Source organism: Amphiura filiformis, chromosome 3 (assembly GCF_039555335.1).
Source record: "Amphiura filiformis chromosome 3, Afil_fr2py, whole genome shotgun sequence".
In the NCBI taxonomy this organism is placed as follows: Eukaryota; Metazoa; Echinodermata; class Ophiuroidea; order Amphilepidida; family Amphiuridae; genus Amphiura; species Amphiura filiformis.
Window position 1 is genome coordinate 30,762,575 of NC_092630.1, and position 121,985 is coordinate 30,884,559.

Sequence of the window (121,985 nt, forward strand, 5' to 3'; positions counted from 1 at the left end):
AGACGACCACTCTGAGATGCATTGAACAATGCTTCGATGGCATTTACAATTTCCATCTAGGCTTACTTTATAGTACTTCCTCAAGGTGGCACATCCCTGTGGCACATGCATATAGACCCTATAGCCGCATACGATCGAAGGCCTTCTTGAAATCAATGAAGTTGTGGTATGATCTGCATGGCTTTCCTGTCTTTAAGGTACTTCTTACACAGAATGTGGAGATTGAAAATGTGCCTGCTATATGCTGCGTCCTCTCCTATATGCCTTAACATACCGGTAGCTCCTCAGCTATACGTTCTTTTCTGCCTGGGTCGGCAGATGGGGTCTGTTCGGTATGATTCGCAGGAAATGCTAAATTAGGCTGATTGTGCGATAGTTATTGCACATCTTAAAGTTATCCTTTTTAGCTGCAGGGATCACAAGTGACTTTGTCCAAGTTGGTTGCCACGTGGCAGTTCTCCAGCCTTCATCATTTGCGCAATTTGGTGTAAGCCTGGGTGGTATAATTATAGGCTCCTCTTAAACAGCTCGCCAGCAGTGCTAGGAGTCCGAACCTGGAGACTTTCCACATTAAAAACTTCAGGCCATAGATGCAAACCCTGTATGGAGTTCGGATTTCCGGACTTCATGTGCAGTAGTCGTGCATGATTAGCTATGATTGTCAGTACTTTAGGCTAAGATATAAGCTGATAGGCAAAGGCATCCACCGTCTCCTGCTTCCTTTGTCAAGTTGTCTGTGGATTCCAGGATAACCAGGCATACTTAGAGTGTTACGGATCTAGACATTCATTTCAGGAGGCTCCGGGAGATTAAATATTGCGGGAGGGGGGGCACATTTTTGGCCTGCTGCGAGGCAACGCGAAACTCTGAAAGGGGTTGCGGGACTGCGGGACTGCGGGTGTATAGTCTGCGAAGGCGCGCAGAAGCTATTGAAATGTATACATTTTTTACTATTGAAATGTATACATTTTTTACCTTATACGTCGTACATTGAAGTATACCCTGAAATTATGAATTTTACCTTAAAATTATTAATGTTATCCTAATACGATGACTTCTACCCTGAATTTATGCATTGTACCTTAGATTATTGGGAGGGGGGGAGGGCTAGGGTACTTGGCCCTTCCACCAAAATTATTGGGGACAGGCCATGCGGGGCGTAACCAGTCCTGACCTTCCGGGGGGGCAAGATTGAAAAATTTCCCAATTTTTGACCAAAAGTTGTATTATTTATGTGCGCATCGCGAGCGGCTTGCCGCGAAGTGATAAACGGGTGGGGTCCAGGGGCCCGCCTTAGGGTCCCTGGTGGGGTCCAGGCGGAGACCCCTGAAGCTCATGGTTTTTGGCATATTAGAAGCTAAAAATCCAGTGTTCAGAGTACAAAATTTCACAATGAAAGTAGTATAGATCTTCTTCCCTCTTTCTTTCCCTTTTTCTTCTCCCTTCCCTTTTCTCTTCTCCCTTCCCTTTTTCTCTTCTCCCTTCCCCCTTTTTCCCCTCTTTTTTTCTTCTTTCCCCTTTCTCTTCTTCCTCTTTTTCCCCTTTTTTTCTCTTCTCCTTCCCCTTTTTTCTTCCCTCTTTTTCTCTCCTTCCCCCTTTTCCCCTTCCCAATTTTTTGCTCTTCTTCCCAGTTTTTTTGTGTCCGGGGGGCAGCTTGCCCCCCCGGCCCCCCACTGGTTACGCCACTGGGACAGGTCCCGGTTCCGGAGCCACTGACATTAGCCCTGCCTCATTGTGCAGTTTATCATGTTTATTGGCAACTTTTCACAACTGATCCAGTGAGCTTGCCAAGCCCTTGATGTTTGTGTGGAAAATGATGTTCCTTCTCGGAGGAAAATTGTTTTACCCCAGCCCCTGTAGGCCCTATGCCTTAAAATGAGACATTTATGATAAGTTATGTAACTCTAGAACGGTACTGCGCACTTACGTCAAACTATTCCTTTTAGGCTAGTGAATCCTTTTAGACTAAGGAATAGTCATAAGGATAGTCACCAACCAACATTTAGCAACTTTTAAATTGATCCCCGTTACATGAATAACCTTTCCACACCTTTTATGAAAGTGCACGAAAAGATTCGGAATCAGCACCCCAAAATGGGCCCAAATTGACCAATAACCATTCTAAATGGCAGACTGCTGCTGTCCTGTGGGGGGGTGTCTTCAAAACATTTGTGCGGGGATGTGCCACGCAGATTTTCGAATGCTGACTTTCTCTATACCTACATTTTGCTGTTTTTGCAGTAGGCCCGGGCTAACACACTTTTACCCAAATTGGGTGCTTTAAGAGCACCTTTGCGCCTAATGAGTGCATTTGGTCTTCACTGCGTGGTACATCTTCTTCAGCATCAGGAAGCACCCTCCCCGGGCTCTGTGCGAAACTGAATGCTTTTTAGAGGCTTTGCCAGAATTTTCAAAATGCATAACTAAAATATTGCATTTATACCTGAGACGATTCGTCTCAGATTTATACTGAGCTTTAATTAGAAATAAATTAATGAATCACAATAAATACACCAAATAATTTTAGTAAAACTAAAAGACAAAACTTTTCAAGCGTTTAATAAAAAATAACACGCAAAATAAAATTAAAACATAATTTTTCATTCATTTCCAGGATAACTAGACCCCACTCCGCCCAAGTGAATGTGAAAGTAGAATGGTATTTGTTACCCTTCTGAGGGCAAATAATGCTTTTCATGTTTTGTCTCGCCATTTTATATTATGCCCAAATAGTTTACAATAATTATTGATGAGATAATGAAATGCAAAAACGCACAATATGATATACCACAATGATCTACACATCATTTCTGCTCATTTGTATGTTTTATGTTGTCTGAACCTTTAAAAGATGTTAAAAACCACTTTAAACGTATTTAATTCTTGAGGTTTGTTCCGCCATTTTCGTTCTATTGTTCACAGCCAGTAATTGTAGCTAACAATATAATGAATAAATAGAGGTTGGAAGTTCAGTGTACATTTATTTGTCTGTGATTGAGTCTGCTATTTATATGCTAACTAGGCTGCTTTCAATTTAATATCGCCTGTTTACATTTCCTAACAACAGCACGTCGAGCTAGCTCGGTTCAAGGCGTGACCTTTGTTTATATCGTAAACAACTTGGACATATTGATTTGGTTGTTTGTTTCCCGTGCTTGTTCTTCCACACTTGCATAAAATCAGAAAAGAAAATCTTCTCTGATAAAACTATTAAAATATATTAAAAAAATGTATACCCCAAATTGTGCAACAAAAATCCCTCTACCAAAAACAACTTAACAACAACACATTGATAAACAAAACCCGGGCAACAAAATCACCATCATCAACAACATTACACCGCAACACAACAACAAAGTCCAAACAATAACAGCAAAACAACAACAAATTTGACACTTAATTGCAGCTTGAACAACCAGTTAAAAATATAGATATACCGCAACAACAACAACAACAACACTCCTAGGAATGTCTCTTAGGAACGAGAAGGCAAAGGAAAGAGGAAAAATGGTTCTTGCCTGAAAATCAAGAGAAAAGGATTCTTTGAATCCCAAAAGGGTTCTTTCTGGCATTTATAGAACCTTTTCAGGTCTAAAATGGTTCTCAGCATTTCCAGAACCATTTTGGTTCTATGCTCAGATTAATACCGTCTACAGAACCTTTTTTCCAAGAGTGAACAACTAGTTCAACATTTACGTTTAAACAAAACAGCAACAAAAATAACAACATCAGCAATAAACCCGATTTCAATAACCAGCACTGAGCAAACATAAAATTCATATTCAAAGAAAAAAAAATTTCAACATTTAAAAACATTGTTTTTAATCCATTAAATAATCAACGGAGTCTAGGCATGCTATTTATTTGTCCTCATTTTTTATATGGCGCAATGGATTGATACGAAAGGCTGAATTAAATCAAATTACTCCCCCCAAAAAAAACCCCAACAACAACAACACACACACACACCCCCACCCACAAAAGTAAAACCCCAAATTCAAACGCATTCAGGAATATTCTGTTTCGTTGTAAAATGGTAGTTTTTGCCGCATTTTTGATGCCAACACTCGGGTGCTAGCTGCATGCTGTGCAAATTGAACATTAGCATTTTATCTCGTTAAAATTGTGAAGATCACGTCATCTATTTTAACTAAATTAATGATTTTGTGTTGCTTTAAATGCAAGGAAACATTTCCAATAATTTTGTTGTGATTGTCGGCTTGTTAACCGGAATAATTGACAGGACGGCATGCAGCGTTTTGATTGGCTGAAATAACCATGCCTGGAAAACTCTTGACCATTCACAAAACACTACTGAAACGCGTTAGGAGCGGACTTATTAAACCCGGGTTTGAACACTAAGTAAAAAGTTAGATACACCAAAATGCAATTTGTATCCAGCTCATTTCTTGAGGAGAATTATGTTCACAAGACGACCAAGTCATAAGTTTACATTCGGAACTAAACAGCAGCAGGGCCCTGACTTCGCGCCGCGCTAACTCGTTTGTTTACACAGCAGGTGTATTCTGACGTCACCGAGTGCCGATGAACCCCCATGAACAACAATGGTGTTCTGCAACAAATAGTCCTGAGAACGGTGCACTTGTCACTGTGCATGTCCTGTATGCTTCAATATTGCACATTAATATTAAATATAATTATATGATATCATAACCGTGACGTTTTATTGGATTATACGCAATTAGCTGTGTCAAAGTGACCTGTTTTGTTGTGAAACTGCGCAATGATATAGTTTTTGTTTATCGATGTTTGGCTGAGCAGTTGTGGTACACAAGACTCGATGTCCAACCAGTCTCCGGAAATCAGCCCGGTTTCTCCTCATTTCTCGCTTTTGAGACTAAATTGAGCTTTTATATACCCAGGTAAGTGGATATTATCTTGTCTTTAGACCATTTCGTGAACTCACGAGGCTCTGAAGTGCCAAATTGCCATATTTTTAATATGTATTTTTGTTGTTATTTGTGGCATGCAATGGCTTTCTCCGTGAATAAATAATTTGCATACTGAATACGACCCACCGTGCATGTGAAACGTGGTCGATCGGGCATTGGGGAAGTCCTGTGTGGGACCTTATTTACATAATTAATGCCTCTGATTTTCTGCGAAATACTCAATTTGGGTAAATGTCGTTGGGAGCAAACTACGGGACTTCAAGAATCGTAAATTTACGAGAGTTTTGTAGAGTTTAAATTCTGTGTTCGATTTCATCGGCCCATTGAGTGTATACCGTTGTGTGTTACACAGTGCGAGTGAGTCGTGAGCTATGTACCAATGTTTACATAGGCCAGCTCGCTCGCGGCTCACTACAGTCGCACCACTGATAGCTTTTAAACCAGACATATTCGTGTATCACAGGCAGGGAAGTGCTAGGGATATTGCTCAATGTCATTCTTGTTTATGCCTGGGTTAAGATTTGTTTTATTCCTTTCTCAGGAAAGGCCAGCGCCTTTTGTAAACACTGATAAACAAAATCCAAAGCTGGATATGTTGATTCGGAACCACGGTATTATAATGACAGTTTTGTATTGATCATGCTGTTGCACACTGTCTGGGTTGATGGATGAGTGGTGTGGTAGCCTGGTGTTGTATACCAGGGTGATGGGGTGGGTGGTATGGTACCATACATTAACATGGCGATGCCTCATCATTTCCTAAATCAAGCCTAAAAGCTGACGCTGCTACTTGTTTTCTTGGGGAAATTATGTCCTTATCAATAAAGGGGAGGGTACCGAAAGTTTTTGGTCCTTCCAGAAGGCGGGGAAACTGCACATAATTATATAGCCTGACAATCGGTCCCGGCAATCGGTAAACTTTCACTATTCATGTTGTGGGGAGCAGCATTGTCCCATACTATCACAATAAAGTTATCCCAGTTGTGGAGCATAATCTTGGTGTCAGAAGTGGGAATTTAAAAAATCTGATTGAAAAATCATTTTGAGTGTCAGAAGTGGGAATCAAAATGGTGTCAGAAGTGGGATTTAAATATGAATATTATTAGGTGGGATTACAGAGGCGGTGACGGATTGTGGTGTCAGAGGTGGGATGGGTTTTCTTTTCACCTGGCCACATCCCTGGAACCCATAACAAAACATTTGTCATTGATTACTAGCTATTACTAGTATGTTCCAATTGTCACAATTCAAGTTTGAGGTGCAGTGCAGGTGACCCCTTGTGAAAATTCTCAAATGAAGTGCCATATATTTTGAGCATTCTTTCTTTTTGGATGATCTGTAGGGAGACATAGCTGTATCCCTCAGCATGTGTATTTGTCAAACACAAGTGTTTGGTCCTTCCAGAAGGCGGGGAAACTTTTATGTTAGGCTTTTGTTAAAATTTAGTCTGGTATGAACAGTTCAAATGCATAATTTGCATTATGTTTTGATGAATCAAGTGTAAATATCTTGGATCCAAAACATATTTATGAACGCCCACATCATGGACAGTTCAAATCCAAAGTCACCAAACTTGGTTTGATCAAAGTTGCATTATGGGAACTTTTATGCAATAATGGTGTTCGAGGTCATACGGAGGTCATTTGAGATCAACTTGTAACATTGGCTGCAAATGAAAAAAAATTGTCACATGAACAGTTCGAATCCACTTGAAGCCAAACTACGCTAATTGTGAACCTTCATTCTATAGTGCTGTTCAAGGTCGCTCACATACTGAGGTCAAAGGTCGATGAGGTCAACATATAATGAAAACAAATTCTCACATACACAGTCAAATTGCAGGCAAACTTAATCATAGCTGCACTATTATAGACCAGATTTATGGGGAGGGGGGGGGGGTTAAAAAGTGGAACTTTTGTGAATTTTTCCTTTATATTTATTTATTTTATTACCGGTATTAAAGGTGCTGATTTCAAATTATACTGTCAAAAAGATGACCTTTTTGTGAATTTCTTCTCAAAAAAGCTCCCAAAATGTTTCGATTATTAATGTTTTACGGAAAAAAAAGAGTTAAAATCCTTCCCAAGCCTTTCGGCCCATTTGGTGCCGCCTATCTCATTAAAAGTGATTTAAAAAAAAATGACAATGTGGAGAGACACATCACACCCCTGCACCCCTGGCTATGACTTTGGTAGTGTTCACTTCAGGGCTGTGCAATAACGAGCCCCGTGGGGGTAAAATTTTGAACAGCCCGCAAAAATTGCTCCCCGACCTGCCAAAAATCGCTTGCTCCTCCTTCTCGGCTCGCCAAAAAATCTTTGCCCCCTTTGGACATGCCAAATTTTTGAGATATGTTGCGAGCGCAGCGATCAGGAAAATTTGCATATTAAATTATTTGCATATTAAAGCCCCATAAATGTGTGCCAAAATTGCTCCCCCCCTTTTGGCTCACCAAACATTTCTTGCCCCCCCAATTTTACCCTCCTACCAGAGCTCATATTGTACAGCCTCACTATACCCATATTTTTCTTAACTCTTTAATATGGAATGGAAACAAAAAGGCCAGCTAGTTTTAACTACGAAGAGGGGGAGGACCCCCCCTGTAAGATTTTTTATCCATCATAAAAAATGCACACATTTACACCCAAAAGATGTAAGCTACCCGTAGATCCATCCTTTAAGGCTTTGCGCTCATTTAAGTGATAAAATTTTTACCCCAGCACCTTACCTGGGGTAGAACCAGCCGTCAAAGATGACCATGGGGGGAGGGGGGGTGATGAAGCCCACCATTGGTTTCTACAGTAAAATTAGTGATTATTTTGGTATCACTGGATAGAGGAGACGCATAGCTATAATACATTGGTACTAAATATAACTGTATATGATGTTTATATATAATTGAAAATTATTCCGTGTTACAAAATATGAGCATGTTTCTACAGGCGCTTTGCTAAAGTTGCCGCCAAATGGATAACGGTATCTTACCATTATCTTACTGTTTAAGCTGCTGTTTCCACAGGCAGGTTTTTGCCGTTGGTGTGTTCATACCGTTTAAGCTCAATGACGTCATGTGACCCAGCTACCTGTTGAATAACAGCCATTTTGCCCTGATTTTGTTAGATACACGGCAAGTCACCGCTTCGATCTGTTTCTACAGAAAATCTACCCGCGTCGTCAACGGCAAAAACCTACTCCAACAAGGTTTCTGTTGCCGTTGAAAAGGTGTTGCGAAAAGGCGTTGGAGGCTGTTTCCACATGAGTGATTAACGGTTCCATACCGTTATCATAACGGTATTTGGCTCTGTAGAAACACGCTCAAAGGCTCAGTAGTTTTAGGTTTTATGACTGAACAAAATATCTACACACCAAAGAAGGCACTATTTATTGTAGGAAGTAGTAAATGGTAGACCTATATTAGTTCGAAGGTTACCAATGATGCATTACCTCATAGAAAAAGAATTATCCTAGGGCCTATTTATTATGTTGGTAATAGGCCTATTCAATTTTTATTTATGCTGTGTACCTTTGCCATACCATGTCAAATGTGAAATCAAATGGGGTGTGCCTGTGTGTAATCCATGTATGTAAGAGAAAATGTAGAAAAGAAGGAAGGACATGCTTCATTAAAAACGTAAATTCATTTGTTATGCTCATTGTGGCAACATGTAAAGAAAATTTCTGGGTGTTATTTGAAATGGACACTGATCAGCAGAATATGTCCTGCAACAACATCATGATTAGGAGTAAACACTAGGATCCACAACATGCTCATCTATCAGGGCTCAGTTCTTTAACCCCAATACATTTGCACATTCATTGAATGACCTTTGATAATTTGAGTACAAAAACTCATACCCTGAACTTGAGGTCAAATTTTGCACTATGATTGTTTAATTGAGGTTATTGAACTATGCCATTGGGATGAGGCCATTGTGGTCCATAGTGAAAGTTTGGACTTCTTGTGAACTTGTCACAGTGGCTTGTGTAGCCTAATTGTTGGTAATTTCAAGTAAGCGGAACAGAATTATAAGTAATTTCAAGTAAGTGGAACAGAAATATAAGTTCCAAATTAATGAACATAGAACAAAATCAACTAGGCATTAATGTATTTTGCCTTCTATGCCATAATGTGTTTGTTTGCGTAGCATTTGTTTTTTGTTCTAGGGATTGTTTACCCAGCAAAATGGCTGGTCTGTAGAGTTCATTTCTAGAGCCATATGACAACAAAGCAGTGAATACACAGCTGCCAAGCTGCTGTTAGTATTGTTTGTCCAAACGAATTTCTTGCCCCAGTTAGTATTTATCTTATTTTCATGTGAATATCCAATTATATTTAGCCAAAAATGCTAGTAGGGGAAAATGTTGTTTCACACTGCACCAACATTAAATGGTTTTCACTTCAACCCAAGTGCACTTAGTATGAGTGAGCAAGGGTGTGTCCATAGAGGCGCCGGAAATTTGGGGGGGGCACATCTTGCATTTTGTGTTATTCATGCCCACTTGCCCATCAAATACTGAAATTCACTTTCATTTTGGAGCTAAAATAGTCTGAAATTGAAAGTTTTCATGCGATTGATGCAAATTATGTCCCAGTAAAACCAGCACAAACTATGCTCGTCTCCCCTAAATTCTAATGCTTCTGCCTCAACAATAATAAATTACTGATTTTTGTGGCTCATTGGGCCAAATTTTGGGCAAACTTGTCATATTGGCACAAGCTGAAAATCTGTAGAGGGATGACTGTGGGCAGGGGCATCACTGTGCTTGACAGTGTTGCCAAAACTTTTCAGTGCCAAGGTGTACAAAATGTATGTGGCAAATTAGCTAGCCAGGCCACGGTGTATGACTACCAAGTACTGTATTCATTTCATTCCAATAAGTGCCCACACCCCAATAAGCGCCCACCCAGGGTATTTTCAATTTGCTAAAGGTACCATTAATGTTGAAGTGACTGATAGACATTGATACAGTGAAATTGCTGGAGGATTTGAAGTCCTGTGTAAACTTGCAATACATTTACTGCTTTACTGCATCAGAAAAGCTACTAGAACGTCTCGGGACCCTTTTATAATTACGATAAATTTGTCTCTAATAAACGGCCCTTGCGAAAAAATTAGGTAAACCAGGTAAAAAATAAGCGCCCAACCAAAATGACTTTGTAAAGCGCACATTAGGAATGAATACGGTAGCCCAATTGAACAAATTTTAAAGTGTCAAATAACAGATATTTGGGCGGTTTTATTCAAATTTGAATGTAAATTATTCAATTGGGCAGACTCCAAAAGCACTGAGTCAACGGTCATTTTGAGGTCAACATGTAAAATAGGCTGAAAATGGGAAAAAATGGTTTCTAATGAATAGTTACTATAGATGTTGTTCACTACCCATGTCCTCGGATGGCCTATTTGGGACCGCCCTCCCTAATTTTTTACTAAGTAGAAATTTTCGTGAGGTTTCTAATTTCGCGAGTGGACATAAAATCGCAAAAATAAAAACTCGCGAAAATAACCTTTTGCATTAGGTTTCTATTGTATCAATATCAAAACCGCGAAATTTAATTCTCGTGCAATTGACAAAATCACGAAAATATTGACTTTTACAGTATTACCAGAAGTAAGCCTGAAACCAGGTGAGACTTGTGGTTTCCTATCAAATCCTGTTGTTCAAGTTGCTGATATATCATTCAATAAACGTGAATTAAATTAAAACCTTTTAAGGGGAAAGTTGTTTGTTTGTCTGCAGTTTATGTGGTATGGTGTGTGCGCACAGTCGCACACTGCACAGTGTATGTCAAACACGTTTTTTGGTTGTAAAAAATGAATATTTTTTATTCGTAACAATTATTCAAAAGCACAAAATGTCCCTTTATTTGGAATAAATGGTGCATATTGGTAACCTTTAATGTGCAGAAAGAGCTAATTGTAATGTCGGGTTGTAACCCAGTTCTGGTGCCCTTTGCTCGATGCAGATGAGTTGCCGTATTATCAAGTTATTTTGAGCCAATATGGTATTAATTGTAATAAATGAAATGATAAATAACAATAAAATGTAGGGCAGTGTGTGTGTGTTCATCCGTGCAGCTGATGGAAAGTACGGTTCTGTGGAGGAGATCGGGTAATTAAGTTGCATGGGCAATTAACCAAGGTTTTTAATTTTTTAATGATCCTAAATGAGCATTTGCATTCATTTTATTTAATTTTCTGACAAATGCAAGTTTACAAAAACAATTAATTACATTTGCAGATATTTACAAATTGTAATTAATTTTGGTGCACAATTTAGTTTCATACAAAGGTTTGAAACAGCTGTTTGAGGATTTTTTTCCAGACAAGACCCCAAATAAAAGCACTTTACGGTCTATGGACAAGTCTACAAAAAAAAAAAAAATCAAAAAAAAAATGTTTATAAAAGGGGGAAAGCTCTCTTTTGAAGTCAAAAGCAAGCCTTGAAAGAAGCAGGCACTGGGAGCAAATTTGCCCTCATAAAGCTACTAATTGCTCCTGGTCCTTATAAAATTTGCATGAATGAGGAGCAATTTTCCAAAACAAGTTGCTCCTGGTTCCAGATTTGCACTTGATGCAAAAGTGATGAAAAAGATTTTATTATTTGAAAAAAACGTAGATAGATATTTATATAGCGCTTTATCCGGTAAACAGCATCAAAGCATTTTACATTTATTCCGCCTGTCATTAGAATATGTCGGAACCACGTTTGCTGCCTACAAATGGCGCAGGGTTCATCAGTACTACAACTACTGTGACTACCTCTAACAGCTTCCCATTGCACCTGGGTGGGGTGAGGCAAGCGAGGCAATTGCTCCTGTTTCTTCAGAAATTGCTCCTGGTTCTTGTAAAATCCCAGTGAACCAGGAGCAATGTTCAAAAGTATATTGCTCCTTGCTCCTGGTTCCAGTCCGCTTATTTCAAGGCTTGGTCAAAAGTATGTTTTCATTTCTGTATATTACTGTTTGTACCTTTTACAATCAAGCTAAATACTCATTAAATTATAGAATTTGACTGTCAAAGGCATTTATCACACTAACAAGCCTTGAAATAAGCAGCTCCTGGACTTTGTAAAATTTACATGAACCTGGAGCAATTTTCTAAAACAAATTGCTCCTGGTTCCAGTAAATTGATGCAGCTGTGCTTACATGCTGTATTGTATATGCAGAAAAGGATTTACTTTTTAAAAATTGCTCCTGTTTCTTCACAAACTGCTCCTGGTTCTTGTAAAAAACAGTGAACCAGGAGCAATGTTCAAAAGCAAATTGCTCCTGGTTCCAGTCCACTTATTTCAAGGCTTGCACACTAACAATTTGAAATAGTTGTTTTTGTGTAATTATTTAATGCAAAACAATAAATATCATCCAGTGGAATACACTTCTCAGTTTATGAAAGTAACTGTTTGTACTTCCAAGTCATTTCAGGAAGTAAAAACCTAAACTGATCACCACCTTTTCTAATCAAAATTGAATAACAAAGATAGGTGGTAATTTCTAATGGTTCTGCACCCATTGTTTATTATTTTTCTCACAAATAAGGAACTAAAACCTAAACTGTTGATTGTAATCGCTGTATAATCATATGGAATGTAAACAAAAATTTGCCAGATTAGTTTTGATATTTATATTAGTATTTAAAATGATATACATTAGCTATTTGTTTGAGCATACAATTTTATCTTGTATAATACATGATGAGCAAGATTTGTGCTTGTCAAATTGTTTCCTTTATGGAGGAAAGGTGCCCTACTTTATGACCTTTTGTCAAGGGTTGAAAAAGGCGATGATTTCGCGCTGTTTATTTCTTTTGCCTCATTGATTTCAATCAGCCAGACTTGGGTATAAGGCATACAGTTAGCATTCCCCCTCATTTATTTTTTTTCTCAGAAGAAGTGTCACACATGTGTGTTCTTGCACATCAGGGGAGAAAATATAAGCACGTTTGGCTCTTGACAAAGCTACAAACATTCTGATAGTACAAAAGCAGGTCTTTTGTTGTGTCATGTGTTGATGGCAGCCATCTTTTTGAAGGAGTTGAAAAGAGATATATGTCTGCTTCTAAATAAGTGACAATTTTAATACTTGGAAGTGCCAGTAGATATTTGGGGTCAGGTAAGGTGACCTTGTTTTCCATTTGTAGGTGTTCTTATGTAAATTAACTGAGCATTGGACTCACAAACAGGAGGTTCAGGGTGCAGATTCAGGTGGTCAGTGGATTTACATAACGGTCCAATATTTTTGTCATAGTTCAAATCTGTAAAAAACCAAATCAAACAATTAAAGGGAAAAAAACACCACACCACAATGGCGTAGCTAGGGGGGAAGGGGGAAGCTTCCCCCATGAGAAGTCTTTCCCCCTCTTGCTCCCCTTCCTGTGCAATGCTGATTGCCCTGATATTTAACATTTTTAGGCTTTTTTTCTTGTACTTTAGCCCATTTTTGACCATTTTCGTCAGAGTTTGGTCCCCTTGAAAGTTGCCTTGCTTCCCCTTTGCCCACCCTCTGAAAAAGTGCTGGCTGCGCCACTGCCACACCATGTCATGAGTTCTCCTGAAACCTGGGAATGGGGGCAGTGGGCACTCACTAAAAATGGCTGACAGGGATATGTGGCCACATTGACCCCCATTTTCAACTCTCTCTCTCTCACTGTGAGTCTCACCCAATGGAATCCCCTTTTTTATTTTGCTGGCACCCAAAGGCCCCAATAGTTCTCGGATTTGAGAATTTGTGTTCTCATTAGACTCGTTAGATTTTGGTTCTCACTTAATGACCCCTTTCTTTGTTAAATCTCTCACCAAAAGACCCCTAGTTTTGAGTCACTGTCCGAACATACCTGTCGCTACACAAATCAAATGCTCTCTGGCCAGAAACTCAGGTTTTCTTCCCTTTGTCTCAAATGAATCCTTAATTTAGTTGGGCGTTAATTTATTTAAATGTAAACATATCACTAAATACCATTGCATTATATAATAAACCCACACATTTTTTGAGTAGGGTGGGACAGGGGGAATGGGGAAAGGTGCCACAAAAGTAGTCATTTAATTTTATGTATTGCCTCATTCTTCCATCTCACTCGCCATTTACATGTATGGTGTTTGCGAATCAAGGAAATGAACCAGTTCCACGTATTGGAGTATGTGACATCGGTGAATAATCAACGCGTGTTAGGTATGATGGCAAGCTCAAGCACATCCATTAATTGCATTGGTAGAAGTCTGTGGTAATTAATATATGGGTCAGGTTCAGACTTTATTTCTGTTGACAAATAAAAGCGTGGATATAGCCATTAGGTGGATTAATGATGAATTTGACCTTTTTTCTTACAACTTTATAATAATTTTTTGTCCATTAAGATAATTAGGAATGAGTGACTATCTTGTAGTCCTTCTGCATTTAAAAGAACATCTTATCTGTTTGAATTTTCTAAGGTCATTTGCAGTGGCGGCACCAGAATTTTTTTCGGGGGGGGTTGTGGTCAAGGCAAAATTGTTTGCACAAAATTGTCACAGAAAGTGGACATTTTTGCCTCAAAAAGTGGGGGGGGGGGGCGGCAAGAAAAATATGGGGGGGGTAAATGCCCCTTGCCCCCTGTAGCGCCGCCATTGGTCATTTGTGTACACTGTACAATAAAAATACAGGTAATCTAATATGTATGCCAGGTTTCACTTTTGAAGTCAAACAGATCTTGAATGAACAGAAATTCACAAATCAATTTTAAATAGAGCATTATCTTCTTTTTTTTTTTTAAGTGTATTGTGTTAATTGTAATTCAGGCGGCGGATGACATGATCGAGCCGGCAACTCGTGAAACCGCCCGGCCGTATGGCATTTTCCATATACTCGGTTAGTTTTGTGGGGTTCATTATCGAACCCCAACGGTTTTAGCTTGTATTTATATTATTTATCAACATAGGCCTATTTGTTTGTGATATTTCAAGCGTTTTAAAATTTCAAAATAATCCCATTCAATTACACGGTTGATTGATGAAAATTTACTGAATTTAGGGAATGCACGTCATACACCACCTGTGTAATTTGTGCATTGCAGTGTAAAAAAAGTCTTTGATACAATTGTAATCATTAATTAAGGTACTTTTAATAGAATCTTTGTAAGGAAACCACTTGGTAACCATGGTAACATCATCTTACAAAGAATATAGGAAACAACCCAAATTCCTGATTGTATCATGTTTAGTTTGCATTGTAAGCTACAAGCAGCGATTGTGGTCTTCTGCCCTACTTTTGTGTGTGTACAAACTCGTCACTTCGTATGATGGACATCTTTTATTGATGAAGAAACTAAACAAAATTGATGCGTTTGCTGATGATAAATGTAATCATTTGGGTTTGAGAAAAGAAACTGTGTCTGTAGGATCCATTATTTAAAAAAGTAAATTGACAACCACAGTGTGGGAATATTATGCATAATACATAATGCATCCAGTACCAATGAAAGGCCTAAAAAATGTATCGCCTAAACAAATGTGTATTGCCTTAAAGCTCTGAAGTCAGAATCAGTTGTTCGGTATACTTTTCCTCTTTTCTGAAGTGTTTTTATTTAATTGTTAGGTATGATTTTTGCCTTGTTCGTACACAGATGTGATACCACAATATTGTACTTACCATAGGTGATGTGGCAGAGGGACAGACTACCCCCTTGGAAAAAAATATTTTGGGTAAAAAGAGTGAAATCTTGGTGTGGGGATTCGATATGGTGGCCTGATGTGCTGTATAGCTTTGTGTCATGTTATTCGCATATTTATGAATATTAATGAGCTTATTTGCATATTTTGCCTACATTTTCATTAAATCACTAAATCACTCTGCACCTTTGTGTGGGGACCACCTTAATTACGAACCACATAATTCTAGTTGAATTCCTTTTCCAAAAGTTCCAACTGGTATTTTGCCCCAACAGAATGATAAGCCTGAGTCTGGTAGCGCTGTCTGTACCTGCTTGATTTTAACACCGGTGTCAGTATTTCCATATTTTATGAATTATATCACTTTAATGTTCCCATAACAATGGCTATAATAGCATACAGAATGGGAAACATAAAATGTTAATTTTTCTCCTTTTTTTTTGCTTCAAACATCAGGATGATGATGTTGATGATGGCAGTAATGAAAGGATTATCAGAGGATTAATAAAAAGTTAATTTCTTTCACATGCGTCCCATGCATACATGCATAGCGTTGTCAATAAGCATCCATTCATGTGAATGAGTCATAATTGTATTTAGTCACTCACTATCTCATTCATTCCGACTACTGGGTGAATTCCATATATGGCACATAAAAAATATAGCTTAAATTGGGAATTGATTGCAATTTCAATGTAGTATTAAATTGTCATTGGTGAAAATTTGGGTAGCTAACTAATTTATCGTCAGACAAGATTAACAAAAGTGCACAATAATTTTATTGGCTGTTCATTTCCCCTGTGCGCTAAAGTTTATTATTTGATTATTTGTTTCTTTTGTTGGTGAGTTTTTGTTTGTTAAATTGTTATAATAATGGGTAATGTTTTGATAGAAATGATTAGAAATCCCCCTTCGTGATCATGTGATAAAGTGTTTGTAAACAAACGAATGTGGTAAAAAAAATAAACGAGGCTGTCTTTAAGTGTTATCTAATATAAAAATCTATAAATGAGCTATTGCCAATTTGCCATTTACCTAAGCAATATAATTGCTTTGCTATTATTACACCGGTGATCTAGCAGCTTTGGACTAGGTTAGCGGGAATGGCACGGAGAGCTAGTATAAACTTGAGAATGATGTGAACTCTCTTTGCCCATTGCAGTCACTGACCCTTACAAGCGGACTCCTCGCTCGCTCGCTCGTACATATAGTCTCTCTCATCAACCCACAGGCTATCAGTGGCTAAAGCATTGTTGCACAGTTAATACTGAATGTATAGCAAGTGGCGAGAGTATCGAGGAAGAGATTGTCCAAAATCTGATGGAATGCCATGGGGGTAATCTGTCCATTAATATTCCCATTTAGTCATATCTAATTTGTTGTTGGATGGTATCTTTAACAAAGAAAACAGTGTTTTGTCCTTTTATTTTGTTGCCGTTGCAAATATCATGAATATCAAATATGTCTTGGTTTTCGTCAGTTTGGCAGATTTTGATTTCAAGTGGCCAGTATTGATGACTCAAAAGTTGTATCGGATTGGCTCGGGTTTGGACAATTAAATTAGCTTAACTCAATTCAAGACACCTATCTATGCATTTGATATGGCTCAATATTGTTTTCTTTTTTTAAGGTGGTGTTAAAGCATAGCCATACTGTCCCATGAGTGTTTGACCTGGAGTCTTTCAATTTCATTTCACCAAAGAATCTTCTAGCCAGGCCATGGGAACAAGTGCTGTATTGTTTACATTTGTGTGTGTCATTGTTTATTGTTGTTTACAAATAAAATCGCTAAGAGCCACGAATCTCAATTCATCGTCACTTGTCAATCAGGGGGCGGATAATAGAAGATAAAGTCGACCTGCTAGTCCTGTGGAGTGTGCATGAGCAATTTGTTTTTTGCTATGCAGTTTTTTTTTTATCCTGGTGCATGACTTGAACTCTTGTGATTTCTTGCCTTTAATTGTTGGTTTATATTTGGCAAAGTATTTTGTTTGAGCATTCATGTGTGTACTTACAGAGTCGTGTGTAGACAATAGGCAACAAAGCCATTGGTTAACTTCCCCAGTAGGCATAGTGCCATATATCCTGTTCCTAACAATACACAGCCTTATGATTTTTTATGTTAAAATGTCGCGTTATAACACAGGAAAGCACAGAAAATATTAATGTTAAGGTGGACATGTCACGACAACAAGTCTGTAAAGAAAAAAAAATATATATTAGTTTCTTCATGTTGATTTAAAATGCACCAGTCCGTCAGCACAAACAAATCTCAGTTGCTTGCATTTGCAATCTAAGAGAGTAAACTTTATCATAGATATGTTTTGCCAAGAGTGCATGTGGGGATTAAGTCAAAAACACAGCAATCAAATAGTATCAAACGGCAATGAATACGAAAAAAGAGGTGTCTGACTCTCTTAAGCACAACAGTTGTTACTGTGTGTGGACTTTGCAGGACAACAAGGGACAGAGGATTCCGCTTTCACTGTTGACACACCATCTGCAATGTTTTGAAATGAAATTGAAATGGTAGGTCCGTAGACAGCATCCCTGCAAGCAGATAGCCCACCGCAGGGAATACTTGCTTGTCTTGTTACATTGTATAGTGGACCAAATTTTGTGTGCATTACAAATACAAATAAAATATGTGATTATAAACTGGTCCCTCGCGAATGGCTCTCGCAGCGTCTTTTTCTATATTTCTTTTTTTTTCGTAGCTTTTAAAGTAAGAAAAAAAAGTGAACTGGTGATATATACAGGTAATATAGCTTCGCTGATTGTACTGATGAAGTGGAGAGGAAGGAAGAAGTAAAGATTGCGCAAAGTGGATAGAATTGATGGATGCAGGTGCCTGTGTGGTTATGTTTCAAGTCAATTGGGCGATTACCCTTAATTATCTGCATATATCGCTTAGGCTAGTAGGCTAATACTAGAACATTGCATGCAAAGAAAGGGCATATAGGCTATATATTTTACTTTTTTTCTGGAGGGGTTGTAACACTTGTGATAAAACAAATTGTGTTTAGAATGTATTTTGTTAAATGTTCCAAAATAAAGTTGAACGATCATTGAAAAAAGTTTTACATTTACAATGTCTGGATAAAGTTCATTTCTTCCTCTCTTACCTGCTTACTTTCACTAGGATCCACAATGACAATATGCTCATCTATCAGGGCACAGTTCTATAACCCCAATACATTTGCACATATCATTGAATGACCTTTGAAGATTTGAGTACAAAAACTCATACTCTACAACATGAGGTCAAATTTTGCACTCTGATTGTTTAATTGAGGTTATTGAACTATGCCATTGGGATGAGGCTATGTGGTCCATAGTGTTTGGACTATTCACTTGAAGTTAAGTCAATCTGGGGGTGGGATAGAGTGTGTGTTGTATTAGTTGCAGAGGAACAGGAAATAAAACGTGTAAGTTTTGAACAAATTCACAATTTCAAATAGCAAAGCCCACAGCCCAGTTTTCAAAACAACCAAACAAGATAGGAATCTACAAAATGTAGAACCAAAATGGGGTGGGCATGGGGATTCCCCTCTCAGAAGTGCATGGTACTTACTCTCACACAGTGGCGGCACTACGGCGGGCAAGGGGGGCATTTTCCTCCCCCAAAATGTTTTTCTTACCCTCCCCCCAGTTGCCACCCCAGTAAAAAACCCAAATTGCGCAAATTTCCACTTTGTGTGGTAATTTTTTGCAAAATTTGTTGATTTTGCCCTCCCCCTGAAATTCATGTTTCCCTGGCCCCATCCTCCCCCCCCCACCCCCAAAAAATCCTGTCACTGCCACTGCTCCCACAACATTTGATGTAACTTGTAAGGAGTGCTTTCTGTACAAATTTTGTTACATTGTATGTCTATGAAATGGTAAAAATTGCAATATTAGGCAAAAAAATAATGAATTTGCGGCTAAAAATGTGCAATCTTGATTTGGTCCTACTGTCCTTGCTCTCAACAATGTTTAGTATTCTGAAACCAAAGTTAATAACAAATCCTGTGTTCACCATTTTATGTTACTGAATTATATATGAAGCAAAAGAAGTATACTATCAGAATGTTTCATTTAATATTCTGTCCGCATCTCCAACTGACCATTGGACGCTAATAACACTTGCATCATATTGAGGAATCAAATTTAAAACCGTGGCTTACAGATGTAAAAAATCTTATAAATCATGAATCATCCTATGGATTTCTGGCGAGTAGAGAGCAGTCGATACTTTTGATTGAAACACAGATGACAAGAGAAAACATTGCGTTAGCATGCAGCCTATGGAGGGATGGATTTTTTTTCCTCCTTCCTGGCTGTAGTAGATGCCTACACACACAATACTAGGGCAGTGAACCTGTCATCATATACATTGGCATCGCCATCAAAGATGAACGAGATGGACGCAGTTTCCAAGTTCATGAGAATATTGAGGAAAATAAAATGTCAGGACAATACAAATAATGTGCTGATATTTATTGACATGTTTTGATTTTATTGGTTTGTTTTGTTTGTGTTTGTGGGTTTACTTTAGGATAAAGTATGTTTGCGTTGAAATTTTTGGATGTGGTTTGTGGATAAATTCACAGATCATGGAGGATTTGTGACAAAATGCAGTGTTTTGACCAGGGTTATAGCTAGCCCAAGTTGAGTGCCAATTACTATCCAATTAGAGCGCTGGCTCGGGGTACAATCTTTTTAGTGAACGCGAGTTATCTGGGAATAAGCTCTGGGGTATCACCCCCCTAATTTTTTTTTTTTTTTTCTTCTTATGATGAAAAATCATTTACTAAAAAAAATTAAATTTAAATTTGTTTTATTTATTTATTTTTATTTTTTATTTTTATTTTTTATTTAAAAAAAAAAAATTGTGCCGGGCGGACAGCACCAGTCCCGGGCGGGGCCGCCCGGCGCCGCCCACCGTAGCTATAACCCTGGTTTTGACCCTATTTATAAGGAAAACCAGTGTGCATTCATACATCCCATGTGATGCCATGATGCAATCACCCCAAGTCATATACGCACACAATCGCAGGCCAGGCCAGTGAAACCAGACTGGTCGATGATCTTGTGCCTGGTACGTGAGGGGTCTTAAGATTTGATGCCCAGGGATACCAAGTGACTTCTTTGTTCATCTTCTATCCTTTTTGTTCCTTCTTTCCCTTCTGATAGCAAAACACCATGGGCTATGATCATAATATTGATGTGTTTTGTATAAACAACATTCTCCTCCCCCCCCCCTTCCATCATAAAATTGTGCATAATCAGCTTTTAAGTCCCTTCCCCCCCCCAACATCATAAAATTGTACATAATTAGCATATGCACCCCAGTAACTAGACCCTTGGAAATTGAAAGCCAAGCCTACATATATATCAGTGAACTGTTGTGTGTGTGTGGGGGGGGCTCGGAGGGTCGGGTGTTTATAAACACCAGCAAAAGAAGACACACACGTTATGTATGAAAAAGCTGGGTTTAACAAGGGGTGGGCAGGAGCATGTGACCACAGTTGGATAGTGAATTATAGTGGTAATTGTTGTTATATATGGTTGCTGGTGTTTACACATGATATGGGTGAGAATAAGGTGTGTGATGGGGGGGGGTTGATAGTGCATACATTAGCAACAGATTATTTTTTCCAAATTAAACAGCAGCCAAAAATTTCAAAGAATACCCTAACAAATTAAACAAATTTCAAGAGGAAATTTTCTCTATTCATTGGTTTCAGGTTTTTGTTTTTTCAAAACACCTTGTATTAAAAAAATGTGGGTCTTTGCCTTCAAGCTTGAATTTCCGGATATCGGAGGCAAATCACATAGACTCTAAACAAAAATAAAAGCTGAAGTGCAAACCATCAATTGTACTTTTTTTTATCCCTTGCCAGCTCTTTTTTAATCAGCTTTATTGACAAATAAGCGCACATGATTTTCCCCTTGAAAGAAGTTTGAGGAAAATCAATTGTTCTTTTGTATTTTGTCAATAATTTCCATTGTGTGCATTGATTCCATACCTGTGCCTGTGACATGTTGTTGAAATGAATGAAGAGCTAATTAAAGGAAATCTTTACTTCACTCAAACACGGGTGTTTTTGCTGTAATCACCATTTTCTTTTCACAATTGCAACAATTTACTGCTTCAAATTCCTCTTTTACAAAAAAAAGCCATGGATGTAATTAAATTGAAAGTTAAATTCTCACCTTATTCAGCACTTTTTTGTCGAAAAAGTTAACCGTCATTAAATTTGCTCATGAGATAAGATTTAAGGCTGTTCAATGCATCAAATATATCTTCACTACTACGGGCTGATGCCTGACTGCAACGCTGCTTGATAGCTTAGAGAGTCCCTCCTTTATTTCTGGTCTTTTGTTTTTGATTGAAAATTCTGTATTCAGTGGAGCGTTAGTAAAGCTTAGGTGAAGATGTCGACCCACTTATCCCCATCTAGATATAAACCTCGCCACCGTGGAAAAACCTGTTAAAGCCAATATATAGCAAGAGAAACGGAAAGAGGGATAGAGCGAAAATGATTGAACAAAATTCGTATTGAGCTTTTCTCTCAATCTCCTTTGAGTGTAAACATGCAAGTAATCTCGGTGGCGTAAGTAACCAAATGAAATTGAGTCTAGATGAGGTGCTTTTAGGAGAGCAATGACCAGACTAGTATGACCTCATCCTATGATCACACGCAGCTCATTCAATAAATGCATAAATGAATGAATGAATGAATGAATGAATGAAATCACTGCGCTAGTGAGCTCATCTTGTCTAGTTGACTGCTGGCTGGCTGGATGATGATGGCTTGTTGTAATGGTAGAGAGCAATCTTATTACCTGCTGGAGTCGAACTAGTTGCAAACTGATGTTCATCATTCAGAGCTGCCTACTGGATACCATTTCAAGACATCGGCGTATCAAGTTTTTGATTCATGTGTGTGTGTGTGTGTGCAGGGGAGGGGGGGGGGGTGTTTGTAAACATTGACAATCGTTGACACACAAATGAGAAAGCACCAGTTAAATGGGGACACAGAAGCAGTGGACGTCCGCACTCCGCACCTGGTCAGCAGTGCCTGATGGATCACAAAAAGCATAAAAACATGAAGATATACATTCAGTTTGCACTTGCATGTGTGAGTGTGGGCCCTGGGGGTGGGTAGGTGGGTGTCTGTCCAAGTTCAAACAAAATGCTGAAACTGACTGACACAAATTTCTGTATCTTTGCAATGATAAGGTGGTTGGAAACAAAGTACCAAAAATAGTGAGCACTTACATTTGTACAAATATTAAACATACTTGTCACTTAAATTTTGTAGATTTGATTCCAAATTGAATTTTCAGAGAAATAGTAACACAAATCACTGATACTTCCATTGGTATTCATCTTTGACAAAACTAAATGGCAATTTGAACAAATTTATTAGTATTCATAAAGTGCATGTATTCTTTCCCATAAAACAAATTGCAATGCGTTGGAATTGTCATCAAATTTGGACTTGTTGAAAAACCTCTTTTTGGTAGTACCGTATCTCAAATTCAATTTGACCAACATTCTACTAATTTCCTTGATCATGTCACAGTTATATAAATTCTTTGGTTTATTATGGTTTAATGGTGCAGGTGTATGGAGGAACAGGATGACCATGTCAGGACAAAAGCCTGGACAAAAGTGAATCATTAACTGTGGCAGCGCATTGTCATGGCTGCCAAAACCGATGGTGTGCAGGTATCCATCAACAATTCAAAAAGAAATTACTTGGTATATTGAGGGTGGAAATTATTGTTTTGACCAAAACTTGTAATGTTGGAGTGAGTAGTCATTTTTGAATTGGGCATGTCTTTGATTGGGAGCTAGATATAAATGTGTACCAGATCAATATTAAGGATTGTCACTCACATTAGATTAGGGTTAGATACATTAGGGTTATGATTGAGATAAGCTGAAAGATAGAACTAACTTTTTATCTGTTACTGAGGAAAATCCATGTTCTTGGCTAAATCAGCGCCACTGATTTCAAATATGAAATCTGAATTTACCCAGCATGTCACACTTTTAAGTTAGTTTTTACTGAGAATGCTATAAAAAGACAATATGTGATGGGATCAAGCAAAATCAGTCGGAACTTGGAAATATTAAATTTTCAGTTTCTTATAAGATAGTAACAAGCATTTACAAAGCTGCATTTTGCAGAACAACCAGTTCCAAAGATATTACCAATAACAGAGTGTCCAAAACAGCAGGAAACAAACGCAAATATTACCTTTGTTTGGCTATATCTCAAAATCAATATTCGAGTTCCGACTGATTTTGCTTGATCGCATCACATATAATCATCATCATTTTGTGTTAAACCGTCCTTGATACCTAGTTTCCATCACAGAAAATGTCCTGATGGAACCTTTCACCATGCTCATCACTTACATCACCCTTATTAGGCGTAAAGAAATCAAGGTGAGAATAAACAAAGCACATTTTAAGCAAATTTGCTGAGAGGCCTTACAAAAATGATGGACAGATTCCAACTTCAGATTTGGAATCAGCAGTGTAAAACACATACTTTTACCCCAGTAGCAAAATCATTGTTGTCCAGCGATATTCAGACAAGTAGTACTTTCATCTGTAAATAAAATGTTAGTTTGGGTCAAACAGTCACAAGGCAGTTATTTGGTTATCTTTTGATGGTTTAATACATGTAGTTCATTTGATTTCCTGTCTTTGAACTTTACTATGTTGTACTATTCGCTATAGTGCAAAAGTACTAAAATCTTTGGGATTCAATTTCATATTTATCAGAATTTTAGGTAAATTATTTAAAGATGAATGTCCGGTGCTAATTCCAGTTACAGGAGCTCCATGCATGTACTTCCATTAAAACCAGGTCTACACGAGTAGTCAATTGGCCGAGTACAATGGATCCCTCTACGCAACGCCTCCTCCATTCATACAGTGGTGTTGTCACCCCTCCATGACCTCAAAATTGGATACGCATGATTTGTCGCGAATCATACTTCTAGTCAAGCAGAAACCATAAAACAGTTGGATTTCAGGGGGTAGAAAGGCAACGTACAGAGAAAGGTGAATGATGACATTAAGTGAACCACAGAACTTCTCTAATAGGGTTTAGGTTTGCTTGCATCAGATAGATTTGTTTATTGTATTAATTTTGCTTAAATTCCTATAGTTTATGGTGTGGTGCTTTTAAAAGGGCATTTCGTGATCCATAGCATCATCCCCCCACTACTGAAAAATGACATAAAAAGAAGAGGCTAGGATCATGAAATACTCCTTTAATATGGAGTGCTATATTCATGAACAATTGTTTTATGTAGTGTAGTTTTAGAGTTCATTTTAGTTTTAGTGTGGCAAGTGGTATACAATAGATGTAGAGCAACTGAGCTAGGCCAGCCACTGGTAAAACTGGTGGATGGTTTGAATTTCTATATGTGGGTTCAGAAATTGATTATTGTATCTGCAAAAGAACTTATATAAGTTATTTTAAAGTAATGGTAGGCCCTACCCTATATTTTGTCTTATTATTATTTTTTTGTTTGGTTGTGAATGCTTATGTTTATTGTATTTTCATCTTTTTGTGAAGACCCCAAAGTAAAATTCCATGATTCAATGCATTAAAAATCAAATTGCTGGAATTTTCTGGTAAGTTTGTAAATTAATGTGGCCTTTCCATAATTATTGTTTCATACACTTTTTCTATAGTCAGCAGGGTTAAGTTAAGGTTATTTGTGATTATCCCTACTGTTGTGCCTTTGCAGCTTCTTTTGTTCCTACCTATATTATTACCTACTATTTAAGGTCAGCGAGCCAGTCAACAATTCAATTTGCGCATTTCATCATAGTACAAGTAGTAGTAAGCAGCCACATGATAATGGCATGTTTCATTGATGAGATCTCAATAACTGGCCGTGAGAGTGCTAAATCAGGCGTAAAATTCAAGTAACATACACTTGTATTGCTCATTGGTTTAGCCATGGTCAGTTAGTTAAAAGATCGTCTGCTTGCTGATCCAGCATGCCATTAGTGTTCAAACCAGCAACTTTGGCAATGTTATAGTTGTTGTAGGTGCATAGTACAGATCATGTTTTCAGGGCACCTTGGAGAATGGGGAAGGGGAGTGGGGGTCAGTTAGTTATTCAAAGCTCTCTCTTTTTTTCTTTTTGATTTTGTGTTTTTGATTATACATGTAGGGTACATGGCCAGCGGGTTGTAACAAAAACATGAAATATTGGCCTATTTGGGACCATTTACCAATCTTTCATCTACTTTTCCCCAGGGGTGGACAGTTTATGGACAAATGCCCCTTATATATATGGGGGTGGGGGTGTTCACATCTGTGCGGTACTGGGTATTAAACGGGAAGCACTTGGGACATAATCTGGTAACATGTTTTTTTATCTCGACAAGCTAGAGTTTTATATTTTCGTGTTGTAGGCCTGTCTCATAACTTTGACAAATTATAGGCCCTAATTGTTGCAGGAAATGAAGATATGTTGGGCAATGTCAAAATGTTTTGATATTCTAGGAAAATTGTTGTTGGTAACCTAGCTTCTCTTAGCAACTACATGTAGTTGTGTATGATAGTGCTGTTTAAAGGTCACATTTGACATCACAATATTAAGATATCTTGTCCCCATGAAAGCGCTGGCAATTAGCACGTAATATGACTGCTATCGTTTTTCAAAATACAATAAATATATCCTGATAGGCCTACGAAAGTAAATCACAGTGAAATACATGTTATAAATTGTTTCGCAATCATTTAGGAAGATGTAATTTGCATGTCATTGCCACAAAGTGATTCTGTAAGGTACAAGATACACCAGTTTAGTTTGTGTGTGTGGGTGCATGTCTACCTGCAACCAGGACTCACACAAGACTTCGCTATTAAATCATGGACCTACCTGCAGACAAGCACCGTTCTTGGTTTATGAAGGTCTGCAATAGGATTGCAAGTGCATGCCAAATGCATAGGGATACGTCCGCAATTGTGTAGTATTGAACATATCGACCTCGGTTGGTAGGCATACATTGTATTTTGCAATACACCCCCTGCTGGCCCTGCACACGAACAATCCGTCATTTTGGTCCTTAGCTAGTCAATCATACATAGATTCAGACGTCCTTGGTTTGATGGTAATGCACAATTATGTCAGCAGTTGGCGGCAGGCGTAGGTTGGGTGTGTGTGTGGGGGAGTGTGGATGAGGTGGGTAATAACAATGTGCAGATGTCTACAGTGTTGTAAAGATTTCAACTAAAAAATATCCATAATTGACATTGGCGTAGCTAGGGCTAGGGGTTGTGGCCCCCGGGGCTAAGGGCACAAAATGGCGCCCTCCCCAATTCTTGAGACAATTGTGCGCAGAGCACAATAAATTTGCACAAATAACCACTAATTCATTTTTGGTTATATTGAAGTTCGGTCTTAAATTGATCTTTCAAAGGATGTGCATGAAAATGTTGACTTTCATTGCTTGGAGGGGGTGCACAATTGGTGCTAAATTGGTCAATTTGGCGCCCCCTAAGGTGGCGCCCAGGGCATTTGTGTTCTCTCTGAATGCCTGGATATGAACACAGATCCTGGAACTGTGGGTCTGAACACAGACCCTAGAAAAAGACTGTTCAACCATGAACCATAGACTCTGTCCTAAGAATGCCTTAAATTCAAACTATAGAGAGTGTGTGTGCTTACAATAAGGTCGCTTCTGAGGACATGGTTACTGGTCTGTAAGGGCTTAGATCCTTTTAAACCTGTTGAGCTTTAAAGTCTTGTACAGTAGTAACACCAATTTGCACATTCACTCACACAAGTCATACCATGGAAGTACTTCCTCAGGATGGATAGCAAATATTGCAATTTCATCATGCGATAGTGTGATGAAAAAAGCAAAAGCATTGGGCGATTCTGCGATGATGACATACACGTCGGTCTTAATGCAAGAAGTACAGTATTTTGTCCTCCATTTGGCATGTTTGGTATCTAGAAACTAGAATATCATTGACTGAAGCCAAAACCTGTGTGTGATTGCTCCACAACGTTGTTAACTTGTGTCTGACTGCTTGCCCAGAAGCGCTACACATGTAGCCTTGTCAAGGGGTACTAATGAGACTGCCCATAGGGCTTACATGTACACGAAATTCAATGCTATTTAAGCTATCACCAGGGTGTCTGATTAATCACCCACTAGTATAATACTGGTTTAAATTTATGAATAGTGGGACCATACAACCAATCTATGATACAACCTAGTTCTTTATGATGGACATAGCATGCATGCGCATGTACATATACATATAGGCCCACAACAGCTGAAGGGAGTATCCCATCATGCATTGCACTCTATCTGCTTGCTCCATAGCATATACATACAAAACATAAGTAAGAGCGGTTTAAATATTGAGAGCTATGGATAGTTTCATAATACTTTAGAGATCATATTTTTTCAAATAAAAGTCTTAACTCCCCTGATATAAGCTAGTAATTGAAAGTTGAAGTGAGGGATTTTGTGTACACTTTCTATGGCATGTGCAGTTCTACTATGGTACCGCAGAGCATGATGGGATACACCTGTGATATAGGCCTATATTAATAATGCCTTTTCTGTATATTAAGTTATTTCCTGGTTTCCAAGGGGCCATTGACAGTGTTATTATTTTCCTATAACAGTTTATATTCATTCCTGAATTATGTTATTACCGTAACCACTCGGGTATAAGCCCACCCCCCCCTACATTGTAGATGGCAGATTTCACTTCAAAAATGGGGTGGGCTTATAACTGGGGAGGGCTAGTACTTGAATTTAGAAATAAGAAAAATCATCCCCATTTGTATCTGCCCAATGTACCAGTAATTTCTATCATCTATGTCAATTTCTTAAAATTCTAAGTGTGGAATGTTAATTATCAACTGATATTTTTTTTTATTTGTTCGCAAATGTGAGAGAAAATCCAAAATTTAGTACTAGGCTTATAGCCGAGTGCACCCTTGTTCCCAGAATGTTTTGAAAAATAGGGGGTGGGCTTATACCTGAAGGTGGGCTTATATCCGGTTGGTTACGGTATATATATAGGACTACATTTCAAATTTGTGCATTTAAAAAAAATAAGGCCGACATATATTAGGGCCTATATTTTATTGAGGTACTACTAGGATTTGCCAAATAGGCTAGTGTGAGGAAGAATGTGTTACTTGCAGAATATAGAGGAAAGACAACTTTTGTTGCCATACATGTAGTGCTAGAACTTAAAAAAATTCCCTTTTGAAGGAATGAGGGAAATTCCCTTATTACCTGACCCACTTTAAATTCATAATGGGAATGATTTTGTACACTGATACATAACAATACCGAAAAGAAAATGTTCAACATTTAGAATAATTTCTTTCATTTAACATTTGAGGAGATAAGAGCAGACTTTTGTAAGAGAAATCAAGATGGATGAAGAGGGGAAGACAGTTCAACTTCAAGACAGGAGGAAGGGGCAACATGGTAGAGATATTAAATGCAGGAACATAGGTGTAGATCCCAGTTGGATGAGGGATGATTCCCTCTCAATATTTTGTTAAGAGGGAATGGGATACAATCATCTCCCGATGTTGACACCTGTACATAGGTTTCTGACCAAAGTAAGTCGTATTTGGCCATTTGAATCTAAAAAGTGCCAATTTTTGCCCTCTTGTACCATAAACTTTTTCTGTCGCCAAAAGGTGTTGGATTCACTATACTTACCTGACCCCCCCCTTGTCAAAAAGAAGAAATCAACGCCAAGTGCTGTATAGGAATAGGTAGTGATTGATGGGAGTATGTACATGTAGTAATGGTTGAATGTAACACATGGGTAGTGGCGGCGCCACAGGGGGGCAGTAAAAACCCAAAATTACGAAAATTTCACCTTTTTGCGGTAATTTTGCGCAAAATTTGTTGATTTTCCCCCTTAAATTCACTTTGCCCCCTCTGAAATTCACTTTGCCCACCCTCAATGCCCCCCAGAAAAAAATTCCTGGTGCCGCCACTGCACATGGGGAGATGATAAGCTCAAATAAAAGAAGAGGGCATAGGACCGTCAACAGGATTGTTTCTGCTGCTCTGCAAAAGGCGGGTAACTATACTCACACCCTGCATATTTCATGGGGAGAAGTACAGAACAACATTTTCATGACATTCAAGATGGATAACACCACTGGTTGATGGTGAGGTTTCCTGGCATCCCTGTCAACCTGATATGTTTCTGCTGGGACAATCACAGAGTATTACCGCTCCCTCCAGCTTCTGCAGCACCTCCCCACAATCAGCCGCATCACCCCATGCTCAGGAAAAACCCACAAATATAGAGGTAGAGATACACATCAAATTTTATACCCTTCTGTCACTGGCAGTGGTGTAGCGTGGGTCATCACATTGGGGGGGGCACCGACCATGATTGGGGGGGCAACGGGTCTGGCAATTTTCCTATGGGATTTTCTAATTTTTGCAATCGATTGGGGGGCACGTGCCCCTATGACGCTACGCCACTGGTCACTTGTAGTCACCTTAATCTCTAGGCTTGCATTTTATTTAAAATGTAGGCTTAAGAAATTTACACCCCTCTTCATTTACATCCAACAAATATGTTGGTATAGAAATGTATTATAAATTATACAAAAACAAAAACTTCAGCCAATATGGCACTTCTGTCTGATAAAAAGTGAAATGAATATTATGAATGTGATGAAGATTTTCATTAGGTCATATCTTTCTGTTCTTTGCACTTTGACTGGCATACAGAACGACATTAATGATTACGTGTATACTGTACACCCAAAGTGGCGTGGCTATGCCATGTACAGGCAAAGTAACATTGTGAGCTTACACAATGAATGGTCACACCACGCCTGCTCAATTGACTTTGTACCATGCCCGACAATGTTCTATTGAAACATTGGAACTGCCCTAGAAATATTATACTTTCACACTTTCATATTTTGTGTGTAATGTACATGTACCAGCAAGGCACCAACCTAATTTTTTTGCAAATACAAATTACAATAGAACCTACTATTTTTGTGTGTGTCCATTACAGTTAATTAAATGAGGCTTTTATGTGAAGCTGAATTGGTTCTTTTTGAAAAATGACTGGGATTGATGACCTGTTGAAGTTTAAATTTAATGTGGATTTGGTTGAGAAATTGTCATTAGGTTGATATTGCAGATCGAGAAATGGATATGAAAAAAATTCCTACATAAAGGATATCTGAAAAACAACATCAGTTTCGATAAAAAATATATAATAAATCTATGGTTGAAAATGTAATGCAAATTGCAATTCCAGAATTTATAACCTTTAGAAAGATGAATAAATTAAGTGAAATTTATGCACAATCATATCTGGGTCAGTGTCAAAGTGAATCCAGAGTAATTACGGGTTCCTGCTCAACCTGACATGGCAAAGGATCATGGGGGAAATGTGAATCAACAACCACATCCCTATTGTACTCCTCTCGTGGACCTTTTGTGGCACTCATGTCCTTCCTCAGCTCAACAATAAATGAAATGTTAGAAGAAGAAAATTGCCTCAGAATTTCATTTCCTGTAATTTCCTGTTTACCGTTTACCATACATCACAAGTAAATCTAAACAACCACAAGAACTGATCTCAATATATACTTGTAAGCACTAAGCATCATCTATTTTAGGCGATAAATTTGCCATGGATGCGCTAGCACGTCAAGTTTGTTGCTGCCCTGGCAAATCTATCAGCGGTTATTGGTTTGTTTACACAGTTCTGAAGGGGGAGAGTAGAGTATAGTCATCTAATGCCAGTGCTTTGTGGCTGGCATGTGTTTGCTGGATGTGTTCTGTCTCAGCCTTTTTGTCTTGCTTATTGGGAAGTGTAAACAACATCTCTTTCCGTGTACGTGCCCATGACTCAACCAGCGCCATTTTCTTTCTATAATGTTAGCAATGGCCTAAAATCAATGCAAACTTGTTTACCGTACCAGCCTGCTAGATATAAAATGTAATTGAGCAATAATTGCTAGGTTTTTCAGTAATTAGACCTTGAAGGAAATGGTATACATGGATGTATTTATGAAAAACAATCTTTCAGTCAGTCTTGTATAGATGGGTATTTTTTACAATTCTTTAGTTCAAGATTATTTAGGAAACTTTTGTAAAATTGTTTTTGGATGTAATTTATGTCCACTTTTAATCAAGTTCTATACAAGTGACTCATGTGTACGGAATTGGCGAATCCATTGAATCCTTCACACGCGAATGCAAAATATCGCGCAGGAGAAATTACTGCGCGCATATGTGCAACAAAAACGATACATGCAACCACACAGTTTAATACACACCCAGTTGTACTTTAAGCGTCATAGAACTTTAGCAAGAACCAAAATAATGAAGAATTATAGATGTTTTGTGAATGACAATTCATAGGAATCTATTATCAAATTGGTGTACATCCCTTATGAATGAAATACTAAAGTAAGTAAAGTGAAAGTGAAGCATGATGGCAGGCATGGTGGTTGCCATGGTAAAGTTGCACCATCAGAACCAGCCAATTCCTCATTGTTTCATTCCGTATGTACCGTAATTTCATTAGCGGTATCATTAAAGATTAATGGCATATTTTATTATACAATATGAACATGCCCATGTTAAGTGCATTATTTAACTTTGGGTATTATTTATTTGTAGATTTATTCACATTATTTACCACAAAACACCAACTAGGCATAGTATATCGAAAAATTTACAAGGTGTGAAAAATTCCCGATTGCTACCATCAAATTTTATCGCAAACAATATCTCTTACAATTGGCCAACAATATCAAGAGTCCAAGAGCTCGTTGTCTGCTACTACTAGAGTCAGTCTGTGTGGTGAGATATCATACAGGAAGAGAGCTGAGCGAAGCAAAGAGCCAGCATTTGCTTTTGTAAACAAATTTGTAGGAGGCACAGTGGTTGCTATGGTGAGCTTGTTTATCTGAGCCAAGACCCAGGCTTTTGTTTTTATTTGCCCAGGACGTTTGTTTGTATTAAATGGTGGAATTTTCCACGATGTAGGTCCCACCCAGAGCTTTTTACGCTCGACAAATAAACAAAGTTGCATCTGCTGCCAATGCGAAGATCAATAGTTCACACATTGGTGTGAATATTAATTTATACTTTAAGAGAAATATGAAATCATTTGGAGAATATTTTAGATCTGTTTACGGATAAATTTCATGGATCAATTCACTGTTTTGTTTGCAGAAGACAAGCAGTATGATTCCTATACAATTTCAGGTGTGGTAAATGGCCTTATGAAATTGTAAATTTTCTTGATTTTGATTTTGGTTATGATAGGGATTGTCTTTTATGAACTGGACCATCTTCATTTAGTACCAAGCCCCCCCCTGTACAATTATAGATCTGAGATTTCTCCATGAAAACTGAGAAACCTGGACAAATTTGGGTTTTGGGTGTGTTACCTAAAGTTTAAAAGCACTTTCATATGTGCTTATAACTTGCTTTATTCTTAGTTTTATGTACAATACATACAAGTAAACATGTTTGATATGTGAAAACTTTGGTCCTAGGGACCAGTTTAAGTTCAGCATACAATTTTTTCTATCCTAAGCCTACGTGTGGATGTAATCTTTCTACTCCCTCCTACCCCCACCCTGTCCTACCCACCCCAGCTACCCCAACACACCACATCAAAATGTACAAAACAAATGTGATTGTCGTAACTAAGTACTGGTGTCATGGTCAACTACAATAAGTCTTTCCTTTCTGGTTTGGGCTCTCTGATAGGTACATAGCAGGTGAATACCTTTTCCTATTAAAGGTACATCGTCTGAAAACAGATTTCTCTGTAATCATGTTAAACAAGTGATGTGGTGCGTTCTTCACACTTTGATTGTTAGAAATTTACACACGCTTCAGGCAAATAAGAAGATCTCTTGTTACATATGTATCTCTGGCACTTAACAATCTAGCTTCATAGGCCTCATTCTTCCCTTTGTCATTAAATTAATGGAATGCCTGATATTCAAGGAAATTTATATGTCAATTTAAACAAATTGGTTTTAAAATTACAATGCTCAGGAATAAGACACATGAATTGTAAATTGTAAAAAGTATGAAATCTGATCAATCACAATATAGGCCCCTAAATTGTTTTTAGTTGCCAGTTGCCTTTGCAGAGAACTACATCAAGAGCGTACGTCGTACAGTTAATGGTGCTTGGTGCTACATGTAGTCACCAATGAGCATGTTTCTACTGAGTAAACGGTTGACGCTGAATTCAAGTGAAAGAGGGTGATGCGAGGAATACGCAGTAACGGCCCCAGTAGAAACAGATCGGGTGAAGGTGAATGCACGGTGATGTGTGTGAACCTCACCGTCATTCGTCAAAAGGTGGTTATTTTTTTGTGTGAATATGTGGTAATGTTCACAGTAGAAACAGTTCGGATGACGATTTTGCAAGTGAGACAGGAACTAGCCTACTACAATAAAGCGTGAGCATTCAAAATCTGACCTTGAAGGTCAGGAAAAACTATTTTCTGGACTTCTGCCCTCCCCACTAACTGTGAATTGTTACCCTGTATTTACAATGCAGTAGAAACGACTCGATGATTGTGAGGGGATTAAAAATGCAGGTGAAGGTGAAAGCGCGGTAATGCGAGGTGCTCAGTAGAAACACGCTGAATGATCTACTTCTGCTACTATACCATCGGCCAAAATGGCCTCAATCATGGGGCAAAACTTGGGGAACTTACGATGTACATTTTTGAGAATTTACCAACAAAGTAGGCTTAGGGTCAAAGAACTGTGTATTGATGGATGAGCATGCTTTATCTAACTGATTTTTCATTTGCATGTCATCTGTCATCTGTGCAAGAAACAAGCACATTCAAGTTGACATGTGGACAAATTACTTGTCTGCAACAGTCAAAATTATGGCAACGTGTACCGGTACATTGCTCATACATGGCTAACATGGGAAATCCTGGAAGTTGGAAGTTGTCTGGGACTTTTTGGCTTTCTTGTTTTATTCTATCACAATATCACAGAATGATCCAAGATTTTCGATTACCTAGCGGAGCGAAAGCTAAATCATGACCAACAAAATGTTGCTGTACTCACTCCCCCATGTGCAAAATTTGTTGTGGAGGACTTTTAGCATGTTTAGGCTAAGTCTTATGAACCTATTTCTTGCTCAGTGCTAGTTACCTTGCAATATAATCAGCTATTTTTGCTGATACTGGCAATTCTGTCATAAAAAAGAGTGTCTTTATTAGATTCCAAGGAATTAAAACTGAAAAAGGCAGACTCCACCAGCTTTGCATATAAGTCTACATCTAGAATGGATAAAAAAGAAGTATACACCTTGATTGTTTCACTATGCACAGGTCTTGCAAAGTTTGTGAACTCTTATGTATGCAAAGCTTTTAATGCACTCCCGTTTAATTCTGTAGCAAAAAAAGGTAGGACTTGGCCCATGGGGATTGATGATAAGTATGGTAATGCGTTATAGCCAACTGAAAGTCCTACCTGGACATACAGGAAGCAATCCATTGTGTAAATGATGCAAGATTGCTCTGTGTATGCCCAGATGAGCAAGGTCACTAGGTTCGAACACTCTACTGGTGTCAGCCAAATCAAAAGCACTTTCCCGAGTCCGATGGCATAGGCATCTGGACATTCCAATCTGTGTTAGAAGAGAGCTAGGATGGACAAAGGGATAAAAAAATGGTATTCCAGTGCATTCTTCGTGCATCAGTGGCGTGCGCAAAGGGGGGGGGGGCAGGGGGTGCCCCCACTTTTGTTGGAAATTCGGGGGTAAACGCTAAAACCGCACCTTACACACCTAAATCAGACTCCATTCGGGGGAACTGAACAACCTGCCCCCCCCCACTTTCAATGTAAAGCTGCGACGCCACTGTCGTGCATCTAATAAATTCTTTTACAAATAGTTGTTCAATACCAGGGTTAAATCTGAAATGATAAATATAAAGATTTGTTTGAATCTTGTTTTAAAATAACATCACAATAAATACCAAGCAATATAAGTTTTACGCTTCTGGTCTATACTTTGGTCAAATTCTTTTAGTATCTTGTCCATTTACAATTTTCCTGCAAATATGACAGCAATATTTAAATCATCATCACTTACGGCATGTAGACCCTCGAAGTCAGGTGTTTGTAATGCTATCTTAATCCACACACACTTCACTTTGAAAAAAGAGAGGGGAAAAAACATCTGCTGAAGACAAAGAAACGAGTGATTGGATGATTTTAACTTGTAGAAAAGATTGCAAATTTATTTTAGAGAAAAATCAAAAAGGAATCTTGAAGTAGTGAGTATTTGCCAAAGTGTTAGAGCAATAGGTGTTTTTGCTGTAAAGTGTTTTAAGATTTACCCAGGGAGTGTAAGCATGTAAGTGGTAGGTTGTGAGAAGTATAATCACTTAACTTGGCTTTGCATTTCTTGGTGCTATTAAAGGGTCTAAGTTTAGAAAATGCTCTGACTTTAATACACAAGCAGTGTAAAAAATATCGAGGAATTTGATTGTTTTAAAGGTCTACAGGAAATAATCATAATTGACTGTCATATCATTCACGCATGTGATGATGTCTTTTAATATTATTGAACTTTGCAAGGCAAGCAAGGTGAAGCTCCTACCTAAAGTGCATAACATGTTGGTGCTGCACTGGGATTCGAACCTATGACCACAATCTGCCTTATGAAATAATTTGTGAGTTTTTACATGTTACACCACTGTGCCCTGAATTTGGAATTCTCAAACCATATATGCTCAAACACACAACGATGAGCATGTTTCAAATGTTGGGGGAGGGGGTGCCTGATTTTTATAGCTAAATATTCAATACTTCGTTTTTATTGGCCTACCTCGTAAGTAAATTATTTTTCTTCATCTTAAAAGGGCATTTCGTAATCCACAGCATCGCAAAAAATGTTGGGATTTTTATACAACTGGAAACTTCTGGCTACATAATGTTAAAATGTAAAAAAATTTCTTGCAGATTAATTTGTTTTGCAAAAATATCATGAAATTTGAATTATGTTCTGGTATACCAGAACGAAACACATTGTCTATGGAGCAGTGTAATACACATACATTGTATTCATGCATAACTTGCCAACATAAAGTCAGAATCAACTGAAACTTTGGGAATAAGCTTTTTCCATGGATATCTACTGAAAAATGTCAAAAAAGTGGATGCTAGGATCATGAAACACTCCTTTAAGTTTAAGGTAATTTCATAATTCACCAGGAAAACAAAATAAATTGAAAATATCTCAAATATATTTATTTTAGAAGCACCAGGGGCGTAGCCAGCTTTCTTGGTCAGGGGGGGGGGGGCAAAATAAAATTTTGGGGGCACAGACGGAAAAAATTGCAGTTGCATCATACAATACATAGAGACTGTATGTCTTCGAGCTTCCCGAAAAGGGCCTTATTGGGATGATGTGCGCTCGTAGCGAGAAAAAAAATGGTATTTTACACTATTTTTGCCCATTATCCGGCTAAAAAGGGGGCTTTATTGTTACAATGTGCGCGCATAGCGCGGAAAAAAATGTTGTATTTTACACTATTTTGGCCCTGAATTTTGCTAGAAAAGGGGCTCCTTGCACTTTTCTTTTCCTTTGCCCTCCTGACTTTCTTTCTTTTTGTCAGAGGGGCACTTTTTCTTTCATTTTTTTGTCAGGGGGCACTCTGCCCCCCCCCCCCCCGCTGGCTACGCTACTGAGAAGCACCACCCATGTCTGTAATTTGTAGGTGAGGTGGCCTTCTGTAAAGTGATACAACATGTAGATAAGACCAAAAAAAATACATTCATGATACATTTGCATTTACAAAGTAAGACGATCAATACTACATGTAAAAGAAGTGAAAAACATCTGTTGTGCAGTTGTTTACCATTGCTATTATTAGTCCAATTATGAGGAAAGCAGGGCAGCAACAAAACAAGAAAACAATTAACAACGCTCCAGTAACAACAGAATTTATATGGGCTCATGAAAATCAATTTACAAAATTGAACTGACAATGTTGTAAACAGACGAAGGATAAATAATCAAGTAGAAATAGAGTAAATTGAAATAAAAGAAAAATAACTGTAAAAGCAAAAATGATTGATATATTTATAAACCGGTGGTTCTCAGCTCTTCATGTAGCCTATTTGCCTGTATCTGCAGTTTATAGTACTGACCCAGTGGGTGCAGGTCCATATTCAGCAACTTATAGTCATTTTATAATATTCCTCATACTACATGTAGGAATGGAGGAAGGCAAATGTTAAGCCTGATGTATACTCCATATTTGCATCGCCACATATTGCGCGGGTGTGCACGGGTGTGATCAGGGATCGATATATGGCATGGTGCGTATCTTGATTTCTGTGTGCGATGTTTGGACATGAGAAAAACATCGCATCATCAAGCAATGCTTAAATGAAGTATACACTAGCCTTTAGCTATAACATGCCAGGGGGATGTAGACAACTACCCTTGAGCAGGTCATAAAGAGATCTTGCAAATTTGCATCCATAAGGGTTTCACATATAATTTTGTAAAGAGATCTTGTAAATTTGCATCCATAAGGGTTTCACATATAATTTTAAATCTTATAACTAGACTAATTCAATGATTTGGTATTAAACTTTTCAACTAGCAGAGGAGTGCATTATGATGTTATGCAGTCTCTTACATTATACAATACAAACCTGTGAATAACATATGTGGCAGTGATGGTAATGGCACATTGAAAATTAGTAGCAATAGCCTTTGCTTGAACTTGAAAGTACTCACCCGCCTCGCCCTTGCTACTTCATTAAAACCCATTTTCTCAAGTTTTCACTGAATGAGTCTCATTAATTTATGATTTTTTTAAAAATTCAAACTATTATCCCAATCATGTGCATTTAAGTTTATTTTTGGAGTAATATGGTATTGTATGGGTCTGATAATTACACCAACATCATTATGGTTGTGGCTAAAAATACTTTTTTTCCACGCTTTGGAGTGACATTTTTCATCAGATTCTTTTCAACGAAACACAAAGATCGTAAAATAAAGCACAATGCCAAAAACTTCCTATCCAGCAATTTGTTGTTGGTAATTTGATCTTGTTGGTGTACAATGTAAGACTGTAAAAGGAATGCATTTGGATTTGCGCTACCATCGCCGTAAATGACATGAATCCATCATTTAGTTGGATAAACAACTCGAGAGTAAATATGAAATTACACCAGATCAAAAGGGGGCTTAGAAAACATCTGCCGCTATTTAATACAACTTAGTCCAAGTCACATTATACATTGTCGTGATGCATGGAACAAATTGCATTTTGCCATCTCGATATTTACAGTACACAAGAAGACCATCTGCCACATATAATAGGATCCAATCCAAAGTGTTGTGTACGTTGAATTATGTATTGTTTACTTTACATTGCGTCAATGCTTATGACCGCCAAGAGTCACCTCTGTTGGGCTTCTCGCTAACAGGTAGCCGTCGACTCGCGAAACGGCCAGAAGAGATCTCAACGGGAATCGGTTGCATCACGCTACACATGTATCATTTACCTTTATTCAAGCAGTTAGAAAACAAGATTATTCACATAGCCATAAGAATGCCCCGAGCAAAAATATCAATTTAGCAGGCATGAATTGCACCTGTATTCTATACTTCTCTCCTTTAGCTCCTCTCTGTATCGGCCACGCATGTTTATTTTTGAATGGATTGCCTCTTGCATTCAACTTTTGAGTCGGTGTATTGCCCCCCAAAGGTTTGACCGAAGTGGTCTCGCATTCACACTAGCTTGGAATATAATCCTCTGGTTTATCCGTCTGGCTTTTTGTTGTTGCATTTTCTCTTTCTTGCGATATGAGACTTATAATAAGATGAATTTCATTTTTGCATGATTTGTTATTTTTGACAGATCCGTGGCTTAGTGCGGGATAGATGCGCGGTCGGTCTCCCCCAATGAGCCAACCAACGGACAACGGAGCATCTCCCGAGGCCCAAACGCCACCGCAGCCCCACCCACCGGGAGCAGGAAAACAATGGCCCCACCAACAAGGCACCTAAGGTAGGATAACGTTTCACCTTTTGTGAACTTTGAACTTCCAATCATTATCTGATATCTTGGATATAATAATATAATAATATTCAGTAAAATATTACAATTTGCATGACTGTGTAGAATGAACAAGTGTTTTTTTTTTTTTTTTTGAGTGTGGTAATGTGAATCATGTAAAAGGGGTGAACCGACTCCCTCAGTTGTTCGAGTTGTAACACTGACTGTGGCAATATGTTAACAGCACATCAATGCCGATGCGGGTGTTACTAGTGTCGGGCCCCACTGGCAATGTCAGTTTTTGTCAGCACTAAAGAGTGAAAGATTAACTGCACAGTGGTTTATAGTGTGGTTAGAGGTCTTGCTAGCTAGGGCTGATGTTATAGATTTGAAGGGAATTTCCCTTTGTAGTAAAAGGAGAAATGTAGGCATGTTTAGCATGGTAAGTGAGGAGTTGCTTAGCAAGGTGAGAAGGTGGTGAAATCAAATCGGTGATCAATGTTTAGCTGGCTGGTAGCTTGTCATCTGTCTACACTGCACTTCTTAGGAATTTGTCTGTTTTGTGCAGCTACTGCCTTACCTTATTGCTAAACTAATTATTGTATGGGATAAGTATTTAAGCATTTTTTAAGGGGGGTGGGGAGGAATAGTTAATGTTTTGTAAGTGTTTGAAGTTTGTTTTTAAGAGAGTGCTGTAAGTGTTTGAAGTTTGTTTTAAAGAGATTGCCAGTCAAACAAACAGACAAAAAACAAACAAAAAGAAGAAATTGGAAGATTGTCACTTTCTGATCTTGAAAATAGGAAATGAAGAAAAAATGTTGTGATAGACTATAGGAAAATCTAAAATATATGTGCTTTTATAAAATGAGGCATTTTTGAGAAAAAGGCTTTGGTATCTTAGCTATCCTAATTAGGGCTTGCTGAATCAAAAAATGGTGGATAATTAGCTTAATTCTGCACCTATGGCCCTAAAACTGTCCCCACTGTTGTGGGTTAAAAATTAAGCATGCTCTGATACCACCCAAAGGCATATCAAATTTGTCTCAGGTCCTAATGATTTATGTACCAAAAAAGCGTTGATTTAAGGTAAATTTTCAAGTTGTGCGGGGTTCAAAAATTAAAGTTGCTTCGATTTTTATAAAACTTTGTCCAAATTGTTTGATTAGCTTCAGGGAGTCAGAAATTTTTTTTTACATCTTTACTTTTAATTCTGACTTAATGAAGCTAGATTAAAATTTGGTCTAAGTTTTACAAAATTCAAAGCAACTTTCATTTTTGACCCAATGACCCTATGAACTTTGAAAATTGACCCTCAATCCTTTTTGGCACATATAACCTTGCAATCACAGGTCGTACGCGCTCAAAGTTTATAATGGTGCGCAAACTTGATCAATTTGAACGAACTGGGCATGTTTTATTTTTGATTTAATACTGATAACCCTTGTCACTCAGTGTCAGGTCATTGTTGAGGGTCGGACTCAAAACTATTTGAAGCTTGTTAAAACCATGATTTGATTCAGCAGGTTCAAATTAATGTAAGATAGCTAGCTAGGATATCAACTTTAACTAGCAAATGCCTGTCATAAGAGTTTCAAAATTTGTTTTAAAAAATGATTCTCTTATGATTTATGGCATATTTTGCAATGATGTTAGAAAACAAAAAACACTCTCAAACCCAAAATCAAACAATATGTCATGGATTACATGCATGTGAAAGAAAATACAACGAACAAGAAAATGACCATTGATTTGATTTCATACACAAACAATTAAATGCTCGTTAATGCAATTTGTACTACCGATTATTCCGCATCTTTGGATTCTAAATTACCGCAAAGAGAATTGTTGCCAAGACAATGCTTTTTCTTTTAAGTGGGCCTTAGGCAATGTGCTGCCAGCAAGAACACCGCAGGAGAAGACTATCAGAATGGGAAAAAAAGTTTTTGTTTTAAACATGTCATAGCTTGAAGCTGACTTTGGCAATTGTTATGCTCTTTATGATAGGTATCATACAAAATGCAATCCCCAGGTATTTTTAAACAATAAAGCAAGTTGTGGGTGGTAGAGACACCTGAAATTGCATCTTGCCTGTCATCAGGAAGATGAATTGCATCAAGCATTTTCTTGTCGTCTTGTGATTATTATTATTATTATTAAAAATTTTCGTCGCTCTTCAAATCTTTTGCTAGAAGCGTGTATTAGTTTTAAAATAACCTCTTCAAACCGTTCAATTGCAGCGTTGTCAACCTTTTGTCATGTCTTGAACCAAGAAGTTCAAAATCGTTTATTATCTGCTCATTGATTCCAAAACTTTTCATCATATTAACAATATATAATCTCCTCCCTAACAAGGAGATTTACAAAGCATTTTGATTTTGTTGCAAATGCTTGTTGTATTGGTTAGAGGAAACTGAGGAGAAATAAAAAGAATGAAGAATACAAAAAGCTGATCAGTAAGTTTTTTCCTGTTTTAAGCCAGGCTTGTGTAGATGTGATGTCTTGATAAAGCACAGGTAATAATTATTCTCAAGCTAATATTTCACCATGCGTAAATCTTAGCGTTGAGTCGTTGTGTCATTCAACTTTGAGAATGAACTCATTTGCTTTTGCTAACATTGATTTGTCAGCTTGTATAACAGTGTTTACACAGACATTAATTTGATTGTGAATCAATACCAACAAGTAACACTAACAGGGAACATAACAGTGTCGCTCCGTCAAATTACGAGTTTGGAAAATGATGTGAGAAGAACGGGAAGCGAAGAAAAGTAATAAAACAAAATAACGATGATGCATCCTCATCATTTCTCGTGTTTTGGCCTTTTCAAGTTTGCTCAATAATGTTTCAGCCGTCAATGTTGTGCGTTTGCGGGATACACACACAAAAAAAAACGTCGCCGCACATAGCGATGTACTTTGTTGTGTTTTGTATAGTTAGCTTAATGTCTGTTTTTATAACGGAGAAGTTTAGTACATATGATTTGCTAGCCAGCCAGCTAGACCTTGGAGTGGAACTTGCACAATGATGAAATTAATGTGCAAACGAGGTGAATGGCTTTTCTCACATTGAAATTTAATAACAACAAATCCATGCATTCTGTGTAAACTACCATGTGTATACTATGAGACATGGCAATCAATAAAAGGAAATTTTTCTTCATCACAACAATTTGATATTAATATTGACTCAGAGAGTAAAGAGGAAGTGAAAAAATACACTTGATAAACTACTTTTGCACAGTACACTTTGGAGCCTCCGTGTGGGGTTGAGTTTCCTCAGACTGCTAACTTTGACACTGGACTGAAAACGTGGGCGACAAAACGGGGTATACACTTTTCAATAGATTTTTGATATTTTTTTGCTGTGATGTCACACTTTTATTTAAATTTCGTATATCTGGAAGAATTCAAAGGAATTGATTTCTAATTTCCAGTTGTTAGTAAAGACTAATGCCTATCAAAATAAAATTAAAAGGTTTCCAGATACCATACCATCATGTTACACCCCTCACTGTCACACAACCTGTACCCCCTCCACACACACCCCCCACACTTGACTCACTCAGCAGATAAGTTAATACACAATGCTTTTTATTATAATAACATTTTAGCCACATATTGTCAATTAAAGCACTTAATTTTGCTCAAGTATTTGGTTTCAAAAGTGATTACTTTCCTGTCACCAAACACGCTGTATGCCGTAATGACTGTATCACCAAGCTTTATTGATGGGCATAAAAAGTATTGACGCGGAGGGGATGAAAATGAATAGGGAAATGGGAAAATAAGCTTACTTAGGAGCCATGAATACAATCATGCAATTTACTTTTGCGCAAATTTGCATCTAGTGTCTTTGCCATCTTGCCATTTGCTTTCCTGTTATTTCCACATTAAAATAACATGACAGGAATCGCGAAAAACGTTGCAAAAACTGGCGACAACTGGCACGTTATCTGGCAAGGTAAACTCGGTGTGCCACAAGGCTCACTAGGACGCAGATCATCTTTCGGCAATGTAAGCAATGATATTGGCACCTGTTAAACGCAGCCTTCTTCACCGAGCATTTCCATGGATCAATACCCTACTCAATTTCTAAATTACACCGAGAGATTCCTGTTTAAATAGTGATAAAAAAAACCTACACACAAATTAGGAATTGCGTTTCACGCTTAGCTTACCGATGAATTAACATAACTAATGTAGCGGAGCTTCATTATTTTGAAATAGATATGATTTTTGTTTTCTCCTCACCTCACGGTTCAAGAAATTTATAGAAATCTGATGTTTTGAATCTAGAAACACTGTTATGGTGAAGATATTGGCGTGTTAGCATAGGAAGTTAAAGGGTGATAGAAAGCAATTTACTCCAAAAGTAACAGCACCTTGTTACCTTCAGTAAACTAACACATCAGTGCGCGAGTCTGATTTGGTTAGAAGATCAATAAAGAAGACATCAAATTTTCATGAAAGCTTGCATTTGCCGACTCAAAGTAAAAACAATCCTTTTCACCTAAAATCAACAAGATGCGGGGTGTTTACTCAAGTCTCGGTGTGAACACCCTTGAGTGCAAAGTCGCTCCAAAGAGGAGAAACTTGGGAATATTTTTTGGGCAATGGAAAATGACTTTGCACACAGCAGCAGTTAATGTATAAGAAATATATCAGGAGTGAGTTGGAAAAAAAAACCCGATTTGAAACTACCTGTGTTGGTTGGTTGTCATGCCAGTTGCACCGCTGATTTTTGAAATTGTACACACAAAAGGCATCTCGCATCATAATTGCCTTAAGTGTTCCGTATTATCCAAACACGTATTCATGGTGAGTAGCGATTGAAATGCTTAGCCAGAACAAAACGGTGAATAGAGACATCAGTCTGTAATTCTCACAGCCCCCATGTGCTACAGTATATAGCTCTAGAGCACTATCTCTTTTTTCTCTCAACTCAAAATCTTGTTTCTTCTTAACTCGAGTTTGCCAATATTATCATTATGAGATTAGCCATATATTGTGTGCATCGTCCATGGGGGATAACGCACTATGCAGTACCACCAACCTTTTCCCTATTGTTTGGGTGATTTGATCGTCTTTCATCACCCTTTAATAGGAAGTGTCTTTCCGGAGTTGTGTACAACACCACAACACCCAGGCATCGCTGCTGCGTCTTCATTGGCCAACACTTCCAACAGAAATATGCCAGGACAGATGGATTGGAAGCCTACAACGACATTCTGTTTGCAAAACATGGTCAGCAAGTGCTTTTATCTGGTAGAATATATTTTTCAACTGTATCGATCTGATACCAGTATTGTAGAAGATCATTTTATCACAGTGAATATGGTGACAGTGGCTCTTTTAAAAGTGTTTCTAGATTTTGATCTGGATTTTAAAATCTGAAACATATCATGATAATGATTGGAATCAATTTGCATGTTGCATCATTTTGGAAGAATTGGTATTTCAGATGTCTCCTCCTTTTCTTGTCGCAAAGTGATAATAAGAAAAACATCTTGCATTTCAGATAAATAAACTTTTCCTGCATGGCAAAATGTTTTTCTTCGGGAAAAAATGTGGAAGTGAACTGGTATTTTCCTGTAAAAACAAGAAACTGAACAACACACCTTTAATATTTATGCATGTATTCTAAGCTTTATTAGATAATACCATTATTCTTTTATTTGCAGTTAATAACCATAACATGTAAATTCTTGTTTTGTGTCTTTTTTCAGCCGAGTATGAATGATGCGCATAGATTTCATCCGTTCATTACGTTCTATGAAATTGTATTCAGTAATTGTGAGGTGGCAAGGCACTATTGTGATGCGCCGTGTCATTGTTTAAGTGTTTCCTATATTGCATTCCCATAACTCAAGGCTATACATGCTTGTTTCCCCCTCCCCCTCTTAGATCAGTCACTCATCATCCCAAGTTTACGATTTTTTTCCCTTCTACTCTCAGCGTAGTGCAGCGCAGTCAGCCACCAATTAAAAAGCAAATGGCTTTTTGAACTTTTTAACCACACTTCTCACACAATCTCTTCCATATTTGACAAGCGGTGGATATTAATATTTATATTGATAGCTGTTGTTTTATTGACTAGAGTCGTGCTGGTTGGATAAACGCTGTTTTTATTACACGGGGAGTGAGTGTATTGGTAACCAATCAGAGAGTATAGGGGGAAGTGCATAGATGCATCATTAGTTTACTGCTTAATATTAATGTGCTTTTTTTTTACCAATCTGGACTCCAGCTGCGGATATATACATGAAGATGATAATAGCAGTGATATACATAAGAATTGCATAGTGGTTTATGGTATACTTTAGCTATCAGTGCTCAATATTTTGTTTGATTATTATAAAGCAAGTTGTAGCACCACCACCCAATGATTGTTGGTTGGTAGTAGTGCATCTGGCATCATCACAAATGGCAATTTCTCTATGTCATTCCACTCCTTGTTATTGTCGGGTATGGATACATTTTATCTTTCTTTTTATTTATTAATTTTTGAAATTATTTTGCTGTTTTGTTTTTATTTATAAATGTTTTATATTTCAGTGTATTGAAAGAATTCAGTACTGTGCAAGTATTGGTTGAAGAGCTTCATCAGTATTATGATAAATTGTTTGTTTTCTGTATCAGCATTACAATTTTATGTATAGGGAGAGCGCTTTGGTGCGACTTCAGCCAGATGCTGTGGCTTGGTTGTATTTTTAGGAATTTTCTCGGTTTCTATTTCACCAATTTTTGTTGTAGTTGTGTTAATTTTTGGTTTTGTAAAGTTTTCAATCGCAGTTGGTAAAAACTGGTTTTATTTTCTTCAACTATTCAACTGAAGTTGGTAAAAAAGTTCACAAATTTAGGGTATAATTGGCAGTAATGTTTAAATTTTGTTCTTTTGTTTCCTCCAAAACATTTTTCTTCCTGCAGAAATCGGAAAACAAGGTACTAAACCTGGCCAACCTGGCCGCCATTGAGAAGGCAAACGCTCTTGCAAGTGGTCATCCTCCAGGAGCAGCTGCAGCAGCAGCAGCGATACTGCAATCTGCCTTTCATCAGCAAATATCGCCAGCACAAATGCAGCAGTTATTACAGCAGCAGGTGCTGACACCTCAGCAGCTACAGCAGCTGATTCTTCAGCAACAAGGGTTCCTACAACAGCAGCAGGTAAGGGATTAAAACGTCAATTGTTGAAGAGAAAATACATCTTGTCATTGGCAGCAAAAATCTTTAAAAAAATGAAATTTGCAAGTGACATGGATTGTAATGTTGAGTGGAAGAACACATTAGCTCGAAAGAAGCAAAGTTCTTGTTTAATTATAAGTACTCAAAGGTGACCATTCTTGCAGTTTTCAATTATTTTCAAATGAAGCCTATGGCAAAATGTTCATTTTCTTCTCCTCAGGTGGCTAAATGTTTTGTCCACATTATTTTCATAAATCATGTGATATAGTCTATCCATTTCATAATCTACACTAATATTTTGTGTGAATGAAAGAGGTTATCCATCTCTTGGTTGTTGAACCATACAAGGGCGTTTGTAAATGGGGGTTTTCATCCGTTGCATCCTCCCTTCGTCATTTGTCTCCAGTATTTTGTGAATTAGACGCGTCAACCTCTAGTGATGACCCTATTACATTACACGCATCAGTTATGAAAAGATTGAAGCTTCAATGGATTCATGGTCAAAGTCAACTGTGATTAACCTATTACGTGCTGAAACCTCAAAATGGATGAAGTAATATGGCTGACTATATGAATTGAATTATGTGTATCCCATCCTGGAAGAAGGGTATTTATTTACAGACAGACATAAAATTTCATATAATATTACGAACTGTTACAGATTTTTGTGACTTTATTGTTTTGAAAAAAAAATGTAAATCAACATCAATGTTCACTTCATGGGAGAGCATAAGTTGGTCATTAGTCAGTCATAGACCATGTGAGTACAAATTGTATAATTTCAGCCCAGCAGTTGATTCAGTAGAGCACAGATCCTAGATCTTTGAGTACAGGTCCTGGATCTGTGAGTAGAGAAATGTTCTGATTTTAAGTAATTTTGCTTGGATATTTGTATGTCTTGTACTATGGTATTGGCAAACATCATTTTGAGGTATGTCTAATCTTGTGTTGAGATCAAAAGTTTAAAATCATAAATTATCATTTTTCAGGTGATTTTTAGCCATTTCAGGAATATCTAACAATCACTGAGTGATTAGCCACAATGAATCTAAAAGCTAGTAGAAGTGAAAAAAGAACTCAAAATGAACTGATTTAAGCACAAATTTTCCAGTAGAAAGTGAACACTGCACTGCTGATCATATATAGCTCATACATTGTATATCTGAATCCACCTGTGAATCTAAAGCAAAATTTCAAAAGTTTAAAATCACAAATTATCATTTTTCAGGTGATTTTAGCCATTTCAGGAATATCTGACAATCACTGAGTGATTAGCCACATTGAATCTAGATGCTAGAAGTGAAAAAGAACTTAAAATGAACTGATTTAAGCACAAATTTTCCAGTAGAAAGTGAACACTGCACTGCTGATCATATATAGCTCATATATTGTATATCTGAATCCACCTGTGAATCTAAAGCAAAATTTCAAAAGTTTAAAATCACAAATTATCATTTTTCAGGTGATTTTTAGCCATTTCAGGAATATCTGACAATCACTGAGTGATTAGCCACATTGAATCTAGATGCTAGAAGTGAAAAAAGAACTCAAAATTAACTGATTTTACCAGTAGAAAGTGAACACTGCACTGCAGATCATATATAGCTCATCAACCTGTGAATCTAAAGCAAAGCCTGAAGCATGTGCCCCTCTTCAATTTGTTATCAATTGTTAACTAGTGATCATTTAGCTTCATTGAGTGATACGATCAGGCTAATTGAGTTGGATTTCAAATGCATTCACTCTGACTTTTCTACATTGTTAAACATATTGTATGCCATGCAGTTTGTTTAGAATGCCATCAAAATGGAAACATCTTGTTTCTTTTAAGGGGTACTACACCCCTGGCCAATTTTGTGCCTATTTTTACATTTTTACAAATTATAGTGCATTGGTGACAAGTAAGATATGTATATTATAGGGACAAGGACTGCAACTACTGCACTGAAAATTCAAGGCAAGTAGTTATTGATTTATTGATTAAATATTGGTTTTCCCTCATTTTTGACTGTAACTCCACAAATGTTGTCTGTGTTGAAATAAAATTTCCAGTGCAGTAGTTGTAGTCCTTGCCCCTATAATATTAATATACATATCTTACTTGTCACCAATGCACTATAATTGTTGAGAAAAATGCAAAAATAGGCACAAAATTGGACAAGGGGTGTAGTACCCCCTTAAATAGTGATTCTTGTGCAAAATTCATGCAGAAAGTAATTTTAGGTTTTTACTAGGGGAAAGAGTTCTGACTGTGGGAATTTGCGCTCCCCTTGTTGCGCCACCACCGATTCTTGAACACTAGAAAAGTAATTTTCCATTTTTGTTTTGGCTGTATTTCTACATTGTTAAACATATTGTACATGTATGCCACGCAGTTTGTTTAGAATGCCATCAAAATGGAAACATCTTGTTTCTTAAATAGTGATTCTTGTGCAAAATTCATGCAGAAAGTAATTTTAGGATTTTACTGGGGAAAGAGTTCTGATTGGGGGGATTTGGGCTCCCCTTGTTGCGCCACCACCGATTCTTGAACACTAGAAAAGTAATTTTCCATTCTTGTTTTGGCTGTATTTTAGTTCAAATTTCTAGACATCTTTCTGACTTGCTTTGCATAATGGCATCACATTTGTTGGCAAAAATGATACAGTCCAATTATAACTAAATTGGTCAAAGTTTCTGTTGTATGTTAGCTTAACATTAATGTTTATGTCATTGGTTGAATTTGTGCTTAATTTGTGTGGAGTGTGTGTAAATTGTTTATGTCAAGTTTCAGCAACTCTTTGATTGCAGTTTACAATGTAGCATTTCAAAATGTGTTTTTTTTAATAAATAGGTTTCCTTGACAAGCTGTTAATATGTTTACCTGTTCCGATCACTTGGTAGATTGATTTGGTGGGAAATGGCCCGTACGCAGGATTTTTGAAAAAGTGGACTTTTTTTCCAAAGGGGGTGTGCAATTTTGGGAAAAGTGGACATTTCTCCCCAAATTTTGACCTATTTTGACCAAAAAACCATAAAAAACCTGATTTTTTTGGCTCGCTACGCTCACAAATTCTTAAATTTGGGGAATTTTTGTATACTTTTGCAAATTTGGGGAGGTGCGGTCGCACCCCCCTGCGTACGGGCATGGACTGGGAATGCATGGTTTACTAATAAATACTTTTTTATGTTAAATTGTCAAAAGAGAACATAATTTTAGACACCTTCTGTAAAGCATGATATTTTTGCGGAATTTAAATTTTGTGTTTCTGCAACATAACATTTGTGCAAATTTGTACATTTCCCTATGCGTATTGGAAGAAAAGAAATTCCGCATGCAAGAAAATTTCACGATTTGAGTGCACTCACAAACTTTTCATGCACACAAAAATGTCATGCTTTCCAGTATACCCTATCACTTTTGTTGAAAATATTACTCCAAAAGAAGTCACAGATAAGTTATAATTTTCAGAGACTAATATACATTGTAGGGTAATGAAATCACTGATTTTGATGTATTTAGATAAAGTTGACAAAGTTCCACATATATACCCTCAAATAGTAACAATCAACATAACCAAGTGAAATTTTCAAATCAATAAATGCCAAGATGTAAATGACAGATCCTCGTTTGAGTAAGCACTCTATTAACTTAGAAAATATTTTTACGTGTTTCCTCTAATAACAATTCAGCAGATTTCGGAAATAAATGTTTGTGACACTTTGTCATGTTGAGAGGGGAAAAAAAAGCATGAAACAATATTAAATGGGTCATATTTTTGATGGCATGCTTGGTTTTGAAATGAAAACAATGAGATGAAATGAGCAGTGTTTAAAGTATAACAATGCTCATTATTCTGAAGTCATTTAAACAAAGTGAAGTTGGTTCATTGGAGATAAGATTTTAGCTGGGGACAAATTCACAGTGCAAGTGATAGCTTGGAAAATAGAGAATGATGAGGAGCAATTTCAGATTGGGATAATCGTAATAGGGATTGATCCTGCTCATTTTGTTCATTTGAAATAAAATGATCAGGGTTAGGAATTTACTTCCACTGGTTAAATGAAGAGTTTAAAAGTCTAATATCAAAATACTTCAAGTCAAATTGTTGCATGCTTGTGAGTTGTTGTTGTTGTCGCTGTTATTTTGGAGTTATTGCACCTTTTAAAACTTTGTTAATAATATGCTTTGCCCATGACCTTCAAGAGGGTGGGATACTTGAATGCTTCTAATGGGGTGGTATTACATCTCACTATCAGTCAGGATGCTCAAGGGCCCTTTGACCACCCTGAACACCTTGGTGGTATCCACCGTGGTGCGTACATGTTCATTTCAGATTGCAATAATTGTCACCCCAAGGAAATTTCAAATCAATGCTACCTGTATTGTACGAATTGTATCGAATGTACTTAAAAAGCTTAGGCATTTAAAGGGGCATTTCGTGATCCACAGCCTCATCCCCCACTTTTTAAAAAACAAATTGAGATTTTTATACCACTGGAAACCTCTGGCTACATAATGTTTATGTACCAAAAATTTCTTGCAGATTAATTCGTTTAGCAAAAATATCGTCAAATTTGAATTTCGTTCTGGTATACCAGAACGAAATTACACACAATGGCCTATGGAGCAGTGTAATACACATAATCATGCATAACTCGCAAACGCAAAATCGGAATCAACTGAAATTTTGGGAATAAGCTTTTTTCGTGAATATCTTCTGAAAAATGTCATAAAAAGAGGATGCTAGGATCACGAAATCCTCCTTTAAGTTTCACATCTGTATGTCTCCTCGTTTGCATCGTTTTATGACATAGTCACACTCCAGTTGCCATGGTTAGACAAATCAGATTATCAGATTGACTTTTCAAGCCTACAATTAGGACAAATATGCAGTTGTGAGGAGCATGTGTTGTGGATTTCCACCCCTTTTTATCTGGCGAACAAAGCTATAACTTTTTAAAACAACTAAGTTTGGTTTATTGCTCTTATAATTCTAATATAACTCTCTAATGTAAATTTTATGTGGGATATTTTTAACTTTTAATGTACACTTTTAGGTAAAGTGATCAGGTTTGTACTTGTATTTTATTCAATTTTCTTTTGTTCTAGCAGTTGGTGTATGCTTTGCAGAGAACATAAATCCAAGCTGTTCATTGTTACCTGTCTCGTTAAAATGGAAATCTTTTTTTGTTTTTATGGGTTTTCATATATTTTTTTTATCATTATTTTCCCCAAAAAAGTCTACATGCTGTTGGGCAAGTATAAAACTTTCAGTTTCATACTTGTTCTACTGTAAAAATCCAAAATTACGAAAATTCCAAATTTGCACAAAATGTGTTGATTTTTGCCACCCTTTGCACAAAATTGGTTGATTTCCCCCCCATTCATTTTGCAACCATGCCCCTCGAAAAACAATAATTTCTGGTGCGGATTGTCCGACGGCAAAACCGTTGAAACCCTCATTTTGTATAAAAAAAAGAAAAGCAAAATACCTTATATTAGACACGAGAAAACTGCAAGAAGAAGAGTGTGATTGTGTGGAGAAGCTGTCTTGTCACTCCTGATCTTTTTGCTCATTTTCTGCGTTCCGGAATTAATCGTTCCAATGAAATTTTGACATGTTCGAACTTGAACATGGTAAACAAGGTTATGACTCCTGTACAATTGTGAGGAAGAATGTACTGCTACAATAATATTTATCACTGATGACATAATTTTATATTGAACATAAAATTTAACATATTGTTGAGTATATAGATTTGGTTTATTTAAGCACTGAGCTATAATATTTGATGCTCTGGTTACTACTAGTACTAGTTCATGCTGGTCATTGGTCTTCTTGGTGGTGGTGGTAGCTATAAAGTAACATCATTTTAATAAAAAAATCCTTTAAAAGGAATAAGGCGAGCAAATGAAAAATTGTCCAGAGAAATGTATGAATGATTCAAAAATATGTGTCGGCACGGCTGGGAAAAGTGCACAATTCCCGGTAACATGGTTGAGATTTCCCACTATTTCTTTATTTAGAACTTGAAAATTTCCCTCCAAATCACAAAATTTCCTGGGAACCAGGTTCCCAAGTTCCCTATTTTTTCAAACCAATAGATATTTAATAATATTTTATTCAACTCATCGGAGGAGATTTGATCATATTCATTCTGATCCACTTTCCTGGGAAAGTTATAAAACAACCGTTGTGGACAATAAGATGACACCTGTTGATTGTAAAAGCTAAATTGATTATGGCATTATTTGTGGCTTAGATTTAGGTTTCTTAGTTAATGCACAATCATGTACCAATTTAATACAGAGCACAGTTGATATATGTGATGGAAATGGGATTCTTCTCCTAGTCTGACAGATTATATAATGCTCATAGTTTAAATTTCAATTTGTTTCCTGTCCAATTGTGTCCACGCAGAAAGGGGAAAATCTATGACGATCGATTGTGACTCTTTCCATGTGACTTTCCACAGCCGTCGATTGTCATCGTCGTAACATTTAACCAGGTCAAGAGCAGGAATTTCAGGGCGAGTGGGCATAAAGCTGCGCTTTATACCGTCACAGTCAGACACTATCACACGCCTGGCTAGTCTTGAAAGCCAGTTCTCCCTCTGGGCGAAGCTTGCGTTATCTTGTATTCTGTAATAGACGAGCTAGCTAGCAAATAGCAGATCAGCTGTGATACCTTTTATAACAGTTGAGCCCCGGAGTTACAGGTGAAAAGCCGATGCTATATACGGCCGGTCGGTCGCACTGATCGACCATTGAAGAGCCCTGTGGGTGTATGCGTACAGTTAGAGATGGTGACTTGACTCAAATTCCTCTTGCATTTCAAAAGGATTTGGAATTGCTGTTGGTCAATGAGTGGATTTCCTTAACATCCATATTCATTGTCTGGCGCTATGTTACCTTGAACTTGGAATGCCGATGGTGGTATTGGCAATTTCTCTAACGCTTTCCGTATGGATAGATGAGAGGAATATTATTCTTTGTCGTTGAAAAGTGTTGGACAAATTTTGTAGACATCTTTCCAAAATTGCTATACAAAAATGACTGCTTTATATTTAAGGTTGTCTGTGCTTAATTTAATTGATTGTTTTGTGTATAAATTCTTAATTTGTATATCAACAAAAAGTTATATTCCAAATTAGAAAAAAAAATGGTTAGAAATTTGGCCATTATTGGAATTGGATATATGGACGTAAAAGGTTAAATGTGACACAGGATTGAGTGGATCTTCATAAAAAAAAAAGTACATAATTTTCATGTTTTTCAGGTTCCATTTTCAGTTGATCTTAACATGATTGTTTGTTTTAGTAGTTGGCAAATTTTGTATTGTCTGAAGACGGGAAGATGATATCATATTGTGGAATGAAATGGGAAGCTTTGGTTTCCTGACTGGCCAGTAAATATTATGTCTCAGAATGTTACCTGTTATCACAGTCTGGTGTTTAGTCTTTCTGAAATCATGATAACAACTTGTAAATATTTTGAGACACAAACGTGGAAATGAGGGTGACATAATGTGACTAGGGAAAACGTTTAATTGTTTCTTGTTGTTGAGAAATTGAAGATTTCCCTTCCGTGTTTATTCTAGACCAATCCGAATAAGGTCTTGGGAGACACAACATGAATTCATGTAATCCTCTTATCGTTCACCCCTAACAATTTTCTATTAACGTCATGATTCTGAAAAAGTTGTGCAAACTTTGTTAAAAGAATCTCCGTTTAACATTTATTTTTACTGTGCTTCTTTATTTATGTTCAACTTTTAAACTAACTTCCCTTTCATTCCAATTGTTTCAAAGAATCACTACATTTTAATACTTAAGATATTCATCTTTTAATATTCTACGAATGGTGGCATTAACGTTTCTTTTGAATGAATTGCATAATTCAACACAAACACGTGTGTACATTCATACACACAGGTGTGCTTGGTGTGATATTGATGTCAATTTGACTTAGCCAGAGTCCAACAGCATTTGCAGGTGGATCAAACAATTAAGAATTCAAATCATTTTCATTTGTAATTAGCCCAAACAGGCAGGAAACACATGCATTATTTGCTCACAAATCTCTGCAAGTAACTAAACCCCCCAAAAGCCTGGAGTTTTCTTAACATTTGCACGCAACCTGTCAAGACGTGCCCCCTGGCACCGTGGATGGGGACGTGTCCATACACGCTATGATATTTTAGCTTCATTTTTCTGCTCAATTTGTTGTTCTAAGGATCTATTCCTGAGTGTATCTAACCCGAAATGCCGACAGGGAATTTACCTAACTGAAACAATACACAAGCCGGGCCTACACACAATGCCGTATCTAAATAGCGGCCTGTGTTTACTTGTGTCTGCTGACTAGTGGGGAAGTGTTTCACGTTGATTTCTCTGGAAAGGTCCATCAACGAGAAACTTTGCGGATGATGTCACTCAATCTTGTAACTGCTCAAGTTGAAGCCATTTGTGGACGTACGCGGGGACAAGATGACATAATGCGACTTTGCCACGTTACTTGCGTTCAGTTCCCATAAAGCTCAATATCGTAAATTAGAAACTGTGTATGCGTATGATTAGTTTATCGTAACTAATCACAAGCCCTTGTACGTATTATATTATCAAGTAAACTATCACTTAATTAGAGAAGTGGTTGCGTAGATGCGCTTCAATTCTTGGGTGCATGAAATATGAGTGGCATTAAGCAAGGGTATCAAAAGATTGGTGGTTATGTATCAGCCATTATACATGACGTTGCATAAATCTAACATTTCTCATCTATTTTTTTTCTGGCCAAGTGCTGCAACAGCTTTCCTTTCTCACTTCAGAAAAGATTTTTTTTCATGCTCTCTTTAAACTTGTTGTCAATTGCCCTTAAAAAAGTGATGATTTCATTTAAAACATAGAAATAGTTGTGGATGAGTGGTTTAATTGTGAGTGCACAATAGTGTTGAAGGTTGAAGGGTGGTGAATGTAAAATTGGGCGATAGATATGACACAGTGACTTTTATTCAATGTTGTTAACCATGCCTCAAACGAAGACATGGAAAACGCCCATGTTTGAGGTTTTTCCAAGGACAGGGTAACAGGATCAGAATTTTTATAGAATATTTTGTTTGTTTCATAATTACTTTTTCAAGGCAACTACATGCATGGTAAATATCTGACAAAAATATTCTTTTTAATACAACAGTAATTTGCTGTCTACAGAAGATAAGCATGGATTGATGAAGTCAGTGGGGTTTGCTATGAGAATCAGAACAAGAGACCAGTGCTAAAACAAATTTTAAAACAATTATTTCATCAGAAACAAAATGATTTTGTAGTGCATGCTAAAACACTTTATGCTGCACTGGGCAATTTTCTGTACGGAGAAAAGTGTCTCTTATCAAAAGAACTTTTTATGAATTATTTTATTGTTTTTTATCTTTGTGGATTTTAAAAGTGCCTTTAGCTCTACATGTATGACTTAAAATATTTTGTAAGAGATGATGATAACAGCTATAGATATCTTTTGAATACAGTGATACTTATGGTGCTATCTTCAGAAGATAGCATGCATTGATGAAGTCACTACATTAGCTTTGAGGGCTAGAACATGAGACTTTTGGGTTCTTTAATCTCACAAAAATGAAATCATTTTATAGTACATACCAAAAACTGTATGCTGTGCTGGGCAATTGTCCCCTGTATAGAGAAAAGTAGCTGCTTTTAACATAACTATTTATGAATCATATAATTGTTTTATGCCATTAAAGATTTTGAAAGAAAATGAAGCTATTAATATTGTCTTGTCATTTTAAGTGATTTTTTGCCATTTGCAGTAGCCTGTGTGTCTTTTTACATAATAGCATTGATCAGTTTGTACATGTTTGATCTTGCACTGTGATATTAGAATTTAAATACAAACTAATTGTTATTTTAAATAAAATGCATTAAAATAAAAAGCTATCATAATCCAGTAGCATAAGAATATGATGAGTATACATCATATCATATACACAGTAATTAGTAGAACCAGCTCTAAGCTACAGGCTTTTGTTTTCTTTTGTTAAATTCCATTTGAATTAATTTTGCTTATATTACAATCTCTTATAGTAGCACTAGATTGGGTCACTAATACTCTACGTATTGGGAGACTTTAAGGATCGTACTACACCCCTGGCCAATTTTGAGCCTATTTTTGCATTTTTCTCAAAAATTATAGCACATTGGTGACAAGTAAGATATGTATATTATAGGGGCAAGGACTACAACTACTGTACTGAAAATTCAGCAACTAAAAGCAAATGGTTATTAATTTATTGATCAAATATTGGTTTTCCCTCATTTTTGACTGTAACATCACAACTGTTGTCTGTGCTGAAATAAAATTTGCAGTCAAGTAGTTGTAGTCCTTGCCCCTATAATATACATATCTTACTTGTTCCCAATGCGCTATGATTTTTGAGAAAAATGCAAAAATAGGCACAAAATTGGGCAGGGGTGTATTACCCCCTTACGGATCGTGTGGTAAAGCCACATCTTGACACCCTAGACCATGGGTTATATATCTCCCAGCCTCTCCTATCTGATAAGTTGTAGAAGGAACTTGATTAGTAAAATCAACATACCGTATTCTAAACTGAACTGATTTGAAAAAGTAGCAGATTTCACATATTGGGATGGTGGTGAAGAGGAAAGGAATTGTATGTAGCCTGCAAGCCAAAGTGTATCAATTTACAAAAACTTACTTTAGAATTATGGTACCTGTTTCCAACCATAATCCTTGACCTTTACCAGAAATCTCTTAATCATTACTAATAAACCCTTAGTAACAGTAGACCTAATCATAACTAATAAACCCTTAGTAACAGTAGACCTAATCATATTAAACTAATAAACCCTTAGCAACAGTAGACCTAATCATAACTAATAAACCCTTAGTAACAGTAGACCTAATCATAACTAATAAACCCTTAGTAACAGTAGACCTAATCATAACTAATAAACCCTTAGTAACAGTAGACCTAATCATAACAACCCTTAGTAACAGTTGACCTTATCATAACTAATAAACCCTTAGTAACAGTAGACCTAATCATATCTAATAAACCCTTAGTAACAGTAGACCTAATCATAACTAATAAACCCTTAGCAACAGTAGACCTAATCATAACTAATAAACCCTTAGCAACAGTAGACCTAATCATAGCTCTAAAACCTAATCCTAATTTCTAGGGGTGGTGAGGCAGTTTTTCTTGTTTTAAACTTCTATTTATGATTGGCTTGAAGAAAAAAATTTAAATGCTATGTTAAATTGCAGTTGACTGGTACTTAAGTTATGATATTTCTTTGCATTTACTTTTCTTAATACTAACTACATCATCTATATCATGTCTGGTGCCAATTGTCTGTCTTGAATGATTATTGTTTGGAAGCTATTAAAATAAAGAAGTACATGTAACTTAAAATAAAGTATTTTGTAGGAAGGAAAGAATACTGTACCAAGTGGGCATTTTCTCCGGTGGATTATTAGATACCGATATAATATTATTATTCTTGCTGGGTCTTGAGAGGAAATATTATTAAATTCCTAACGTTTTATTTCTTTTCAATGTGATATTCCCTTAGTGATGCTTTACTACATGTATCAAAAGCTCTTTGCAGCCTTTCGTTAATTGCCCATAATAGGATTCCAAATAACGAGGAACTTCATCGACTCGACTCAACTACTCCCTCGGTCGTTTTTCATTCCGTCCCCACGTCCTCACTAAAATATTGTGCATTATCTAATTAGTGGTAATTAAATGGCTCGATGCAATGAAGCTATTATTCCTCAGTGAAGAATTACAATACAGAGAGCAAATATTCTCAGTGTAGATTTCAACTTAAATTGGTCATCAGTTATTATAACAAGCTAGTAATGATATAATTGTCATAAAGCCTCGCAAATCGCATCATTGTTTTCCAGCCACCAAGTGGCATCATAACTTGATACGTCAGGAAACCTAATTAAGAGTAGGGGAATCTGATTTGGCACTTTTGAAACAGACCTTGAGCTGCAAAACAAAATGAATTACCATTTTTGTTGGGTAATTATAACGAAGAAGTTTTGATTGCAAATTGGCAGTATGCAAAATTTAATTTGCATTGTCAGTATGTTCGTAATCGTATTAGAACTATCATTCTGTAAAATGTGAAGGTTGACTGGTAAATTCATTTCATGGGCTCTTCCACTTAAAATCCACACTACCCCTGTGGAAGATTTTGGAAATATCTTCCATAGGGAGAGTATGAATTTCAAATGGAATGAAAGAAAGCAGCTCCATTTAAATTCTATTCGCCCTCTGACAAAGATTCAACCTGAATCTTCCCCTGAGGGAGAGTGAGTTTCAAATGGACCTGCTAATGTGTTCATTCCATTTGAAATTCATACTCCCCTGTGGAAGATATTTCCAAAATCGTCCACAGGGGTAGTGTGCATTTTAAATGGAACAGCCCACTGCTTCAAGTTCAGAAACTGAAAGCATGAAAAAGTTCATGGTTATATTCAAATGAAAGCAATCATTACAAAATTACATAAATATGAGATCTATGTACAGAGTTGTGTTTGGTTTGTCCTCTGGCCATTTGCTAAAACAGCAGCATTAAGTAAACACTGTTAATTCATGTTTACTTTAAAAACAAAAGAAGGTGATGTGTAAATAATTAATTAATATCTTTCATGCATTATAATTAAGTTGTCATTATTATGGCAACTTGAAACTATTCCAAATGGGGGAAAATTGTTGCAGAGAAAAGTAAACTGGACTTCTTTTTTAAATAAGCTTTTATTGTATAATTTGGTACTGGATACATTTTATATCTATGAAAAAAAAGACTTCTTAAAACTCCAAAGTTTAGCTATTCCAACTTCCTGTTATAATACAAACTAAATATGAGATGTAGTTCTGATGTTCAACAAACAAGGATTGTATAAAAAGTAAAAGCAAATAAAAAATGTTACTTTAGAACAAGCAGAAAAGCTGAGCGCATCGTCGCTATGGTTTAAAATGTTTGTAATCTGATAATAACACGCTAAGGTTTTAATCAGCATGAGTGAGTTAGTGAGTAAATGCTGCCTAACTTTGATAATGTTTCACTTTGTCCCCCATGTGCTTTCTCTCTCCTCTTTAGTTTTTTGGTTGCGTTTTAGTACAATTTAGTATAGTCATGAATTCCCCAGGTGGGGTATGTGATGCAACGGGTATCAATTGCTCAACCAATACGATACTATATGGATCCATTACGCCGTCGTAACTGTTACAATAAGCTGTGTAGCTCCTTTAGGCATCATCATATGTAACTATCCCTGCCCATACTGATCTCATTTCGGTTATGAAATATGTACGTGTCCCTGGGCCTTTTCTTGGGCTGTTTGTCGTTGCTTCACAGTTTATCATAACACCTTTTGTTTTTCTTGCTGGTTCCAATCTGGCATTTTGAACAGAGTTTTCTTGTATATTATAAGATGGAGTTTAGAGAAATCGTTGGGAGATAGAGAAGATGGAATGGGTCCTAATGCATTTTGTGCCCAAGATTGTTTTATTTATTCAAAGCTACGGACAAAGGTTGGGAATTGTGATGCTGGTATTAGCCAATGTTTTGATATTTGGGTTTGCATTGAGTCAATTTGTTTGGATTCCCAGAGGGGGGATATGCAAGCAGGCCCTTGGTATCATTTTTTTATGTGACAGTACTCATATGTGCCTCGTTGTGGGAGGTCATTTACCCCAATAATGCCGGCAAGTTTTTCCTCATACTGCGGAGGTGTTGCGTATTCCCTAGCCAGTACACAGTCAAGAGAAAAGTACGACGATGACGGAAAATGTTTGTGGCGCTACATATTTTCACACTTTTTTCACGTTTCGAGAGACAAGGCACATCATATCCAGTTAATGTGCATGTTTTTTGTTCTCAAGATTATACGATTGGATCGCTATCATAATTGCTTGACGATAGCAACATTACCCAGGATTTCCGTCAAGAAATCTCCAAGAATGAGAAGAGAGTAAAAAGAAATTGGCTCGGTGAAAAAATTCAAGGGATAAAGAATGTGCAACGAGCGTCCGAGCTTGCACCTTGTGATAGAGCAATCTTCACAGGAATAGCTTGCTTACAAGAAATTGAGAGAAGTAGTAAAGCTGTCCTCTCGGGATTTTCAGGTGTTTGTTTCACAATCTCCATCCCTGTAGCATTGTCAAGTTGCTGGATTAGCTAAAGAATCCATATTGTTTAGTCCCTATACGTGGAGCTTTGGTTTTGGGAAATTTGGTTCCAAATTAGCTTACCGAGGTGGGATCTTCTTCTTAGTCCTATTGGACGTGGACAAATTATCTCCAGTCAAGTCGTGCTGGCTGAGCTAGCTGAACAAATTGGCTCAATTCACAGAATCGGATTGGGTAATGATGTTGAGAACATGATCACCCGGTACTCTGGTCTTTACCCATTAGCCGGGTATTGATGTGTTGGGATGTCAGCGATGCCCTACAGGTACTGATATCGTGGTGTAGATTTTGTCAGTGATGTATGATAAAAAAGGTCAGGGTGATGTGTATGGACTCACTTAGGTTAATCATTCTGGGAGAGGGGATTCTAAATTGATCTGGTGGGGGAACATTGTTAGGGCAGTTAATATGCGTACAGGAGTGGGGTTGGAGATTTGGTGGAAAGGTTCAGTGGGATTCGATCCAAGGGGTAAGAAAGTTTTCAACATTTTTAAATGCATTTATTTATATGCAAATTTGATACTGGGTAAAAACTACATGATGGGATGAGCAGAGACCAAATTATGGGGGCTTAATCAGTCATACATGTACATTATGATGCATTTCATTTCTTGACCATCTGTCAGCACCTGAATGGTTAAGGATACACTATACTTGGTCAGGAAAAATCACATTTTAGATATAATTGTTTTTCACATTTTAGATATAATTGTTTTTAGATTTTTAATCTTATCAACATGTTTTTGTTTACAAATAATCGAGATTTGATACATATACTGAGTCATTTTCTCGTAATGACGGTCATCCAATCCTGGTCATGCTCAATTGGTATAGGTTATTAATTCTTGACAGGCAGGACTACATCAATTCTGTTCTGTTGGTTTCTACAAGGTGTAAATGCTATTCCAGCAAATTTGTTTGAATTATGCATGTGTATACATCAGTGAACATAAAATAATCAAGACGCTAATAAAATATTGACAATTTTAAGAGATGTAAGGTGTGTACGGATTAATGGCAATAATTCATACGCTAGGGATTGAACAGTTTTTGAACCACAGAAGCTTTTGTGTTTTTTGAAAAAACCTTATTATTTTTTGATTGTGTAAAGAAGATTTCACAAGCAAATTTCTTAAAATCATGGATGAAAGGCTACATTCGGCATTGATTTCACAATGAAGCGTATGTTGGTGAATGCTATAACTCGGATAATGTTAGTGATAAAGTAATTATCCTCTGGTGTTATATTTTTTTTATTACAATCTCTAGGTGTTTTCCCAATCCCGAAGGTTAAGTTCCTTGTCCATTAGATTTGTCTTGGAGAAAGTGATACATTGATACATTGTAGTGAACTTGTAACCAACGTCTAGTCTATTTTGAGAAAGTGGAAAGTAAGTAGATTGATTTGACAAATAAGTTATGATACCAGCACAGTAGCAATAGTTAATTTAATTGTTGCCACAAAGATACACTATACTTTGATCAGCTCGTAATCGGCGGTCCTTATAACATCGCGGATTAATATCAAAATATTTTATTTTGAAAATTGCCTTGTGACATCTCGCCAGAAACATCACAAATTATTAATCCAAGTCTTATACTTTGCCTACTTTCTTTAACATACAAAATATAGACCAGACAGGTCAACTAATAGCACTCTTAACGTGGGTCTACTTTTCAGCGTAGTGGGAAAAGGCTAACATTTCCCGCCTATTAGTTACGAGCTGATCAAAGTATAGAATCATTTCAGTTCAATAATGATACAATTAGATCCACAACTTTAGCATAGCCATGGGTCTTTCAATCAGTTAGCTACTACTTTACAGCAGCTCCCCATTACACTTGTGTAGAGTGGGACAAATGAGGTATAAGGCAAATCCTATTCTCACAACCATATGAGTATCAACAACTATGAACAGATTTGCTAATTTTATGCCAATTATATAGGAGGGTAACAAACAATTCAAGAGGATCAAATGCTTCTTCTAAGTCTGTCTTGCAAGACTAATTCTCCATCCCATCTTGATCTCTTTATCTTGGAAGTTTAATTTTTTTTTTCAAAATCATTGTTTTCCTTGGCAGTTTTGTCATAGTACCCGGTAGTTTGCTGGATTTTAACCCAATGAGTACTACCTGCTGATTGGTTACAAGAAGACTATCATTTATTGAGCCAATCAGCAAACGGTAAGAATGGTGATAGGGCTAAAGAGGATTGAGCTTAATATAGCTGTATTTTGATTGATCGCTCATCGCATAATTAACCAATCGTAAAAACTTTAAGAAAGGCAGTAATTTTCAGGGGATTAGAAGTGATGAAAGCTTTTAAACCAATCAATACAATTCTCTTTGCATTTACTACATGTTTATTTTTGTCGTTATTGACTTTGATGTTATGCGATTATAAATAACGTGTTGGTTGATGTTTATCATTCACTTCACTCACAGATAATACGAATTATACTACTAATAAAAACTCAAAAAGAGCAGTTTGTTTCAAAATTGTTTATTTGTATATATGTTTGTAATTGGCAGAATGCTATAAAAGGAACCTCACTTCTCACCTGACGAGTATGTGCATACAAGCATGAATTGCATTGATATGAAGGAATAGTCCCTAGCAGAAGAATGAGCATTTTACCCGATCATTGATCACAGATAGTCAGCGATGCTTCTCCTCGAGCAAATGTTGACAAGAAATTGAGCGGAATTTGAGAGAATGTTCATTTTCTTGTGCACTCATCCCCGGGCCAACAGGAATGAAATTTATTTTCGCTCACCTTAATCCTCCTCAGGAAATACCCGGGGCTAGCTAATCACCCCAGTGAGATTTCTTCCTTTTCTTTTGGAAAACCAGAGACAGACGCATTTAATAGAAAAAAAGATCTCGCAGATTTGGGCATGGATGAAAGACGAGGCGTAAATTAATCCTTTTGAATGTTATTTATGGAGTTTTTAAGATGAAGATAGATCGTGTAAATACGCCAAAACATAGGACGCTGAAGAAAAGTAAATAGTCAATTCAGAGATGCAGCAAACCCAAGTGGGCAACGCAGTTTAGTTGCTTGTTTCGTAGCAATTTTGCGATGTTTAAAAACCGATTAAGTTTTATAGCCCAAGTTTAAGTGAAATGTTTAATTTTTTTTTTTTTGAATAAGCAAAAAGTGATTGCGCTAAGCTAACATATGACAATTAGATTATAAACTAATAGAGGAAAATTTGCTAAATTTCTGGAGGATGTAATGATGTTTAGCTGCATGCTGATGCTTGACTAAACACGCGTATACCGTGAAATTTTATCCAAGTTTTTGCTGTTAATAACGTTGTTTTGTGCACCGACTGACCAAAGAGGCATTGACATTTTGCCGATGAAGTGAACGGTGTAAGGAAGAGGAGATAGTTTACAAGTGTGCCCCGGTGACATTGGCGGTAAAAGTATTGTTTTCATTGGCAGGCTGTTGAAGAAGATACAACTTTGTTCTGTAAACTCATCCCTGTACTTACAGGTTGTACAAATGCACTTGAGAAATTTCAACAACTTGAATTCAGGAGATTGACTCAAATGTACTGGAATTTTAGTAAATGCGTGTTTATTCAAATGAAATCAAACAGTTTTTGTTGACAAGACCGTAACATGTCAGTTCTAGTCTATGTTAACCCCATGAGAACTACCTGCCGATTGGCCAAAAAGAAGTTTTCATTATCAATTGGCCCAATCAGCAACATTGTTAGAATAATTTCACCACTGAAAAAAATTGGGGAATTATTTGCAAAGCTCCATTCTGATTGGTGATTAAAGTGAAAATATCATGTAATTGACCAATCAGAAGCAATGTTAGATCGGCAGGTAGTGCTCATCATGGGGTTAAAGCAAGAATGAAAAACTTATGCAATGTGCATGACATAAGATTGATGAGACAAAAAAATACACCTAGTACAATGACCATGCAATCCAAACTCATAAATTATTATCTTGTACGTATATATGTATAACTGAATGTTGATCAAACCTGATTTATCATGGTTTTACCATTTAGTCGCTGAGGTGCCTAATCCTAATAATAGATATTGTTCTTCGTCTGGAACTGTGGACATCCATGTTTTCTCCAAGTTTCCTCGGTTATCATCGTATTTTCAGGTGTGCATTCCTGTTTGCAAGTCAGTACAAATGCACCCCACCCTTATACTGCACACCTCGCATGCATTATACCCTATAAATGCTCACCCCCCCCCCCAACACACACCTGCACCCCCCCACACACACACATAAATTGCATTCACATGCATCGTATCTTTTGTATCTTTGTCAGATTTTAATTTTTCATACCATTCCCAATTTCACAGGTGAATTACCCTGACCAGCACACAGTGGTCAGTCACTGCTCAATGAACTTGAATGCTTCTTGTTCTTGAGACTAAAGAAGCTCGTAATATGAATATTGCATGTAGGAGGAAGTCGGGAAATTTGTTGTTGTTATTGTTGTGGTTGTTTTTGTTTGTTCAGTGATTTGGCATTGAGCTAGGTCAGGGCCAAGTGTATAGGATTCTATACAAAGAGTTAACATACGTGCTAGTATTATAAATCAATTCTTTAACTTTTGTAGGTCTTTGTTTGAACTTACTTGGGAGTGCCTTGTCATAAAAGAGCAAAGATAAGCATAAAACTAAAAGAATGAAAATATGTGACAACTAGTTTATGAATATAGTGAGAAATCATGCGTAAAATATTTTATTATATATCTAAACATAGGCAATATTTACAGAAGAACAACAAAGGTAATTAATTTTATAGGGAACAATAGTTGTTTGCCCAGGGTTGTTTGTGTTGGTATGGCCTATTGGGTCCAGGGTGCCAAACTTTTACATACTTCTTATTCATGGGTAGATTTTTAGCTGTGGATTTGTGATCAGCATTTAGGAGTGGGCTTATACCGGTATCTCCACCCGAATATGAAACTCCCAAGTGAGGAAATAATGGCCAATTCTCCAAGTATCACCAAGAAGGTAGAACCAAAGAGTACCAACCCGCCATGTTTGTGTGTGGCTTATGGAGGGCAAATAGTGTACTTTCAGATTACTTCAAAGTGCTCTGTTCTGTGTAAAACACGTTTTGCCGAAAATGTGCACTGAGTGCACATGCCTTGGTAATGCTCAAGCTGAAAGATTCGAATTATGACAGCCTTCATGGCCCAATTTTGTTACTGCATTGTATGATTTCACATACGTTCTTACCTGTTACCTGGACACCACTCCACCAGTCACGGGGTAGTTGCTCTGTGGGACAGACAAATTTGGGGGGTAGTTGCTCTGTGGGACAGACAAATTTGATACTTTTGATAGATGCTAAATTAGTATAGTTGTTGTACACCAATAGGCTTTTTAGCTTGGCTTGGTCCCATCAGGACCTAAGTGTGTTTCCACGCACAGAGCAACCGTAACAAACAAACTAAACATGCGACAGTTCAATTCAACTCGGAAGTAGACTAGATTCCTATATGAAGACCATAGCAACATTAACATGAACTTACTGAACCCTCAGAAAGCTGCCAAAAGTCTGGTTAATGTTTGTTAGGTCAAATCTAGAGATGGGCAATTTGATTCAATTGACTGACAGGAAAACTATTTCTAGCTAAAGACACTGGCAGATAGAGCATTCACATTTAATGCCATGTTGTTTTGTATGTTTTCAAGTCCAGTTTATCATACAATTTAAAAGTTTTGATGCTCCAAGGAGATATGTCTATATGAGCCAGTGCAGCTCTTTGAATACGGTATTTATTCTTTTATGCCTGTAGATGATAACGAACAAGACATTGTGCAGATACAAACATTTATCTAAAAATAATTGAAAGTTTTAATACAACCAGTGTTTTTCCCCATGGCGTTTATATGCAATCAGTCATTGGCGACTATTTCTTTTTTTTTTCTCTGTCGTTTATCTATCACGGATGCATCGATAGTCATCTTAATTTTTTTTCCTTTCGTAATTTTCCCTCTCATGATTTATTCTTCTGTAATAGTTGACAATAGGAATCGGGCAATGTCTGCAATTGCAAACAGTTTTGTTATTGTATCATTGCGGCCATATGCCTCCAAGCATCAACTTGTCCCGGTGAGTTTTGCTTGTAATCTTATCATTGAAATGGTCCATCCGTCGGCAATCTTGACTGACTGACTGGCGGACTAGTAGTCATCTTGCTCGTAACTACATGCTCGTATCACCATCATGGTTGGTTTACCTGTTGGTTGGATGGATGCCCTTGAAAGTGGTGTAAAAATGATTGTATCTTTTTTCTTTGCATCATAATCCGAAGGCAATTGAGAAGTTACGTAAGCAAGCGTGAGGAAGTTTGTGACAAGAGTTACCGGTGTTTTGCTATCGATCTGTTCTGCATCTCTCTTGGTTTATCAGGACCTTTTTTTTTGCAAATTAGAAAAGATCACTTCTTTGCAGCAATCAATTTTTGTGAAGTTTATGGATAAACTATTGTAACCCATCATTAAGAGAGAAAAAATTGCATCTATTTTGGAGTGAAAGCCCTTGTGAATTTAAATTGTGCATAGTATGAAGTGGTTTTAGAGTGTGCAGTTTATGATAAATTAGTCATCATTACCCTCCAAAATGCATTTTTATCTGTTTGGAATTAGTTTCCTATTATGATTGGAGAACCCATGAGAGTTGAATTTCAGAGGAGATCAAGCTATTAATGGTGTAGTAAAATCATTGAATTCATAAGGATTATTTAGGTGTTTTCTTCTATAGAGTAATATATATGAAGATAATTTGATGAAGTTTTTGAGATGATAAATGAAAAAGTCAATTACTGCAAAAGCTTTAATGTCAGGATATATGCTTACTACACTAAACGTTGCAGTGCTTTGACAGTGCGTTATTCTGAAGTGTAAAGAATTGATAAACTTGCCTGGGTTCTTATAGTCCATTGAGATCTAATTTGTCTTGCTTTTAGTTTGGACAAATGTTATTGTTTTCTTTTGTCCATGTTGCGAAGTTAATGTTTCATTTGCTGTTAAATATGGTTTTGTTGTTATAACCAATGCATTGCAATTATTCCTCTTCCCAGATGCTCTATATTGAAACGCCTAATTAAATGATCAAACCTCCATGCTATTTTGTTTCTATCAGGCCAGAGCTGGACTACCAAACTTTGTTATTCTTATTAATATGTCTCTGATAAAAAAAGAGTGAAGACTGCAAAGGTAAAGTAAAGTTTCCCTGAACATTGCGCGATTTTTACGTGCCGTGATTGTTTGCCTAACTGAGCTCGGTGGAGTAGCTGGGTCTCTCAGGAGGGAATAAGGAAAGTGCAGCCGCGACCATAACACTGCATTATTATTATTTGTCCAAGATGACAAAACTGCAAAATGGCAAATTGCATCCCGTTTATTGTTATTGTACCCACTCGAGATACAATTTAGCAAAAGTGAATCATAGGATGATTGTTTGCTGAACGTCCGCAGGAGGAGAAAAACATTTCAGGGGACTGTCTGACAGGCATGATATTGTGTTTTTGTTTGCAGAGATGACAGGGCGTACGGTGAAATGGCAAGTTGTGTCAAATGTTGTTTTCATACCGCTAAAAATACAATGTAACAAGATGCATAAAATGGCCAAGTGATCCCATGGTAATTTGGCAGTGATTTTATCGGCAGGGTCTTATCGGGCCCTAGTGAGTACCAAAAGAGGCCAAAACTGTTTGGGTTTGGAGATGAAGTGGGCTTGATATTGAACACGGTCAACATTATCTACAAATACGCAAAATTGAGACTGATATGATCTGTTTGCACGTAAAAAGAAGAAAAGCAGCGACGATTTGGAAGTTTATTTGGTTTGAAACAATACAGACCTGGCATCTGTAATGAGTTTTTAAAATACAAATAAGTTTTGTTGCATAGAAACAAACCGCTTTGGGATCAAAGCGGTGTTTGCGCAATTAGTTGAATGAAGTAGCGATTTTTGATGGTCTCACAAGTGGAATCAATGGTTGTGAAAGAGGTACAATTCAGGTATGATCGTTTACTGCACATGCACCAGACACGCTATTGCACCCAGGTGGTGGTCACCGTGCATTCTCTAAATTCAGTAAATTTTCGTCGTCAACCGTGTAATTGAATGGGATTATTTTGAAATTTTAAAATGCTTGAAATATCACAAACAAATAGGCCTATGTAAATAAATAATATAAATACAAGCTAAAACCGTTGGGGTTCGATGATGTACCCCTTAAAACTAACCGTGTATATTGAAAATACCATACGGCCGGGCGGTTTCACAAGTTGCCGGCTCTATCATGCCACTCGCCGCCTGGTTGCACCAATAGATCCACAACATGCTCTCAATGCAACACACCAAAGTCGGATATCATAAGCATGCGTTAATACAAGTGTATTAACCAATAGGCGAGCTGCTTTCATTTGCCTAGTACACCTGGCCTGCACCTGCATCATTGGCAAGTAGTGAGTGTGAGCCTGTGAGGACTAACATGCGAGACACTATTTTGTGATTCTTAATAAATTATCGTGCAAGCCAAAGTAAATAAAATATCGGACTAATAATCCTTTCAATTTAAGTTAATAAATAAATATATTATTATTTTAACCCTAACCGTACCAAACATCACAAAACCACACTTCACAAAGCATGTGCACGGCAGGTATCCCATGTGATACGATTGCATCATTATGCGTACAGTCGTATGATCACGGAAAGCTTGCTTGCTTTCTTTCTTTCTTTCTTTCTTTCTTTCTTTCTTTCTTTTTCTTTCTTTCTTTCTTTCTTTCTTTCTTTCTTTCTTTCTTTCTTTCTTTCTTTCTTTCTTTCTTTCTTTCTTTCTTTCTTTCTTTCTTTCTTTCTTTCTTTCTTCCCTTCTTCCTTTCTTCCTTTCTTCCTTCCTTCCTTCTTTCCTTCCATCTTTCCTTCCTTCTTTCCTTCCCCCTCGCCAAAAAACTTCAAATCAGAAAACAGGACAGACATTTTGAATTTCTATGCAAGCAGGAGTAACCCCTATTTGATGTGAGAAAAGCAAAGCCAGTACAGTTAGCCATATAAAGGCTCTCTCATCCCAATTTTACCTGAAAGTATTTTCCAGAACTGTAACTCTGCCCGTAGATTATTTCTACACCTGTATTTTTTTTTGATGTAGCATTCACCTTGAATTTCATGATTTATTGTCATAAAATTGTTGTCTACTTCATAATGAAATATGATTTGACACATTACATAGACAATAGTATTGTGTATTATCATGTGTGAGTAATGTTGCACTTTTCAGATCATTCAATCAAATCGATAACTTTTTTTTTGCTTGTAGCTTAAATGTATTTGCAAGTCATTGGTTTATAGCTGGAAATATTTATTAAATTTAGTTGCTCTGTATTGTTGTTATTTTCCTGCATTTTTTTAATGGTGAGAAAAATCAATTGCTGTAAAGAAAATTCAATATTATGAACATGATGAATGTAGCAGTATGTAATGAACAACACCTCAGTATTAAGGGATTGTTGGTATGGGAAGTAATGAGCGAATATTACAATGATTTAGAGATTATAAAAGTGAGAATTCGCTAGAATAGAGGTTATCCACTTTACTCATACGTGACTTCTAACAAAAGGCGCTTATTCCCGTAGTATTCCTCATTCAAACCAATTCAATGCATGACCTCAGAGTTACCTGCATGACTTTGGCAGGCTATTTTGAAGCAGACATGGTTGCACATGCAGGTACTTCTTTTGTAAGTCCTAAACAAAGTATAGCAGTCGTTGATAGGATATGTAACTAACACGGATAACCTCTTCATCGAGATCACAGCACGGCTATCTATAACCATAGCAATAGGTTAATACCAGTTTTGAATATATCGCCCTGCACTACAAGCAGGTTGCACTAGATATGAGAATCAGTTCACATCTTCCATTATAATGGCTGCTAAGAAGCGCACTCTATGTCAGAAGTTAGATCGTATGTACATGTATCTAGACAGCATCAGGACAGATAAGGGACAGCTATGGGTTAACACTCGACTCTTTACGATTAACCTAGCTGTGACAAGCATGTATTATTGTGACTTTCTCATACATGGGACCGATGGCTGAGCATCCCCTCCGAAGGACGGGGCTCTCTCATGGTCTTATTTGCCCTTGTCCAAATAACCATGGGTAGAGTGTAGTGATGACTACAATAGGATCTTTTTTAAATTGTTCTTCTATGGGAAGATACATATCTGATATTGATTACATATTTTGAAGTTAGTTTGATAAAAAGTACTGAAAAAATAAATTAGAAGAGAAATTATTTTGTTTTTTGTAGATCTAGTTTGATCAAAATAACTAAAAAGATAGGATTTTTGTGTTAAAATGAAATTAAAACAGTAATCTTTTATCGTTTTGAATTCTAGTTGGATGAACAAAGGAGACAGAGTTTATATCAAAATGAAGGTCGAGGTTGGCTAAAGGAACTGGTAAGACAAGATTTGTTATCCTCTGAATTAAGGTGGTCTGATTTGTAAGAACTGAGACATCTCGTTATTTCATTTTGATTGGAATGGGGTTGAAGTTTGAGGGTGTAGGGATCACTGGGGATACACTTGACCAGTTCCACCACATAAAATAGTTAGAAATCCCTTACTTTGAATGTGCACATAGAACTAGCCCTAGTTACTCGGCGCAGCGAGGCTTGTTAGCGCGTAACAAGGCGCGTATCTCAGAGAGGGGTTGTCATGGTCCCATACAGGCTCTGAACAAGTGCTATGTGCACACACCATTGTTTAGGATGCACCTTTGTTGTACAGCTATCTCTGCACACAAGTGATAGGCAAACCCATCTGTCATTACTTCAACCTTACTTTTCAAACTACGGATTCACTTTATTCATACGAATCAGAGAAGCTCATAAAGTGTCTGTGGTAAATAAACACTCGCCCAAGTGCGCATTTGTGCAATTTGCCTTTTTTTATCATTTATCATGTTTACTCTATATCAAATTATATAAAAAATATAGGAAATTGTAACAAAGCGTTTCTGCCCTTATTCTTGCCATCGTTTGTAGCTGATTTTTTTTTTCTTCTTTTTTTCCTGCTAATAATATACAGTGATTACCATAGTGCCCATCCCACAGTAAAGATCAAAAGTAAAAGCTTGAACAACAAGGCCTCGTTGGTAAATAACCACATTGTTTGTTCTCTACATCAAACATTAACTGCATTTGAATTAATAATAAAACCGTGGTATAGAATATGATGCAGGAGCCGTGGATAGGACAAAAAAAATTCACTTGGTAAATAGTGATGCCGGGTTTTTGTTGACACAATGCTAGCAACGTCATAGGGCGGACAAACAAGGGTTGTTTACCAAAGCCCCAGCATGCTGGTTTGCATAAATTGATGTCCACATCTCTGGTATTAAAGGTTAACATAATAATTTTATGGCTTGGTGTTAATTTGGGTCTCTCTCTCTCTATCTGCAGCTTTATTGAAGTAGTCAAGTGCATGATGGTTGGGTGGACGGAACTACTTTTTTTTTCTATAGTTTTAGACCACTACTTACTAGCTCTCTTTCTTTTGTCCATTTGTAATTTTATAACAATAGATAGCAGGAAATGATCTTATTTAATGGCATCTAGGATGGCATGTTGGTTCAGTATTGTTGACAGTAATGACTTTTGTTATTTATGCAGTTTTAGTTAGTTTTGTTGTTTGTTTCGATTAAAAGAAAAGAAACAAAAACACATTAAATTTGTTTTTCTTTTCATCATTATTATCCATTAACCTTTTGCCTGTATTTGGTATATATCTTGTTTTGTGTGACTGTTCTACTGAAAATGCAAATGAATAGGATCTAGTATGATAGTTTGAAGTACTCAATTGAATTACTCTGTGAAATTATGCATAGTTCATGAAGTTTCTTTCCCCCTCATGTATTCACAAGTCTAGGCACATTTTGTAGAAGTCCGTTTGCGCAGTTTAGATTTAGTTCTGAAAACTTATTTCAAGGAAGTCATAAATCACATTTATGGTTCCATGGAACTCTTCCTATGTATTTGTGACATGGCTAAAGGCAGAAATAGATTTGGAATTATGTCTCTTTTTGATTGATGTGACTGTTAAAGAACAATTCTTCTGCAGACATCAACTGATATTTCATTGAATTTAATGGACTTAAGTGGTTGTATTTGTATTAAACAAATGTTCTTGGCCAGGGGTTCTTAAGATCAATGTAACATGTTCACCATTCAAGCTCAGCTGGTTTGAACCAAACCTATCAGCAGAGTTGAGTGCTTGTAACCGTGGTGATTTCTCACGTTGCTATCGACAATGACTCCCATGCATCCTGGTGATGGAAACAACAAAGGTTCATGTAAACTAGTCACTTCTCTTACAAACAAACAAATGATAAGCTACATCCTAACTGATGGCAAATCCCTCGCTACTGTCCACTGCAACATCTTTAGATCACTTTGTAGGAAACAAGGAGTTCAGGCTTGGAATCCACCACCAAGATAACAAACTTGATCTGCAGAGAAAAAATAAATACTTGGGTTACTGTTTTGTTTGTGTTTCAAAAAATATATTGGGCCATTGGAATTTGCATTCATTTGTGTGCTAACTGGCATTTGTGTGCCATATGTGATGCCAGAGTGGGTCATAAACAATTTCTTAATGTTTGTCTTACAGTTCTTCCTATCTGCCCCAGAAGCTTAACCTGATCTATCAACATATTGGCAAGAATGCCAGAGATAAATCTTTTGTTCTATTTTCAGTTTGAAAATTTTAAGTAATACGGTATTCAACCTAATTGGGAAATGTAGACATTCATATACAGTGTAGGGCGTATGTAGCACTTGTTCAGTGGGTAGGGGTCCATGACAATACCTCTCTGATATTGCAAAATCCAACAGTCCTAAGCACCTTGTTGGCCACTTCGCGCGCACCCCCCTCAGGAACTTTGTGACCACGTTTCACACACCCCCCCTAAAGGGACTGGAACTAGTTCTAGGCCTATGCTACTATTAAGTCATGACACAAGTCATGATAATCCTATATGCTGGCAGGTTTAGATTGTAGGCCCTAATTTCATTTAGACAGCAATATTAGTTATACAGGGCACCATCAGATAGAGTTTGCCAAAATTATTTTCAGAAATTAGCCTGACCAGAAATAGCAGACACCACCCCCATCCCCATTGTTTGACACTGTCACAATAAAAGTGCATGTAGGCCTATGATAAGTTTTAATTTCTCTGATGTTGGCCTTTCCCATTGCATTCAGATTATTAAAACTTCTTTGCAATTTTCTACACGGACCAATTAGAATCATTCCTTTGAATATGTATTGTTAGATTTTGCTGAATTATGGTATATAAACACACGTGCCTAAATGATCATGGTCTTGTGGCTTACACACACCTACACCACACACACCACACCACCCACCCACCCACCTTAACAAACAAAAAAACTAAGTGGTTATCTGCATGGAATTGAGCAGAAAAGCAATAAAAGGGAAATTGCACAAAAAAAAATAAAAAAATCAGGATGTGCACAGCAAGTAGCATATTGCATAGAATTGCACAGAAAATAATACTGGGGATCAGCTCTGAGAATTTAGTCGCAAATCAAATTTTTGGGAAAAGGACAAACTTGAGAGCTTGTAATGTGATTTTGCATTGTGTACAGCTTTTGTTTCAGAGAGGTTCTAGTAAATATTTTGAACTGTGGAGTAGGCCTTTATCACACAAAATGTTTCAAAATGAATTATGATGAAATTGTTTTGAGGGTAATGTCTACGAAAATGATGAACATTTTGCAAATCCATACAATCAAATCCAAATCAAGGTTGTAAAATTTTCCTGTACGCAAACATTTCTAATGTTACACTGATCATGATACTTCCTAAGACCTGCAGGAAAACAGTCATTACAGTCTGATTGACTTTGAAAAAGGTAAATCATTAAAATCAAATTTGTCAACAAAACAAGCAAATCATACCTGTCCTCATCAATGCTATTTGTCATATGTTAGTTTGGATATCAAACGATCTATTCATTAAAGGCAATATGCACTATGGACCACAATGGCCTCATCCCAATGGCATAGTTCAATAACCTCAATTAAACAATCGTAGTGCAAAATTTGACCTCAAGTTGCAGAGTATGAGTTTTTGTACCCAAATTTTCAAAGGTCATTCAATGAATGTACAAATGTATTGGGGTTGTACTGTGAACTGTGCCCTGATAGATGAGCATGTTGTGGATCCTAGTGATGAGTGCCCATCATATTCGTAGTCATATCATAAATAACTCATTTGGTAGCGCATTCATTCATCTCTGATTATAATGTCAAAGAACTTAACTGTGATTTGAGTATTCAACTTTGCCAAGTTTGATTTTGATTCTGGATAGGGTTTGGAACATGAAATGTGAGGACAAAAACATTACTTAGTATTATCAGATGTGACCAAATTGATTTCTTCTCCCTGGAGAAGCGACGCAATGCCTGTGCTACCTTCCGGAGAGATACCCACCAGTATCTGGGGACAGCTACGCTTACAAAGACAAATTCTGCTGATCGCAATCTCCTGCTTGCTTTGCTTGCTTTCTCCTGCTTCAAGGAAGTGATATAAAAAATGATACACAAGGTATCCATTTAATATTTTTTTCGGTTTTTGCTTTTTGTAAACTTTTCTCGGAGGCTATTGTGGACTGGTGTTTACAGATACTTTTCTGTTTGAACTGATGGGCTAGCGTTTGACGCAGGTTTTGTTTTTCTCATTTGACCAATGATAAGATGTAGTTTTGTTGTCGGTGTTAGAATTGACAATCTGTTATTTTATACTAGGGAAATGTCGTAATCAATTTCACTTAAATCGTAATCGAATTGGTTTGTATTGGAAATGGAAACGGGGCAGGTGGTAATTAATCATTTAAATACAAAAAGTCGTAATTCCAATGATGATTTGGATCGCTATTCATTTTTGAAGTGAATTCAAATTAAAGTCATCATTAATTACAATTGTTTGCTATTGAGTCAACACAGTGTTGAATTAGTGTTTATTATCTAGTGACCCATCATGGCTGTTGCACTTCTGGCTTTCACCAGGCAAACAAATTTGACAGAATCAAATTCAGTATTACTACCATGCTACAGGAATTAATTCCCCAGAACTTCCCAAATATAAAAATTAGTACCAAGATCTAAGATTGAGCTATGTTTCTTTTGGCAGCATAGTAGAATATTATTAATCCCATGATTAATGGTGTATTTTCCTAGAATCTGGTATAGTAGCATGTCATCATCACTCACGTAATGCACTTGGCTGAGCGATGGGGTCCCATTAATATCACATAAAAAGGGAGGGGCACATCATAAATTTTTAGTGGGTATGCCCCCCCCCCTGAATTTTGGGGTGGTAGGTCTTTGGGAGCTGACGGCCTCTACCGGTAAAAGGGGATTTTTTTTGGAGCTGTCAACAAGTAAAAGGGGGTCTTTTGGAAATGCAAGCAGTCAAAATCAGGGGGTCTTTCTTGGATTTCTTGTTGAAAATTGCCTGAAGAAAAACAGAAATGCAGGGAATGAGCAATTGAGATGTCTGAAATGATCAAAATCAAGGTTTTTTGGGGGCTATATTTTGGTCAAATTTAGGGGGGTCTTTGGGAACTGCAAAATCCAAAAAGGTTTGGTCTTTCTGGGGGAAACATACCTATATTGTTATTTGTGTTAAGTGCCCCCGATTAATTCCGATGTGTACTCCTCATTGCTGCCATATATCACATCTGTAATGAAATTCAAAGCAGATTCTCATCACACAGTGAATTTCTGGTCATCGCCAAAAGTTCAAGTTTGTCCAACTTTGTTGTCATATAGCAGCGTTGTACGCCTGTATTTGTAATTGGCTGCTGGGATATCAATGTCGGGTAAACACAGAAGTACAGTGAAGTCGCATTTTCCTAGTGATAGTGATAGGTAGCGATATTGCATGGGTTGTAGGGAACTGAGTCCCCCCCCCCTCGCATTGGGTTTTATGAAATCAAGTTTGGCATGAAACAGGTTTGATTAGGAGTAAAAGGTTGTGAATTATTCACTTCTCCAATATTGTCAATCAAGCAATGTCGTACCACATTTAAAGGCTGTTGCAATACTTTTTTTTTTTTCCAACGTAGCATCACACCATGAAACTGAAAAACACTCCCTCTTTAAAAGCCTGAGTGGAACGTACCAGATACCAGTCAAAACTTTGTGAGTCCCATGCTATCCTTCTCCCACCCCGTCAGCTTAACTTACTCAAGGATGGATACAATTTGGGAGTGTATATTATTCTTGATTTGTTACACATTTTTTTCATGATATGGAGCAAATCAGTGTGTGTTTGTATTATACACTCAGGAGCCCATGTGATGCGGTAGCGTCCATTAAATCTGTCAATAAGTTTGTGCTCAATAAAGGCATTAGATCGTCTGAAATCAATGCTTTGCAAATGAAGTTAAATGCCAAAACAAAACAAAAGGTATATATGCGTGGTTCCGGGATTGTACAATAACAGAAAAAAACTTAATCTCCTGTAACAAATATACAGAAACATCCCAAGTTGTTGAATTAAGAAACCGGCGCTGTATCTCGACGTCTTATTAGGTGGAAAAAAAAGCGACGGCCGAGGAGGGCACATTTCAGGCTAAATTAATTTGTATATCAATCTTTTGCCTGGTTTCTGTTTTCAAGGCATCGCAGCCACGTAGATATTGTTTAGACGCAAACATAGATATAATTCATAGCCGAGGCAGATCAGTTTATGGAGAATATGAATCGGAATGGAGGAAATTAAAGCATCCAAACCTATCCAGTATCAAAACTCATAACTTAAGCACAAAGAGCTAGACTGCCAGTGGCAAATAAACACACAATGGGGATATATTACGGGGATTGTTGACAGTGCTGCGGAGAAACTGTTACATTGTATTATTGCAAGATAGAGAAATGGCTGCCAAAGCCAATGTCTGTTTTCCTGTCCTATTAAGAGGTCTTTATGGCCACCTGCTTGAGAAAACAATATCCAATATTGAAATGTTGATCTTAATATCAGATTGGTTGATAAATAAGTTGCATTGGAACAATTGCATCTTATCTCTTTTTTTTTTTTTTTGCCTTCCAGTTAGACTCCGGCGCAATATGTTATGTGCAGTGGAACCATCTTGCGGTCTTTATACTCTCGAGTCTGCTATTGAGAGCCTAGAGGGATAAAATGCGCATCAGCCACTGACATCTTTTTTTTATTCAATATTTATATAACTGTCCAAGTGTTCTGGACATTGGTCTCTTTCGCATGTACTGCTTGCTATTTTATATATAATACACATTGGATGTGCTTGGATTTAGAAGTGGTCTGGGGTGGAGACTGCAGGCTATTTGATTGGGAGGTATGCGGGAATATATAGTTTGACTAAACAGTTGTTTTCTTTATATGTGCTCCAGAAAGAAAATCTAATTTGGTAAAGTTAAGCTCAAAGTTTATACTGATGAATAACATTAGGGATAGGTATTTTCTTGTTTAGTAGAGAGCTAATTTTGTACTTGTGTCGTGTGCAATTTAATATGAAACGATGGATAGATGGGTGGAATGAAATTCAAGTCCTGTTTGTTTGCATGAAAAACTTCCAGGTTGGGAACTTATTATACATGACCGAAAAAGTATGTTTAATCAAAGGTGTAAAATAGTACTAGCAAGTTGTACAAAAGGTAGATGACCAGTAGCGAATATAGTAGTGCTTCCCGTGCGCACCTCCTCAAATCGGGCAAAATCGGCCTGTTTAGCCCATTTTAGCCTCTCTACCCTCTAAAAAGGTTAATTTTTCTCAAATCCTTCATTTGCCAATGATGCCATTAGGAAGTCATACAATATGTAATTTCCAGATACACCCCACTAGCAAGCTTTCTCTATTTCCAACGAAAACCTTGATGTGAATTGTCCATTTTAGTCTTTCGTCAGAGTCTAACCACAGAGCAATTCATCTGTAGTTAGCTAATGTGTCAGTTGTATTGCACCGCACGCAAGTCAAGTGCAAGCCGCTCAAAAAAAAATTCACACTTCATCCCATCCGAGGCCAGACGAAAGTTGAAACTGTAGGTGTTTCAAGTGTTGATTCAAGCTTCCATAACGATAACTTTGATAATAGATATGACTTAGTTTGATCCTGATGGCTTGGTTGTTACAGAGCATTGACAACTGCCGAAAGGAATGCCAGTGTCTGTGTCGCTATTGGGTTCGCTCCATCGGTGTGTTTAGTTGCGCAGACCAATCAGGGTTGATTAATGTGATATCCTTGCTGAAATACAAAAACTGTTATGGTTCATCAATTAATGAATGTTTGCTTTTAAAAGATTTAATTGTCACTTAGGTGTTCATTGGACAGATATCACAAGAATTTAGAAGGAAAAAAATTGAAGCTTAGCATTTCCACTATCTGTTCATCGACTAGAAATCTCCACACTAGTTGTCATGTTCAACAACGTTCGTTGCTAGTTGAGCAAGCATAGCATGCAATCATTAATGTTACAAGTACATAGGTATGAGTGTTGTAGCGTGTGTTTTCCACTTTCCCCCGCTTTAAACGTCATCATGATTAGAGTTACGCGTGCCGAGACAGGTGAAATCGTTATATAAGGGGATTTCCCTGTATAATGCAGACAGGTATTATGAAATGAATAAAAGTCTCATCTATGTGACCTTGGGTCCAGAGACATAGCCAATATAAATCCATATGATAATTTGTGACTAGATATAGATATCACCTGTTTTATCAAAATTTGTAGTCTATTTCCATTTTAAAGAAAAAATACCTTGTTTATGAAGCATTAGAGGAAGTGGTCAGTAGAAATAGTGTAGTTTGTGTGCCTATACACTCAAATAATTTTCTTATTTTTTAAAAATATTTTGTGGTTTATGCAGACTACATATCTTTGAGATTTTTTTCATTTAATGCCAAATAAACCATGCATATATATATTAACCTGTGAAGTGCCCTTATGCGACCATATAACAAAAATGGCTTTGCACATTAAAAAAAAACACAGGACAATTTATAGTTGAATGCAATTATGCAATATGCAGTGATCATGGAAGATCAGAGGGTCTCAAACAGTTGTCTAGGTGATTATGGACAGCAAAAAGTTTTTGTATGCTGTTAATTTTTTTTTACCTTATGTGTCACTTGCAAATCCGATGTCCGAATCAACTGAAATTGTGGAAATAAATTTTTTTCGTTGAAATCTACTGTCTGTTCAATTAGCTTAGATTCTTGAATTTTTAAGATATTTGAAAAATTGAAAATTGTGGTCAAAGTCATCAAAGAAAAGTGTTAGCACAGCCTTAGACCTAACATGATTTATACTTTTCAAATTCTAAAGTTCAGTTTAGAACCTCATTTCTTTTCAATTTTGGTCATTTCCCGCGATATTTTTGTAAAAAGCAGAGAACGTCGGGTACCATAAACTTTTTGAATCAATCCATTTAGAGCAATGGGGACGAATGTCATAATGCGCTGAGATAGTATTTATTCGACCATCCGTATCAGGAAGTATTGTCCATCAAAATAGCTATATATTTGCCAGTATGCATAATTTGTGTTGAAACCCTACTGTTGAAACATTACGTTATTATTTATGAACTAAGCTGTTCTAAAATATGCCCAGCTTATATATATAAATACATTCCTTGTGTATTTATTTATTTATTTATTTATTTATTTATTTATTTATTTATTTATTTATTTATTTATTTATTTATTTATTTATTTATTTATTTATTTATTTATTTATTTATTTATTTATTTATTTATTTATTTATTTATTTTAATTGGTCTGAGAAGGTATAGGCCTATAGGCCTACTATAAAATTACACATTTATTTTCAATTTGTTATTCGGTTTTTTTGTATGAGAAGGACATTTGGAAACAAAAGAATTTTTGCATCAGAAAATATTATTTAAAACAATCAGGTTACAGAAAACAATTCTTGTAAAGTCACTGTATCTGAAAATGTCAAGTTTAAAGCTGATATTCTTGGGAAGGAATGATGGTATTAAACAAAACTCAAGTTACATTGTAAACCAGTTGAAATAAGAACGAAATCCATAATTTTAATGTCATTGTTTAGGAAAAAATAATGCTCAGAATAATGTTATGCATAAAACGTAATCGCGCCATAATTGTAGTTTCGTGTAACAAAAACTGGTGGACCCTCATCACCTATAGAACCTATCCAATAACCGGAACGATATAACAATTGGAATGGCAGGACAGATTGGTGGACAGATTGTTTTGCCAAATTGGATAGGGTCTATGCCCTAAGTTGAGAATGGACCGTCCCACTCGATTTGTAAAAAGGTCGCGAACCCTTATGGTGGACCCAAGTAACTGCCTAAGATGAGGCAAAATTGAAAAGAAATGGGGTTTTAAATTGAACTTTGGAATTTGAAAAGTATAAACCACGTTAGGTCTAAGGCTGTGCTAACACTTTTCTTTGATGACTTTGGCCACAATTATTTATTTTTTTAAATATCTTAAAAATTCAAGAATCTAAGCTAATTGAACAGACAGTAGTTGAATCATACCATAAAAAGAAGATGCTAAATGTAGAATCACAAAATTCCGAAATAAAGTGACATTCGCCTGCAAATGCCATGCTGCCTTGTCCGTCATTGATTTCACAACATTTGATCGTTTTTTTTTAAATTTGTGTACAATAGTATGTACACATCAATCACATAATTTTATGGTTTACTGTAGTACTGGCTTGGATCCTCAGACCAACTGACCCCTTAAAACGGCCATATTTAAGGTTAAAAAACTTTTAAACCCGGAGCTTCCGGGGGCTCCGCTTCCTGGACCCTTGGAGGTTTAAAAAATAGTGAAACCAATACATCAATTTATTATGATTTTGGTCGCTACCGCGTATAATCCTTTTTAAATGGTTTTTTTTTGCTCTTCACTTTTTCAAACCATCTAAAAAATAGGCTCAACCTTTTTGGGCGCAGTCATTTGGGGGAACAGGATTGTGTGCCCCCTCAGTCAAAACATCCTGCACACACCACTGATGCCCTCAAATAGCCCGCGCTGAGCCACTCAAGCCTACCATGTGAACTAATTAGGCATCTCAGAGGGTATCAGATGTAAAAGAGGATTGATACGGGTTCTATAAAGGAGATTCCAATGCTTGGTGTCTGGCAGCATACATGAATGGGAATTGAACCAGTCAGATAATATGTAAAGTTACATAATTCTTCCTTTTATTTCTATTGCCAGTTTGAGGCTCGACTTGCTTATGTTGCAACCTGGTAATGGGCAAATTGAGCTGCATTTGTAAACGATGCTAAATGTTTTATGGATTGGTGAGATTCAGTGATGTGCAATGATAGTATGTAATATTACATTTTATGAATATGTATATTACATCTGCCAATGTAAATGAATTTTAATGTAAAAATTGCATGACTGATTTAATAGTTGTAACCGCTGTTACCACTTTCATTACCACTAGTCATTTTCAGTCATCAAGTAACATATTTTATTTTGAAAGATTAGGTGTAAAAGTAGGGAGGGGCTGCAACCGTAGCAGATTTTAATAGTATTTTCTTTTTTGATCAAAAAATAATCCTGTCTCACAATAACCAATGATCAGTTTGTAAATTAATGTTCTGTACATAATCTTAAAAATACAATAGAAAAATATCATTTCTGAACACAACTTGTCATCTTCTATCGCAAGAATAAAATCTGAAGAAAACTATAGATCGGATGGATAACCTTTCGAGTTAGAGTGAAGCCTAGCGTAATTGTGTAAATCTCATCAATTATTGACTAACAGCCAGTCGTTGTAGGAAAACTAGTCTGTTGTATCAAACTCATTGAGCTTGAAATTGTTTGCCAATGTAGAATATTATTTGATTGTTATCAAATGTAAGTTGGCATGCCAACAGACGAAAGAAACATGGATTAATGTCCTTACAATTGTGAGAGTTGCTAGAGAAATGATGCGAGTACATTGTGCTATGTGTCATTATCAACAATGCACAATCTTTTTATTGGAGTTCTTGCTAATTTACCGCACACAATTTTGTCTCATTTCAAATCTGTTGCCTAATACACCTAGTGTATGTATCGCATGGCAGACACAACATTGGATATATTTAACGATAAAATTGTATATGCTGTTAATAAAAAGTGCCAACATTTGTTAATGACCTTTATATCTTTTTGCATAGGATCCTCATCAATGTTTGCAGCCGGTAGAAAAATGTGTGAAGCAATTTTCATCTTGTCGCGATACGAGATGTAATTAAAATGTTGTTTAGTATGTAGAATCACTGATGCGTGAGTTTCATGAGGGAATGTTGCCGTGCAGCTGTTTTCAGAATGATCTTCTAATAACGTTTCATGCAATTTATATTTATTTGTAAAAAAATCATGAATTATTAGTTATTTTTATGATACTGCTTTACTATTTTATGATACTTTTATGTGATAAAACTTGCATGTTGTGTACTGCTCTTATGGTGATGTACACCTTAACATTGAATATTAATTGACAAAGCACAAATTAAAAATGAGGTAAAAACCCTAAAAACAGCAACATAATATGGTATATCACAACATAGAAATTGTACATCTAGATCTACTATTTCCATGATCACAAGGATCAAAATTAATATCATGTATACATTGTAGGCTGTAGCCTAATGGGACACACTTATTCTTAACCAAAATTAACCTTAATGTACAATGAACTGCCAGTAGACAGAAAAATGATCAATGAGAGGAACACTTTTCAGAACAAAATAAACTATAGTTGAAACAAGATTGGTGCAAATAATGATTGCAAAAAGAATTCTTATTGAGTTACCTGTTGGGCACCACTATATTGGTTTGATCTTGGGATCCACTGTTGATGCTGGCATCGATTATCAACTAATAAAGAAGTTTAAAACGTTGTATTAGTTTAAACGTTACACACAAAAAAATGTTTGAATAATTAACAACAGCCAATTGAAATACTAGCGATCGACCAAGCTTTCATCGGCGACAATCCCTAGATCAAACCAACTTAGGATGTAGCGCTTTTGTTTGGAACATAAGAGCAGAGTGCTTAAATCGTTTCTCTTACCGTAGTTAACATGGGAATGGCTGATCTGTTTGCGAAGAACAGTATTTTAATAAGAGCTACTACTATATACACCTATATGTACGTACATGGCTTGGCCTACCACAGGGTTCCCAGCCATCCAGGGAAATCTGGGAAAATGAAATCCCTTAGGGAAAACTCAGGGAATTCAGAGAAAAACAGCCCAAATCGGGGAAAACTCGGGGAATTTGATTTGCCAAGTGGGCAATTTTAAGTGTGTTATAAAATGTGTAGACATCAGACCTGATTAAGATCAAATATTAAAAAGGAACACAAAATTCCGCTATCCATTTTGCTTATATTAGGGAGGACTAACATTTGTTTTGGCTGTAGTTTGATATAACTTGCAATGAAATGGGCTGATGGTTGCCAAGGTAGCATTGTAAAATTGTAAAACAGCAAAACAATGAAAACATAAGGACTGGTAGAAATCTGCCTTAATCCTAAAAACATACATACACAAAAAACTTTGTGACATAGTCATTTCATTTGATGCCATTACAAATAGTGCATCAGAAATAAATGTGATTATGGTCCACTTTTTGTGACAGTTTTGTTTTGTTCTTACTATTATTTTCTAAACAATAATATAAAAGTAAATCCTGCATATTCTTTTCAAGATTTTATCAGCATGAAAATGTCTGTTCAAACAGGAATTCCTGTTTTTTCATTGCCGAAATTTCCATGTTTTTAGTTAAAACTGTTTAACCTGTTTTGCTGCATTTTTGCCCGGTTTTATGCACTTTTATCACAATTTTCAGAATTTTTTCCTCTTTTTTTAATTGAAATTTTTCCTTACACCTGTTTTATAGTTAATCATAATTAGACATTGAGAAATGATTTTCAAAGATATGTGGAAGAAGAAAGGTGAGACCATAAACCACAGAGAGAAGCTTTCCACCTCCAGTTGCTCTAATATTCTAACATCCTGAAGTTTAACTCACCAAGGCTATCCCCCTACTCTGCCTGCATGACAACTACACATAGTTTTCTAGTCATATATGAATAGCAACACGCAAACAACACACAAATTTTAATATAAATGTATGTTTTCCATGTATCGACTTCCAAAATAATTGAATCGCTAGCCATTTGATGCAAAGGGCTTAGCGTGAATGAATGGCTAAAGCCCCACAAATTGAAGGATGCATTAGGTTATAATAGCGCTAAATTTGTATGTCCTGGGAAAAATGTCAATATTTATGCGGTTAGGAAACATGTTTGGTGTTTATTTGTGCATCTTTGTGATGCTGTGGATGGCAGCTAGGTTATTGCCCCATCAGTCCATGGCTGAGCCGAACGGAGACATGCCGCCAACAACAGAGAATATATCATGAAGGAGAAGATAAATATCTTGATAAACATCAATAATCCATTTTCCCATTTGCCCGCAGCCAGGTTATGGGGTAAGCGATACGAGTGAATAGGAATACCCGTCCGCTGGGGCCTCACGCAAAGTGGTCGAGCCATTTTGTATCCGTTGAATGTTACTCATAAAGCCAAAAGTGGCATTTTCTTTCAAAATAACAAGGCTGGCGCTGTGGGCAGATTTTTATTTTCTAGCTTGATCGGTTCCCAATTCAAGCAAATAGGCAAGATTATGCATACATCATATAGACCCTTTTTTGATTAAATGTCAGGCCTTGGGTAAAAGAGTGAAGTGTTATCAAAACGTTACTGATGAGTTGCATCTTTTATAAGCAATACTTTCTTTTCATAAGCTTGTTTTTATGATTGTCAGCCAAAACAATTTAGCTTTGGACTGCAGCAGCTTTGTAAGCGGGTAATTTCACATCGCGCACTCGACGACTGATGGCATTATCTTTATCAGAAAGCATAGCTATTATCAATCTCGGACTATTGGTCATACAGACAGAAGTGGAGAAAAAAAGAAACAGGTTTTAATATTTCCCCAACACCTGAATCGATGATGATAGATTTGAAGTGATTGGCAACATTTATTCACAGAATTGACGAAATGATGTCAGTTATAAGGCCCTAAGGACGTGAAAGAATCGCAATCTATTAGCGGAGTGAGGGAGCCAAATAATTTGAGCTTATACAAGATGATGTGTGTTGATGTTTCTATTGTAGTAATGGATGTAGTTATGCATAAAAGCCTTTCTTTTTCGAATTCATCATCTTCTATTCAGCTATTCTGTCGACTAAAAATTGATTTGTGTATAAAAACAGACACAAGTGTTTATTTTTTCTCCTGTTTGTGAAAAGTATCTAAATTACCACTTAAAGACAACAGCATGCATATTTACTCTTAAGTGAACACGCACTTTACCTCAGAAGTCCCAATGTGTAGCACATTTGATGACTCATTCTGAATGGCTTGCCATGTTGAGTTGGAAGTAAGAGAGAAAAAGCACAAAAAAAAAGCATTGCCCAAATATATGAATGAATAATAAATAAATAAACAAAGTTGTGACCGCATTTTGGTGCATGATTTTTTTTTTCTACCGCTCATGCGAAGATGTTGATGACGCATCTTTTGTTGTATATTAGCAACTATCAGTGGTGGTTGGAATTTGAAACAGCAGATAGCTCTTGGCAGGTAGCATCGTAATAGAGTTCCTAATATCTAACATATGGGATGTTCCGCAGCTACGTTATGAATCACGGCACCAAATGATACTTCCATCCAACTTCATTGTGATTAATACGGGGCTCAAATACGACTATGACGGTACCGCGTTTGGGATGGTTTACGCATCTTATGTTGTTGGAAACTGTGAGTGTAATCTGTGTGGCATTTGTTTGTTAATTTGGTGGTTAGACCAAAATTTAAGTAGTGGAATTAAAATGTTCTTTTGAAATTGTTACTTTTTGATCTACTCCAAGTAATGTCATATTTCTGCAATTGTTATGCATCATCCGTCGCATCGGAATCATCCGTATATCATCTTCGCTCGAATTCATCATCATTGTTAAGATGATATATTACCTTTCTATCAAAAGTACTTGCGTTGAATACACAATTTTATTTGTTCATTTTGTTCAAACTAAATTACAGCATTTGACTTTTTCCCAGGCAAATTGTTCAAATGAATGATTTAAAGAATTATTGAGTTTAATTATTTATAAGTTAAGTATACAGGTGACTAAGACCTTTTTTCCGCTTGATTGAAAAACAATTTGATTGAAAAACAATGATGCAATTGTTTTTCATTTGTTTGATCTGTCTGTGCTTCCTGATATTGTATATTGACTTGTTTTTCTTTGCTTGAATAAGAAGACGGGACTTCATGAAATTAAAAATTGTTTATCGTTTGTTTAATTCGAGGAAACTTGGTCCTCTCTACTTAAATTTTGTTTTATCAATGGCAAAATTAATATTTGTTGATCTTTTCGAGCTGTATTTCAATTATTTGGGACATGTTGACTTCCTGCTTTGCTAAAAAACAGTTAAATAGAAGTAATATTTGTTTATCATTAACTTGTTTTTATTCTGCAAGTCATTAGTCTGATTAAACTGTGCATTAAAGTTCAACCTTGCATATGCATGATATGTATTTCACTTCTAAACAAGCTAGTTGTTTGTGTGTGGTTGTTTTTGTTTGCATAATTGTGTTTAGTTAGTTTGGGTTTACTCTTAAGAGTGTTTTTTTTCCAACTCCTGATCTTAATGGTTTTCCACAGCAACAGTTTTGATAATAAAAAGATGCATACAATTACAGATATTTACAATGCAGATTTTAATAAACAATATTAGTGATAGAGGATGAGGAGGATAGGAGAAGTGCCCTTAAATGCCCTTATAAATTTAAGTATTGTCAAAATAATTCATCTGATTGTGATGTGGGATGTGTGAAGACTGTACTTTATTATGGTTTTAATAATACATTATGTACTTCACTGTTTATTGACTTTGTTTTAAGATTTCCATAATACGTCTTGAGTTGTCAGATTTATTATTATTGTGTTGAAAACTTGTGTGCATCAACAAACAGCGATGAAGGCATATGTAAACAGCAAATGTGTGTATTTTGCAATATAACACAATTTGAGAAGACTAAATAACTTGGAGAAACTAGCGGTTTATAATATCGAATCTTTTCCTAGAAAATTGAAAGAAATTGTGGTCACAAATTAGAACTTATGTAGAATTGGAACATATAAGTTAGTGTAATATTGTGAATTTTCACATCTGATACATCTACCAGGGTACTCTTTAAAGTTGCCAAACTGCAGTTGCGTAGCCAGGACTTTCTTTAAAGGGGGAAAGGGAGGGGGGAAGCAACCTTCAAGGGAGCAAAATTTGATGAAAAATGTTTAAAATAGGCTAAAAAGTGGCCAGCATCCCACTTGGGAAGGGGGAGGGCACAACTTCTCACAGGGGGGAAGCTGCTCCTTGTATCCTGGCTACACCACTGCCAAAATACAATACTGCTTAGCATCATTAAGGTGCTAATTCACTGCTGATCAGCAAGAGTGAGCTTCTTGGAGAAATTGAAAGTCCTCCCCCTGTGGAAATTTACACAAAATTACAAAAAATGATATTCTTACTAGTGCTAAAAACAGTAAAATACAGGGGAAAAACACAACATACTGGCGTCAAATTTAAAAAAAATTCAAACAAAAGTCATTGTTCAGAAAATGCTATTTTGAATCGAGTAACATACACCAACCACATTCTTGAAAACTCCTTCCAAATATATCTTAACATCTAGGCTTGCTTTCAGTTCATTCCGCTATTGTTTTTCAATAACGGGCTAGTGCACTGTAATCAAGGTTCATCCCCCATATGGTTTCAACTGTTGAATTTTTATTATGTCTATATCAATATAATAATAATAATAATGTTGTTCAGCTCTGTGCTATTAAACAAGAGCATGAGATGCAACACATGATGAGTCAATGAACATAAACAGAATAATATCTCTGTCTGGGATATGAAAACACCTGGTCATATTATGTAAAATTTAAGCATTATTATTTTATATGACTATGATAATGATTGCAAATATGATGTTTTAATAGTAGTTCTGTACTATTAATTATGGAGACAACCAAGATGCAGCAACCTTCAATCTTTTCCTTTTCTTTTTATCTCACCCAGAAATTGCAGGAACAGGCCCAGTTGCTGCAGCATATGCAGGCTGCGGCAGCGGCAGCTGCAGAAGGGGCAGCAGGGAAGTCAGCGGCCAGTAAGTTACAGCATCAGCAACAGCAGCTTCATGCATTAGCTTTACAGCAAGCACACCTTGTACAGACTCTCCAGGCCCAACAGCAAGCTGCTCTTGCTGCTGGCCAACTCATAGTGCAACAAGCTGGAATTCCACATATGCTGCAAGGTAACTAAATCTCTCTTTAATATGACTTATAGTCTTTTATTTGTCCCTACAAACATGCCCAAATCACTTAATATTGATAGTAAATCCTTAATAAACTTAACCACTTCCCTGATTTAACTTATTTTATGGGCCTAGTCTATTATTTGTCCCTATAATTTTATGTGTGTAAAACACTACTAATTTCATTATTGTATAGATTCAATTGAATCAATCAATCAATCGAGTCAGTCAATCTATCAATCGAATTAATCAACCGATCAATCAGTTGAATCAATCCAATAAATCAATCACCGAATCAATTTCTTGTGAAATTGATGGAATTTGAATTTTCCCATAATTCTTAACATTTGAACCCATTTCTATTATACAGGAAGTATGAGTCCGTCTGAAGTACAAGCCTTATGGAAAGAGGTGTCGGCCAGCAGTGGAGTGGGTGAGGATGGCAAACCAGCCTCTACAACCAGCACCTCTACCTGTGTCAGTTCAGTCGTTGGCAGTCATGCCCGGCCTATTATGAATGGGGTACCAGAGGGCGCTTCGATTACCTCCGTCAGGATTTCTGGTGGCACCGCACGGCATCCTGTAAGCCATTCCAATTGTTTATTGCTTTGTTTTGTTTTCTGTCAGGCCTCCGTGCTTGTTTGTTTATAGTTGCTGAGAATGTGATGGAAAGCTTGTTTATATTTAGCTTTTGGTGACCAGTGTACTTGTTTATATCTTCCTGCCTGTCTGTGTATGTTGTTCAAGTTTATTGGCCTTTAAGAGTTAACACTCTCTGTGCCATGTTCAAGGTGACTGCTATGCTATCTTGCCAGATAGTGTCAGATTTGTCTGTCATTATCTTGAACCTACCCACACGCATACAAATGATGACAATAATTAAGGTTCCCTTTATATATTATTATATTACATTAAACCCCCTGAGCACTACCTGCCGATCTAACATTGCCTCTGATTGGTTAATTTCATAATATTTTCACTTTAATCACCAATTAGAATGGAGGTTTGCAAATAATTCACCCCAATTTTTTGTGTGATGAAATTATTCTAACAATGTTGCTGATTGGGCCAATTGATAATGAAAACTTCTTTTTAGCCAATCGGCAGGTAGTTCTCATGGGGTTGTTAGGTGCATTATACAATTTGTAGTAGACCAATTTGAAATCAATGTATGACATGTAAAATACAAATTCCTTGGCAACATTTTGCCTACAACATATTGCCCTTTGACCTTTTCACTCTCATAAATATGATTTATAAAACGTGACTTATTTTCAAGATTTTGTTAAAAATGAATCAGTAATTGAATGCATATTATTTTAAAGCTCATAAGTCTAAATTCTTTTGAATTTTGTGTATTTTGTTTACCTCATTTTTCTATGGCAGCATGCCGGGTGAAGCTGAAAGTGCAATGTCTTCGCCTAACACCCATCCACTCTATGCCCACGGCATGTGTAAATGGCCTGGGTGCGAGACTGTCTGCGACGACTTCCCAGCCTTCCTAAAGTAAGTTGTGACTTCACTTTGAAAGCTTACTTCAACCTTTCACAAATAAGAGGAAAACCATCCAAATCCCTAGGAATATTTATGTATCTATTTACTACTCCTATGATATTTAGCAAGGAAGTTTTCTTGTTTTTTGGGGCTTTATTTTCCCTGCACATCAAAGTAACCTGATCTTGCAGTATGAGATGTAATAATAATTGCCAATACCTCCTAAACAAAAAGAATAGTGTAGACTTTTGATTTAAAACATCTCCACAAAATAACTACTCTCTTGCGATTTTTTTTGTACTTGTCGTGAAAAAAAAAAACCCACTGCATTTCAGTAGGAAGATGGTTATACCTAATCCATTTTTGTCTTTGTTGTAAATGTGAAAATGATGCGATGATTGAGAGATGTTTGTTTTAACCTCGCGTATGCTGATAGAGGAGCCATTATGTTGTATTCTTTAGCTGTAGGCTTCTTAAATCATGATTTGTCATCAATCGAGGGAAGATAATAGAGCACTGATAATTTGCCATTAAAAATTGAATAAAATACTTGAGCGCTGGTTTAGAGCCGTATTTAAAGGTGGACTTGGAAGCAGTCGCGGGATAATAACCGAAAACCTTGCCTGATTAAGATGGATTTCGGTGGTGACTCGTGTATTATTTATATCAAATTATTTGTTGTTGCAGAGCGAAAACGAAATGTTTGATAAATGAAGTGAGGAAATTATTTGTTCTGGAGATAAGCCTATTCTGTTACATTTGATACTCTGCAAAGTTATTATAGGTGAACAACAACAGGGAACATGCGATACAAACAGGAAGACGGGGCAATAGTCGTACGGATTATGTCTGTCTTAGGCAAAATGTTGTTAGCTAGCTAGCCACATGAAAAAAAATGATCAATAAAAACGATGCTTCTCTTCCTTAGCTATATTTGTTTGAAAAGACAAGAAATACACAAGGAAATGTGATTCGTGCTGCAATGAGTCAGACGGCAAAGTGTGGTAGCGTGTCATATAGTATTTATCTTGGAAGATGTGTTGTGCAGCAGGGGGACTCCAGCCATGTGCGAGCATTGACTAGTTTTACAAATGTATCAATTTGAAGACAACGATACTCGGTTAAAAGGGTGTGAATATGCATGAGATGCTAAATATTCCGCTATAAAATCACTCCCGAGAATGATTTGATTGATTTCCTCGTTCTTAATCTATAATAGAAATAAAATCTAACAGAAAACTGATTTTTTAAATCAAATTTGGTTCACCTATAGCTGCTGAACCAGCTCTTGTTGTTAACCCTATGAGAACTACCTGCCGATTGGCCAAAAAGAAGTTTTCACTATCAATTTGACCAATCAGCAACATTGTTAGAATAATTTCACCACACAAAAAAATTGGGGTGAACTATTTTCAAATCTCCATTCTGATTGGTGATTTAAGAAGTTTTCACTATCAATTTGACCAATCAGCAACATTATTAGAATAATTTCACCACGCAAAAAAATTGGGGTGAACTATTTTCAAATCTCCATTCTGATTGGTGATTTAAGTGAAGATATCATGTAACTGACCAATCGGAGGCAATGTTAGATCGGCAGGTAGTGCTCAGGGGGTTAATCAGCCTGTGAAGACACAAGTATTTGTAAAGTTTTTTTGACTGTTTGAAGTGGTCATTTCGAGAGCGCAATTGCCCCGGCTGAGGGCCAGGGGTTACACAATTCCACGATGGTCCGAACTATCCTACGATGACCTTTGAAGTTGTTCTGAAGTGGCTTGACGAGAACGTATCTGTAACTTCAGGCAATACTAGCTGCCTGCCACACTTAATGGATGGATTTAAATCGTCAATAATAAATTCATTGCTGATATTGCGAGCCGCATGTTGTCTCCTTATTTGTCATTTATATGCTAATGAGATTTGAAAAAAAAAAAAAAAAAAATGGAAAGTGATGAAAGCGATACAGTTCTGAAGTTGGGCACTTGTGGTGAAAAACTCCTAAATGCCATCCATAAATAATAACAGCGATGTGTTATTATTGCTTGGTAATCTGTTTGGAGAGGGTCACTATCATGAAAACTTTATGATTTTTTAAAAGCAGATCACAAAATATCTTTGTATATTGCATAGATAAGGGGGCTTAATGAAGGATAATACACGATTCTTAGAGCTGTTAATATGACTATATATTTTGAGTGCAGGGTTTACCTTTTAAGGACTATGTTGGCAACAAACCGATGTCTTTGAATAATTACGCGTGATTGCGGGATGTGGGGGAAAACAGTGAGATAACAGTAGTTTGTTATTGCAGCTAAGTGGATATTAATATACGCATCTTGAAATGTATATGCTATCATCTGCATTTTTAAAATCTCATTTGCATTTCTCTTGTTTTCTTGAAAGTAAATGACTATTTTCAAATTGTTTTTTAATTGCAAAATTTGATCGTTAATAGCTTTGCGGATTTGAATTTCTTAGTAGCGTTGAGTAAGAGAAACAATTATTGCTCAATTGCGAGCCACTTTGGATTAATCGGGCCTGTTGAAGTTAACTTAAAGTATATACAAGAGGGTTCATTCTGTCTCATTATTTTGCACTCCATTAAAAATTGTCTACCAAAAGAAAAAAATTACTATTTTAACAAGTTATAATTGAAAAAAAAATCCCTATATAGTATTCATAGTACACCAAATTACGGTTTCATACATTATAACGGTGTTATTTCATGATTGAAGCACATTGTTTTTTCTACATGCAAATATTGTCACCAGCTTAATAACTTAATTATAACAATTTTGTGCATGAGAGTCCCACAATTTTTTATTTAATAAAGGCGACAACGCTGCGCATATTCATTCATTGATTAATCCTTAACCAAAACAAAACCATGTTTTCTCACATATCATCCAAAAGAAACAAAATTCACTCAAAAAAAGTGTTGTAGCAACACTAGCGTTTGTATTCTCAACCAAATCTCACAGTTTTGGTAGCGTGCTGTTGGTGATGGTGTTGACAAGGGGGTGGAGTAAGGCGGGATCCCATCTAACTTGGGGGAATCGTGTTTTCACTGATTGGTTTTAGTTTAAAAAAGACCAAAGTGATAGAAAGAAAGAAATATTTGATGATTCATATCATTACAGTGAGTAAACAATGAAATTTCACATTTCTGAACTTGAAACACCTACATTGTATCGATGAAAACATGAAATAAGAAACTGTTCTCATTTCAAGATGTTATAGATATAATCGGCAAGTATTTATCATTTATAAGCATTATGTCTGCTAAGAATATTTTTTTTCTATTTTGTTGTTAATTTTTCATTTTATCTTATCATAGAAAGCCAAGCAGTACCTACCCTCTTGTATCTCGCACAATCCTGTTCTCAAAGGATTACGAGTGTTTAAATTTGAAGGATTTAGTCCAGTTATCGTACACATTTATGAAAGCTTCAAAAGGATTTAAGACGCAAGCTAAGGATGCCATTAAAGATTAAGCGTGTTTCTAATGATGGAGTTCAAATCCCTGTGGACTTATTTTGTTTATGTCTTTTTCATGTTGCAACACAGACATTTGAGTACAGAGCACGCGCTAGATGACCGAAGCACAGCCCAGGCACGAGTCCAAATGCAAGTCGTTAACCAGCTGGAGCTGCAATTGACCAAAGAAAGAGAAAGATTAGCTGCAATGATGGCACACCTACATATGAAGCCTATGGAACCAAAACGCGAATCACCAGTAAGAATATACACCCTTTCTTTCTTACATTTGAAGAAATTGTCCTTTCTTCCTTCCTTTTCTTCTTTCTTCCTTCCTTTTCTTCTTTCTTCCTTTTCTTCTTTCTTTCTTTCTTTCTTTCTTTCTTTCTCTTTCTTTCTTTCTTTTACTTTCTTTTATCTTTTTTTTTTCTTTCCTTTTTATTTTTCTCTTCTCTTCTTCTCTTCTTCTCTTCTTCTTCTCTTTCTTCTCTTCTCTTCTCTCTCTTCTCTTCTCTCTCTTCTCTTCTCTTCCCTTTCTTCCTCCTCTTCTCTTCTCTTCTCTTCCTCTCTCTTCTCTCTCTTCTCTTCTCTTCCTCCTCTTCCTCCCCTCCCTCCTCTCTCTCTCCTCTCCTCTCCCTCCTCCTCCTCTCCTCTCCTCTCCTCTCCTCTCCTCTCTCTCTCTCTCCTCTCTCTCTCCTCTCCTCTCCTCTCTCTTTCCCTTTGTCTCTTTCTTTTTCTTTCTCTCTTTCCCTCTTTCTTTCTCTTCCTTTCTCCTTCACCTTGTGTGTTGTCTGTGATGTATTTTATTGTCTGTGAAGTTACGTAAATGCCACTTTAGCAAACAACCTTCTTGACATCATTATTTAATCCTCCTACATATTGTGCACAAAATCTTTCACTTCAACCCAATTTTGCATTTTAATACTAAGATAATTTCCATCCAACAACAACATTTTCCAGCCAGTTTACATTGGAAGGAATAATATAATTGCTGTAGTTGTTATATAAATGGATTGTATGGCCGATTGATTTACTTGCCATTCCTACTCCAAGCCAATCTGTGTGCCTGATAAGCATGATAAGTATAGAATTGAATACAAATTAGTAACGAATGAACTATTAAGATGGTTTCCACAAAGAAATCAATTGCCTATTGAACCTGGAACTTGTACTACATAATAGAGGCTATAAAGGCTATAAGAAAAAGACAACCTACTTCTTAAAGCTGCCTGACAGGCACAGCACGGCAGTGTTTTGTCGTAGTAAAAGTTTGTGTATGAAAGCCTTATGTGCAAGATTTAGATAGAGAGTGAGGATGTGTAAGGGGTGGGTTTGTATTCACCTACTTCCAGGGAATATTTGTGTGTCTTTCTCAACCAACCGGGAGCGGGGAGCAGTCCACCTTCCTACTGGGGCCAGCCCCGATTGGCAGAGCTACACCAGTCAAATCTCATGTGCCAATAGAGACTTCAAGGATGTTTGTGTATATGTGGGAGAGTGGAGTTGTCTATGTGGGTGTGCGCACACACATCTATGCATGTGGGGGTGCACATGTAGGGGTGTGGGGGTAGGGGTGGGGGTGTGTGTGCATTTATATGAACATGTGTGCATGCTTTTGAAAACCACAACTTATTTCCCTTATTAATATTTATAAAATTTGTTTGTCAATTACAAACTGCTCAATTTGTTGTATTTTCAATTACAATATTTATCAGTCGGGGACCACGGACAGAAACATCTGATGATCATGAGATAATAGTACCATGTACTGTGCATGATTTTATTTACATGATTTACCAGACGGAATGCACATACTCTTATTTTATTACTATTTTATTACTGTTGATCAATTAATGTTATATTGAATAATTTAGTATGTTTCTATATATAGTATACATGCATTTTGAATAAAACTGAAAAGGGAAAAATATTCACGATCCAATCTATGTTTTACCTGAAAGGAAGCGATAATTTTTTATATGTACATGCATGTATAAGGGGTGGGTTTTTGTATGTGTAGGGTGTGTAGATGTAAGTATGTTGGTAGTTAGGTATTAGTATATGTATAATTGGGAAGAAAAAAAAAGACTTGCTGGTCAAGAGCAGAGAAAATTAATAATAAATTATGTTTTCTCTTATTTAACAAAATGTATCTAAAGTGATGGTTGTCTTGCCAATGTAACAAAATATTGTATTGCTTGTGCCAAACTGTACTTCAATCTGTTCTACCCTGTCCAACCATGCTGCCTGTTTAAATGTGAATCGCCTGTAATTGCTCCGAAATTATTAAATTAAAACTGTTATCACTGCAAATGTTAACGGAGAGTATCAACTGAGATGCAACAGTATGTACATGTACGTTGAATGTAAATTGACATTAGCATTTTAATGTGCCCATATAGCAATGTCCAACCGATGGCCATGCAAATTCAATTTTATGTTAGTCTGTTGAAGTGAGGGTGGGTGCAAATTTTGTAGCGTGCTGTGTTCAATGCTTTTGAAAGAACAAGTGATTGTGTGCACTGTTAAAAGTGAGGGCTGTGGTATTGTTACAAATTCAGTGGAAGTGTAAAAGAAAGAGCAGTCTCCAAATTCTTTTCTATTAGATATTAGGTGATATTTTGAACAAATTTTGTGATGCATACACATATCAAGTCCTCTTTAAATATGTGGGTATTGGAAGACTTTGCTCTATACTTTTTTTATATTTTAACAAAAAATTAACTGAAAATGTTTTCCATCCATAAGGTCAAAACCCACCAATGACCGTGTTGAGCGATGTCAGCAAAATTAACCAAAAACCGCCGAGTATTGACTACCATTAAGCAGTCTGGTAGAGATAACGGACCATAGCATGAACTAATTATCTGTAGCTTGATTAGTTTACTAATGTCTTCCTCCAGTAAAGAATACAAATTATATTATATGGGAAAAACAAAATCATCCACTATGTAGTCGGTCTCGGCTCATTTAACAAGGTGAAATCAAAAAGGACAGGCATATTGTTTGCATTAGTATAAACTTATTTATTTATATAAACAATACAGGTGAAGCTTGGAAAAAAAATTGGCAAGTTCTTTTTAAAATCTGTTAAATTAGGGGCAAAGTCGTGCGGTGATGAATGGAAATAGCCAGCAATAGTCACCGATTATGCCAAAAATGGCATAGAAAACGGTTGTAGTATTGGTAACCTTGAACCACTGCTGACCAGGTTATGATAATAGCTGTTAAACACTATGAGACATTGGCCTCTATCAATGAATGAAGGGTGTGCAGTGATAAGCAGTGCTTGAAAGGCACAAGTCATTGAATACCATGAATAGAAAACCCAAGAATAGATGGGTTTATGCTTGATCACGCTGCCTGTATAGGGATTTTTGTTTTGTTTTGCTTTGTTTTCCCACATAATTTACCGGTTGCGGTTGAATGGAGCCCGATGCAGAGATTTGAGGGTTGAAATGGACTTGCTTACGTACTGGAAAAACTATCTGTATTATGTAGTGCTTCTAAATATAACACTAGGGGGTGTAAAAAATTAGTATTGCAGAAATTGGCATAAGCGCATTTGAAAATGCTAGGGGTTTTATACGGGAATCCAGGAAACCAATTGTCATGGACGTATTGAAAAGTTTTCTTCTATGGAAGTTGGATTAAAAAAGGCACACCATAGGTGAAGCAGAGTCCTGAGCAGAGTTCTCTTTAGATCTGACAGCAAAAAAGGACAGAGAGATACTGAGAGAATTAGACCAAAGAGTGTGAGAGAGAGAGAGAGAGAGTGAGAATCTGAAGGGGAGAGAGAAGGACGAAGAAAATGGGAGAGGGAAAGAGATTAGGTGAGATAGAGAGAGTCTGAGAGAAGGAAGGAAAATTTGAGAGAGAGAGAAGTTAGAGAGAGAAGGTAGCCAGCATTACATACATTGTCATTGTCGTAATGAAATGCAGAGTCATGTCACATTCGCCTGATAACACCGCATGGCTTATTTATTCTGTAAACAACCAAGCAGTACACAGCTCATGCTTTTTTTTCCCTACCATGTTTGGATACAGGCCAACATTAGAGTTGCCAGGAGCACTGGTGAAAAGTTGCTTTCATTTTGGGAATAAAATGGGAATAAATTGGTTCTTAAAGTGCATGCGAGACACAACTCATTTTGTAATTTTTTTTTATATAATGATGCTAATTTTGTGTTATATAATTCAAAGTTAGCTCATAATGCGAGGGAAAAAAGTAACTGTAGCTTTAATAAATACTTTCTTATTAGCTAAGTGATGTGCATTTGTTGCTTAATATTTGCCTAATCAGACTTCAAAGATATATTTATCCACTCTAAGGATGTTTATTTTGCTTGGACAAACACAATCAAGAAACAAGTAGAGATAATGAGATTGCGTTCGTTTTACACGTAGGCCTTTTTCATGAACGAATATGGTCTGTCTTACTCCAGGGATCTTAACCATATACTCGGTTGGATGTTAGACAACAAAATAAACAGGAATTATAAAACAGTTGATAGGTCTACTAAAATGTAAAACATCAAAATAAACAAGAATTTTGAGTTGTGGGAAGAGATATTCCGAGAACAGTATTTTATTGCTTACTGTATATATACACTGTAGTAGTTCACTTTGAGAACAGATTTTTAAATGATTGCCCTCTGTTTTATCTTTTTTGTGTGTGTGTTATCTTAGAATATAGTATTGTTCAAAATGACACTTTATAAGTGTTCCTATATGATAAGGTAACAAATATAGTGATAAGTGATAACTGTAATAATACTTAGTTCCGGTCCAGCGTGAAGTACAGAAAACTCATTCAAATCAAGACTGTGTGAAGAATGCATCCATGCCTAGCCTGCCCTCACTCAGTATAACAATACTTTGCAAAGTTTTCTCTCACTAGTAGCAGTGGTTGCACAATGAGCAAACTCAATAGCACTTTTAACGTTGCTAGCTAGGTGCCTGTCCCATCCTGGATTCTGTCCTTATAGCCCTGCAGGTTGGGCCCGAGATGGCAAGCACCCAGCAACATTGGGCCAGTCGACACAGCTCAGCAAAAATAATACAAACATAACAACCTCTCCTATAATATAGCTAGTTTGTGCATCTATGTGGAGATTGAGTGCAAGTTGTTTATACACGGCATTGTAAGATCAACATATTGGCTGTTTTTCTTTTGATGGTTTGCATTTATGCATTAGATTATTTATTGCACACCGTCATGTGCGGCTGTTGCCAGTAGGGGCCCCATTGGCCATCAACAATATGTATTTCCTTTCTCGCTATTGCGAGCCTTTATTAGGCTAGCTTATTTTACATAATGAATCAAAGCAGCAGTTTGGAAATTGGCTTATTATATTTGTTTCATTAAATTTTGTTTTTGTAGTTGCGAGGCTGAATTGATTGAATTGAAATGGGAAGTATGCTTAGCTATTGTCGTCATGTATAGAAATGATAATGTGCAAGAGCAGGAGCTGCTCTCCGATTGATTTTAGTGCTCAATTTGCGGTATCTTTTATTTATTTCAAAGGCAAGAAAAGTAATAAAGAATAAATGTGTAGAGCTACAAAATAATATTAATTTATGCAAAGTACAATGTTACAGTGACATTGACTGGCAATGCTTCATGTAGTCATTCACATTTATGTTTGCATGTAAACTCTGTCTGCATACACACGTTTGATTGGTCACAATTTTCGATGAGATTAATTCTAAGCAATGCGATGAAATTGATATGTATATGTGCAGAATTTTGCTAGCTGCAGTATGTTTTGAAATGAGTGCCGGTCAGTGTGTATCATTGGTCGGTAAGAACCTGCAATGCTGTTTTCAATTAGGAATACATCATGCATGGTCAATATCAGGCTTGCACGTAGGGGGAGAGCGGCCTCCAATTTGCAAAAGGATAAAAAAGTCCAAAAAAATCACAATTTGTGAGTGCAGCGAGCAACAAATCAGATTTTTAATGCTTTCGTAGTCAAAAAAAAGGTCAACATTTTGAGAAAAAAAGTCAACTTTTTCAAAATCCGCACCCCTTATCTTATCTTATAGCAATAGATAGAGCAAATTGCACCAATTTTTTCAAATCATTAAATTATAATAGCTGCTACTCAAGAGAGTAGGTTTAGGTTATAGGATTTCTTGCAAGAGATTTTGATGTTTAGGTTAGTATCGTTAATTAGGGTTAGTAATTAGTGTTGGTGATGATCACTTTTTGTAAAATTGATAAGATATTTAAATTTCATTGCACTCCCTTTCCCTTATAATATTCACCTTGCATATCATAAGGGACAAATCATTCAGAGAATTAACTTGTTCACTGATGGGAAGTGATACATTCTCAGGGGTAGTCCACCTGACCTGTGTGATATAGTTGGTCTTGACAAAATGTGCCCATGCAGTTGGCTAAATGTAATGGGATTGTTTCCCTTCAAAGAAGGTTGTAAAGATGCTTTTTAAAATTTTGTGCTGGAATTTTTAATTCACAAACAGTGGCTGCAACAGAAAAAAAATCTGGGAGGGGGGAAAAGTGAATATAAGGGGGGGTCAAAATCATGAAATTTCTGCAAAATTGCGATGAAAGTTGTAAATTTTGAGGTTTATGTAGGGGGAGGTCTCTCACTGGTGAATTTCCCCATATTCCCCCCCACATGGCACTGCCACTATTCAAAAATATCTATGCTTTTCATCAGTTAAAAAATAAGATATTAGATAATTAATGGGAACAGAAACCTGTACGTTACCTTATAGATTATTGTCAATCCCCTGAAATCAGAATTCAATCAAAATATTGAAATATAACAGGAAAAAGCTCTTTGATATGATATTTACAAAGATTCTTTGAAATAATAATGACAGATATGAAGTAAATAGGGTGCTTAAGTGATATAGAGAATATTTACATGTTGACTTGTACGTCCTTGCCCGTAAATGGAAAGGTTTCAGGAATCATATTTCTTTTGAAAACAAATATCAGAAGCTGTTTGTGGAAATTGTTGCAAATTTGAATATCATTTATGCGTGGTTTGCTCAAATTGGGTGGTACAGTTTAAGTAAACATCTTTTCGTTTCCTGTCCTGAAACCCATTAGTACTGTTAAAAAAGGATGGATAAAAACCGAAGTTAAAAATCATTGATGCATGTACTTGATTTAGGTTAATGAGCACTGTGTATGTTGTTGAGACCGTCTCAACCATCATTGCCGGTTTCTCTATTATTAACTAAAATGAAGACTGTAAATAATGCACACATTTTGATCTGCTAATTGTTTGCTTGTCAGTGGCTGAATAAATAAGACGCAATAATGAACAGAATTCTCTTGTTTTATTGCGTCTATTTGTAGTTGACAGTATAATGTAGGCAAATTGCATTACAGGATAATGGTGTTTCATCAGCTAATGGTCATCGAAGATGAGGCTGCATAAAATTAATTTTTCGGTTCTCATCCCCACCTGCATCATTTTCTGGAGTGGGTCCATTTGTTTTCTTTTCAAAATTCAAGTATAATTTTGATTTTAAAGCTCTAGCAATTCATTATGATGATTAAAAAAAGTTACCTAACCCTAATGCCCAAAGGGCTCTTTGGCGACTGGAAGGGAAAGAAGGAAGGAATAAAGAGCAGTTAGAGAGAAAACTAACAAAGCAATTGTTTGCTCTGAGTGGGATTCGAACCCAAGACCCCTCGCATGCCAAGCAGTAGGTCGGCGACACTTGGCCACCTGTCACACCATGTGAGATGCACACAGTCGCACATGCAGTTCATTGTAGTACTCGGGTGGGTTAGGGTTAAGCCACATGAATTACTCAAAAGTATTTCCAAAAATATTTTCCAAGAATGCATCAAATAGTGCAGTTTGCATCAATTAACTAATTTTAATGCAACTTTACCACTATAAAGATTTTGCAAAATCATGAAATGTAAGAGATGTGTGAATTTTCAGATTTAAATCCAGACTCCCATTTTATTGGGTCATATTCAGCCCACTTGAGATTAAGTTTTTTTTTCCCCACTTCCACCACTTCCATGGTTTCCTCTTGTGGTTCATTCACATGATGAATATTGTGTGGAATTATGAATTTATGTTTTGCCCTTCTGTTTATGGAACTTTATTTTGCTCTCTATGTACTTAATATTACCTTGTTATCTTTTCAATCAGTGATTTAAGTAGTTCCTATAATCAAATTGGAGTTGCTTATTTTTTTAGCATAATGGTGAAGTTGGGACTTTTTGACAATTTTCCTTGTTTTTTTAATGAATCTACAGGTCCCACCACCACATTCAGTTGCCAAAGTTTCCGTAGTACAGAGCCCAACATTATCAGTTGCGTCACCTATCACCGCCCATTTAAGCCATTTAACACCACCGACAAGCCGTATCAGCCTTCAGGGTCTTCAAGGCCTCCAAGCCCTTCAGCAGTTACAGACCACACCACCACCGCACACACACAGACAGACGCCCTCACACATCAACCATGGCGGCGGTCCCATCAGAAGGCGTACGAGTGAGAAATATGGTATCTCACTGGGCACAGGTACAGGTACTTGTCTTTTCTTATCCACATCTCATTGTAGTTGATCATATTTGTGTTTACTTGAGAAGTCTAGCTTCGAATTTGCATGTGATAGTTGCGCATTTATAGAGTCCAAAACTAGAAATTGATGACTGTGTGTAAAGCACTGGAAGTTTGGAAGTAAAAACTCGGCCAATCACGATGGGTGATCAGATCACATCAGGAATGTTGTTACAATAGCACTTCAACTCAATTTCAGACTGTTCAAAATAGGAAACCTTAATTCTAAGATACAGTAGACCCATCCAAATTTTAACTATCATCCAAATTTAAACACCAACAGAATATTTAAAATGTGTCAGCAAAAAATTCAATGCTGATCTACCAAAAAATGACAGCTTAAGACTATAGCCACAAATGTGAAGCTATCGGTAAGCAAATTCAAAGCTAGACTTTTTGAGTAACTTTGTGTAAGCTGCTCACAGAATTTGATTCTAACCCTACATGTTCCCAACCCGTTGTGATGTCTGTTTTTTAATGATAAACATCGGCTGATTTGCAAACATCAGCCATGTTGCGAAGGCATGTGGTCAAAACATATAGAAGCTATTGACCTATTCAGTTCAGCTTCGTTAAAAAAAGGTGTTGTTGGCTGGCTGCATCATGCATATTTTTTTTTTCTGATGAAAAATCTGAATGCATGAATGTTTGATCAAGGCAAAGCGTCATATATGTTACATTTGTCTGACCATGAAATGCTTTAAATAGAAATGTCATTGATCATTCCTTTGGCTGGTCACTCAACTATTTTGGTTTTTTGGCGTTAAAGCTACGCTCTGTTTGCCACATATTAATTGCTTATCCACATATGCAATGGTTTTATCAAGATATGGTTTTAGGCACATTCTTTAATGATTATTTCAAGTAAATTTGTTTTGGATTCAACCTGAGGGGGTAGAAACGTCGGAGCAGTTTACATCTTCAACTTATTGCTAGTGTGTGTAGTATTATTGTACTTAGTGTTATAATGATAGAGGGAGTATGCACTTTTTTTATCCAATTTATAAACTGAAGCAGACCACGAGAGGAACAACTTTGATGAATTTCATAATATGTGATGCTGGTATTGCTCCTCTCTTTTTCAATTTAATTTTTCTTTTTTATTTTCAAGGCAATATCACAGAAATCCCAGTTTGAAGGTTTTTTTGTTCTCTTTTCCCCCTCTGAGATGGTTCCATGTGGCTGTTCTTTATTGAATATGCAGTATTTGGCTTACCTACTTACCTGAAAAAGCATGTTTATTTTTCATTTGAAATAAATCTCTCAAATATTTTGCAAACATGTTAAAGCCTTGGCCATATCATTCAAGCGGGCTTGTTACCCATTATATAAGTCTTGAAAGAGAGAGAGAGTGAGAGGGAGAAAAATACTGGCATCACTGAAGTAAATGATGACATTGAATCACCATATCTGTTTTTAAGAAAACCAAAAATCAATAGGGCAAAAAAATTTGCTTCTTTTGCTTAGCTTAAAATAACATTTTAGTTTTCACGCCATTCATTATGTAGTGAGTAGTTTGGTTGGTGAGTTTTCAATGCTGTGTTATTGTAGCAAAGATAGAATAACGTATCAGACTATCAAAAGAAGAACACACTTAAATTGCTATTGCATTATACACTTGGGATCGTGGAAAAATGAGGTGTTTTTTTGCCAAGAATTCATAGATTGTGGAAATAATTGATGTGAAATTCTATAGAATTACTTCACCATGTTTTTGAAATGTTTTCTAATTTGTCCATTAATGGACCATATCAATGGTTGGAACACCTGTGTGTATATTAAGCCGCTAGGACATGTGTTATTATATGCATATAATTCAATGGGTAATATTCCATTATGTATAATTGTTATTTGCAACATTCGATAAGCTAGTAATGACTAAATTGTATTCAAAACATTTTTCCATGTTTCCCATTTATTCCAAGTTTCCTCACATTGTTAAGCTAATGTTAATTACAATATTTTCTAATGAGTTCATATTCGGATAAATTCACATTATTGGAATTCACACAAAATTCATTTTCCAGATATCACAATTCAAGAATCAGCTCAAAAGTTTTTGTACCCAACACATACAAAGGTCATTCTGCAAATGTATAAATATATTGGGTTAAAGACCTTTGTCTTGGAGGATGAGCCTGTTCATACTGATAGATCATCATTTTCATCCAATTATTGATCTGCTCACAGTTAATGTTCATTGCATTTTGTTATTGCTAAATTGCTACGGACAGACAAAAAAAAAAAGCTCACGAGTGGTTTGAAAACAAATGCGAAATGTGATTTTTGCAGAATTTTTCCTGAATAAACTATAAAAAAATCTGCATTTCTTTTTTTTTCAAATCTCACGATTTTACAAATGCGCGCGCAAGCTTTGAGACGAACCTTTTTTGTTTGTTTGGCCTTATTAGAACCTTGGAATATTTGTGATAATTCAGACGAAGATGACGATGTGTATTTACTCTTTAATCAAGTTTGTTGTTACTTGGTGTCGGACTGACAAGTAGTGCACAGCGCCATTAACACCCTTATAAATACACCTGTCGTTTGTAATAAAACATTTCTGTGAGCATTCAAAGACAGGTGTGGAGATCAGAGGAATACATTAGACCCAGCAAGGAGAATAAATAATTGCATAGCTGCAGATCAACCAAGCGGTCAGTGCCCCGATAGCCAAGCTTGAGTAAAAAAAATGCGAGATTTTTAGTGCCTTGGCTGAGGGACACTAGGGGGTGGGAAACTAGCAAATTTGTCATAAATTTTGCATTTTGGGTCCAAAATTATGGGATTTTTAGTGATTTTATTAGTTTTTGGACAAGGGGCAAAGACTGGGCCCATCTATTAATAATCAGACACTGTTGTGATTCATAGCAACGGCTTCAACAGAGTGTATGTATCAAATATGCCAGGGTTTTTCAGTGCTCAAAATAGTGTAAATAATCAAACATTTTACTAACAAGTATGTTCTTATTGTGCTGATTTGATTTCACAGAAATCCACAGAAATGCCGAGTTCTACAAGAACGCGGACGTACGACCGCCTTTCACTTATGCAGCTCTTATAAGACAGGGAATAATCGAAGCGCCTGATCGACAACTCACACTCAATGAAATATACAATTGGTTCACGAGAACGTTTGCTTATTTTAGGCGAAATGCGGCCACATGGAAGGTAGGTGTTGGTCATGGAAGCAGCATACTGGGTGTCAACCTATGTAGTACTCTATGAGTGTTTAATAAATTGAAATGCCATATTTTATGAGAAACATCCTTAAATTAAAAGCAGAGATTCAAAGAAAAACTAAAACTTTTGTACACAGCTTTTTAAGTAAAAATTGAGTAACCTTGCATATTAAGAAAAATTAATATGAAAGAAAATGGGATGGCTATTGTCATGTAAAGACATCTACACTCATACACTCAAACGTTTTAAAATCAAAGCTTTGATGGGTTTATAAGGATTATGCTGATATATGGAGCTATATTCAGGTTGGAATCCATACACCGGATTACACCCTCTACGGAAGACATGACCTTAATCTTCCGCACAGTGAGTGTGAATTTCAAATGGGGTTACCTGAATGGGTGATTACATTTGAAATCTATACTCCCTGTGTTGGAGATTAAGGTTATGTCTATCATGTGGGGTATATGGATTTTAGCTGGAATAGCCCATTGCAGCTGAAACAATTCTATTATTGTTATGAATAAAATGATTAAGCACAAAAGTGTAACACTCGCATAGAACAATGATGAGCATTTGTTGATTTCTTGTTTTATAAATCGCCATTACCTACGAGAATTTTAAACCTCTTTAATTCCTTTCTAGTATTTTGTTGATTTGTTTGTTGCTAAAAGGAATTCCTCTATATATAGCCAAAGCATCTTGCTTTTGCTTCCAAGAAAATTAAAAACAATGCTTTAAACAGGATTTCGTCGAATATGCCTTCCGGTGACAATCTTATTGTGTTGTTCTTATCAAATCTATCATTTTTGGTTTACTGTCATTTGACACAAAGACAAATAGTCTTATTCTAGTTGAATGTTTTTGTTGATACACAAAAATAGAGTGTTTACGACAAATACATGTTCAAGGCTAAGTGTAATTTTGTTATCTTTGCTAGCGTTAAAAAAAAACCAGTTTAACTTGATCTAATTTAAATTGAACATATCAAAAATGAGGTTTTGATTGTGATTTATGAGAGTACAGAAGCAGGGCTTGCATATTGATATCACAGGTGTCCTACAAAATGCTCTCCTGATGATGACGATGTACATTTAGGAAAGCTGTTTGAAAACTTGCATTATTTGTTAATTGCAATAAGGAGAGCAGTTGTTTGTAATTTCTCTCCTCAAATAATAGGATATTTCTTGATCTTGATTGTCTTGGTAATTTCCAAGTGATGTAAAAGCATTGGGCAAAAAAAAAAATTGTTGTGTTGCCCTCAACCGTCCAACCCTAAATCCTGAAAAAATCAGGGTCGGGTTTTTTTTGTTTGTTTTTGAATGATGATTTTTACAGATTTGTTCAAAAATCAATGTTTTTCACTTAAAATTAATATTTTATTGAAAGACTAGTCTTTAATTGATGTCTAACAGGTATCCAGAAGTCAAAATTGACAAATGTCCCTAATTGAGAAGCATTATTTAATATTTGAGGGGATTTTTAAAAAATGAAGGTTTAAAAAAACAAAAAAAAGAAATCCGACCGTCCGACCCAACTTTCCCTTTTCCCACTTTTTTGGCCTTGTCAGTTTACTGTCTTTTTTGTTGTTTTGTTATAGATTTTTGAGTCAATGTAGTGATTGTTCATTTTTTGATTGTTTACCCTGTTAGAATGCTGTTAGGCATAATCTGAGTCTGCACAAGTGCTTTGTGAGGGTGGAGAATGTCAAAGGAGCCGTGTGGACAGTGGACGAAGTAGAATTCATGAAGAGACGGCCGCAAAAACTTAGTGGGTGAGTTTTTAAAACATGCATCGTTGCAATTCCTTGTCCAGCTGCAAAAGTGGCCAAAATCAGGGGTGTGAGAGTTCCTGTTTTCAGCTGATTTCCTCCTTTTTTGGTGCTGAAATTTACACATTTTCTTTTATTTTCAGCCCATATTTGGCGTTTTTACCCTGATTCTACGCTGTTTTTCAGCGTTTTTTGTAACTTTACTCTTTTTTGTGGCCTCTCACACCCCTGCAAAATTAATACCTTGTTCTGTGTAAAAAGCAAATTGTTGGGTTGTGTTGAAAGGGGTGATACTGGTAATTTATTTTCTGTGTCCAATTGAAAATGAGCTGTTCCAGTTTAAATCCATACACCCCTTATGGAAGGTGTGACTTAATCTCCTACAGGGGTGTAGATTTCAAATGGAGTCACCCATTTAGGTAACTCCATTTGAAATTCACACCTCCTGTGTGGAAGGATGATTAATGTCATGTCTTCCATAAGGGATTCCTGAGTTTAATGCAATTGCAACTTATGACATCATATCAATTCTGTATCTGCATCTGTAGTCAGGGCTTGAAAAGAAGGGTGTTGTTAATTCCTCCCTAAGTATTGTTTTATCGGTCATGAACAAGTTACAGAAATTGGGCCATGATAGTATTGGGCCATGATAGTTGGGTCATGATAATTTATTGTTTAATTTTAAGAATTTATTATTGGCTTAATAAAGTGCGCTGGACCGATTGGCTGGATATTATGCAATACTGTGTGTCGAGTTATGTTCAATGCATGTGGTTTTTAAAAATAGCTGTAAATATCACAAATGCTGGTATAGTTTACAAAAATGCTGGCATTCATTGAGCAATGTCTGCAGTTTTAATGCTCTGCATGCTAGCCATATAGGCTTCAACATAAGAAGTCCAAATTTTTTGATATTTTCTCAAAATATCAAGAGCGATCTCACAAACTACTGAACCAATACTAGGCTTGTTTGTACTCATTTTAATGCATATTCCATGCTGATTTTAAATACGGTCATGACAATTTACAATTCTTAAATTTATGAATTTTTAAAACAAATTTGAAACTTGTCGTCTGTAGTCGACACCCGCGTGGAGAGAGTTAAAATTGCCAACTAAATTAAATTAAAGTGACTAACATTTGCTGTAAACAATAGCAGCAAATGTTTTCAATTGTTGCATATTGTTGATTTATCCTACTCCATTACTACACACATATCATACATGTAATTGTTATTGATTCCACGTCAGTTTACGTTGTTTATCAGACTATTATTTTTACTCCATTGGATGTGTAATCAATACACTGCTATTATTCATAAGGCAGACAGCAATTTTTGAGCGGGTTATAAATAGACAAGTATTTGTCTATTTGATATTTGTGATATGATATAACAATATCTCAACTACATTGTATTGTTTGTTTGTTTTAGAATGACCCCACCTGGCATATTTGTGATATGATATAACAATATCTCAACTGCATTGTATTGTATTGTTTGTTTGTTTGTTTTAGAATGACCCCACCTGGCACACCCACAACACCGTTAGCTAAAACACCTACAGGCCTCGAAATGGAGCAACCACTTAATCTGGAAGTACAGGTACAGTGATTTTTTTATTTATCATTTAATTGTGTTGCAATGCAGCAAAATGAGTCAGGTGTCCTAAAATTAGATTTTCTGCATATAATTTTCATATGAAAAGCAAAGGGCTACTTAGCTTTTTATTTTCTATGTCTTGTAGTACTTGTGACCTCAAATTCAAATTAGTGTCACATATGTTACCTATATTTTCTGGGTTGTCTCTAGGTAGAAACAAAGAAAATGCTAATGAATTGTGATCAATAGAAACTTATATGAAGAAATAGAATGGCATTTATAGCCAGCAAGTTTGCTTTCTTGTACATTTAGCAAACAACAATTGACTTATAAAGCTATTTACTGAATCCTGCGTAGGCCACTGTGCTTTTTTAATCTATGTTTGAGATCATCACAAGTGCACTTGATGGTGCTCTGGTATGATGATGCAAAAAACATATATGCAAAACACATGCATAATATGTAGTTCTAGGCTACTACTTGAAGTCAAATCTCAACTTAAAGCTAAGTATGATAAATGTAACTGCCCATGTTATTATAAAAAGCTTACAAATAAACCAGGACTCCTCATTAAACCTGATCACTTGGCATTTCAAGCATCAGTATTTCCTTTTCTTCATTTTTTTACATCCTAGTGATAACTAATATGCTTATACATTTTGTTTTTAAACTCTCCAGATTGGTGGTGGTGCTCTACCATTATTAAGCGACGCTGCAGAGCATGCAAATGCACTTGCCGCCGAAGACAAAGCGGCTGCTGCAGCAGCAGCTGCCGCGGCGGCCGCAGCAGCCGCCGCAGCTGCGGCTGCAGCTGCTCCACCAAGAGACAGTGACCCGAACCATGTTGCAGCATTGATGGCAGCAGGGGGTCATGATCCGAGGGAAGATATGATGGAAGGCGATGAAATGCCAGGGATGGAGAGGGAAAGACCCGATATGGAGAACGATCCGTACGATGAGGAAGAGATAGATGAGAGACACAGAGCGGAAATCCGAGCAGCAATGGAAGCTAGACGGTATGAAGAGATGGAAGAACGGAGTAAGATGGAGAGGGCCGAGATGGAGGCCAGGCGGTTTGAGGAAATGGAACAGAGACATCGTCAGATGGAGCGGGCGGAGATGGAGGAGAGACATTTTGAAGAGGAAGAAGTAGGACCAGAGATGGAAGAGGAGCACAGTATGGAATCGAGACGGTACGGTGAAATGGACGCGAGGTCGTCAGCTATGGATGGTGCTTCAGATGAAGAGAGAGAACGAAGACAAGAAATGACCGAGGAGGAGGCAGCTGCTTTGTAAGTGTCAAATCTATAAGTAGGATTATATTGCATATTTGGTCTTCGATTCACAGTTAGGCAAGAATTAAAAAAATGGTTTTAGTGACTGATAATCTACCTATTGCACATTTTAAAAGCTACAAAACATTTTTATTTTATGAAAGTTTTGTGATTTCCAAGAACTGTTAGTAGGGGTTTGAGTAGTTTTGACAGTATTGTCAATTTTTAGCAGAATTCTATCCTCAGTTAATCATCAGTGTTTCGAGGGTATTCAGATGTTGAATATTATGACTCCTGATGTTATTGACTTCAATAATGAATGCAAGCTTATTGGTAAACAATTGAAATAACTTGATGTGAACCTGTGCACTTCAAGAGGTGATACATGGGCATTAAAAACAAGTATGATCATTTGTGTATATTTTCTCTTTAAGGGATAGCTCTAAAATATCTGAAGTGAGAAAATGACAGTAAATATATTAAATGTTCTTATAAATAATAAGTAATGCTGTGTTGATAACTGATATTAATAACATTTTGTTGCCATTATATACAGGATGGCCAGACGTGTCAAGCTTGAGCCCCGCTTGAATCCACTTCGGACGGAAATGGCAGAGGATGAGCCACTGCAGTTAACAACCCACAATAAGCACGGGCGTTCGCAACATTCTCCTCCAACTGGGCGGCCTGTCACCAGTTCTCCTTATCATCAAATATCTACTACTACCACCCAGATGTTATCACCGGCGCATCACATGCTCTCGGCAAACCGCGTCCTGTCGCCTTCGCATCCGAACCCATCATCGCATTCATTATCGCGCCATCTCACTATGCGCTAGCTGCAGCTGCAGCAGCGCACATGCGGGAGATGAGCGAAGCTGCAGTGCAACCCACAAATGGACAGATGGGGTCGCACGAGGAAGATGAAGAAGAACTAGAACAAGAGATGAATCACCATTGATGATGAAGAGCGGAATGGACCAAACAAAAAAATGGTAGTTTTTAAATTTGTGAATATAATAAGATTACTATTTCTTAAGAAGTAGGAAACTTTACTGCCACGTTGCAGTTGCACACTTTACATTGGAACTGCTGATAGCCTCTGCAGCATGCAACACATCTAATTACTCATAATGGTGATTCAAGATGGCAACATGTTGGCGAGTGGGGGCGTTGGAAGATTTGGACACGCCAAATACCATGGACATAGTCTTGCTATCTTGAACAAACGGTAGAAGTCTGCTTTTTGTAGGGTGCGTTTACATCTTCTTTTTTTTTTCTGAAACGAGATATAAAAAATAAGTGCTTATAATAATGAGGCAAAGCAGATATGTGCTGCAATAATATGAGACTAAAAAACTGGTATATGTGTTATTACCATTACAGTTATCATGGCTACCATTAGTTTAGTATTGATGACATTCCAGCAGTAGACTAAAGATTATAAGTTGTAATTAATATAGTACTTTGACTAATGACTAAAGTATACTTTTCATAACTCATTTTACAATCATTTCAACTGCACTTTATTTTATTATTATTATTACTTTTTAATTGCATTATTTTTTTTTTGCATTCTACGGACAATGTTGAAGGAACCAACTTGGAAACGTTAAAATGTCTGTAGAATTGATCACCGGAGCAAACTGGTGGATTTGTTATTGTATAAGTGTTTCAATTTATACACACTGCACCTTGTTTTAGCACATTATTTTGTAGCTAGTATAGACATAAAATTGTGTCTATAAAATCCAATGCCAAAAAATGAAAAAAGAATTCTTGAGAATTTTTTTTACAGAAGTTTAGAGATGCAATTAATCTGTTTGATCTGATGGACAAAGGAAAGGTTTGCATTGCTTGTCTGTAAAATATCACATTATAAATAAGCATATCATTCAAATTCAACAAAAGTTTGATTTTTTCCTTCAATTCTTCAACTCATTGTTTCAATTAGACAAAACATGGAACAAATCTGATAGGTATTTTACGATTCCAGCCATTTTGTTGTGGGTGCTGATAATGGAAGAAAACATTTTTTTTGGCACATCAACTACATGCTTGTCTAAAACTACATAAAATTATTATAATTTTGACAAAATGCACTGTATGTGCAAACTGTTTTGTAGCTTTCAGAAGCCATTATCAGGGGTGTGATTTATCAGGATTTGACCCGATTTCAGGATTTTTTATGACCAAAATTTCCTCAATTTTATTGATTTTCAGCCCGATTTTGTGTGTTTTAACCCAATTTTACGCTATTTTTCAGGATTTTTTTATTACTTTCAGGATTTTTCCAGAAAAGCTAATCACACCCCTGCATTATTCAACTTCATGATCTTTGCTAAAAATACTCAAAAGTGCACCATTTTGATCAACATGACAAGTTGGTTTACCATAGTGTTGAGCATAAAGTAATTCTAACTCTGCAGTTTGAATTCTTTATTACTAAAACAAAACTTTGCTTATCTTTATCCATTTGGAGTGTTAATATGATGCCATATGCGTGAAGATGACACTTAATCAAAGCAAAATAACTTGTTGTGTCTGTCAGCAGCTATTGTCATCTCACTGGTAGACACATTGAATGAGTTTATCAGCAGAGTCTTTGTCACTAATATAAAAACACTTGAATTTGTTGCTTACTATTATTATGGAACTTTCGCTCAACAAGGATGGGTCAAAGAATCAATCAAAATACTTGTTTCCCTATTTGACATGTTGACATCTGTTTGAAAGCATTTTATTATGAAGTTTATCTGGCTATATATTTAGCAGCTTCTTACCAATACAAGTTATTAATGTTGCAGTCATGACCAAATGGAAGTAGTGTCTGTCAAAATATTTGTAACATAATGAGTTTGTGATGAGAAACAAAGTTTCCTTTGTCCACCAGGTCGCAGAAGCCAAAACGGATCACTTATAATAAAGATCTCAAAACTATTTTTATAATGCTATTATTATAGTGCAAGCTTGGTATATATCCTTAGAGCTATTCATGGTGCTGTTATTTTGTTTTTAACCCTAAAAAAACACCTTTATGCTTAAGAATGATGATGCCAATATGTGGAAAAAAAATGAAAGCAATGGTTGCTTATGTGTATTATATTCTTTCTGTGCTTTAGTAATGCCGTCTGTTATAACAGATTGTAACTTGTTCTCCTCACTTTCAATCACAATGTTTTATGGAGTTTTATTTCTTCACATCGATCAATGACAATGAGGGCAGTTTATGTGTACGACATAGCTATGTGGTTTGTTAAATGTATTCACTTTGAAATTTCAAAAAAAAAATTCAACATTTATAATGATATTTTGGTTGATTTCCATCAAGAAAGTAGTTAATTATTCTGTTTTGGTTGCATACATCAAAATTACAGATTTAATCAATGTTTTGTCTCAAAATAGAAAGACAATTTTTAATGTGACTGCAAATGCACATTATTCAGAAGTTTTCATATTAACCCCCTGAGCACTACCTGCCGATCTAACATTGCCTCTGATTGGTCAATTACATGATATTTTCATGTTAATCACCAATCAGAATGGAACTTAGTAAATAATTCACCCTAATTTTTTTTGTGTGGTGAAATTATTCTAACAATGTTGCTGATTGGGCCAATTGATAATGAAAACTTCTTTTTGGCCAATCGGCAGGTACTTCTCATGGGGTTAAGGTGACAACATTACACCTGTTGCAGACAAATTTGACCAGATCTTATTTATCAGGGTTTTCTTTATGCATACAATGCACATATTTATATGCTCAGACATTTGCTGTATCCAATTAAAGACTCAAGTTACCTATCAGAGCTTACAAAATGTGCTGATGTGGGTACTGATGGAAATAACCTGTTTAATCAGTAATTCCTGTGGTGTTTTTTTTGTTCTCCACATTTCTGCATTTTGATTTGTTTTTAGCTCATTTTGGAGTATTTTTTGCCAGATTTTTTCTTTTCCATTTCTTTAAACCGAATTTTCCTGTTTTATCTCCAGAATTCCCAATTTATTAATCTGTCACAGTATTAAATTATTGATTTCTACCAATTAAAATTATTTTGGAAACCACTGAAGCTCATTAATCCCATTTCAAACATACCATGACTCAAAAGTTGGAAACGGCAAACCAAATTAAATATTCCTCATTTGTACTCTCTGAAAGTAATGTTTCACAATAGTAATACAGTACAAAATTACAGCTTTTACCCATTTAGGGGAGAAAGATGTATAAAAGAAAACCCCGTTGATCATATTTGTATGAATCATCAAATAGTGCAGAAAAGTCAAATAATGCAACAAAGTTGTTGAACAACAAGCCCACATGACATGTCTACACCTGCACATGCCCTTATTGTAGGCTATAAACAGAACCAAATATGTCAATTATACGTCTGTATTTGTCGTCATCGGTGTAAAACAGGGTACCAAAGGGACCAATGATTGGTTGTTGATTACTAGACTAATTTGTCATGTGTGTATAACATAAGATTTATCATCAATAGCTGCTTTATGGAGGATTTAAAGATATGATTATGAATCAAGATAGTTATGAATGTAAAATTTTGTGGAATCTATGGTTCTGAAGTTGTTTCCAATTAGTGGAACAGGTGCTCCAGGAGCAAAATTGAAAGTGATACCTATAAGACTTGGCATATTGGTTACATGGTAGAAATATGATTTTCCAAAAGGCAGCTATTGTATTTACAACTTTTATGGACTAATGTGACAAAATGCAATATAAATGTTGAATGAGCCATGTTAATTAAAGTAAGCTAAAAATTGTGATTTTGACTTTCAAATTTAGAGATTTGTGCGGTTTTAGGGTGCTCTATATTGGACCTGATAACAAATGGAAAAGCGAAAGTGCTGTTGATAATGACTTAGTGATGGGAAAAGTTGAAACAATGTAAATTATCGTTTAAAAAAAAATCAATGAAAAAATTGACTTAATTAAAATGGGAAGGGCTTGCCTTATATTGGTCATGGTGTAATGCTATTTTAGAAGCAAACGATGGTATTATTGTTTGTATGCTATGGAAGAATACGGAATACTTGGCATGTTAGGACTTTAAACTTATCAATTTGTGCAGCTTCCTGCTGTGTTATTAAGTATCACTATTAATATGAAAGGAGCAACAATACAATCACAGGTCTTATTCACTTTCAGATGTAAGACCATCTTAGAACTGTAACCTACTACCCGATCAATAATTCATAAAGACTGAACAAGACTGCTTTAGAAATTTGCAATTAAGCACTTAGCAAAATGAAATTAAAACAGCCGTTAAAACACACGCATTGATGTGATTGTTTGCACACGCATGTGAATAATTGCACTCATACCTGTAGGTGCTAATCAAACATTTACAGCCTAATCTGACAAATTGCCTGCTGTTTTTGTTTCTACAAGTTATGCTCCAAGTTGCGCCGCAAAGAATATAAAATTGCGATTATTCCTCAAGTTCATTCGGAAAATGATTTTTTTTTGTGTTTGGGAAATAATAGCATTGATGCAAAAGCTAGGAGCTATTTATATAATGGGGAAACATCAAAGCTGTTGATTTGCCTCTATGATTTTGGTTGTGTATAATTGAAAACAAACCAACTATAAAACACACATCATTGATTTAATTGATTTGTTGGAGGTTTATCATTTTATATCAAGAAAAATCTTACAAATTAAACAAATTGGCAACAAGTTTGGACTTGAAAGAGTCGCAGTTTTGTTTTATTTTTTCACTTTTGTTAATGCATGCACTCTGCCGTGGATCGATGACGGAGCATGCTGCCACAATCAATGAAGTTGCAGGTAAAACAAAAAAACAACAATATTGAAAAGGAAACTTTGTAAAAAAGCTTTAAAAATACTTTTTTTTTCGATGCCAACTTCTCTACTCGTATGTATTGTTTTTTTGGATTGAAATCGGTTACAACTTGGTATATTTTTGCAGTATAAATTAACAGCATTGTGCAGTCATGCTGTGACTATTAATTACGTAAGGCTATGGGTGGTTGTTTGACTGCTAATTATAGCTAATAGCGATTCTTGTTGTAAACATACCCTGGTTGGCTTTCCATAGAAATGTGATCAGAACGCAGATTATTAGTTCATCAAACATCTGCCGAGCAGTTTGTTAACAGCGAGCATTGTTTAACATTCTGCATGTTGCGTTTTTAAACAATACACGAGATGGGTTCAACTTTTTATTTAAATGAAGGGATGGAGAAGTTATATTACTACTGTGTAGGAAATAGGGGCAAGTACAATCATGCCTAGTCATATGCATCCAAAAATTGTAACACAAAATCTAATTTCTCCAATTCTGTCACTCTTTCATTTCTAAAATTGTCGCAAGTTATTCGAAGCATACCAAATATTTAATTTAATAATTGTGCATACAAGACAATTCTTTATTGTGGTTTTCTTCCTTTGTCATATTTGAGTGCATACCTGACATGCTGCGGTATTTCTGACTGACACAGTCAAGTGATATTTTTCAATTGCTTTTGACTCGTCAAAGATCACTGATGTAGCAATATTTAGTATTTATATTTCGTAACTGGCGGCAAATGTGTAGGCAAATAGTCGAGCTCTATTTAGTTGCGATACCTAATAAATCAAAAGTCAAGTTATATGTGGATCCCTATTCCCTCCTTTCACAGCATGCTCTTTTGTATTATTCCCATCATGCATTGCTCAAGCAGATATGATGTGATATGCACAGCGAGGGCTCGGCCCTTTCTATAATTTGGTGGTGGGGTTCAAATACCCTTCAGCTCCCCCCAATACTTTCAGGTGAAGTAATTTAAAAACTGATCGGATTTTGGAAAAGTGGCAGATTTATATTTTTTGGCCAAATTGTCCAAGTCTGAGCAGTGGGGAACTCCTCCTCGGGCACCAACAAAGCAGGTCATCAACAAAATTTTGTGGGTTTTTTTCCCTTTTTTTGGTCCAAATTTCCTAACTTTGCTATAATTTCAGCCGGTTTTTGGCCTTTTTAGCCTAATTTCACACACTTTATCAGGTTTTTTCATGGATGATCATTCTCAAGCCTGACTCAGCATTAGAACACATACTCCCATGTTTGTGTTACTAAGTGAAGGGCACAAGTTAAAACCTCGGTGTACATATTGCATTCAACCATCGAATGGTTATAATTGTGCAACTTATTTAGTGATCCACGCTGCAATTCTGTCCAATTTTTTTTAAGGACCCTGATTCTCCCTAATTTGGTAAACCTTTAGCCTGCCATGTGCAATAACACAACTGTAAAGCACAATCTCTTAGTGCGCTGCTTGCAATTAACACAATGTCACATAATTGTTCAAAAGTTACAGAAAAAAATAAATACTCATTAACATCAATTTTGTTTGTGATGCACTGTTGCAAAATTTTAAGCGAACTTTGCGTGCACATGAAAATATTTTGATTTACAGTACATGCAGAAAAGTTGGCATTGTATTTTCTGTCGTGCCTGTAGTATTACTTGAAAGTATAGTGTAATAAAAGAGTACTAGGCCAGTGTAGTGTGCAAATTGCTTTAAGTACCATAGATCAAAAGAAAAAAATTCCTTCATTATTTATTTTTGTGCCTCTGCATTCAGATTGTGTGTATAAAATGAAGCTATGCGATGCAGAGATATGCTGTACATTCTAATGAATAATTAATGTATGTTAATTTATGCACATAAGTTTACATTGTCATCTAAATGACCATCTGTTGTTTTCCCAATGTGGGCATTGATATTGTAAACATTCTACTATAGTCTTGTGTTGTACCTATATGGTTTTTTTTTTCCTTTTAATCGTAAACTGTTCAATTTCCCGCTAAACATTTACATTCAGATTTGAATTCAAATCCTTAAATTGGACATGTTTGTGAATTGGTGATACTAAACCGGTAATGGGGTTTCTATTTTATTTTAGTCACTTTAAAAGAAATTACTTAAAGAGGTTATAGTGTCTTTCCAATTCTTTCATATCTTGGAAAAACATTTAAAATTTTTGATATGATCAGTAATATTTTTCCTATAAGTATAAATCATATTGATTTTTGATATATTTAGGAACCAATTTTCAGTTGAGGGGATAAGGAGAGACAATAGAAAAGAAAACAAATGGTTGTTGAGAAAATCTGAAATAGGGCCATTTTTACCACATTATTTTATCATACAAATTCTGACATGAGGCCCAACCCTACCATGGGCTCTCTCAAGGACCCCCCATCTATATAATCACTGTGTGTGACCAATTAAAGTAATTCTAATGACCAGTGGGGGGGGCAAGGGGGCATTTTTCCCCAAAATATTTTTCTTCCCCCACTTTTGAGGCAAAACCCCCAAATCACGTAAATTTCCACTTTTTGCGGCAATTTTGCACAAAATGTGTTGATTTTGCCCCCCTGAAATTCACTATGCCCCCCCCCCAAATAATTCCTGGTGCCACCACTGCTAATGACAGAAGAGCATTTTTCACCATATATGTGATGTGTAATACTTAAACTTATAATTGTCTTGCTATATTCTGGTGACTTTGTAAGTTTAAAAACTATAAACTTACAGACAAAAAGAAGAAATGCATCTTGAAGTATGAAATACGATTTGATGATCACAAAGGTGTGATCGTAATCAATGAAGTAATAAGTGTTTAGTTTCCGAGCTTTTACACAAGTTTTTTCAAAATTTGTAGAACAACATATTTAAAAAATGATGGTTAAAAATATTGACATGCTAAAAACCACTATGTGGTAGCTTTAAGTAATGATATTAACGACAAATCCAGTACCTAATCTTAACCAGTGACATAGCCACGGGAGGCAAGGCTCTGTATCCATAGGCTGTTCCCTTGTGGCGTGTGCCCTTGTTCCTTGTTCACTTGTTCCCATGTGACCTGCCACACAGACAACGAACCTTTGTTTTGCTTAGTGGCCGTATCCATAGTATCACCTATGATACAGGGATACACATAATAAACATATGATAAAATAAATGTGTGGCAGGTCACATGGGAACAAGTGAACATGGAACAAGGGCACACGCCACAAGGGAACAGCCTATGGATACAGGGCCTTAGGGGGAGGCAGCTACTCTCCCTGTGAGAAATCCTGTCCCCTTCTTTTCCCCTTGCAGGATGCTGGCCGCCCTGATTATTTAAGATTTTAAGGCCTTTTTTTTATACTTTTTAGTCCATTTGTTACCTTTTTCGTCAAAGTTTTACCTTACCCTCTTGAAAGTTGCCTTTACCCCTCCCCCACCTGAAAAAGTCTTGGAGATGCCACTGATCTTAAGTAAACCCCATAGGTGTAGGGTTTTCATTTCCATCCTTTGGTGGAAACTACATCTGACTGAAGGAGAGCACTGGCATGATGGAAATGGTCATATATCACTTTGATGGGGGGAGGGCAAGGTGTGTGCCCCAATGACATTATGTCTCTGCTTAAACCCATATTAATATTTTGTATACATCTATGTACAACACGTGTGCTATAAAAATAGGGACCAACACCATACCCAATGCCTAAACATCACTTGTGATTTAGAAGACTATAACCTGTTTTACATTATATATTCATTCTTCTTTCTGTGGATTTGAAACAAGTCATGAGTGAGCTTTTCCTTGCTCGTAGTTTGCAAAGCATGCATTCTGTCTCTATTGCCAATTCATTTTTCTTGTGATCTTCCAAGGAACTAACCATATATGATCCCACCTGTATTTTGCCACAGTAATGTAACTACCAAATCTAGTTGTAATATAGTGATGTACTGTAAGTAATCTTCACCCTTTAGAAAATCTCTTGTGTAAATCAAAAACTATGACTTATTCTCTAGTTGAATTTTGAAGTAACCATGCCTTCTAGAAAATTTGTCATAATAAAGTTGATCCATTTTCTTTAGGGTGAGATTTAGAACAACTTTACATGGTATTTTTCAGTATTTGTATTTTGTACCAAAAATTGGTGTTGTGGTCTAAGCTGCGGCCAGTTTTATGTTGTCGAAGAGTAGATGTATATCTGTTTTATTTTTTAAACGCAGCCAGTGATTGTGTTTTATAACTGGCGCTATGTAACAAACGAAGGAATTTATTCGACACAAAATATGTGTGTTTATCATGGTAGAAGTGTAACTTTAAAGAATTAAAGTTGAATAATCATCAATCTTGACAGTATTTTCATAAAATTGTGTAAAATTTTTAATTAATTTGATAAAGCAATCTAGATATTAATAGTTTGTTTCTATCATCAACTGCTGTAATGCTAAATGGGCACATTTTTTTTATATTCAAAGCCAAATCTTTAAATGGAGTAGATGCAAAAATGTGAGAAGACTTTCATAAAACTACAGCACTTGATGATGGAAACATGCTTACTATGATTTAATAATGTCAGATCAAAAGGGGTGTAATGAATCAAGGTTTTAGCGAAATTAAACGGGGGAAAAAATGAAATGGAAGCGTAAACCATACCAATTCAGTCGGTATTTTATTTACTCGATGCCGATTCCCAAACAATCAAAATTAATGTGATACATGACGGAGTCTTATTTGCACTGAATTCCCTTGATGTCATTTAGCTCGCAGTAATATCACCTTAATGTGGATGCAATTTGCAAGTTTTGACTTTTTTCATATTACATGATATGTATTTTAATTCTCGCGACAGCGCAACTTTTTGTTTGCGCATGTGATCTGCAATGTTCAAGGGACGGCGAGTATGTTTTGAAGCAAATATTTGTCACGTTTGTATTAATCCTCAAAGCTGTTGTCTTCAATAATAGGTTTTGAAGTATGACCTAGTTCATGTGTTCCGATGTCACAAACGATACAGATATGGAAATTTGAATTCAATGCAAATAGACTCATTGTAAATATGGCAGAATGTAAACGATATATTTTCATTTATATTACTAAATGAAATGCATGCTTAAGATTCCATTATTTGATGGAAATCAGAAAGATTAAAGTAATAAGATAAAAATATGTCAACATTTGAAGCGTTTCTTTCAAAAGTTTTCTTGAAAATTTACCAGATGTTCAAATGAAGATGAGCGATGATGATTTCCAATTTTTTTAATTATTATTGGGAGGCTGC

The 121,985-nt window shown here is 36.4% G+C and overlaps 1 protein-coding gene across 1 annotated transcript; it reads left to right on the forward strand.

Annotated features, from left to right (window-relative positions):
* The first annotated feature begins 4,679 nt into the window (after window positions 1-4,679).
* On the forward strand, window positions 4,680-112,116 carry LOC140148346 (uncharacterized). Its single transcript, XM_072170270.1, is given in 15 exon segments — window positions 4,680-4,883; window positions 39,505-39,654; window positions 46,570-46,806; window positions 71,465-71,527; window positions 89,301-89,535; window positions 89,906-90,069; window positions 90,071-90,117; window positions 90,922-91,041; window positions 94,597-94,765; window positions 102,767-103,034; window positions 106,066-106,244; window positions 107,909-108,030; window positions 109,543-109,630; window positions 110,306-110,919; window positions 111,458-112,116. Coding segments are annotated over 13 exon segments (2,442 nt in total). The 5' UTR covers window positions 4,680-4,883; window positions 39,505-39,654; window positions 46,570-46,716; the 3' UTR covers window positions 111,741-112,116.
* Window positions 112,117-121,985: the final 9,869 nt, after the last annotated feature.